This window comes from Rattus rattus, chromosome 12 (assembly GCF_011064425.1).
Source record: "Rattus rattus isolate New Zealand chromosome 12, Rrattus_CSIRO_v1, whole genome shotgun sequence".
Classification (NCBI taxonomy): Eukaryota; Metazoa; Chordata; class Mammalia; order Rodentia; family Muridae; genus Rattus; species Rattus rattus.
The window spans coordinates 63659385-63803563 of NC_046165.1; the positions used below are offsets into that span (position 1 = coordinate 63659385).

A 144179-nucleotide genomic window follows, 5' to 3' on the forward strand; every position below is an offset into this window, starting at 1 on the left:
GGAAACAGAAACTGGAAGGTGCATGGCCGCTGGGTGCAGGTGTAGTTGCTGGGCATGAACACGGCCTCTCATTTCTGCAGTGGGACAGGCCTTGGTCTCTGGGCAGAGGTGTTGAGGAGTGACATGGCCTCCTCTCTCTGCCACGACAAAGGCCTGAACCAGATCGCACTGTGTCAGACAGGCAGGGCAGGAAAAAACCAGAGACCAGGTCGCTGACCAAGCTGGACTAGAAGGAGCTTGCCACACGCCTGGCACGATGGCACCTGACTGTAATCCCAGCACTCAGAAGGTTGAGAAAGAAGTCACAAGTTCCGGGTCAGCACAGTATACCGCTATGCAGTGAGACCCTATTGTTGCAAAAGAAGAAAGAAGAGAAAGGGACATTGTCCTCGGGTGGTAACACGTGGTTGGGACCAGTTTTAATGGTCAGTGAGTGTGGAAGACAAGTTTTGAGGTCAGGAGACTCTTGTGTCTATTGTTTCAATTTGAGCAAGCCACTTTTTTAAGCCACATGAAAAATGTTTTCTTATCCCATGCGGCTAATGTAAAGACTAAACTTGATCACAGTATACATGAAAAATCACCCTAAAATAATAATTGTCACATAAAATAATTGACATATAAAATTGCCACCTGACCCAGCAATTCTATTCCTGGGAATAACAAAATGATAACAAAAACTGAAAGGAGAGGCTTAAACAAGCTTCGGGTTTCTGGCGGCAATGCTCCTGGCAGCCACTAGGGGGAGCAACCCATATGCACATCAGTGGATAAGTGGTTATAGAATACGTGGTATATAAATATAGTGGAATGGCATCCGATCTCAGAAAAGCAGAAAATCCTGCCCCCCTCCAGGACATTAGGTGGTGACAATCTGGGACTGAAAGACAGATCTGGTGAGTATGCAAAGTGATCCAAATCGTGGAGCAAGCAATACAGCAGGTGTCAGTAGCTGACGGGAGGGGGCGCTGTTCAGTGAACGATGAAACCTCTGCAGGTCAATGGTGGCGATGGTTGCTGAATGATGTGACTGTATTTATTGCTAAGCCATACGGGTTAAAATGGTTAACCTGGTAAGTTTGAATTTATGTATCTATTTTTACCGCACTAAAAACAACAAAACATTAAAGCTGAGAGGATGTGACTCAGCTGTGGAAAAGCTGCCTCGCACACGAAGCCCCGAGTTCCATCCCAGTACCACATAGAGGTACTAAAATTACGTGGCATTAGCAAGCAACATGCCAAACATGCACATTTGGGGTGTGGCTACAGCTCAGTGCTAGAGCACTCGTGTCACACATAAGAGTCCTTGGCTTTAACTCCCAGTGCACTTGAGCCTGTGGTGGTGGTGCATTCCTGAGCACACAAGCAGGTTGGGGCACAGGCCTGCGCGCACACCATCTGGTTTTGCGAGAAGCACATTCTCGGTGCTTTCCTCTGTAGACACTGGTCCTTTTACTTGGGTTCTTGCCTGTTTGTATTTGTTTCCGTTTTAATCTGTCTTCAGCCTCAGCTTGGAGCTGAGATCTGGGCGAGAGGGGGAGATCTGTAGGCAAACTACTCCCTGTAAGAGGATCGGCATGCAAGGTCCTGCAGGGGGCTCTTCGTTCAATACAAGGTCATGGGACTCAGAAGCTCACCCGGCCATACTTTCAGAGTTACATCCCCAGTCCCTGATATTGAGTGCAGAACAGCGGGCTGGGCAGTGAGGGTTGGAGGCAAGGACGATGCGATGGCAGCTTTTAATATTTAAGAAGCAACATCCCTCCCCCCAGCCCCCAACCAAAGAACACATGGGTTAGTGCAACCCACCAGACCCCAGATCCTGTGTACCACAGGCAGCAATGTAGATGCCCATGAGCCTTTGTAATGGCAAAACCCAGGGTGTCCATCTCTTTGACCCATTGGTACTGTCTCTGTAGTTATTCCTAATACAGCAAGGAACTGTGTGCCAAAGGGAACTGCAGGATTTTCTGTTAAGGTGGAAAAGGGCACATTATGTGACGTCTGAGAATAGACTTAGGAAGTGGACCAGTATGTAAGTGCTGAGGACGTTACGTAAGTCAGTGAGGTATGTAAAAGATGCATGGAGGCAAAAGGAAGGTGAGTTCAAGGCCAGCTTGGGTAGAGATGGGACCCTGTCTCAAAAGACCCCACCAAACAAAAAGAACTAAAATCGAGGCTGGAGAGATGGCTCAGCAGCTAAGCTCACTCGCCGTTCTTGTAGAGGATGGCATCCAGCTCTCAGCACCCACAGTAGGTGCCTCACAACTGCCTCTAGCTTCAGCTACAGGAGAGCTGAGCCCTCTTTCAGGCCTCTGAGGGTATCCATACAACAAGCATGCAGACTCTTTCTCTCTCTCTCTCTCTCTCTCTCTCTCTCTCTCTCTCTCTCACACACACACACACACACACACACACACAAAGTTTAAAAGTTTTTAAATAACTTTTAGAGAAACTAAAATATCAGGCACATTATGACAATATTAATGTATGTATATTACCAAAAGCTAGAAGTAAATATATGCGAGTAGGCAAACATGTTAATGTATAGAATGATGAGGTGGGAAGAGGCTTTCCTGTGAGGAAAAACAAGTCTTTGTGGTGCTAGTTACACATTGGTAGCTATTTATTTTTATTATTTTCAATTGTGTGTGTGCACATAAACAGACAGCAGACAGGCAGGCAGGCAAATAGGCACATACGCACGCACGCACGCATGCACGCACGCACGCACACACACACACACACACACACAGACCCTTTGAGGCCGGAGCATCAGACATCCCTGGAGCTGGAGTTACAGGCCACTAGATGTGAGTGCCGAGAAATGAACTCTACTCCTCCTGGTACCCTTAACCCTGCGCCATCTCTCCAGCCCCTCTGTAGCTAGACACTGCCATCCAAAGGACAGTGTCGCCCTCTGGTGAAGGCTCCTGAGAATGATGGATTGCAGAAAGTGTTTCTGGAAGCTGCTTCCCCCAGTCACAGATGCACTTCAGGCAGCTGAGTTTTCTTAGAGCCAACCCTAGTCTCTATCGTCACTGCTGCTCCTGGACTCAGAAGCGACCGGTGGATTCCAGGTTGATTCTTCTGAGCTTTACCAGGGCTCCCCCTCACTTCCCACCTTCTCCATGAAAAGCCACTTGGGGGTGGTGGTGGAGAGACTCCCACAGCCCTTGTAGATGATGAGATGGCCTTTCCTGGCTCCGGTGTGGTAATACAGTGCAGGCATAACACCCACACACATTAAAAAGAAAGAACAAACCCAGTTTTGGTGCCTCTCCTGATTTTTTTCTAATTTACAGTCACATATTCTCAAACATTCCAGATTCCTTATGTCCCCTCCCCAAGCACTTCATAATTCGTATGCAGCCCCTAAAGACTAACATTTAACAGAAATCAAGGAAACAATCTTACTTTTTTACAGTCAGGGTCTTTCTATGCAGATCAGACCAGCTTAGAACTCCTGGTCCTGCCCCACATCCCAAGTGCTGGGGACAGGGATGCTGCCCCAGGCCAGCTTGTGAGCAGTCTTTGCTGAGTGTAAGACTGATGGAAGACATCCCGCACACTAAGTTGGGTTTATTTAATTCTCCCATGCATTTAATACAGTGTTACTACAGTATGCACTTTTCCTCAACATATATTTTTCCATAGACCATATAAATTAGCATAGACTTAAGTATTAAAACGCCCATTAAAATGTATAGCTGATAATCAATATATATGCTTTTCTAGAAAGGTCTGTTATTATTGTGATTCATCCTGTTTTTTATGCCTCCTCTCAGCCCAGTATTGCGGAATTCTGGCAAATGAAATTCTCTACTTTTCTCTCTTGTTAACTATTTTCTCTCTCCCTCTCCCTCCCTCTATCCCTCTCTCTCCCCCTCCTTCCTTCTTTCCCTCCCTTTCTCTCGTCCCTCATTCTGTATATGTCTGTGTGTGCCCGTGTGTGCCTGGGCGTCTGTTTGAGTCTCACACTGTAGCCCAGGCTGTCTGCCCTAGAACTTACTCTGTAGCCCAAGCCTCCATGTCAGCCTCTCCGGTGTGTTATTACAGGAACCACCACACCTGGCTTGTTGTTTAGAAAAAAAAAGTTCTAGAAGCAGATCATCCATCTCTGTTCTTACCCTGCTTTATACCATGCACGGTCACCTCAGAACCCAGGTGCCTTCAGCTGAATGTGAATATGTATGTATGCATGTATGTATGTATGTATGTATGTATGTATGTATATCCTTGAGTGTACTTACCTTAACCCTGGAGTTGCAGGCTGGATACAGGCACTGTGAGGAATAGGGAACCCTCACACTGTAAATAAAATCAAGCCTTCCTACCATAGAACTCCCCAGTGAACGTAAGTACAAAATAGCAGGAAGGGGAGGGGACGGGGAGAGGCACAGATGTCTTGGATTCGCTTCAAAAGTCACAGCAACACTGGGGTCCAGCAGCAGCCTAGGTGTCAAAAACCTTGTCCTTTTCTTCTCTGTCCTTTGAAATGGACTGAGGGGACTTCTGGTGTTCCAGCAGGTGGAATGTGGGAGAGATCCCCGCTGCAGGGCTGCAGGTTTCTTTCCTTAATGTGAACAGCTCTCTCCTTGGCCTTGAGCCCATTGTGATGGAGGCCACAGATATAAAGATGACAATGAGGAGGACCGTGACTGGAACCTGTAGGTCTTTGCAGCACAGACCGTTAGGATCCCTTTGTTTACGTAGAACTTTCAATGATGACAGTCACTGTTGCCTGTGACTCTGGAGGGCAACCCATGATTCAGTTAATCCTCCCATTGGCATTCATATTTCTGCAGACTATTTGGGGCACTGGTAGACAGGAGGTGAAGGCCTTCAGGTATGCTTTTGGGGGTAGTATGTTCGTGTGACTTCTAAAGCTCTAGATAAGGCCTGGCGCTCCCAGTGACTCTTCTCTGTCTTTTAAGTATATGAAATGGTAAAAGAGGGTTATCTTCTCCAGTTTGGGTATTTATTGAACTCAGCGGTAGAGCACCTGTCTAGCAAGCACAAGACCCTGGGTTCAGTCCTCAGCTAAAAAAAAAAAAAAAAAAACAAACCAGAACCTGGGCAGTAGTGGCACAGACCCTTAGTTCCAGCACTTGGGAAGCAGGGCAGGTAGACCTCTGTGACTTGGAGGTCAGTCTGGTCTGCAGAGCAAGTTCCAGGACAGCTACACGGAGAGGCTCTCTTTCAAAAAACCAGGGGGAAAAAGGTTCCTCTCCTCCATAGAAAGGACCCAGGAAGTCTGTTTGATTCTCTGCTCATGGTCACTGCTGTAAGTGGGGGGCGCAGTCAATAAACCACTGAAATGGCTGCCCCAGAGGTAGAAAGGTTCCTATTACAGAGGTGAGAGGGGGAACAGCTAGAGGCATCTGAAGAGTCTAGAGCAGAAAGAAAAAGAAGCCCACTGGCCATGGCCAGGGCTAGGAAAGCAGGCATAGAAATGTTATGCTGGCTCTGTGGAGGACAAGTAGCTGAGAGTGGATAAGTAGAGCAGCCTGACAACTTAGAGCAGAGGAGGTGAGTCAGACAAGATACTAGCGCGGATCTGAAATACATAACAGGTACAAGTGGGGAGGAACTGAAGGATTCACAACCACAAGTGCATGCCAAGGGAAGGGGCCCTTCGCACCAGGTAGAACCACGGGTTCCTGAGGAACGCTGCTCCTCCGATACTCCAGCCTGAGCTGAGCAAACGCTGTCATCTTGGGGTTATCTGCTGCTTTTGGGGGGGAACTGGGGCTCCCACTGGACCTGACAATTACTCTTCTCTTCCAGGAACGCCCAGCTTCAGCTTTGGTGCACAGGATGCGGCAAGTTAGCAGCGCCAAGATCTGTGTGGTTTAGACCAGGATGGAGCAGATGAGGACTTTGTCGATCCCTCCCCACACCTCCAGCCCACCAAGGAGCTCTGCAGCTCTGCAGCTTCTCCTGAGAAAGCGTCTAAACAGGCAGGCACAAGTGCGGTGGTTCCAAGAGCAGTTTTGTTCTGAGAAGGGCAGGAGTTCGGCCTTATGGCCATCTGGGGATGGGGTACGCAGGTACTGGGAAGCCTCATCTTAGTAGAGCTAACCACACCCTACCTTCACTCCCCAGCCCAGCAGACAGCTCCAGCAATGTACCCGAGAGGAGGTGGGACTGGATTTGGCAGCATCCGTTAAACTAGGTACCATCCATTGAGCACAGTCTGGCTTCTTTAGGTCTGACTGCTTCAGCCAAGATTTCAAGTCCCTTCATGTGTGGGTAGTGCAGTCCGTTGCTAGAGGGACCACAGGCCCTTCTGCTCCCGTGGTAATCCTGGCCATGGGAAATCCTCTCAAGTTGTACTCCTAGTCCAGCCCTCTCTCCAAGTTAGCAGGTACTAACTGGTGCATCATCTACACTTCTCTTCTGCCTCAGTTATGGTACTCCTTTTCATAAGATGATGACTTGGTCACCAGTCCCTTTCCTTACCCCAAGGCCTGCTGGGATCACTGTGCAGCCTACTAGGCTCTCTCCCTGGGCATCCCTCTGCCTCAGATTTGAAATTTCTCTTCACCACAACCTATGTAGGCAATCTGGCCACAGCTGGCCCTGAGTTCTTCAGCCACATTGGGAAATGCCAAACGCCACCAGTGTCATTTGCTAAATCCAGCTGCACAGACACCAGTCTCAGCTCTGACCCAGCAGAGGCGCTGCGCTGCTCTAGGTAAGCCCCGCGTGCTTGTCCACAGAACCCTTAGGAGCTGAGCTTGGATGTTTGTCAAGGCAAAGGCTCTATTCTAGGAGCTGTCATGTGCCTACCTCACATCTCTGGTGTTACTGATGCAAGCACATCATTGGGTTCGCCTGGCCACATTCCTCTAAGGGGACATGGTCTCTCCAGTGCATACAGCAGACAACTAAAACTGCTTGCTTTACCTCCCAAGTCCTCTAGAATAAAGTATTTCTTCCCCTTATGTTCCCTTCTGTGCATGGTGCCATCCTGGGCCACCCCTTATGTCCCCAGTGCTGTCGTTGTCACTCTTTTGCCCTGAGGACCCCCATGGAGGAGTAAGCAAGGGTCCAAGTGGACAGATGATGCTGGGATTAAACACCAGAAAGCAAGAGGCAGCCTTGGCAACCCAGAGGAATCATGTTCTGATTAGTCACAGCAAACAATGGCTTGTTTACTGGGATTTTCTGAGCCTGCTAATGAGGAGGAAATTCTTATTCACCCCTCCCCTCCCCCTACCCTCCTGTGAGGGAGGCTGAGGCTGCAGGCTTACCTCCCAGGAAGGAAGGGCCTTGCCAGTAGCTCTGACCACCGGAGGCATAGAGACCTGGTCACCCACATTCCAAGACATCTGCAACAGAGTTAGCCTTCCGGGGCTGGGTGGTCACTCAGTGGTAGAGGGTCTGCTTGACCTTGAGGATAAGGTGAGGGGCAGTTCCCGCAGAAGGCTAACAAAACCCTCCCCAGCGGTCACTTGCCCTCTCTGGTTCATCTACTATTCTAATGGCTTTGGAAGTCCAGCGGCCTCTCTCTACTCCCTTCAGAGCCTTTTCCTAACACCTGCCCAGTGATTCCCTCCCAGCCACCAGGAATGAGTTTTCAGGAAGAAGCACCAAGTTCAAGGCAAGCATTTACTGCCTTTTAAAAATGTTTTTTTCTTGAGACAGTCTCATATAGCTTAGGTTGACTTCGAACCTCTCACTGTAGCCAGAGAAAACCTCTTACCTCCACCTCCCAAGCGCTGGAACTAGAGGTAAGCGCTATCACACCCAGTTTAACGCAGTGCTGGCAATCAGACCTAGGGCTTTGCGCATGCCCCAGCCTGCCTCTTTTTTGTATAGTGTGTCTTATCTTACTTTACTATGGAGATCACCAGAACCAGCTTGGCAAATTAATTTTAATATACAGATACAAAATGACAAATAGAGATTCACAGCATTTACAAGAAATCAAACAACAGTATTAAAAATAATACCAACAAACCCTTCATTCAGCAAAAACGCACGTCTAGCACACAGGTCCTGTTTCAGTGTCAAAGTCAGCTCGCCTGCTCTACAGCAGCCCTTCACTTACACAGACGATGTCACCACGGCATGGGTTAGTTATCACCAAAAGCACAGCCGGTACCAGTAAGTACCCCAAATATAACAGAAGCGGCTCAAAGTACGTTCTATATTGGCAATGCCTAGGAGAGCAGTAAAGGCAATAGTGGGGTGCATGGGGTGGCTAAGCAAACTTACATACATTATACAAGCTGGTGTTTCTCTCTCCCCTCTCTAAGACTGGCTACAAGTTTCTACCTACTTTGTCCTAAATCTTTCAAACGCCCCTTTCCCCGGATCCTGAGAAGAAACAATGTGTGGGCACACTGTGCCCAACATCCTGTCTGTCAGCTGCTGAAAGACATTGACTTATACTTCTTGGCACTGGCCTGAGGACACTTCTGCTTTTCCTATTAGTGATGAAGCCATCATGCAGAAGCCTGCCCTGGCTCCAGGAAACTCTGGCTGGGAAGCAGGACTGACTTGTCCTGAGAAACACCAGCAATCCAGTTACGGTCTCCACATGCATGCGATGCTGGAGCACTGGCGCTTAAAAAACAAAGTAAAACACCATACTTGAGCTTTGAACCAGGTTTCAAATTAAATATGTTCTTTTTGCTTTGCATGTAACAACAGCAATGTAGGATGCGGAATCCGTCTTCAATAGATTGGATAGTAAAAGGCACGGTGGGTAGAAATGGCATGCCAGATGGTGGCCAGTTCTCACCTGCACAGGCCGATCTACCATGCAGCAAGGAAGATCAGAACAGGTGACGGCGGCTGGGGGCGGCAGCAAGGGCTCTTAAGCGTTCGATTAGCTGCATGCCATTCTCCTTTCCTTTTGGGGACAGAGCCTGGAACTTTCTTTCTTTCTCTAGGCTGTCAAGTGTTGTGATCAGTTTTCACCTACCACATGGCGCCTACATGTTATAGGTACAATCTAAACCAGGTACACTCTCCATCACGTTAACAGAGCCAGCAAATGGTGGAATGCTAAAAATAGGACAAACGAAATTCATCCAAAATTTAAATCACCAATAATTTTTGGCCCATTGAGAGAGAGGGAGGGAAGGTTGTTCGTGAGCGGCAGACACCATTCAGGCAGGAGGCTCTGTGTTGTTTCTGTTTCCTTCCAAAGTAGAGCACATGCCTTAAAGCAAGAAGGGAGTTTGGTGAACTGAAATGAAAAACTGCTGAAGGTCCTCCACTTTCTGTATTTGGTAATAAAATTCTATACAGATTTTTTTTTACAAAGTCAAAGACTATTATTATAGCTTTAAAAAACACATTAGTTTTCAAAATCACCCAGAAATCCCAAGTAAGAGTCACCTGGGACAGACATTTGATCAAGCACTTCTCGTGCTGTATAAAATCGCCCGGGGCCAGCCCAGGTCTTGAATGTGACTCGATATAAACACTTCCTGATGTCCGGGATTGTTAGGAGGTCTGTGGAGGTAGGTGGGAACCGGAAGTTAGGGCAACTGGGAAATATATTAGGATGGGTCACAAACATAAGCTATTACTTCTTCACTGTCGTCAGCCGTAACAGCAAATGGAGCCTGCAGCGAGGCTCTGACTCAAGAGGAATCCTCAGTGAAAATGAACAGGACCAGTGGCTACTCACGTCTTTAAAGCAATTTTCATATTAACAACACAACTGTGGGAACTGCTGCATGTACACACTGGAGCAGAGAAAAGTACACTAGTGTGGTTTCTAAAATATAATTACATTCTATTAGAGAATAAACAAATAAACAATCAAACACAAACCAACCAATCAAACCTGTCAGTTGAAGTTGAGGACTCTCTCTCCCTCTCTCTCTCTCTCTCTCTCTCTCTCTCTCACACACACACACACACACACACACACTGCGCATGCTCTGTGCATTTAAACCACTTTGTAGCACACAGCTATGGGGCCACCGACTACTGTCCTCAGCAGTGCTGCCTGTGACCATGCCAGGGTGCACAGCAGGGCTGAAGTCCAGGATCAAGGTTATTTGCTGTGACGTCATTTGTTTTCCAGGCATAGATATGGAGACAAGGTGAACTGTGCAATGACTGACCAATACCTTTACCTCTAACACTGCAGACTTGTTCGGTCTCAATGGAGAGCTGATGAGAGGTGAGGACCTTGCAAGAACGGCACACAAGAACACGTTTGTCTAAAAGGAACGCATGAGCTGCACGGCAGGATCTCTCCTGGCCAGCCCACTATGTAGATTAAAATGCAGAGCCAGTCTCCTTCAGATCAGTGGAAAGGCATTTCCATCAAGTCAGTGTCAACAGAGAAAGGTTCCTCTCTGTGGGTGTCAGTTTGTGTAGTCCTCCTTAAGAGAGAGCTCTCTCAGAGCTAAGGAGCCATCAAGACTATTCCCCAGCTGGCATAGCCTCCAGTACTACTGTTTCGGGGTCATGTGACAGGCGTTTCCATTTCCCCAAGAAGCAGGACAGTTTCGCCCCTTGTTTTCTCTGTGGATGCCGGTGTCCTCATCATCCCACTGGTGATGCAAATGGCTGCTGCTGCTGCACAGGTTACCAAAGTTAAACGGTTCATGTCACCCTTACTTCCGAGAGTGGCAGGTTCTTAGGTAGTGAGGGGTGAGCAAGGCATGACTTCTGTTTGAAGAGGTGAGAGGGACAAGTCAGGTGGCAGCAGCCTTCCCTCCTGCCTCTCTTGTGAATAAGGAACCTCACAGGGTGAGACCTACACTGTAGCCTGGCATCTGCTACACCTTAGAGAACTGTAGCCACCTGCCCCGTTGGCTCTAGCTCCTTCCTGGTCTCTTCCGGGCCTGATCTGAACCCAGGGTCATCCCATGGCTGCCAACATCCTACCAACTGGTCAGTGAGCTTCTTAAGATCAAACACAGAAGCCGTCCTTAGTGTAGTTGCTCCTGAGGGACTGAAAGGCTCCTGAACTGCAGTCTGGAACTGCAGCAGGAGTGTGACTGTCAGTGGGAAACTCACAGGGGATAACTGACTCAGCAGTCTCCATGCAGAGAGGCCCTGGTCCCTATATCATGGCCACCGGAGAGTATGGCTTCCAGTGTGGGACAGAGCAGTGCTTCATGGCCTCCTTCCTTCCACAGGGGTGCCGGGGCCTCTCAAGGTCAAGGCTGAGTCCAACTTCTTTTCCCCTTCATCGATCCCCAAATGAAGTGTTCAGCACTGAGCAAGAAGCCATCCCTGGACATCACGCTGAAGAGACAAAACTGGCCTTCCTCCTCACAGTACCTCAGAGGCGCACCCTGGGTAGGCTCACTTCCGGAATGGGGTGAGTTTGTGGAAGGTGTGCCAGAATAAAGATGGCTTCCTCTTGGGCTCAGCCAAGGCGAAGACCTGCTGCTGCGGGATGCTGGTAGGCACAGTGATGTGGCGCTGGTGGAGGGGTGGCAGGCTCTGGTGGGGTGGGGCCACAGGGCAGCTGTTGTAGCCTAACTCAGGAAGGACAGAAGAACAGACTAGTCAGTAGGAAGCCACACTGGGACTCAAAGTACTTAGCTAATTCCAAGACATCAAGAAGACGGACGTCTAATAACTGCCCTACAAAATAAGAATTCAGATACCCTGTGTGGGGCTAGCAAGGGTTACTTCCTGAAGCCTAACCAAAACCTCTCAAGAAGGAAGCCCAGGGGATGAGAGTGGATCAACCATGAGAGAGATCAGTAAAGAATCAGAACTGGGTTCCTGGTGTGGCCTGGAAGTAGTAACGTGTTCTGAACCAAGGCCTGAAGCCATACTCCCTTGGCCCAAATGCTACCCCACACTTACTGACCATGAGTATGTGAGGGAAATTCTTTGATTTTTCTGCCTCAAGTGGCCTAATTTCTAATATGGGAGTGGCAGCAACAAGAATAAATGAGGTAGCATTCATTGGCATTATCTACCCTGGGGAGACACTGTGTGTGAGCACTAGGACCTCAGTGTGGCCTGGCCATGAATGCGTATGGACAAGAGTGGGGAAGTGCTCTAGAAAAAGCCCAGGGCCTTCTTATCTACCAATGCTCTGACCGTCGAGACCTCGCTTCGCTGGAATGTGGTGCAGTTATTTGTAGCTGGCAAGCACTTGGGTGTTAGAGATTCTTCCTCAAACCAAGGATGCAAGGGGTTACTTGACTGGTGGCTCAGTGGGTACCACTGGGTACCAGTGGGAATCATCCTCCAGGGCCATGACGAACAGAGGGCATTGGTCAGACTAGGAGCCCTGAAGGCCTTTATTACTACCTGGGATATTTCATGCACCTGGGTCTGAACCTGAAGGAGACTCTCCACCTGCCTGTCCATTTGAATCTGTTCCTTAGGCAGCCCTGGCTTTTCCTCTCCACTCAGAGCTGCAAAAAGACTCTGTCTGTATGGACAGACTCCATCCAGGTCATCACAGGAAGCACAGAAAGGAGGCAAAGCTTCCACCAACCTTACCTTTAGATTTCCCATGTCCTGCCTTCTGGGCGTTCAACATGGCAAGTTTCTTCTGATTTTCTGAGATTTCCATTCCTGGATTTGGAAACAGATGTAGGCTACATTCAGAACCCAGGAAAACCTTTTCAGAGTAGACTGTGTACAATGCATACTAGTGCTGCGGCATTCTCTTCTCTACAGACCAGAATAAAGAACCCTGCAAGGTGAGGAAAAGGAAGGGTACCAGAAGTGTCACCGGGTGCCTCACTATAACCTCTGAGCCCAGGTACTTTAGAGAGTGATATGAGGTACAATCGTGACACACAGACCCTTGGTGCTCAAGACAGACACTGCCAGGTCAATGTCCAAATGGGAGTCACCCTAAAGCATGATGCTCTGGGAAGAGAGCCCAAGGCAAAGGGGCTCAGGGCTGTTGCTGACATGTGCCAAGAACCCTGTGGGTTGAGATTCTCAATTGCCTGAAGCCTCAGACCGGGACTCTGCACCCTGGCTGTGCAGTGGACAGCGATGCTGTCAACATGTGGTAGGCCAACATGCTGTATCAGGAAAGAGGACAGACCAGCTTTGGAGAGAGACAAGACAGCAGAGGTGCAACCGCAGTGGTTGAGGTGGCTGCTTCTTCTGAGGTAAAAGGTGGGACACAAAAGTGGGAGGTGAGGAACAATGCTCCACCATGGCAGAGCCGAGTCACACTCTACTTCTGCAGCTTCAATTGACCCTTGTCCCCTCTGTCTTGGGTTCACTCTACCTTGGCTGGCCCTGCTGTCCTGCCTTTATGCAGTGACATACTCAATGTCTGCCTTACTGGCAAGGGTCTCCTTCCCACCCCATACTCAGACACAGAGACTGATGTTTTGCTCCAGGAGGACCATGAGGAAAGCCTGTCACGGGAGCCCACGGAGCAAAGGACACAAGAGGATTAACAAACTGAAAGAGTTCAGGACTCCTCTGTCATTGTCATGAGGCGTCAGGAGAAGGAGTGCAAACACTCTAACTCAGGTACTTCTGGCCACACCGGACAGTGCAGAACGACTCAGTAAAGCAGGAGTCGGTGACCTCACCACTTCATGTTTCAGTAACTACCTGCACACTTCCGAGAAGGGTTTCAGGCCTTATTACAACAGGGTCTGACGGTCGGCAGCCAATGCATGGGGACTGCCGGGGTCCAGATGTCCTGGGGTCTAAAGGGCAGCACACAGAGTAGTGGATCCCATGTGTGAGGCTGGGAGTTGTGTGCTGTCACACTGTGTGCTGTCACACTGTCACACTGGTCTGAGCTCTCGTAGTTTCTGAAGAAATTCTTACTTTTAATGGCAAGATGGCCTGATGGAGTTCAACGCAGGGCCCCAGAACACTTTCTACGGCCAACTATGGAATCTAAGGCCACATCTGAAGCTGGTGGCTTGGTGCAGGAAACGTCGGGACCACCCTTAACCCTTGGGCTCTGCAGCAGTGGGTGATGCTAGACCAGACACATGGTCCTTGAGATCTGGGCAACCCAGACGTTTCTCCCCCATCTGAGCCCTGTGCACCCCTGGTCTCTGGGCACCACTGCTCACCTTCCCAATCTGTGTAGGTGGCTCTGGAGCCTGGGCACAGAAATGTGGGCGCTGTATTGGTTAATGCCACATGGTAGCTTCCTTCTCACAAGATCATGCAATAAACAAAGGCCAGCAGAAGTTGGGGTGACGAATCAAAGTACAAGTTCCCCTTCTCTGAAATGTGTGGGACCAGTGCACACCATTCTTTAGATTTCCTCATATTTTCACATACACAACACATAAGGTATCTTGGGGATGAGACCAAAGTCTAAACACAGGATTCAGTTATGTTTCATAGATACCTTATCTGACTTATACACAACCTGAGAGTAATTCCAAACTATATACTTTTGACTGGGTCCCTCACGTGATGTCAGGTGTGGAATTTTCCTCACTGATGCTCGAGATTTTGATCTTGGGATTATAGATGGTCTACCTGTACAAGTAGACATCAGAACATCAGGACGTCAGAAGCGCGAGCTCACCCTGGTATGTGGTACAGTGTCTGCGGTTACCACAATGGGGAAAAGCACAGGAGGAACTGTGTCTGAACTGACCCAGACAGTGAGGTTAATGGCAGTGTTTTGCAACAGTGCTGATAAAGGGGAAGCCTTGATAACTCTCTGGCAATTCTGGGCTAGGGAGATGGCCTCTTGAGAGTGGAAAGAGTGTGTGTTCTCTAAGTATGCCGTCCTGAGTTCAAATCCCCAGCGCTCATGTAACAAGCTGGTGTGCTCATGTGCGCATCTGTAATCCCAGTGCTGTGTTGAACTGAGACAGGAGGATGGCTTGGGTTTGCTGGCTCCTAGCCTAGCTCCAGGTTCAGTAAGACCCTCTGCAAGTGAAAAAGGCAGAGGGTGACAGAGCAGGTCACTAGATGTCTTTCTCTGACGTTCACATGGATCGCCCTACCAGGAACAAATATATCACACGCAGCATATACTACTCATATGCGGCATAAATAAATATGCAAGTGAAGAAATAAAGAGAATCATGTGTGTGTGTGCGTGTGTGTGTCCACGCCTTGCTGGGCCATATGGAAGAGTGCCCCATCTGTAAGGTGTGAATACGGCAGTAAACACATCCTTGAGCTTTATGGGTCCCCGTTGCTAATATTACACAGAGCGCATGCCTGCAGTGCCGTCCTCAGATTCAGCTCTTGAGGGAGTAACTGGACAGAAAAGGCCAGTGGAGGAGGCAGCTGAGGGACTCACCCATCTGCTGATCTTCCTGCACCCGCCGCCTCTCGTCCGCATAGGCCTGCAGCCACCTGGCCTTGTCCTCTTGCTTTCTGGCGCAGAACAGATGGACCTCATCCGTGGCTTTGCTGACCAACTTGAAGGCGTTTCGCATGCTGAGGTTCCAGTCCTTGTCCCGCCCATCCTCCACATCCACAATGTCCACCTCATCCATGTCCATGCGGCCCTTGTAGTATAGCATGTCCCTGCGCAGCAGGTCCTTCTTGCAGGACACCAGCTGGTGGTCGAACAGGAAGAAGACTCGCTGCTGGGTCTTGCCCTGCCTGGTGATCTTGGTCAGCTCTCCGGAGTGAATCAGCTCGGAGCTTCGGTCCAGAATGTCCAGGCCCTGAGAGAATGCACGTACACTGTGAATCTTCTAAACCAGATTGTTTCCAACAGCAAGGATGCAGAAGGGGTCTCTGACACAGTCTTTCTAGAATATTCCATCCAGTTTCCTAAGACCAGGCATTACTGCCCTACACACAGCCGGGTAGGGCTTCAAAGGCTGTTCAGACCTTGACTTCATGGGTCCCTTGTCATGAAATCTCTTTTTATTTCCTATCTCTATGGATTTATTTATAGTGCACATATGGATGTGGTATATGGCAGGGCGAAGCATGTGGAGGTCAGAGAAGGGCATCTAGTGACCTGCTCTAAGTATCTTCCTGATCTAAAACTCACCTTAAGGTAATGGAATGCTAGGGGCTGGAGAGATGGCTCAGTGGTCAAGAGCACTGGCTGCTCTTCCAGAGGTCCTGAGTTCAGTTCCCAGGAACTACATGGCAGCTCACAACTGTCTGCAACTCCAGTTCCAGAGAATCTAAGATCCTCAAACACCAATGCATAAACTATAAACAAACAATGGAATGCAGACATTTTCTGGAGTGGGAGCTAATAAAGACGACTTCAGGACAAGAAAGGAGAAGCAGAGGTTTTGCTGCACAGGGACACGGCATTACTGACTATTTTGCTGCACAGGGACACGGCGACTATTATGGCTCCCGAGTCATGTGTTTACCTCCTCTCTGGAGTAGCTAGCTTAGGGTCCTGGAAACAAAAGGCCAGGCTGCCAGCAAGAACTTAGTAAACTCTGATGAGATGGTCCCCTTAGGATCTAAGGTTGGAGAGCAAGCGCCCCTTTGTAACACCTAGGGTGGGACGGACATCCACATCACCTTAACAAGTCTGCTATGAAGTTGGCCTTCATCTCTGACATTTTCATTTTCTCTTGATCCCAATAAGACACAGAATGTTTTGGAGGCAAAAGTGTTTGACTCCAAAATATTTCTTCTATTTCCTTCCCTAGAGCAATTGTGTGCCCCAGATTCTTCACTTAAAAAACAAGGGATCACCAGACAGCGATGTCTGAGGCATACTCAGGGCTCCTGGGAAAAGCATTTTCTCTTTAGCCAACCCTGTTCTCAGTAACTCCAGCCCAATTCCTGCCTTCTCACCCAATACCTCCTCAGTCTGTGAAGCCAGTTCTGACTAGTTGGTAGATACAGTGACCCATGTCTGGTTTAGCAACAATGTTAAAGGCTGTTCTTAGCTGCCAATTTACTGCAGAGGTGAGCAGTCCAGATTCCTGGGCCTGGAGAAGGTACTTAAACCTTTCAGGGCCTTCTCCCTGTCCCGTGAGTGATGCCTACTTCTAAGGAGCACTGAGAGGATTCCCTGCATTCATAAATGTGAATGTGGTGAACATGGTAAGCCACAACATACTCTGACATGTGTGTGCGTGTGTGAGTACACGCACATGCAGATGGGTGTGCAAATAAGGTTAAGTACACCCATTGGACCATTACTATCAGGTAGGATTATCTGTACTATTAAATAATGATCATGTAGCCTCAGAAGTAATGTTTTCCTCCTCAACTTAGAGACAATAAAAGATAATTTGCTTCGATCATATAGGACCCAAATATGTCACCTGACTCGAGTCCCCCATGCTCCTATTGCGGTGTTCTATGACTGTGTGGGAACTGACTCTCCAGGTCAGAGGACCAGACACTAACCAATGTACCAGTGACCTTGTGCCTTTTAAAAATTACTTTTAATTGTCTACGTAGCGTGTATGCATAAATGTATGTGTATGGTCACTCGTGGGTCACATCGCCCGTGTGGAGGCTGGAGGACAACTCGCAGGGGTGAGTCCTCTCCTTTTACCACGTGGGGCCTGGGGATTAAAGTCACATCTGTGGTTTGGCACCTTTACCCTCTGAGCCACCTCACCTACTCAGACTTAATATTTTTGGAGGCACTGTATGTCAAAAATCCCTCCGAATTAACATTCCATTAAAGCCAGAACACACAGCGCCAATCACGGGAGGCTAACGTATGTGTCACTGGGTCCAGACGCAGGAGCAGTGGGCCTCGCAGCGCATGTGTGAGTGGCACTCACCTCCCAGCCCACGATGGACACCTGCCAGCGGGCGATCTTGTCGATGCTCTCTAGCTTGCGCTTGCGTTCGTTGATCAAGCAGGCCACATTCTTCATGGCTTCATAGGCCGCCTTTATATTGTTGTAATCGCTGCAAAGTGGGAAGTCCAGTTTAATTGCAAGACCTGCAGCTCACAAGTAAGGGCTGACAAAATAAGGGCGCTCAGTCCCCCGGATTTGTATGCGAATGGTCTAGACAAGGCTCTGAGTAGGAGCCATTGTTCCCGGTGAATGGACCACAGTGTGCACAGGTTAAGAGAGCTGAGGGAACTCGATTCACAATTCTTTTGGCATAAGAATGTTGCCACTCATTTCCCAGAAATCACCATGAATGAAAGTAAATGCCACAGAAACCAAGCGTTAGTCATAGCAACTGTGAATTATTCTCACTAGTACAGAGAGCTGTCCTTGATCTCGGTTTTGATTTCGACACAGCCACTTCTGCTATATATAGCTGCTTCAAAATCATCTGCATCGAGTCTCACCTTTTACTTGTTTCAGGAGGGACATGAAAGGCCATGAGCAACACAGTCTCACAGTCCTCCAGCAGCGCCCCAGCCCACATCCCTAAAACTGTCAAGTACTGAAAACCCTAAAATCAAAATTTGCAGTTTACACAGAGGCTGGGACACTGCGTGCCTCTGTAAGAAAATGTTACGCTCAGGTTTCGCTCGGTGGAAGTCTTTTGCGGATGTTGTAAACCAGCAATTCAGTCAACAGGCGGGAGCGCTTGGGCTCGTGTGACGGCACAGCAAGGACCCTGATGGACTGAGTTAGAACCTCAACAGGCTTGAGAGCAGAGGCGGTGGACCAGACACAAGGGAGCCGAGTCCTGGGAAGTCTGCAGGACTGTCCGCAGAGCAAGTCCTGTCTTCACAGGCTATTCTCACAACAGCCTTGAGAGCAGGGGCGGGGGACCAGACGCAAGGGAGCCGAGTCCTGGGAAGTCTGCAGGACTGTCCGCAGAGCAAGTCCTGTCTTCACAGGCTATTCTCAGAGGCAGGCGGGAGGCAAAACAAACAAGACTGGAACTGCCCAAGAAGTGGACCCCGGCAAAGAAAAGGGACAATGTTTTTTTTTGCTACAACTCCCTGAGGAAGGGCAGAATTTAAGCAGTTTTGCTGTTGCCTTTTTTTCTAGAACTTTTTTTTTTGTTTTGTTTTATATAAAGAGAGAGGGAGGAAGGGAGAGAGGGAGGAAGGGAGGAAGGGAGGGAGGGAGGAAGGGAGACAGGGGACGGGGGAAGGAAAGGAGCCAGCTGTGATGGCACAGCCTCTAATCCCAGCACTTAGGCGGCAGAGATAGGCAGATCTGTGAGTTCAAAGCCAGCCTGGCCTACAGAGTGAGTTCCAAGACAGCCAGGGCTACACAGAGAAACTCTGTCAGGAAAAAAAAAAAAAAATAAACAAACAAAAACCAGAACCAAAAGAATTCTTTTGTTTTTCTATTTCTGGAAGTCATAGAATATCTTTACATACCCTGTTAAAGCAATAAGCACTGTAAACATCTGAAAAGCTTCTTCCATGAAGCTCAGAGGCCGTGTAGTAAATCTAACACACCACCACCACCACCACCACCACCACCACCACCACCACCACCACCACCACCACCACCACCACCACCACCACCACCACCTGTCCCTGCCGTTGCAGAAGCACCAGGCTGGCTGGTGCTCGGTTCCATGGTCTCTGGGTGGCCCCCGGCTTACCTGTGCTCCTGGGTGGTGTACTTGAGCAGCTCAGCCAGCTGCAGCGGGTATTTGCAGATCTTCTGCACCGGTGTGAGGAGGAAGCCATCCAGGGCGATATCGATCATCTGCTGGAGCAGGCGGCAGGCCTCAAAGAAGTGCCGGTACTTGCTTTGCTTCATGAGGTTGGACAACTCCACACAGGCTCCTGGGTGGTTGTTGCAGTACTCAGAGTAGATGGCAAAGCCCTCTTGCTGGAAGGGAAGGCAACCTCATCAGTCAGCGGCTCTGGGCTGACAGTGAGGACACTCTTGGAGAAGAGGGGGACAGGCCAAGACCCCAGGGCAATCCAGACTTGATGCTGGCCTTTATGGTTGGTGAGTAGGAAGATTGTGGTATGGAGGTAGTGGTAGCTGGGTTCTCTCTAAGGAAGGGTAGAGGGTATCCTACCACTGTGCTCGCTCAGTTCCTGAGCCTGCAGCTAGTACAGCAGAGGGGCAAAGCAATGCTCTGAGTGAGGCTCAACATCCTCATCCCCTCCTTCCACTGATAAACTCTGGCTTGGAGGTACCACATGATGCCGACACACTCCCTAGCTATCCCCTGGGGCTAGTTCCACGTGTTACACCTTCTCTGACTGAAAGGTTCTATCCATGTCCCTTCTCTCAATCGTCTCACTCTGAGGGGCAGCCACACTGCTGCCCTGCCACTCTCATGCTGTCCGCCCTCCTGGGTTGGAGCTGCACTCTTTCCTCTGCCCAGCAATCCCTTCCCTCAGGACTAGGTAGACGTTGCTTTAAAAAAGCCCTGCCACTGGGTGCGAGTCTACATTCCTAGCCGCCACCTTTCCTCCAGCCTCGAAGGGTTGTTGGGCCATGCGCTCAACTGTCCTTCCTTCCTGTTTCCCCCATCCCACCATGCATGCCTGACTGAGCGTAAATGCAGCAGATTTCCCAAGTCCCCCTTCCCCTCCACGTGATTTCCCACCTCCTACCTGCTACCTCCATCGCATAGATACCAGAGACCACTGCTCTTTCTTTGCTGGTACAATTAGCCTTGCCAGACTCCTTGGAAGATACCTTTTAAACAGCCTCCTTTTCCTTGTACCCTGGGCTATCATTACCCAACAGGGCTGACCATGGCAGCGACCAGCACTTAAGGATCTTCTGTGCTTGAGGCCACTCACCTGACTGCTCTTGCCCTGCTTTTGCTCACCTCAAAGCCTCTCCCTAGCTGCTCACCCACAGGACCAGACTACTCGCCACACAGGTCTCAAAGTGCTTGGACACTCAGGGACCCACTCCTGACTGCCTTCCTAAGGAGCCTCCATGCTCAGCAATTAAAGGTCTATCCACGCCAGCTCTAGCCTCCTGCCTCTAGAAAACCACCGGGTCCAGCACCCGGGAAGTGAGGGGATATTGCTGCTGTTGTTAGCACTACTGGAACTATTTCTTAAGCACAGTAATAAGATCTCTGAAATCTTCTACTGTGGGTTATAGTCAGTCGAATAGTAAGTGTCAATAACTTCTGTCACCAGCAGAGAGACTCTGAGGTTGTGTTGCCATCTGCCTATGAGCATGTGACCTTGGATCACTCACTCTTGTGGGAAGAAAACTCCTATCTACCTAATGGCAGTACATGAGGCAAGGCAGAAGCCTCTGGAATGTCTCTGGCGGAGGTATCTCTCTACGCTATTGTCTGACAGGATGTGATTAATGGAGGAAGGGTCACATACGTGCTGAAGAAAGCAGGATCCTATCTCACTTAAGTGAGGTTCCTCTTTGTTGTACTGTTTCTCGAGGTCTTTCAGAAACTTCCTTTGGAATTTGTAAATGTCTTCAATGTTTCCGAAAATAGTGGCTAGCTGCCCAACGGTGAACATTCCCGTGTGCTTACGACACTGTCGGATGTAGCCCTGCAAAGAACAAAAGCAAACCATGTCGTTTAGAGACAGTTCAACAGGACAGTTTGTTGCTGCTTGTGTTTTGGCCCAATGTCATAGTCTTGGACTGAATTTTAGTTTAATTTTAGGATTGGATCTCACTATGTAGCTCAGGCTGGTCACAAACTCGCAGCCCTCCTGGTGTAGACTCCCGTGTGCTGAGGGATGACATGTATGTGGCACCATTCCCAAGGTGGGGTGAATTAGAGAGAATTATTTTTATCTCCGTGAGGCTGATGAAGACAGTCATACTTCTACAACTATAATTTGCCATAGATATTTTTAAGAACAAAATGAAAGTGGAAAGTTTCATGTGGCCGGCTTCCAAGTTTCCAGAAGTGAGTTTCAAACAGAAGAGTTTACAAATGTGTGTTGTCGCTGTATGCACTGTGCATACATGCATTCATGTCAGGGTGCAGCGTGTGTATGTTCATAGTTAGATGAGAGTCAGAGGCCAGCCTTGGGTGTCTTTCCTCAGGAAGTCCTTTTCATTTGGAACACAGTCCTCTGGCCTGGAACTCTCCAAGTAGACGAGGCTGGCTGGTAAAGATCCAGCCAGGAATCCACCAATCTCTACCTATTCTCACTGCCAGGCTTCCAGATGCGTTCACGTCTGCCTTCATATTCCACACTTTTTAGATTCTAACTTTCCCAGCCAGGGAGATGAAGGAGCTTAGTGTGTGAAGGCTTGCTATCAAGTCTGATAACCTGAGTCAATGTGGGGTTGGTTTGTTAAATCACGGCAAAGACACAAGAACGTCTAGCCATGGACTCCGTCATCGCCTGCTTTCATTATATAGCAGGGGTCTATATAATTATGTACAGGGGTCTGAACATCTACTAAAGATCACCTGAGGCCTGTGCCTACTAAAAGATCTAACTAACTACTACTTTCCTAGTCACATGATCGGGGCTGTGCTCTGGCTTGGAAGAGTTAGTGGCACAGGAAGGAAAGGCCACATATGCACGTACAGTTACCTTTAAGTAGCATTGTATGCTTAAACAGAACTGACCATTTAATAAAAAATAAACCACTGCCTTCTTCATATGTGAACATGCATGTGTAGTATAAGGGTGTGTGGGTAGGCCTGCCCATTCAGGTACATGTGATCTTAATTACCTCTCCACGTGTGTGTGTGTGTGTGTGTGTGTGTGTGTGTGTGTGTGTGAGAGAGAGAGAGAGAGAGAGAGAGAGAGAGAGAGAGAGAGGAGAGAGAGAGAAAAGCAGGCAGGCACAGACACACACACACACACACACACACACACACACAGACACAGACACAGAGACAGAGACAGTGACAGAGACAGACAGAATGTCTCAGTAACTGGAACTCACAGTTTTGGCTATATTGGTTGACCAGAGAGGCCATGGGATCTGTCCATCTCCGCCTCCCAGTGCTGGGGTTAGAGATACGGCTACCATGGCCAGGTTTCATGTGGATGCTAGGGTTCCGGACTCACATCCTCACGCATGTGCAGCAAGACCCTAAATCACTCTATTCTTGTATGAATTTTAAAAGAACACACACTTTGACAATGCAGATTCTAAGCTTAGGGGCACCCTGTCTTCCAACCCTTCCTCTAAATTTCAAGGTCTCAGTTCCCTCATCTGCAACAGGCAACTAAGAGGACGTGTGCCCAGAGATAATGCTGACAGGAGCGGAGCAGAGCTGAGCCAGGTAACAGGGCAGTCCAGAATCTGGGCTCCTCAGTGGTTAGCCGGAGCTGTGACTTTAAAGCCCACGGCTTGTGCAGCAGGGAAGCAAGCAGTATCAGGCCATGCTCATCCATGCCACAACAGGCTGTCCTGACGTAAGCGTGTCACTAGCACGGAGTGTCCTGACGTAAGCTTGTCACTAGCACTGAGTGTCCTGACGTAAGCTTGTCACTAGCTCTGAGTGTCCTGACTTAAGTGTGTCACTAGCACTGAGTGTATGATGTAAGCTTGTCACTAGCTCTGAGTGTCCTGACGTAAGCGTGTCACTAACTCTGAGTGTCCTGACGTAAGCTTGTCACTAGCTCTGAGTGTCCTGACGTAAGCTTGTCACTAGCTCTGAGTGTCCTGACGTAAGCTTGTCACTAGCTCTGAGTGTCCTGACGTAAGCTTGTCACTAGCTCTGAGTGTCCTGACGTAAGCTTGTCACTAGCTCTGAGTGTCCTGACGTAAGCTTGTCACTAGCACTGAGTGTCCTGACGTAAGCTTGTCACTAGCACTGAGTGTCCTGACGTAAGCTTGTCACTAGCACTGAGTGTCCTGACGTAAGCGTGTCACTAGCACTGAGTGCTCACAGCTGAAGGAGCAGCGCTGACATCAGCATCCAGAGCTATGCAGCCCACAGGATCCACAAAATGACAGCCAGCTCAGGAGGGCAGCCTTCCAGCCTCCCATCAGTAGACTAATGGTCAGTTCTCCAAAACCAGGTAAGCCCACTGAATAAAAAGCTGGACATGGAAGTCAGCGTCCATAATCCCAGCAGTTGCTACACAGTCACACACCGTCTCCCCCTGACTCCGGATACCGATTATCACCGAAAAGACCATGGCGGCATCGCCAAGTAGGACCACATTTTCACCCGTGTGGCAGCAACCCAGTGCCACACCTGAGAATCTAATGAGACGCACTTGGTCGGAGGAGGTGGCAACCTGACTGACACTGACCTCGCAGATGTCCTTGAGGTGCTTGATGTACACTCGCTCGGTGTTCATGATCTCCTGGATGACGTTGGTCCGCATCTGCTGCTGGCTCTCGGGGTGCTTGTGGCGGGCTTTGCTGGCGTCCTCGTCCTGTTCCTCCCCCTGGGAGCTGCTGCAGGGCTCGGGCAGCTCCTCCTGGTTGACTCGAAGCTGCAGGCCACACACAGGAGGCAGGTGGCTTAGGGGAGAGGAAGTGGTAGCAGGACCAAGGCAGAGACTTCCCTGGTCTCTGATCTCTGTGCTGAGTTCACGAGTCACAGTGCCCTCGATGAGTGTTCGTGGGCAGAAGCAATCCCAAGTAGCTCTAAGGTATTATTAAGGTTTCAACTCCAATCAGCCCTATTTCCCTCAGCTCTGGCTTCCGTGTGGTATCAAACACAGTGACAGAAGAGCTGGGCCTGGGTGAAGACTGAATCTGTTGGAACTCTACGGCAATCCCCTGCCCATGAACACCCCAGGACAGCTCAGAGGGCCACGCTTACCCTAACAAAGCTGGCAGGGAACCAGGCCTCTTTGTCTTCATTCCGGCCCCACCACCAGTCCTTGTTGGAGGCTTCCAGGACCTGGATGACATCTCCGGCCTTGAAGCCTAGTTCCTGGTCATCCATGGTCACATGGTCCCACAGTGCTTCTGCACAGACCACGCTGCCATCGCTGATGAGCTGCAATGGAGACAGGAGAACGTGCTTAGCATCTAGTAAAGTGGGCAGACGGAGAGGAGCCGCAGGCTCGGTATGCTTGCCAAGGGTGGCTGAGGCATTCTACTCCGTCTGCAAAACTCCATGCTCTCCAGGGAAACTGGTTGTATGAAACCAATGGAGGGAAACAGTATTAGGTAGGTGTCTGTGACCTGCTCTTAAAGGGCCACTCGGGTCAACTTTTAAAAGGTGTGTACACATGTTGGATGTGATAACACATCTGTCATCCTGCCATGTGGGAGGAATTTGAGGGGGCTCACAAGTTCAAGGCTAGTCTGGGCTATGCAGGACCCCCTTGGCTCACAGTGGAGTCACATCATGCTAAGTCATCGAAGTCAAAACCATCATAAACCCAGCATGCATTCACTACACCTAGTCACTGTGAACTGCTTACTCAGCGGAGCCCAGGACACCCCATATGATGAGGCACCGAGTATCACCTGAGCATAGTACTGAACAGGAAGGAGAACAGAACGGTCATTCCACACCACTAATCCAAAAACGATCCAAACCTACACGGGCATCTAGCTAGCTTCATGCTGTGGAAAAGTCAGAAATCTGGAGCAGGGAAGGAAGCTGGAGACTAGTCACCCAACAAACTCAGTATGTGGAATCGTTGCTTTACAAATGTCTTCTGAGCCACCACACTGGATGTCAGAGCTGCACAGTGGTAAGTGGACACCTTGGTGAGGGCATGCTCCAAATGTTCCACTCCATAGTGTCAAGACGTGAAGTCTTCCAGAACGTTCCAAACAAAAGGGGATAATGCAGAGCGAGGCACGGTGGTGCCCGCCCTTAGTCCCAGAGCTTGGGAGGCAGAGGCAGGTAAATCTCTATGAATCTGAGGGCAGCCTGATCTACAGAGAGCTCCAGGACAGCTACACAGAGAAACCCTGTCTGATGGGGAGTGCAGGGGGAGAAAGACACCAAAAGGGAGTTGGAGTGCTAACGCAGTGTAGTAGAAACAAACCAACCCAAAACATGACTGGGAATAAGGAACAGGGTTAGTTCACCTGCCATTTGCTAACAAATCATTTCGCTTCCCCCTGACCCCCTGAGATGTCGGGGATAGAACCCAGAGCCTGGTGAACTCTGTGACTGAACTACCCGACCCTTATTTAAGATAGATAAGCTGCCCAGGGAGGACTTGAACTCTCGAGCTTCCTGCCTTAGCTTTCAGAGTGGATAGCATCACATGCATATACCAGGCCCAGTGTGACTTCATTTAACAAACACCGAAGGGTACTTTAAAATTCAGGCCAGTATTTTCATTTACCTCAGGGAAGAGCTGTGAGGATCACCTGTAACGATGAACACTTCTGTTGTTGTTGCTTTTGGTTTTCTTGGTTTTGGAGACAGGTTTCTCTATGTAATCCTGGCTATGCTGGAATTTACTCTGCAGACCAGGTTAGCCTTGAACTCAGACTTCTCCCTGCCTCTGCCTCTGCAGCGTTGGTACTACCACTGAGTGAACACATTTAAACAGCTGAAAAGCCAGCCCTGAAGACCGGTACCTGCTTAGCTAAGTGCTTACGGGAAGCTCAGTTACAGACATATCCCTGGACGATGACAGAGACTCAGTGCTGACAGCAGCTAGCAGAGTCTAGGCTCCAGGATATGCTAGGTAAACACTCAGTAGACAGCCACAGCCTTGAGAGCTGAGGATCTGGTACATGTGGGATTCCAGTACCTCATTGATGGCCAGCTGTTCCCCGCCCGGCTGGAGGTATCGAGGGTTGGCCTGGCAGAGCTCCTCATAGCTGAAGTCTTCCTCACTACCATTATCATCCACTAAGGCCGAAGACTCCGCACCTCCATCTGAAGAGACTGCAGGGAAGAAGCCAGAGGAAGCATGTTTAAAAAGACACGGGCATGGTGGCTCACATCCGTGATCTCAGCACTCAGGAGGCAGAGGGAGGGGCGTTGCAGCAAATCTGAGACCAACACGGGTTACACAACGAGTTCCAGACCAGCCATGGTTACAGAACAGGACTCAGCTAACAACAACAACAACAACAACAACAACAACAACAACAACAACAACAACAACTTCTACTCCTCAAGGAAAGGGTTAGGAAATCTCCACGGACACTCTAACTCTGAGGTGGCAGCTGGTGCCAACGGCAGCTGGGCTCCAGTGTCCCAGCACCTTTGAAGTAGGGCATCTCAGATATTGCCTATGGTGCCATTTTGTGAGTCAAAGGAGAGGGAATTATTTATGATTTAGAAGGAAATCCTCTCCAGTGTGGATATGAGGAACACGGAGAACAGCCAAGTATGGGGGTTTGTAGCTCCAATTCCTGACCTGAGCTGAGGCAGGAGGATCACCATGGCTTAGAGGCCAACCTAAGATACTAAATAGGACTCTGTTAAGGAAAGGGAATGGGATAATGTTTTCAGGCAATGCGTTATTCTTGAGGAATTGGAGAGTTGGAGCTTCTGAAACATTCCTCTGCAGCCTGTGAGGGAACAACAGTACAGCTGAGGTCAGGAGGTCTCCACGTGGTCAGAATGGGCCACCCCTCCTCTCAGTCCATCCATCCACAAGGAATGGTGCCCAGCATCACAACAGGAAATTGTGGGCATCTCTACCAAACAGAAAGGAGTTTCAAAGATGAGGGCTTAACCAGGGCTAGCGAGGTCATGGGTTTCAGAGAACCTAAAGCCTCCACTTTACTAAACCGGCACAATCCTAACTAGGTCATAAATACTGGCCTGACACCCACGGGTAATGCAGCCCTTGCCCCTCATCAAGGGACCGTCTCTTCACATAGATCCACTGCAGGAACCACAACCAATAGAAACACAGAGTTCTTAGTGTCCCCGTCTATAACACACTCCCACACCTAAGGCTCAGAGAACATTCCGGAAGAGGGGTCAGGAGGGCTGTAAGAGCCGGAGGATCTGGGAGTTTGCTGTGAGGCTGTGACTCCTAGCACTAAGCAAAGCTGACATGGAGTCCCAAACGCGAGCCGGAAAGGACAAGAGCAATGGATAAGTGAACGTGGGTGGGAGGGGAAACCCGTGAGCTGCACACGGAGAATGAAAGGCAACCGAGGAATGCTAGGAGCGGGATTATCCACTAGCAAACGGTCAGACCTGAGAACGTACATACAGTACCATGTACAGACTGAACAGGTTGCACTTGTGTATTTAGGAATATGTGTGTGTGTGTGTGTGTGTTGTGTGTGTGTGTGTGTGTGTGTGTGTAACAACTAGTGAAAAAGTCATACTCTGAAAGAGAGGAAAGGTATGTGAGAGAGCTTGGAGGGAGGAAAAGGAAGGGAACTGGAACACTTTAAAAAAGTAATTAGTAGAAAGGGTGGGGGTAGGTGTGTTTGGAGCACCACAGCACACAGATGTTCTTAGAACAATGGACTCCTCTCACCACTGCTGAGTGCTTGAGACATACTGACTTAGCTCCTTCCCTACAGGAGCAGGGACATCTCTATCACCATGTTCTCCAGCAGGAGGTCCCCTGAGGGCTGGGGAACATGGGGGGATGCTCGTCTGCCTCCAGGAGCCAAGACCAGCAGCTGGTGAGCTGGAGCTCTGAGGAGAGCAAGGGGGCTCAGTGTCTAACACGTGAGCCAGACACTGGCTCACAAAGGTAGTACAGAGGCTTTAGAGAGGATGATATTGCTGAGAAGGGCTCTTAGGGGAGGGGGAGGGGGAGGGGGAGGAGGGGGGGAGGGGGGCTAACCACCTCTCCTGTCAGGCCATGACACCGAGATAGCACTGGACCAAGAGTAAATGGTAGCAAAATCTGAAGCATACATCACATGTGACTCCATGACCAAAGACCCCTTTAAAGCAAAGCTTTAATTCCAAAGGTTTCCATTACTTACAAGCGTGGTTGAAAAAAAAAATTAAATGGAAATTTCCAGAAATAAACAACCCCTATGTCTGCCTGCTGGCTTATATTTAAGGTGCTACAGATAGACCCAGAGCTTTATAGCCTGGAAGCCTACAGTATGTCTTTATTATTATTGTTATATTTTATTATTGTTGTTCATCTGAACCTTGTGAGTAGTTTACAAATTCAACATTATCAGAGTTATGTACAAGTAGGAAACGCATAGTATATGTCAGGTTTGGTCTGGGGTTTCACGTATCTATGACTATTTCTTGTGGCCAGGGGTCTTCTGGGCATGGGGTGAAAGGTGAGGATGGGAAGATGGAGGCAGGAGACTCCCAGGGCTACAGCAAGCCACGCCTGCTCTTCTGTGTGTGATTTTTATGACTGGTCTCACTACACAGCCCAGGCTGATCTAGAGTTCATATCCCCGTGCCACAGCCAAGGGCTGGGTCACAGGAATGTGATACCAGTTGGCTTCTTTCTGAGTTTCAAGGTCAGGGTGTAATGAGCTTGTAGTCCAGGGTCCCCTTACACTGTAGGTTTCAGAAAGTAACTGGTGCAGAACGTGACGGGGCAGGACTGAGTGACTCCGCTACAACAGGAAGGGAAGTGGTGGGCTGCGGAGACCAGGCTGCTGCAGGGAGCAGACAACAAGGTACCACCCTGGAAAGGTGAGCAGAACGGGAGTCCATGCGTGATGGACGTCACCCTCAGGCTGGGAACAAGGAAAGATGAGCTCACTCAACACGGTTCTGGAAGGACTGGTAAAAGGCATCACCATAGGAAGAAGCAGGTTGGTGGCAAGGAGGCCCCTCTGCTGTAGCCACCTACCCTGGGCTGCCTAAGCTCCCAAGAGCCTAAGCTCCACTTAGTTTCTTCCAGCAGCATGTGACCTGGCTGGGTACACCCATAAGCCCTTGTTTTCTTGTCTCACTCCCGGAGGCTGGGGTTCCCTGCCACCCACAAGCCTCACGAGGGTGCTGTAATGACCTCTCTTTCAGAGCTCTCCTGTCAGTCTTGAGGATCCACACCCACGCCCAGCTATACACTGGTGTTGTAAAGGCTCTGGAAACCGAGTCCATGAACTTTGGACAAGCTCATGTGATGAAACTTAGCTCTGGCTATAGTGGCTGCTGGCTGCCTGCAGTGTTCAGTCTCTTCTCCCACTCCAAGCCTCAGCTCCCACCCCTGAGTGCAGTCAGGTAAGCTCTGGCTACAGCGTAGTGAGCTGCCTTGGAAGTGCCTCATGGACTGAATCAAGCCGTTCCTGAACTTGAAGCCAAAGCCAAGATGCATAGGAACACGCTCAGGAGCTCCTACGCTGTCCTGAATCTGGTATCCTTCTGACTCTCTAGGGAAAGGGTAGCCAGGTAGCCAGGGGTAGCCATCTGCGTGTACATGTGTGATATGAGTCCTTAGCACCTACAAGCTTCCCCCTCTTTTCAGAGATGTAAGGTCTTAAGGAAGCCAGACCTCAGCAGTCTGAGAATCATGGTACAGTGTGGTCCTTTAAATCGTACCTTCCATTCCCCTTCTGTGGCCACAGGCCTTGCAGGTGCAGAACTGAAGGCTACTTATTACGTAAATGGTCTATTACACATTCCCGGGGTATGTGTATGGGATGTTGATGAAGGAAGTCCAGGAAATAAGAGTACATTTTTCTGTATGCACGAGTCAGCTGTCTCCGGCACCAGGGAGAGCACTAAAGATAAAAGCCTTTGTGAACTGGGGGAGGGAGTAGGAAGGGGAGTAGAGGTCTATAATGGAAACAGCAGGCTGAGTGAGGCCTGGTGTCCTGCCTGGGTTTACAGCTTAAAGGTGTCAGTGACTGCGGGTGAGCAGACTAGACAAACCCTGAAGCTGGCTGGGGCTCAGAGCTGCAGGAATCTTTGGATGTCAGCCAGCAGTGACCTGGCACTGCCCAACACCACTGGCATTTCTCCTTATCACATTTCAGCTACGGCTGAGACAGATTTAAAGAGAGAAGAAAAGAAAAGAAAAGAAAAGAAAAGAAAAGAAAAGCACAGGGGCCTCTCAGAGCAAAACCCTGAAAATGACACTTTACCCACAAAGAACCACTGAACAATGTTGGCCCAGTGAGGACTCTGCCACCTGATCTGCCCATTGCTGGGAAAATCAGTTTGTTTTTTATTTTAAAGCCAGGAGCTATCATCTTCAATCCATAATTTACAGGAGTGGGAATATAAAGAATTCACTGGGAAGGTGCCATACTTCACAGGGGATGGGCTTGCAGAGTGACAAGGACGAATGATTAGTGACCTGAGCTGCTGCTGTAAATGCTTACAAGAATGAGGTGGGTCATGGGACAGGCTCAACACCATGGTGAGTTCTTGCCGAGCACCCCAGAAGCAAGGTGGCTTCCACTGGCCCAGGGGCACTCAGCTCCCCACTAGCTAACTGGGGTGGGTGTGGCTAGAGGCAGATGTGCAGCCCGTAGGGAAGAATGGCTCACATAAAGACAAGAAGACAAAATTTGTACCGAGGACCATACCAACCTTCCTATCACTACATGGGTACCAAGTGCAAGCTGCAAGACACATATGCGTCTACATCAATACTCCGCAGGCTACCGTGCTGGCTTCACTTTCTGGCTAAAGAACCCTGGGCAAAGACGCCTGACCCCTTTCAGGTTCAGCCCTGACAACTGTAATGGAAATAGGTTTTCATGTTTCATACATTCAAAGGTCATTCTTCCTCTCCGCGTCCCATGGCCTACCTGGACTCTACCTTCCCTTCCAAAGAGGACAAGAACCCAGTCAATTTCCACCTATCTCTCAACACTTTAGCCCGGGCCCCCTAACAGGCCCACTCAGCTACCCCTTGTTGGTCCTCCTGCCTCATCCCACTCACTACCAACTGCACCACTGCTCGTCAGCCTCGGGGAGCCAAAGCCCCGAGGTCCTCTACACAACCATGTCGTCCTGGTTCTGATGGCATCCTGATACTCCTACATGACAGCCTTCCTCAGACAAGACTCATGCTTCTTAACCACTCCATTTAAAAGCCACATCTTCAGGCAGAGGCAGGAGGATTGCTGTAAGTTCAAAGCCAATCACACGAGGGCTAAGTGTGGAGAGCCTGTCTCAACCAATCAGCATAAATAACTAAATGCATCCTAAAATGAAACTGGGGGCTGGCAAGATGGCTCAGTGGTAAAGACGCCCAACGCCAGGCCCGAGGGCTTGGGTTCTATCCCCAGGATTCACGTGGTGGAAACAGAGAACTGACTCTCAGCAGCTGTCCCCTGACCTCCAGGTATGCACACATAAACAACAAATAAAATGACTTTTAAGAAAACACATAGAAGTGCAGAATATTCTTTTACTGGGCGCTGTGTGGTGGGACTTCGATGGAATGTTCTTCCCTTTCCCATTCCAGGGCAGCCCTGGCCATCTCTGTGATGCCAGTTACAGGTAATGAGACAGACGATCTGTGTGCGAGACAGTAACGTGGGCTGAGAACAAAGCTTCAATGCTTCCACACTGCTCTGGGGTGGCAGTAACTGCTAGACTTCTGACGCTTTAAGCTTTGCTCCTCCTAGCGAGGCCGAATGGCCTCCTAAGTTTGTCTTCATTGTTTGCCTTCTGGGACCTTAAAGATGTCTATGATTTAAAGTTCCCCCTAAACCTAAGGACCCCCAGAGTTGCCTGTCCCAGGGGCGAGAGATGGATGCTTCGTCTCTGTATGCTCAGTGCCCCATGTAAACACCTGCTTCAGAGAAGACACCCAGTGCTGTCCATGGAGGATGCAAGCTGCCAGCAGGGAAGAGAGGTTCCAAGAAGTTACATAACCGAGTAAGTCTGTGCCAGGCCAGGCCAGGCCAGGATGGACACCAGGTCTCCTTGACTCGAACCCCAGCACCCACCTCAGATTATGGCTAGAAAATTCCACAGTAGGTCTTCACCCCTTGCAGCTCACTCCCCACCTGTGCCCTGGGCTGCTTGCACAGAAATTCAGAATCCTGGTCTGGTGGTTTTACGAAAAGCTCCCTGCAGCTTCCAAGGCCTCCTTGGACTGACTTCATTCTGCTCCAGTGGTCTGACTGGTGCCAGACACTTGCAGTAAACGATTTTCATCTGAGCTCAACACTGCTAATGGGGAAAGAGCAGCTGAACGCCCTGGTGTGTACCTGATGGATGCCAAAGCCCACACCTGCCTCTGGGGGGGGGACCTCTTCCCTGAGGCCCGGTACTCTGAAGTCACTTCTACAAGCTGCCGAAGGCTCTAAATACCTCTGCTATCCATGGGAGTCAGTAAAGCCGACTTATTAAGCCACAGTGATTTTGAGTAATAAAGAACTGATAATGTAACTTCTCAAAATGTAATTCCACACAGCCAGGAGAACTGGTTGTTTTGGCTAGTCGTTTTGAGACAGTCTCACTATGTAGCCCAGGCTCCCCTCTTCTATCTCCCCGCTTCTCTCCAATGCTGGGATTATGTGCCTATATCTCCACAAGCAGCTAAACATGTAATTTTTCTTTTTAGTCTAATTTTTTAAAACCGCAGCTTAGCCCTCTTTAAAGCACAGTTGAGTAGTGTTAGGGCATGCTCCACAGCTGTGCTTGGACATCCAGCACTCTCATCTTGCAAAACCAAAACCCTGTACAAACACTAACTTCCTTTCCTCCTCTCTCCCCTGCCTACTCCTTGCCAACCACAGCTCTATTTCCTGTTTCTGTAAGCATTTCAGACGGTTTGTGTCCGTGTAGTGTCAGCCTTGCTGTGAGCGTTTCACTCAGCACAGTACACTCATGGTCCTTCCGTGCTGCCCAAGTCACAGTTCCCTCTGTATCGTGGCTGTGTGTGCTGCCCTCTCTGTTCCGCATGTCTGCCCCATGTGCTGAGCCTACCAGGCGCTCCTACCCCTCGGCCATCTGCACGAGTGTGCTCACCATGCCTTGGAAGTCCTGCTTTCAGTTCTTTGGGTTCTGAACTCAATCATGATAGAGGTGATGTTGCTCATTCTGCTATAAGATTTTGTTACAAGTATGGAAAAAGATACTTTTTCTCCTTGTGACATTCTTTTTTGTTAAAGACAGAGTTAACATTACTTCCCACACCCTCTAATCCTTCCCAGATCCCTCTCAAACTCATGGTCTTCTTTAATTTGGTCTCTCTCTCTCTCTCTCTCTCTCTCTCTCTCTCTCTCTCTCTCACACACACACACACACACACACACACACATATGAATAAATGTATAAATACAACCTCCTGATTATGTTTAGTATTACTCCTGTGTACTGATCACAGGGCAGGCAGCTTGGTACTGTGTAATCGTTTCAGAGCTCATCCCTGGGGAAAATTAATTCTCCCTCTCTCAGCAAAATAATCCCGTACACATGGAGAGAAGGCTGCTCAAAACCAGTCACTTTAAGATGCCAAACCCTTAGGTCTCACCCACCACAAGAGCAGACAAGTTATATTTCTAAGTACTTGCTAACTGAAGCTTTAGCCAAATTAGGGAAGGACTTCCCCTTATCTTCTTTTTTCGATATTTGAACAGCTGGGGATTGAACTCAGAGCCTTGAGTATGCTAAGAGAATCCATACCTCATCTTCTATCAGATCTGTGTACTGAGGTCAGCACATACGTCAGGCTAGAGAAAATGCTGGAAGAACACTTTTCAAGAGCCTACCAGCTTCAGAAACAGGACACAGTGGGTTCAGCTCACTCTGGTTGGACCACCATGGTAAGCGCCCACCCTTAGGCAGGCTGTTTCTCTGGGGCACTGTCTGCGTGTTCAATGGCCCTGTCCCTTTCACAATGGCCTCTAGAAGTTTGTTCTGAAAGCCACCTCCTGACGTCCAAGTTTGTTACCTTGTTGGATAAGGGAAAAACCCTCTATCGGACATCTGAGAAACTCCAGTCAGATAGGACCCCAGGATGGGGTGCAGAGGGCTATGTGCTACCTAGGGAATGGGCCAAGGCCTAGGCTCCTGTGGCCACTGGTGAACAGGACTGTTAGGAACACAATCAGAAACACAATGAATGGCAGCTCCATTCCTTGTGAAATCAGCAGGCCATGCTCTCCGATCTCAGGGAGACTGACTCTAAAGAAATGACCTCACACAGCATCAGCACTGGAGGCAAGCTTTGTACCCCCTTCCTGGCTAGTCTCTGGAAAACAACTGCTGTGTCCCCTCCCCACCCCCACTGCCCCCACCCCCACGCATGATGTGGCTTTCTTCTCCAAACAAACAAGTCTCTTTCTTGCTGGCTTATTGTTGCAAACTGACAGGGCTTTTTTAAGGCACTGAACTGCGGAGTCCCAAGAGCTTGATCTGAGTCCCAGGGAGGCCACCTTGGGAAAGCCATGAACTCTGGGCCTTTGGCTTTCTCTTGTGTAACTGAGAAAAACACCCCTGACCCGCACTGTCTGAGGCGGATGTGAAGCAAGGTGAGAAGGCCCCAAGCCTTTCAGCTAGTGTTCAGGGCTGGGTCTGGAGGTGGCGCAGCAGCTGGGAAGGGATGGGCTGTCACCCACAGACTTGCTAATGCAGTGCCCTTTCCCAGCCTGGCAGCAGGGTGGGGATTTCCCCAACGCTTTGTTTGGGGGAAATTCCCGTGCTTAGAGTAGTCTGTTAAAAACATACATTTCAGAAAACCTCCTGCCTGCCGCTCACTACACTTCCTCCAGGCTGAGATAAGCTATTCCAGTTTCCCCCTCTTCAAAAGCGGAAATGGCCTCACAGGCCGGCAGCTGTGGTTACAGCTGATGGTGGGCCGAGCCCCTCAGCCCAGAGAGCCACCCTCAGGCCACCTCCTTGCCCACAGAGGGAACCAGCAATGCCCACCCAGCTACAGCCATACCTTATTCACTCTTCTTCAGGGGCTCCCCCACACCCAAGGGCATGGCTCCCTGCCACAATGGAGAAGGCTTAGAAAATCCCACCTTATTCTCTGGTGATATTGAGCCAGGACTGAGAGAGAGCTCTTTCCAAAAGCCTCTCAGATGGCTTCGGGGTCAGACAAAAACTGAGGCAGTGGGCCTTCAAGTTAACCTCCCATGGCAGCACACCCATGGACCTGTTCGACGATGTGTGTCTGTGGCCCGGCCCAGCACGCCACGCCAGACCACACCACAGCTTGTACAGCAGTGGAAACACTGGTGCCGAGGAACGCTCCCGGTCACCAAGAGCTCAGAGTTCTGAATCATTCTTAAAGGTCAATTGTCTCTTTCTAGTAGAGGGTTTCCTAACTTTCTGTCTCTTATCTGTGCTTCAATGCCCTACAATAACCATCTCTGACCCGGGCACGGGCTTAACCTCTTTCAAAATACCTGCCTCGTGTACACTTATTATCCTAAGCCGTATTACTGTTATTCTATTTCGGCTAGTTATGTCCATGACTATGTCCCACAGACCTTAAGGACAGGGACTCATTTGTGAGCCACTGCGTGCTGCAGACTGAATTAAATAAAGCATGGGGCGTCTTTCACAGTCAATATAAACTCTAACTATCATGTCCTGCTGCCTTGAAGTCCATTCTTCAAAAGAGTTATCTTTGCATCTGTGGAGCATACAAACCAACAATAAGGCTCAAACAGAGCCCAGAAATAGTCGCCCTTGTTGGTTATCCTTTATAACATCTTAAGATCTTAAAAAAAAAAAAAAAACAAACAAACAAAACAATTCTCCACATGCAGCTCTCACAGCCACTCGACGTGTGTCAGACTGTCCAGAGCCAACAGGAGGAAGGCACATCAACCCAGCCTAGTCATCCAACCTTCTAGAAGTGGGTTCACTTTCCTACAGATGGCTTGGTAAGTCTTTCCATTTCATCAAAGCCACCCCTCAGTGTAGTCAGCTTGCCTGGAGTTCCGCCATCCACACTCTGGATCACTGTGCTCATCTGTAAACTGACTAGACAGGATGAGTTGGGATGGGAAGCCTGGGTGGCAGCCAGGAGAAACTTGGCCTCTCTATGCCCTGTGACGAGCCCCAGCTTCACCTATGGCATGTCCTGGAGTGTCTGTAGTCTCCTCAGTCCCACCACTGTCGGGCCCTGGTTTTGATGGCGGCTGTCCACATCCATCCTTGCTGCCTGACACCTGAGGGCTACATCCCTCTACCAGCCCTCCTGCTGGCTGGAGGACTCTCTCAGGGAAGCCGGGTTGCTCACGTGTATCCCGCATGGTATTCAACACTAACAAGTGTCCAGGATTATCATCATTTATCCAGGAGAAGCAGCAGCAACTACAATCTCACTGCCGGCTGGTGTCAACTAGTTCTGGTGGTGTCCCGTGCCTATATGCTCAACCCTCAAGAGTGTTAGACAGGAGGTTCTTGAGTTCGGGACCAGACTGACTGGACTAAGAGATCCCACTTAAAAGAAGAAAAAAACCCTGGAAATTAAAAAATGGGGGTCACATCTACTGTTCCCGATTGGGAGAAGCATCCAGCAGCTGACCCTGGGGTTCATTCCTCTTTCCTGCCCTCTCGGGGTGCCCTGGGCAGAAACCCACCAACAGGAGCTTCAGTTCTTTTGGATAATTATTATTACAAGACATCCCACCACTTGCCATGATTTTACCTGTGCTCGTGCACAGTATGCCAAGACTCCGAGACAGTTCTTGGAAGCTCACGGCTTGAGTGAAGTCCCAGAATTGGGAAGTAAAGCAGACTGGCTGGAGATTGGCCCCTCCATAGTGGTTCAGCAGAGAAGCTAGGCTGGTCACAGAAGCTGAGTACCCATCCATTCATTCCCCAAAGGACGAGCCTTTATGAAAGACTCCAGAGTCCCACACATCTCCAGTAACATGGGGAGAGCATTCCTCTTGACAGGCAACCCAAGGTGAAGGGGGCTGCAGGAAGACATCATCCCTTTATCTCCCTGTCCCTCTCTCCTGGCTTTACTCTGCCATGCCACGTCTGATGGCGGGCGCTGTGATTGAGCCTGTCACTCACTCTAGTCTTGTTGGATAGTCTGCCAGAGACAGAAACCATAACCACATCCCTGTCCTGTCTCGGCCGGCAAAGAACGCTATCCAAACAAGGAAGAAAGCAGCGACTACAGACAGCCTCACTGCTGGCTGGCCCTTCCTTCAAGCTGTCAACTACAGTTCCCATTCATCCCAGCACACCGTCCTGGCACCTATTTAAGGCAAGACCAAAGACAAGCTGTTTTTAGAGCATCTGCAGTAAGGGGGAATTCTTCCTGTGAGTCCCCCTCCCCCCTCTTATTTCCTTAGGAGTGCATGGATTACAGTTTGTAACTTCCTAGAATAACATTGTTTGCACATTTAGAGTCTGGTCCGGTTACTGATGAAGAACTATCAGTAAGATGAGGTGAATGTAATGCCCAAACTGAACTAGGCCAGATTACTTTCAAAACAGTAAAACTTTAAAACCAATTCTCAGCTTTCGCCCTTCCCCCTCCCCCCAGCACAGAAGGGAGCACTTGTACATCTCTACACACAGGCGCACAGGCACACAGGGATCGCCTCTTAAAAGAAAAGAGATTTTGCCAAACATAAACAGCCCCCTGTAGCAATCAAAGCAGCAAACTCCCGATCCCGAGGCTCGCGAGAGGTGGTCCACACCTGCTCCCTACCATTCATTCTGACTGCCCTGTCACACCCAAGATCGATTTCTCTGAGGGACCCTCTCATGGGAAAAATGAGACTCTCCCTTTTCCTTCCAGGTACACTCACGCCAGATTAGAGAGGAGGGGGGAGCAGAGGGAGAGGGAGAATGGGAGCCTCAGCTGAGAAAGAGAGTAGGCAGCAATGCTGCCCACGGGAGAACTGCACACATACCCATGTGAAGGCTTTCCAGGCTCCAAAACCGTGCTATTTCTCCTCTAGCTACCATCCTTCTGTTTGAACACACACAGCAGGTGGAGGGTGTGACCAAGGAAGCAGGTCCTCAGCTCATCCTGGAGGGTGGCGGGCGGGTCAGGCTGGCAGCTGCGGGAACTCTTGACTGCTGTGTGCTCTCCTGGCCAGAGCTGCCCAGACTAACAGCCTGCTGCGTGACTCAGGCTTAGTGGCTCCAGCAACACCACCACGCGCTGGCTTTTGGGAGGAAATTCTAAACGAAGGCAAATCCACTGAGCGGCTCAGCAGTGAGGGAAAAGTGCTGCTTTCAACACCAGCCCCCAGGGCTGCCCTCACCTCACAGAGCACTTTCCCAAAGGTTTGTTTCAGAGAGAAAAGCACAGAGGTTGCTGGGTTTGGAAATGGAGTTAAGATTTCAGAGCATGGAATGCCAAAAATTTGAGTTATGCTACATAACACTAACTATAATTTATGGAATCACTGAAGAAGGGACTTTTGTTTAAAAAAATGTATGTGTAAAAACTAAGATAGACACATAATAAGTATGTGTATGCTTTATGAAAGTAATACTTGTATCCGCTACTATGTGAAATACGGGCTTTGTTTTAAAAGCAGTTCCATGAAATAACAGGGTGAGTTATTTTTAATTCCTTCATGCTTTTCTGTAGTTCCCAAATCAGCAATTATCAGGCTATTCTTTTACATTTGACGTGGCTGTCAACAGTGCGCTGCCTTCATTTCTTCTAGACAGGAAGTCACTGTCTTTTAAACTTTATGAATAACAAGCTAATACACACAAAACCACTGGTCGTGTGACCATCCTCAACGTATGGGTCAAACAAGTGATAAAGGCAGCTGGTAAAATGCAGGGGCGATCGTAAGCTTGTGTTTCAAAACCAGAGGGAGCCAACCCACTGCTTCCTTCACTAGATTAACGCAAGTTTCCACCTGGCTTCCGCTTCCTCACGTGCTGAGGAGGGGAGCTGGACACTCATGACCCTCCCCTGGTTGTTTGAAAGATTTGACTCAGTATCTGGGCCACTTCTCTGGTTCCTGATAAAGGTTAGCTGTCCTGGGCCACTGCAACTTGTAAATACCCATGGATCCTAGAAACAGCCAGGTTCCCTGGGCAGTCACAGCATCAAGCTAGGTCAGGTGGTGCATATCTGTAAAGCCTTCACTCTGGAGAACAGTAAGTCCAAAGCTAGCCTGCATCTGTGGTAGTGAGATCTTGCCTCAAAATAAATCAATTCAACAGTACCAAAGCTTAGGGTACACCCAAGTTAAGGCTATGGATTCAATCACCTGCAAAAACACACACACACACACACACACACACACACACGGGGGCGGGGCTCACACCTGCACTTAGCAGGCTGAAGCAGGAGAGATCAAGAGTTCAGGGTCATCTTCAGATACTAAGTGACTTAGATACCAGCCTGGACTGATAGAAACGCTGCCTCAAAAATAAATGAAAAGGTTTGGAGAGATAGCTCAGCAGTTAAGAGCCTGGCTGTTCTCACAAAAGGACCCAGGTTCAATTCCCAGTACCCACATGGCAGCTCACAACTGTGTGTAATTCCATTTCCAGGGAATCTTACACCCTCACCTGACATATATGCAGGCAGAACACCAATGTATATAAAATAAATAATAAATTGTTAACAAACAAATATCAACAAACAAAATTCCACATCATATAGGCTCTGGTCACATGTTATATTTCATCTTTCTTCATACAAGCAAGAGAGCCCTCATCTGGTTCTGGAAGTTTGACACTGAAATTCCTGGCCTCCAGAACAACTGGAAATAAATTTCATTTAATTAAAAACCAGACGAGGGGCTTGAGTTCAGTGGTCCAGAGAACTGGTTGCTTTTCCTGGTAACCAGGTATAATTCCCAGCACCCTACATAGTGACTTGAAACCATCTACAGCTCTAAGACCAGGGATCTGATGTCCTCTTTGGACATCCTTGGATAACATGAGCACATCTGGTCAACATACATGTATGCAGACAAAATACCCATACACATTAAAACGAACAAAATAAGCAACCTAAAATGAAGGCGAAACAGACATAAGTCAAGTCAGTTTCAGATGTTGACGTAAGACTGGAAGGCGTGTGGCTCAGTGATGGAGAGGCTCGGCATGTGTGAGGCCTAGGGTTTGGGAGCAAGTTTCAGACCGACCAATGAGAGACCCTGTCTCAGAAATAAAGTGAAGAGAGTTTGAGGAAGATATCCAGTGTTGCTTCTGGCCTCCACACAGGCACACACACTTGCGCAGGTGTGCGCACATCTGCACAGGCTGAGGGGGAAAAAGTATAGAGCAAACGGGTTTGACTTTAGGACTTTTACAAAATGTTTGGGGATTACAGCCTACATTTGCCAGTGCTCCAAAAACAAACCTCAAACAAGGTGAAAATTAGTCTTGTTCTTTCAAAGAAATGTGTCCCTTTGTATATCTACTGTAGTAGGCAACACAGAGGACACCAAGTCAAAAAATAACTCATAAGAAATGGATTCCCACATCACATAGTGATAGCAAATGCTTGGAAAGTATGACAGGCAGGGTGGCACAGGCCTTGCTGTGGTTTGAATGAGAAATTTCCCCTAGAGACGCAGGCATCTGAACACTTGGTCACTAGTTGGTGGTGCTATTGGGGGAGTTTAGTGGGTTCCTTCCGGCTGATGGAAATGTGTCACTGGAGGTGGGCTCTCAGAGTGTACAGTCCCACCTGTTTCCAGTTGGCTCTCTGTGCCTCATGGGTGAGTTTGAAGATGTGGTACCTCAGCCTCCTATTCCTGCTGCCCTGCCTTGGACTTGAGGCTATGTCCTCTCCGTAGTGATTGGACTCATCCCTCTAGTACCATAAGCCAAAATAAACTCTTCCTTCTAAGTTACCTTGTTCATGGTATGTTATCAAGTAACAGGAAACTAAGTAATACAGAAATTGGGACCAGAAAGAGGGCTGTTGATGTCCATGCTATTTTCTGGAAGATTTTGAACTAAAAAAAGGGTTGAATGCTGCGAGCCATGTGGATGATGGAGGCCCAGGTCAAGATGTTTCAGAGGGAAAAATAGCTAGGAGCTATGCACATGATATCTGGCAAAGAATCGGGCTGACTTTTGCCTGTGACCTGAGAACTTTCCTGGGGCTAAGTTAAACAGCAATGGACTAACTTCTCTGGAGAGGGACATGTCAAGACAGTTTAATATTGAGTTAGTGGTATGGTTATTTTTTATAATGCTTATGGAGGTCCACAGTGAGAAAAGAGCATGCAGGTCCTAAAGAAACACACAATCTACAGTTTGGAAGACACTTCTGAAGCACGAGGCTGCAGTTTTAGAGATTAAGGCCATTCAGAAGAAGCCTAAGGCTCCTCACTGGAAAGAGGAAAAGGTGTCCTCAGGCAAGCCTCCACCTAACTCAATTTCCAAACTGTGAAAGAGGGCCTAAGGCACTGTCTGCTCCTAGAGAGCAAAAGTGTAAAAAGTTGCTGCTAATGAGGTTCAAGTGGGGCAGGGTTCATTCGAAGTGGCAGCCAAACTTGGCAGTGCTGTCCACGTGGTGTTGGCTTTAGAGGCACGGAGGGTTTAAGAGTGAAGGCCATTGATTCTTCCTCCTCGGTTTCAGAGGGCCACTTATGACAGGCTTCTGCCTGAAGGCCGAGAGGGCGGAAGCTGTGAGAGGCTATTGTATGAAGCTGTGAAAATGAAGCCTGGTTTGCAGCGGAGACTCCAGATGTTGAAGATGCCAGAGTTGTGAGACATTTGCGGGGGAGAAGCTGCACACAGCACAGAGGGAGTGAAACCAGTCAGAATGTGGGAGGGGCGGGGGGCTGAGGAGACACAGAGACAGAGATTGAAGGTAGCAAAGCTGCAGGGGGCACAGACATCTGAGCCTTTGACCCTGGACAGGGAGCTACTGAGTTGGTGTTTGTTTTGCTGGATTTCAGTCTTCTATGGTCCAGTCTTTGCCCACTATGTCCCCATTCCTCACTTTTGGAATGGTAACATGTATTCTGTGGCATTCATTATATGTTGAAGTATGTAATTTCCTTTTTGATCTTACTGGAGGGTATATTTACGAGATGGCTTCAGTCCCAAGAGGAGACGCTGGACTTTTAAAAAGCACTGAGACTGTGAAAGACAATGAGGGGCCTTCAAGTTGGACTAAAAGCACATTGAGTTATCTGATCACAGGGGTGAGGCAGTGGAATATAGTGGCTAAACTCAGACATGGCTCCCTTGGCCTCAGGCATTTAAATACCAGCCAAAATTATTCAAAATAAATAAATGAAAGTAAAATTGTAAAAAAGATGCTGCCTAGAGAAGTCTGAGGCAGGGGGACTACCTCAAGTTATAGGTGAAGGATACACTTCACCCCTTTATCTTCTTGTCTGTATTTCTCCAGTTATTTAAAACCCTATCCCCGTATGATCTGGATTGTGTGCCAGCGTCATTCCTGACATCTTCAGTGTGACAGCTGAGCTGGGCAAAGTCCACAGGTACACACAGGCCTCAAGTTCCCTCTCTTGTAAGATCAATGGTCACGGGGTTGGGGATTTAGCTCAGTGGTAGAGCGCTTGCCTAGCAAGCGCAAGGCCCTGGGTTGGTCCCCAGCTCCAAAAAAAAAATAGAAAAAAAAAAAAAAAAAAAAAAAAAGATCAATGGTCACAGGGACCCAGGACGACTGCTCTGTGTGTGTGTGTGTGTGTGTGTGTGTGTGTGTGTGTGTGTGTGTGTGTGTGTGTGTCCTTCCTAGGGCGTTTAATATTCTCTCTTCTTTAAAAGTCACTTTCTGGGGGCTGGAGAGATGGCTCAGCGATTAAGAGCCTGGGCTGCTCTTCCAGAGGTTCTGAGTTCAATTCCCAGCACCCACATCATGGTGGCTCACAACCATCTGTAATGGGATCTGATGCCCTCTTCTGGTGTGACAGAGACAGTGTACTCGCATACGTGAAATAAGTAAATCTTTTAAAAGATTTATTAAAAGTTGCTTTCTGAAACTTGGACATTAAACACATGGTCTCCTGGAAGGTTCTCCTTTCTGATTCTATTTTACAACGACTGGAACAAACACTAGACGTGAAACAGAGATGGTTTTAACTGCTAGGAGCTGGAAAGCTCTGTGTGAGTTTGCTGCAAACTGTTAAATTCTAAGCTGGACAGGGGGTGCGTGCTTATAACCCCAGCACTGGGGAGGCTGGTGCAGGATTGAGAGCTCAGGCCGGTCTAGGTTACATACAAAGCAAGACCCTGTACCTTATAAAAAAATAATAAAAAGTTAAATTCCTTATCATGTTCCTCTGAGACCGAGACAGAACACTCTGTTCCTTTCTAAAACCCTTGATTATAGGCAATGATAAACCACGAAATACCAGCTGGGGAGTGGTTACTAGAGCTCCTGTAATCTCGGCCTAGGGGCAGCAGGCTTCGGGCAGTTATGGCCAGTTCCTAATCCTCGCTTTGAAAGGAAGCACAATTTCTGGATTCCTCGGACTCTGTGGAATCCACACTATCTCCCAACTGGTGACGGCATGCTGCCATCCAGTCTTAGCAGCCAGCCAAACACCAGCAGCGAGGATGTGCCTTCAGATAAGTAAATGGATTCATCCTCTTTTACAAGTTAAGCACAGCCAATGCCATTCATAATCCCTTGGCATGCAGTACAACGCAGGCAGGGAAGGAGACGGTGGGACAGGACACGTGACCTCTACACTGGACAAAGCTGGGGTCAACACAGCCTTAACCAGCTGTCCTCACTGCCCAGTAACTGTCACCCTTTCAGATGCTAAGCAACTGAGATCAGATTTTATATTTCCTTCCTCCCCAAGCCCACCCGACACAGTTTACACTCTGTAGCCTGGGTTAGTTCTGAATTTTTAGCAGTTCTGTCTTGTTCTAACGTCTGGGATTATAGGTAGAATACAAACCGCCATGTCTGGCTAGGACTGTTCATTCAAAGAAAACTTTTGAATAAGCAGCATAAAAGAAGTGCAGGAGCAGGCTTGGCAAAGAGGGGCATGCTGTAACCCCAGCAGGGTGGGCATAGAGGGGCATGCTGTAACCCCAGCAGGGTGGGCATAGAGGGGCATGCTGTAACCCCAGCAGGGTGGGCATGGAGGGGCATGCTGTAACCCCAGCAGGGTGGGCATAGAGGGGCATGCTGTAACCCCAGCAGGGTGGGTATAGAGGGGCATGCTGTAACCCCAGCAGGATTGACATGGAGGGGCATGCTGTAACCCCAGCAGGGTGGGTATGGAGGGGCATGCTGTAACCCCAGCAGGGTGGGTATGGAGGGGCATGCTGTAACCCCAGCAGGGTGGGCATAGAGGGGCATGCTGTAACCCCAGCAGGGTGGGCATAGAGAGGCATGCTGTAACCCCAGCAGGGTGGGTATATGAGAGCTGTAACCCCAGGCATGCTGTAACCCCAGCAGGGTGGGTATGGAGGGGCATGCTGTAACCCCAGCAGGGTGGGTATGGAGGGGCATGCTGTAACCCCAGCAGGGTGGGTATGGAGGGGCATGCTGTAACCCCAGCAGGGTGGGTATGGAGGGGCATGCTGTAACCCCAGCAGGGTGGGTATGGAGGGGCATGCTGTAACCCCAGCAGGGTGGGTATGGAGGGGCATGCTGTAACCCCAGCAGGCTGTAACCCCAGCAGGGTGGGCATGGAGGGGCATGCTGTAACCCCAGCAGGGTGGGCATAGAGGGGCATGCTGTAACCGCAGAGCTTAGTAAGAGTTAGAGACAGGAGGGCAACTTCAGGGCCATCATGGGTACTATGTAGTGAGACTGTCTCAAAATAGCAAATGAGGCTGGCAAGGCAGGGTAAAGCCGCCTACCACAGGGCCTGACTTCCTGAGTTTGGTCCCTGGGAGCCGTAGGATAGGAGCGACCCGGATCCCACACATTCTGCCCTTCCTCCACGTGACTGCTACATCACTCCAGTGAATGCCCAGTACAGAAAAATAGACTTTAGAAAACAACAAAGCACAGAAACCAAAGCATACACACCCTGAATAATAATGATAATAAGGATCAAGCCAAGAGGACTTCTGGGAGTCGGGGAAGCAGAAGCCATGCTAGACAACCATTTTTCAGTTCGGGCTGGTCTCGAACTCACAATCTCCAGCATAACAAGACAGTCATGCACCCCAATGCCTTGATAAAAGTTATACTTGGAGGAGTCACACATGTGAGACCCACACCGGAGTCACTGGACATAGCCTTTCTTCTTTGTCCTTCGTTCTAATTAAATGCCAGATGGAGTCTCAGGGTAATAAATGTTTAGGTGATTCATAGGCAATTATGTGGTTACTCAGGTTTTGGGTCACAGGAATCAAGGAAAAGGTTCAGTAAAGATTCCCCTAATAACCGGAGTGTATGTGTTTTAAATCAGCTCAAGCTGTATCTGAGCGCCCTACCCCGAGCTCTAAGCCACTGTGTGGATAGGGCGGCTGGTCCAGAACGGGCCACTGGCTGGTGTGGTCAAATAAGCAGCTGAAACGCTCACTGCTCGTGCCCCATGGGTGCTCCTAAGTGATCACAAGAGTCACCCACACTGTGTCAGGCCAGGTTTCTGGCTCTGAGTCAGAGATGAAGTCAGTTCTCCCTTTACCGATGATTTTAAGGCTCTGAGATAAGTCACTTGCCCCTGGCCAGAAGGACTCAGTGGAGGGGTGGGATCCTATGCTGGCTTTTTGACCCAATAATCTGTTCACCAGAAAATCACTCCAACAGAAGACAGGTCAAATGATGCTGGATTAGCCGTGCAAGTCTCCTATCCTCCCGACCGCACTACTTCATTCTGTTAATTGTACCAAAGAAAAACAGAAACATGTGGCCTGTTTTAAAACAAACTATCAATATATAAATCCATTGCTTCCAAAATACTAGAAGCAGATTTTTGAACATACACACAACACTAAGGCAAAAGCGGGGAAACGATCATTGTGTTGTTCAAGAATTTCAAGGGTCCCTAAGACATAAAGGTGCCTGAGTCCTAAGAACCACAAGGAAGTGGGACCAGCTCCGGCGTGCGGCCCTCTAACCTCTCCACTTGAATCCCGTGGCACATGCACACCAAAGAAAGAAATGTAAGAAAAGTAATTCCAAAGATTTACACTAAATTTAACTCTGGGTTTTAGAAGGTCTTGCTAGGTAGCCCAAGCTGACCTTAAACTGTTGATCCTCCTGCCTCAGCCTCCTGAGTACCTGGATTATACATATGTACCATGAGTACTACAGAACTTTGCAGAAAGGAGGGGAGGGGAGTGTGACATAGCAGGAAGAGTGCTTTGCCTAGCAAGGCCAAGAGTCAGTGTTTGATCCCCAGCACACACGCGCGCGCGCACACACACGCGCACGCACACACACACACACACACACACACACACACACACAAAACTTTGCAAAGAAATATGCTTCTATACCCTCTCACATGTCAATTTATTTAACTGAAAAATCAAATAAAACATGACACAAGGAACAAGTTCCTATGAATAAATCCCATCATTTTAGGGGAAGACAGGGAGCTGCGCTCATTTCCAGAGTATAATATTTTTTAAATCCACACAACTCAACAAGAAAATATCACATGAACAAGTGAAAACTAGGCAAAAATCTCCAGCGGACTGCCAAATGGCCAGTCAATACACAAACATCTTATAGAAACACAGATGATGTCTCATGAATACCAGAGATTACAGCACAATAGTAAATCAAGGAATGCCCCTACTGTGGCGCTAGGGATGGAACCTAGGACCGTGGGCATCCTGGGTCAGCTCTCCTCAGCAGAGCTACAGCCTCCTCAGGGACTGAACTTCCTGACATGCACATGTTGTTACTTGCACCAAAACCATTTAGCAAGGGTGAACATGAGCACGTTCATGTTAATGAGCTCTCAGATGCTGTCCCACAGGGCTAGAAGTTCTTTTAATCACTACAAATGGATCCTTGGCACTTACAGGATATTTTCAGCTATAAGATGAGGAGAGTATCACATGGGTTTAGCAAAATTTATCAACTAGTGCCACGGTAACATCCTGACCCTCCCTGGCTTCAGTGTCCTGCTCTAGTGTAGAACCCAAAGGCTCTTTTTATCTAGGTCACCGAGCTCCTCTAGGCCCTGAGTCACATGACTGCAATTTTTTTATTCTGGCCAGTTTGTCAGCCTTTGACCTTTTTCTTGAAATGCAGTTTCCCTGACGTGTGCACGAAGGTCTTCAATTCTGGGGTTCCAGCAATCCTCCTGCCTCAGCCTTTGAGTATCTAGAAACTACAGGCAAAGGAATGGGGTGGGGGTGGGGACAGGGCTCAATCTCATTTGCAGCAAGGAGCTCCTCTAAGCTCCTGGGGATCTACCTATCCCAAGTATTTGCTACTTTTGTCAATGTCTTCTCCTGCCCTCCCCCACCCCCACCCCCACCCCTACCCCAACCTGGTCCAGAAAACCCTTACCTTTAGCCTGTGTCCCTCCTTCCCTCAAGACAGCCTTGTGATCTGGGGCCTAATAAAGACCAAGCTGAGGGTTCCAGTTCCGCCCACAGGGCTGGGAACCTGCTCCCTGTCACCCTGGCACCAATGTCATGGACTCCTCCCTTGCCTACAGCATCCGGACAATTCTCTAGACTTCCCATTCTTCACTCCCCCAGCACTATCGCCATTTTTCCTACTTTTGAGCTATGTGGCAACCTAATTAGGGGCAGACACTCCCCACTCCACTATCTAGGCCAAGGAAGGTTCTGAGACCCAAATCTGAGCACCTCACGCCAGCTCCAACCTCAGAGCAGCTCCTGGCTGCCCAGCCTCTCCCTCCTCTGGTAGCTGAAACTCAGGTTTATGTAGGGCTCTGAGCCCCTCCCCCGACAAAGCCTCAGGGCTATTTAAACTCAGAACTTCCCACCAGGAGCAAGGCACAGACACTGACCCACACAGACTTGCATCATAAGCGGTTCAGCTGCAAACAGTAAAGGTGCAATTGTTCACCCTCATCAACACGGGTGACAAAGGACACCTTTGACACTCTTCCTGTGCACACGCGTTCTTGCCCAATCCACACCATGACGGGTCAGTCATGACTCCAAGTTCCGGTGTCTTAGCACAGAAGTGACTGGTGTGGCAATTTGAGTACAGACCCCTTGATTTTCTTCCTCTTCTCATTTTTATAGTAGTTCCTTAAGAATCGCACACAACGTGTTTGATCACACTCACCCCCTCTCCAGCTCCTCCCAGATCCACCCCTACCCATCCATCCGTCCTCTTAAAAAAACTGAACAAAACAATCTGATTTCTGCTCAGAACCATGGGAGTGAATTAACCACCCCCTCCCACTCCCCAGTGGGCTCCCACTGCTTTTGGTTGTGGTTTTTATCACAGGAAAAAAGGAAGCAAGGTAGAACACTCTGTAGGACAAAGGGTCTCATTTATAGGAGGGACAGAGTTTAAAAATTTCCATCTCTGTCTCTCTCTTTCTATCCCTGTCTGTCTGTGTCTGTTCGTCTCCCCCACCCCTCTTTCCCTCTCTCTCTCTCTCTCTCTCTCTCTCTCTCTCTCTCTCTCTCTCTCTTACACACACACACACACACACACACACACTACATGACAGAGTACCAATGTGGACAGAGGTCAGAGGAAACTGTGGATGGCACTTCCCGCCTTCATCTTGTTTTGTGACAGGCTATCTTGTTTTCCCTCTGTGGGGGCCAGGGCAGCTGACCCGTAAGCTTTCGGGGTCTCTCCTGTTCCATTTCCTATCTTCCTGTAGGAGCACTGGGGTTAGAGGTGTATGTGACACCACCCCCAAACGTTACCATGATTCTAGGGATTTGAAACTCTGGTCCTTTTATTTCCTCAGCAAGCACTTTACCCCTTAGCCATCTCCCTAGGCTTTCCCTGTCTCAGTCTTCCACTGTCTCTGAAATTGGCCTGAAACTCACTCTGTAGCCAGATCCACTGATTTCCTTACAATCTGGCTGCCTCAAGAGCAGATTACAGACATCGTCTCCCAAGGGCTGAAATCACAGATATAAGCCGTCACGCCTGGCTTTTGTTTTGTTAATTAATATTTGATTATTCTTTGATAATGTCATAGATGCACAATGTATCTTCCCTATTTGTTCTTGGGGCAGGGTCTTAACATTGCCCAATACAGTCTCAGCCTCTGAGCCAATACCCTAGAATCCCTGATCTTCCCAAGTGCTAGGTTACAGGAGTGTCCCACCAGGCCACCATTGGTTTTTTTAAAAAGAAGTTTCTATGAAGCCACAGCACATTTACAATCTAACTTATAAACAAACAAAACAAAAGAGAAAGGAAGAAAACGAAACCCAAGTAAGACAGATGGAGGGGGCTAGAGAGATGGCTCAGTGGTTAAGAGCACTGACTGCTCTTTTCAGAGGTCCTGAGTTCAATTCCCAGCAACCACATGGTGGCTCACAACCATCTGTAAATGAGATCTGATGCCCTCTTCTGGTGTGTCTGAAGATAGCAACAGTGTACTTCCATGTAATAAATAAATCAAAAACATTAAAAAAAAAAAAAAAAAACAGATGGAGAAACAAACAAAAGTAAAGGCTCGGGCCTAGCCCTGGCCTCTATCCTAGGCCAGGCGTCCCTCCCCAGCTACAGGGAGCAGAAGACGGTAGCCCCACAGTCCAACCCAGAAAGTCTCAGAATAGCCAGGGCCAGGGCCCTTCCAGAGATGATATCAGAAAGGCCCTCACAGCTGGTCAGACAGGAGTTCCTAAAAGTTCCAAACTTACCAATTGTTCATTAAAAAAAAAATTAAATCAGTGCCAGGCACCATGTACACCAGGCAGGCTCATCTCTGTCAGTACCAGGCCTGCCTCAAAAAACACAGCAAACAGCCGAACACCGAGGCCAGTTCGAGGGTGTTCTTACAACTGACACCAGGGAAAGAAAATAAATGTCCATAAATCTCCGTGCTTCTGAGCTAGGTGTACATTTCACTGTCAAATGAGAACATCTGGGAGTGTCCCCGTGTTTACACGATTGAATTTTGAAACTGTTGGCCCTTAAACACTGGGAAGGAGCCGGCACATTTTCCTATTTAGATAAACCACGCTTTAATCTGCAGAGTAAATGTTCAGCAGATGATGCAAACCAGGGAGGCGCTGGGCAGATGCTTAGCCAGGTGGGCGGGGGGCGGGGCCCAGGGAGAGGGGAGACAGGGAGGTAGCAGCAGAACCCCAAAGGGAATGCTAGTGTGGCTCGCATCTCACAGGGCTCCTACAAGGCTGAGCCTACGCATCCCTGCTGGGCACCCCACGTTTCTTCTTTGACCCATCCACTTAGAACAATGGCACGATGGCACCGGAGCTCCCAGCTACCTCTTCTGACCATCCTCCTGGACCTAGCAAATGCTCCTGGCAAGTTTTTCCACAGAGGTAATAGTGGGGAAACTGCTGTGTCAATTGTGTGAAAAGCAGCTCGGTTTTCCTGTGGTAGAAGACACTGCCATTTCTTCTTTTAGGGCGGGAGGTTTCTTTAAAAAGGCCCCCCAAAGGCTGGAAAGTCACCTAAGTGGTTAGCCAGTGGAACCCCCAGAGGGAATGCTCATGTTTTCAGATCCCCTAAGTGCCCACCGGCTGGGTGACTTTCATTCCCTGGGGCTTGTACCGTGTACTGCTCTTGCCAAGGACTTGATCTGATACCCAGCAACTCTGTCCCAAGGCTCAGAACTGCTTGCCTACATCTCCAGTTCTAAGAGGCCACGATACCTTTGGCCTCCTCAGGTACTTGAGATCCATATGCATATGTGCATATACATACATACATACATACATACATACATACATGTGCATATACACACCCATCAAATGAAAAGAAAATCATGAAGAAAAATATTAAAAACAGTTCTCACAGGAGAAATATGAGACACTCAGCCGTAATTCCAGCACTGAGAAAGGAGAAGCTAGAAGGTTGCCTTAAATCCCAGGCTGGCCTGTCCTACACGGTGACTTCCAGGCTAGCTGGGCTCCAGAGACACTGCCTCAGAAATGTAAACCAAACAAACAAAGAAAACAATTAAAAAAAGAAATTTATGTTGAGAATGCAAATCTCACTCCCCCTGCTTAGTTCTAGCTTTGTACTGTTTTTGTAGACCACTGTAAAAACAGTGACCAATCCCATCTATAATACTTTCCCTGTTTGAAATGAGCCCCCATGGAACTCAGACTAGTCTCAAACTCCTGTTCTCTTAGCTTCGATCTTCGTGGTGCAGGGTGTGTGTGTGTGTGTGTGTGTGTGTGTGTGTGTGTGTGTGTGTGTGTGTGTGTGTGTGTGTGTGTACTGCTCCAACCTTACTTAATTTCTTCCTAACAGTCGAACATGGCATTTTAAAAACTTCAGAGCAGGTTTCCAAAGCTCAGCCCTCACACCAGTCTTTGGCTGTGCTGGTGTGGCTCACAGACAGTTGGCCAGCTCCCTCCACATCTGCCTTGGGCTGATTTCTAGCCCCCTGGGATGCTCAAATCCCTAAGACAGAATTTATATACATCCTCTTCCAGATTTTGATCATTCCTAGCTGACTTGCAACACCTAAGACAGTGTAAACATGGTGTAAAAGGACGTCACGCTGGGTTATTTGTAGAGTAATGAGGACAATGTTTCTAGTCACTCTACCAAGTCTTTGCAATTTTTCTTCCAAATATTTTTTATCTGAGATTTGTTCTGTAAGTGTGGATCACACAGGTAAGAAGGGCAGCTGTGATCTTACCCATGTATCCTTTGTAGATAAAGTTGGTCTTTATCTGTATCATGCCTTAGAAAGCACTGGAGGTGAAGGGCTGGACACGGCTCAGTAGGGCAGCTGTGGGATATGCAAGGCCCTGGTTTGGAACCCGGGCAGGGGTTGCGGCAGGGGATGACTGAAATTGCAGTTGTTTCTATTTGTATGGTGATGCCAATGTTGCTAGAAATGCATGGTCTTCTGAGGAAGACTGACAGGTCCAGTGTGGTACAGTAGGAATCTAGACTGAGTTGATCCTCTTTCCTAACTTGGAGTGAGGGCAGTCACACACGCACACACACACACACACACACAGGCACACACAAATGTAATTAAGTAATGAGTGATTACTGGAGTAGGTTATAAAGCCATAAAAGGTCAATTCACAGTGGGTGTGTGGCTCCCACCCGTAATTCCAGCAATTGGGAAGTTAAAGCGGGAAGATTGTTGTCAGAGGCCTGGGTGACAGAGAGAGGCCTATCTCAGCAGGCAAACGCACTTGCCACCAGCCTGACAACCTCAGTTCAATCCCTGGCACCCACACAGACAAGAGAGAAACTGGACTCCTACAAGTTGTCCCCTAGCCACCCTATCTATTTGCACACAATTAATTAACTATAGCTAATTGATTCTTTTGGCTGGAAAAGCAAGCCCAGCATGATGGCGTGTGCTCACAATCCCAGCACTTGGGAGCAGCGGCAGACGAAACAAAACACTCTAAAACAGAAGCAAAAGTTGCACTCACCTCCAGGAGAGATGGTTTTTCTCTATTATTGCACTAACCAACCTCAGCACTCTCGCCAGTTACTTCTTACTAACAAGCAGTGCTTTAACACACCGTGCTGACTAACTGAGGCCTTATTGACTTATTTAATTAAAGCAACCTGGGGATAGAACCCACATTTTAAGCAAGTGTCCCGCTGAGTTGCACTAAAGTGCTTTTTCAAATCATAAGAGGGCTGAGGTGATGGTCTAGCCGTTAAAAGCTGGGAATGCTCTTCCAGAAGACGGGAGTCTGGTTCTCAGCAATCCCATCAGTAGCTCACAAATGCCTGTAACTCAGGAAAATCCAACCTCCTCCTCAGGCACAGCGCTCACATGTTAACTGCGCCCACATATACACATAATTAAGAATAAGATATTTTTTTAATAAGGGGAGGAGTATGCAGCACAGTCTGACTTTAAATTCTCAACCCTTCAACCTCCATCTCCTAAGTGCTAAGATCAGAAGGGTGCTCTGCCATTCTCAGCCTAGATATGATTTCATGTGTGTGAGATTTATATTACATACACGTCTGTATGTGGATGAATGAGTGAGTGAGTGAGAGTGTGTGTATGTGTGTGTACGTGTGTGTGCGTGTGTGTGTGTGTGCGTGTGCATGTGTGTGTGTGCTTAAGGTAGGAGGACTGTGAAGGCTAGGCATTCTAGCACATGGCTGTATCTTAGCAATTAGGATTCTGAGGCAAGATGATGTTAAATTTAAGGTCTGTCCAGGATACACGATGAGTCCAAGGCTAGCCTAGGATATAGAGACTACCATGTGTATTGTATGGATGCATCACCTGCCAATTTAAAAAGCCTGCGGTCTATGGCTTAGGTAGAAAACAGAGGTGGGACATTCAGGAGAGAGCAAAGATTCTGGGATAGAGCCCGAGCAGGAAGATTCACCAGGAAGACGTGACGAGACGGACGCATGGAACCTGAGCACAGGTGAGCAGCCACAGGGCAAAGTGTACGTTAAAATAGATGGGCTATCTCCAGTTATATCTAACCCGAGTAGAGCCTAGCTATATGGCTAAGGTATTTGTAAATATAGTTTGAGTCTGAATCTTATTTCTGGGAGCATGGGACTAGGAGGCAGAACCAGGATTAATTTCTATACCAGAAAACTTAGGGACACACTCGAAGTGAAATTTAATGAATTAATTAATGGGTTGGGAATGTCGGTCAGTGACAGATCACTGTGTAAGTAGCATGCTCAAGGCCTTGGGACTTATCCCCAGAACCTAGATAGTGTAGTTTCACTATTTGGCCCACACTAGCCTTAAATTCCTTAAACTCATGCCTTAGCCTCCTGAGTGCTGTTACAGGCTTGAACTACCCAGCTGCCCACAGCAGCTTTATCAGTGAACTTTTATAAAGTCACTGGTGAGTGTACAACACTGCTAAGTGCCACTGTGATGATCAGCCTTCCTCAGTTTTATCACCAGCACCACACCCAATAACAGAAAGGCAGTTCTCAGGACTGCCCACGTGGCTTCCCTCACACAGAGCTAAGGCTGTTACTAGCCAGAAGCACAGCACACAGTGGCAAACTTGAGAAGAGAAATCATTTCACTAAGAAAGCACAGATGTTTTTGTAATTACTCTAAGACTTATTTATTATGTATACAGTGTTCTGCCTGCATATATGCCTGCATGCCAGAACCAGACCAGACCTCATTATAGATGGTTGTTGGGAATTGAACTCAGGACCTCTAGAAGAGCAGCTAGTACTCTTAACCCCTGAGCCATCTCTCCAGCTCAGCACAGGTGTTTCTTAAAGAAAAAAAAAAAAAGGAAGAATGAAAGTCAGTTAGCTGGGTGTGGTCGTACAGTTATAATCCCAGCACTTGAGAGGCAGAAGTAGAAGGATCCTGAATTTGAGATCAGCCTAGGTTCAAACAAAACATAATAGCAACAACAGAAAAGAGAAAAGTGGAATAAGAAACATTCACATCTCTAGATCTTGAGAAAACCACAGCCACAGATACCGTTCTTTCTCTTTTCCTTGGTGACCGGGATGGAACCCAGGACGTCGGGCACCCTGGGTATGTGCTCCACCACCGAACATGGATACCTCTGCTTCTGCATATTTTGACAATGCCCGACCAGGGAGGAGGAAATATGCTTCTAGGCATTCACAGAGGCCGAGTGATCACCAGCATGTCTCAGAGTTCATCTCAACGATTTCTCATCAACTTTTCTGGAGCATATAAAAACAAATCTCTTATTTAACTTTATGGAGAATGAATACACACACACACACACAGAGAGAGAGAGAGAGAGAGAGAGAGAGAGAGAGAGAGAATACACATTCACACATTGCACACACAACTTAAATAACTGCAGGACTGTAAACTAGCTTCCTGGTTATCTTTTGTCTGTGATTCTGTTGCTTTCTCTCTCCCATTCTTCCACTAAAGAGAAGCCAGGCCTAGACAGTAACTGCTAACTCTTCCTTAGAAGGCACTTAGATGCCCCAGCCCTCCCACAAGAGCTGATACAGTCACTGCCCGAGCTAACAAAACTAATGATTCATGTTGTCACAGTTCAGTTCCTACGAAAACATCCCAATTTGGCTCTTAGATATTTAAATGTTTGTGTTATAATTTAATCTTTATTTTAGGTGTATGGGTGCCTGGCCCCCATGTGTCTCTGCATCTTGTATATGTGGAGGCCATAAAAGATCCCTCGGGACAAGAGTTACAGATAGGTGTGAGCCATCCTATGGTACTGGGGATGGAATTCATATCCTCTGGCAAGGCAGTAGTGCTCTTAACCTCTGAGCCATCTCTTCAGCCACAGTCTTTTTAATTTGTTTGGGGCTTCTCCAGACAGGCCTTGCTGTATAGCTCAGGCTGGTACTGAACTCACTATTTTCCTGCCTCTGCCTCTTTGGTGCCGGATTATAGGTGTCTGCTGTCATGTCTAGCCTCAAAAAGGTCTCTTTAATTAAGTGGTTTGCTGATATCGGGACCCCATGCAATGTTCACACACTCTATCAATGAATGTGACTTTGATTAAACCAGTTAAACTTTTTGGGGGAGTATCTGTATTCAATCCATAGGCTCATAAAGCTGGAAGTCATTTCAGAACTTGGCTGGTTGGTATGCCAAACACCTCTGTGATGGTTAGAATGAGAAGTGTCCCCAGTGGACTCAGATACAAGAATACCTGCTCCCCAGAAGGTGGTACTGTTTAGAGAGGTGGTGCAGCCTTGCTGGGGGAAGTACATCACTGGGAGATGAACTTTGAGAGTTCATAGCCTTTCTAGATTCTGTTCACACTCTGTGTCATGCTATTGAAGGCCCAATTGCTGTGGAAGGAATGTTCTTGCTGCCGTGCCTCACCTCTTCCTGCTAGGATGGAACCATAGCCAAAATAAAAGCTTTCTTCTGTAAGCTGCTGTTGGTCATGGTAGAGTAACTAGAACAGAATTTGGTATCAAGAGTGGGATGATTACAAAGGCCCTGAGCATGTTGACATGGGGGTGTGGGGTAAGAATGTAGAAGATTTTGGAATTTTGGACTAGAAAAGCAGTTGAATGCAGCAGGCAGAGCGTGGTGGTCTATCCTCAGAGGAGTGCCGAGATCAAAGAGAACATAGAGGCTCAGCTCAAGTGTTTTCAGAGAGCATTAAGAACTTTAACAGCAGCTGAGCTACAGGTCATTCTTCTGATATTTTGGTAACAAATATGGCTGCTTTCTACCCTTGTCCTAAGAATTTGCCTGAGGGTAAATTTAAAAGTGGACTCTTATCTGATGGAGAAAATTTCAAGACAACATAATGTAGAATCTGTGGTGTGGTTACTACTGATAATTAATAATGCATGTGCAGTCTGCAAGTGTGACGAAATATCTAAAATGCAAGATGGCACCATCTGAAAGCTTCCAACCTGTGAGAGAGAAAGACCTAAACTGTTTCCCTATTCCCAAAAAGGAACAGCAAAGCAAAGCATCTGCTACTATGGCTTGAGGGGGCCAAGCTCTATCCCAAGCTGACAGGAACTTGACGGTGTTGCCCGAGTGGTGCTGGATTCTGAGGCATGAAGAATGCAAGAGTGAAGGGGTCATAGATCCTCCCTCCCCAGCCTCAGAGGGCCACTGAAGCCAGGCAGTGTGTGGCAGGGAGCCCCTGCGTGAAGAGGGAAGGAGGCTGTGAGAGGCCATTGCGTGAAGCTATGATGGTGAAGCCTAGGTTGCGGTGGAGAGTACTGGATGTTGGAGATGCCAGACTATGAGACGTCACCCAAGGAGAGCTGCACGCGAGGGAGAGAATTCTGCCCAAGAGTATGCTGCAGGCAGCAAAGCGAGGGAGCCGCCATCCTAAGCAGTCTAGGATTTCCCCTGTCCCCCAAATCCTCCCTCCTGGAATGGAAATCTGTCTCCATCAGGGTTTCTATTGCTGTGGTAAACATCATGACCAAAAGCAACTTGAGGATGAAAGGGTTTATTTCATCTTATAGGTTTTAGTCCATCACCCTGGGAAGCCATGGCAGGAACCTGGAAGCAGGACCTGGCACAGAGGCCATGGAGGGTGCTGCTTACTGGCTTGTTCCTTACAGTTTGCTCAGCCTGCTTTCTAGGACCAGTGCCCAGGGATGGCACTGCCCACAGTGACCCTTCTATAGTACTCACTAATCAAGAATACCTTACGGACTTGCCTGCAAGTAATCTTACGGAGGCATTTTCTCAAGTCCTCTCCCCAGCTATGTGTAGGTTTGAGTCACGCTGACAAAACTAACCAGCAGAGAGTATACATTCTGTGCCACTGTATGTTCAAAGTGTCTACTTTGCTTTTTAGTGTGTGTGTGTGTGTGTGTGTGTGTGTGTGTGTGTGTGTGTGTGTGTATGTGTAGGGTCACAATTAAGAGATTACCTTGAAGCCAGGTAGTGGTGGCACATATCTCAGGAGGCAGGGGTAGTCGGATGTTTGTGCTGGAAGCCAGCCTGGTCTACAGAGCAAGTTCCAGGACAACTGAGGCTACCCAGAGAAACCCTGTCTTTAAAAACAAACAAACAAACAAACAAACAAACAAACACCAAAACCAAACAAACCCTGACTTGGACTTTTAGACAGTGTTCAGACTAAAGGACTGTGGGACAAAATGCATTTTGCATTCGATATGATCATGAGTCTTACAGGGGTCAGGTAGTGGAATGTGGTGGTTAGAACGGACAATGTTCCTCCCCAGGTTCACGCACTTGAAGACCTGGTGCCCAGGTGGTCACATGATCTGGGAAGGTGGTGCAGCTTTGCTAGAGGAACTACATCACGGTCGAGGCCTGCCCTAACTGCCTTGCCCCAGTTCCAGTTTGCTCTGCTTTGTGTTTGAAGATCTGCACTGTCAGCTTCCTGCTCCTGCTGCCATGCATGCTGCACGCTGCTTGCTGTCCCCAGTCTCCCACATCTGTCAGGTTGGACTCTTATCCCTTTAGAACGGTAAGCTATGATGACCTTACATACATTGTTCACATTATAAGGAATCATAAAAGTAACTAATGTAACATCCTAACATCTAGAAAGAAAGGATCCCTAACTAGGCAGACAGAGGGGTAGGAAATGGTCCAATAGGAGCCACAAGTCAGCAAGGGAGCATGGTGGAAGCTTCTAGAAGCTACAGACTGATTAGGCATCTAGACCAGAGATGCCTTTGTTGCCATGGAGACCTAAAATGCTATGCAAGTGAAGCATATGTTATGGGATAGTGGGTGGTTGCTGTCCTGAGCACAAAGGTCATGGCCTGACCCATGAAGTCTCTGGTTATGTCTCCCTGATCTTGGGGTCCCTAACAAAGCTGACAAGCACCTCCATTAAGGTAATCATTTGACTAATGAAGCAGAAAATATGTGCATCAGCCACTGTGACAGGGAAACCCAGACCCCTGCATCCGGGGTTCCCATAGAGCAGGTCATCTCTGCACAGATATTTTACTAAGTGAGTCATTTTGCTGTTGACAGGCTTCTATCGTTTACCTCCACCCAGGACAGAGAAACTCTCAGTGGAAGACTCGCTTCTTACTTCTTTATACAGAGTAAGCCTGCAAACGTGCATGCCTAGGCAGAGGATGGCTACGCCTTGATGTGGTGCCAGGGGTGTGAATATCAGAAGCCCCTCGAAGCTTACAGAAAGACACAAAAGACGCTGTTAATAACCATGCGGGCGTGATGCTCCCCATGCAGACATAGGCTAATGATCTCTACTCGTCTTGATGCATAGCTCAGTGGACTTAGGATAAAACAAAACACCCACCAGGCCATGGCTGTAGAAAGGAAGCCCAGTCTGAGCTAGACCACAGGGCCTGCCCTCAGCAGGGTTAATGACAGGGTTCTCTGTAGGAACCAGATAGCTACTTGTGGAAAGCTGATTACAATGGACATTTTTATAACAGAAGCAGGCAATGATTTGTCCTCACTGAAAAAGGCACTTGGGCTGGACACAGATTATTCATGACCCTTCACTGGCCTCACCAGAGGCTCCTAGACAGCCCTGGCATCTCCCAGATGCCACCTACGACTTCCCAGGGACTGGCTCACATCCAGTACCACCTCAGTATAATCAATAGCCTAGGAAGCTTGCTGCTGCCAGGATACCCTTGCAGGGGGACATGCTGTGAACCTGTGACTCATGTTGCCAGGGGGTGCTCAGCCACAGCCGGAAACCATCGGTAAACATAGAAGCGGCTACTTTCCTCTGCCACAGCACACTCCAAAACATTTTCCTCCCAGGAGCACGCTCTGTAGAAACTGAATTTCATCTCCAAGAGGAGCCGTCCTTCATGGGACAGCCCAGCTCTAGCCACAGAGTCAGACAAAGCCGAAGCTAGTCATTTCAGCCTCCCCTTGCTTCAGGGAAATGGACACCGATGGGAATTGTGGGTGGCCTTTGTGGTCACTGACACTGAGGATGGTCGGTAGGACTCAGTAGCCTTATATTCAGCTTTCTTCTCTTTATTTGCCATACTCCAAACTACTGTACATGCTATTTTCCTTCGCTCTCTCTGATTTTAATCTTTAACTTTTATTCATCTTTTGGATTTTGATGTATAGCTCATGCTAACCTGGAAATCACAGTGAGGCCCAAGCTAACTTGGCTGACTTGGCTTCCTGAGATTACAGACATGCACCACCATATAGGCCTGGCCATCCTTCCGTTCTAAAGCACAAGGCAGGACCCACTGCCATACACATATGGCATACACTGTATGGTATGTTTGTGCTCACAGATATGTGCGCGTGTGCACGCACACAGACACAGACACAGACACAGACACAGACACACACACACACACACACACACACACACACACACACACACACACACACACACACACGTTTTGCTTTTGTTTTGTTTTTCAAGACAGGATTTCTCTGTATAACTCTGGCTGTCCTGGAACTCACTCTGTAAACCAAGGTGGCCTCAAGTTCAGATCCACCTACCTCTGTCTCCCGAGTGCTGGGATTAAAGGGGTATCCTACCATGCCCAGCTCTGTTGTTATTGTTTTCAATTGGAGCAAAAACTAGAACCCACCATTTCCAATTAGCAATGTCTCCCTATTGTACTCAGAATCCCAGGTCCTTAGGAGATGAGATGCCTTCCATTTAGTCACTACCTCTGACCACAGTGCCCTCTTCTATCCATGTTTCCTGAGCTCAGTCACTCTGGTCTCCTTGTTGAACCTCGGTGGAGCATCTGCTGCTGTTCCAGGAGACCTCATACCTCTTCCTCATCGCCCAGGCTAATACTCAGGGTCATTTCTGCCCCTTCCTGTTCTCCACTACTCCTCCTCATCTTCTCACAGGCATCACTGGTGACTTAGGGAATCCTACCAAGAAGCTATTCAAATGCTGGAGTGTATAGTACCCCTCTGTATCCAAGGGCCTTTTGGACAACAAGCTCCTCTGTGGATACTCAAGTTCCTTTACTTAAATTAGTAACCTTAGCACATAACAAACACACATTCTCTTGAATACTTGAAATTGTCTCTAGATGGCTCATAAAACTAGGACAGTGTAAATAGCATATGCACATTTGTTCAAGTCTGGTGACTAGGTCATGAAAAGGCTGGGGCTGGAACATGTAGCATGGGTTCAGGCTCAAGGGAGAGGAGCCTGGGCATGCTCAATGAAGGTATAACTCTTCTCAATATTTCCAGTGGGCTAACTCTGTAAATGGTATAGGAACAGCACTGTGGGGTGACATGGTTTGGCTAAGAGTATCCCCCACCTTGTTGTCTTCTCCTGCATGGTATCCCCCACCCTAATAAATTATCATTCTCCTCTCACAAAGCTTTAAGGGCTGGACGGTCTCTGTTTTGTTCACTGCTCTCTGACACATAGCAGATGCTCACTATAGAGGAAGATAGGGAGGACCTTTTCAGGACTGATCTGTTCCTGACACCACTGGGTGCTGTTCTGGGAGCAAGGCCCACCCTTCTCCTGTACTAACATTGATGGCAGGGGACTAAACACCTACACAAATGCAGAGTCCACAAGTGGACTCCTAGCCCTTGACCCTGTCCCATCACCTACACCATGAACACACCACTGAGCTCAGACAGCTAGAGATTCCATCCTGACTCTTATAAGTACAACACGAGAGCAGGGCAGGCTAACCTTTCCCCTTTTCCTGGCAGTACCATGTCCAACCTTCTGTGACACTGCTTCTTGTTCTGTGACTACTAGGAGCCATCCTAATATCAATGCTTTTTTCTGGGAGCACCCAACACCCTAATTCATCTCCCTTCTTTTTTTTTTCTTTTTTCTTTTGGTTTTTCTAGATAAGGCTTCTCTATAGAGCCTTGGCTATCCTAGAACTGGCTTTATAGATGAGGCTGGCTGTAAACTCAAAGAGCTAAGTGCTGGGATTACAGGCATGTACCACCGCACCATCTTTTCTTTTTTCCTTTTTCCCAATTCAGAGTCTTAAGTAGCCCAAGTTAGCCTCAAACTTTCTCCGTACCCGGGGAGGACCTTGAACTTCTGGTTTTCCTGCTTCCATCTCCCAAGTGCTGAGATTCCCCAGATGTGCCACTCTGCACGATTTATCTTAGGGCCTGTACTCAGGGTTTTGTGAATGCTGGGCCAGCACTCCACCAAATGAATGACATATTAGCCATGCACCCCCACATCCCTTTTCTTAAACTAGTCAGTTAGTTCTGCTGTCTTCAACCAAAGAACCCAAAGATTTTTGTCTCTGGTTTTCTTTTATACATAAAAAAAAAGTTACATAAACCAGATACAGGCTCTTTGGCTGTATGTGGAGGTTGAGGGGAAACCCTCTCTGTTCCTAACAACCTAGGGTTTTACATGCTTTTCTGGTCTTTGTTGGTGTCTGAGCACGTGCAGGCATGGTAGACATTGGTACAATTGCTCAATCACTTTGATTGAACTGAAACCCCCAATGATGATGACACCCTTTCTCCAGACCCCTAATGTGACCTAGATGGAAACACAGTAGTTGCAGGTGGCGAGTTAAGATGAGGATCTTGGGGCAAGGAGGGGGAGCATTTTAGTGAGACTTGGTGTCCTTACAAAAGGAGGCACATGGCTTTGCAGCAGGGTGAGTGCCACAGAGTGTACAGGTGGAGATGGGCTGCATGGGCCAGCCAGGGAGCCCTGAGGCTGGCAGAAGCTAGGAGAGGTCCAGCACAGTGTTCCTACAGCCTCAAAACAACAACAAAAAATACTCTCCACACCAGAACCTTAGGTCTCTAGCCTAGTCATCGGTTTACATTGGCATGGCCTCTGCGGCAACTCAGATGTAGGTGGGGACTTGACAGGAGTTTGAAATCCAGAGTAACCCAGACAACACCTGCCACACTGTCCTGGCTGCAAGATGGGAAAAGTGCAGAATCCCCTGGTGCCTCAGGCTCCCTAATCCCGGAGGAAAAATTCCAGGGCACAGGGGAAGCCCCAAGACTCACCATTGGATGTTTTCATCTGCCGTCGACGCCCCACACAGTCCAGCCCGATGGGAGTGCTCTGGGAGAAGGTGAAGGGCCGGAGGCGAGCAGACACAGCCTTGTAGGGTGGGACTTGGTGTGCAGGCACAGGAGGCCTGGCTGCTGGCTGTGAAAGGAAGTGAGAAGCTGTGAGAAGGTGCCAGGAAGTCTCAGCTCCTGCGAGCCACAAAACATTTCTGTGTTCTCGCCCTGAAGCCACTGACAGATGTGGAGTGTCTCTTCAAACCCCACTAGCAGCTGCAGCTGCCACCAAGCTCAGTGGCAATAGGCTGTTCTAAAGTTCTAACAGGCAGCCTCAAAGCTGGCTCTGTCACACTTCTTCCCACTTGTGAGAGACATGCCGGTGGGGAACCAGGAGAGAGAGAGGCCTCTGAGGGAGAGGAAGGCTGAGGCAGCAGCAGTGAAAGTACAGTGACCAGTGAGGATGCAAGGGCTGGACCACAGCGCATAGGCATGGTCACAGATCTCCAGGGACTTTGCTTTTATTTAAAAAGAATTTATGTGGGAGGGGGCGCTGGAGAGATGGCTCAGGAGTTAAGAGTACTGGCTGTTCTACCAGAGGACCTGGATTTAATTCCTAGCACCTAGGATGGCAGCTCACAACTATCTGTAACTCTAGTCCCAGGGATCTGACACCCTCACACAGACATACATGCAGGCAAAACACCAATGCACATAAAGTTAAAAAAAATAAATCATTAAAATATTTTTTATTTTACATAGTGTGTGCGTGCATGCGTGCTTTTGTGTGTGTGTGTGTGTGTGTGTGTGTGTGTGTGTGTGTGTGTGTGTGTGTTCATCCTATGAGTGGGCACTTGCAGAGGCCCAAAGAGGGTGTCTGATCCCCTGGTACTGCAGTTTTATAGGTGGATGTGAGCTGCTCACACACGTGTTTTATAAGAGGAGTAAGAACCATTAACCACTGAACTGTCTCCTCCTGTGTTTTAGGGGTGTACACCAGGGTCTCGCCTGTAAACCAGAATGGCCTCAATCTCAAAGTTCTCTGCCTCAGTTTCTTGAACTATAGAATTATAGGCACAAGCACTATGTCTGGACACAATACTATTTTGACGTTCAGAAACAACATGTGTTCTAAGTATCTCAGCCTTCCCTCACCTGTGACTTGTGTTTAGATACATTACAATTTGCTTTAGTTTAGTTAGGAATATTTCCAAAAATTGGAGCACCGTAAAACAAAAGGATCTTAAAGACCGTGTAGTATCTTTAACTTCAGTTTTGCTTGTGTCTTTTGCTTATTTCTGAGGCAAGGTCTCATAACCCACGCTGGTCTCCCTTGGCTGAATTACCTTGAATTCCTCACCCCCCTACTCCCCTCTCCCAAGAGCTGGGGTCACAGCTGTGTGCCACCACATTGGGCTTATAATTTGACTTGAAGAATTCAACTCAACTGAATTAATCAAGGGTTTTTGAGTGTTTGCTACAAGCAGGACATTGTGCCGAGCTTGGCAAGAAAAACTCTTTAACACACAGCTCAAGCCCAATATAGAATTTCTTTTTCCAGGGAATTTTACAGGTAGTTTAAGAAAGTACCTAGCATGCTTTCAATGTGGAACTGGGCATGTAAGTTATTATATAAACTGTTCTGGGACTGTATGAGCATGATCACAGTGTTAGTTGGCACAGGTAAGCAAGGAAGTTTGACTTTCTCCAAGACAGAGCCTTTATGTGAATATTCCATAACCTCAAAGTGCTCACTATGCACTTAACAGATACCTGCCAAATGTGCTGGGGGAAGGGGGTTGGTGTTTATGGTCAACCCAGGAACAGAACAAGGAAAGTGGTGTTCCTGCATGGTGGAGAGCTCACCCAGCATGTTCCAAGCCGGGGTCCATTCTAGGAATGATGGTGGGTGATGAATTACTGGGGACAGACATGATTTTAGAAGATAAGTTACCTCTTCTAGCACGGTCCTCTGCTTCGTTTTGGGGAATGAAGAGAAGGAACACAGGGCTTCCTGTGTGAAAACAAATGCTATCACTGAGCTGCATCCACCCCATCCCCTTCTCTTTCATCTCTACTTTCTTCCTATGTTTGCATTCTAACAACGGACCACTGTGTCTTTGGAAACTCACTCCCCTCAGGAAGTGAACCAGATAAAGCTAGGCTATGGTCCCCAGGCTCAGGTCTCTGGTTTTTCAGACAAATGGCAAGTCTGTGCTGTGAGCTGAGGTTCCAGGAAAGGAGATTAGAAAGCAGGCGATGAGAGAGCAGACTGTTAGTGTGGATCCAAGCAGGTTTCAGAGTCAGGAAGAAAAGGGCTGAGGAGGTTATGTCCTCCTCCAGAAGGAAAAGCAGTGTCCAGTTTAGTCTGCAGGGAGGACAAAGGCAGGGAGCTGAGCGTCTCTACTGGCCATGGTTGAAGAGACCAGCTCTTACTTGGACCAAGAGGTTCTCCACATCCTCTGCCTGGGTGTTGCCATAGAAGCTGACCCCTCCGATCACAGATATAGGTCGCCTTCTCCGGCCTCCCCTGGAACAGCCTGAGGAGGTGCATGGATCCTGGCTGGTGGTGGTCACACTTGCTGGGTGCATCCTGTCCACGCGGTCTTCATCTGGAGGGTCTGCAGCAACAGCATCTTCGGGAATGGACAAGCTTCTGCTGGCCAGCTGGCCATAGTCAGACAGCGGTCGTGGCCCGGTGCGCCTCCCGGAGCCCCACTTCCTCCTGGAGATTCGAGGTGCCTCATTCTGCTCCTCCTCCAGGGCTGAGCCCTGCCGCCAGTCATCCTCAGTCACCACCTTTGCAAATGAACAGGCTGAGTGAGCTCAGAGATCCAGGCAGGTGAGAACAGTGGGGCAGACGCCTGCTGCCCACTCCCACTCTGCAGGGCCACAGACATGGAGAACACAACTCACTGTGGATTGAACGAGCCGAATGTTATTCCAGACTGAATTAACTCTGCAGGTTAAGAGGTCTTTGGGGGGACCAGTGATGAGCTACAGTGAGACATTAAGAATGCCAGCAGGTCTACAATAGTAAAGTGAATATACAGCTAAGGCGGGTGTCCCCCAAATGTACTTCAGAGCAGGAGGTTAGCCACAGCAGCCAGAAGTGACTGTATAATCCGTTAAATGTGTCACAAGATCTCTACACCTTCTTTCAGTGTGGACGATACTGACACAGAGAGGGTGCAATGAGATTATATCCAGGGCTGAGAGGGCTCAACATTTGAGGACCCATAGCCTCTCACCCACAGCCTGCTGGCAGTGGCCTGAACTAGGTACGGTTCCTAGAACTATCAGACTAGACCCACTGCAGACTTGGATAAGACAAGGCTAACCTTGGCTCTCACACTGGATCAATTACACAATCCCATAGTCTATGACCCTCTGCAATCTCACTGCTTGGGAGATAGAGACAAGAAGACTGGATTCAAGCCAGCCTGGGCTATCTAAAGAAGACAAAGATTCCATGGCTCTAGGAGGCAACACTCTTTTGCTAGCAGTCCCGGGATCAAGCCTAGGGCTTTATGTGTGCTCAGCAAGCCCTCCATTAAGTACCACCAAGCTAGACGCTCACCACTTCTAATTCTTCAAATAAACTTTTCATCTTTGGGGGGGTGGAGCAGGAACTCTGCTATGTATCCCAGACTGGCTCTGACCTCTAACCTATTCCCCGCCATTCTTGTGTAAGCAGTGATGGACCACCAAGTCCACCCAGCTCATGAACATTTTCAAAAGCAATCGGGAGAACTCGCCCACTTCCACATCGTTGTGCAGACTCCCATATCCATCCCTGTCAGGGCTGGGGCTGGCTGAGTAAGCTCAGGCAAGTGACTGAAATGTCTGTTAGGTTAGGCAGGATAGACCTTAGCAGCTAGTCAGCTGACAGTTTACAAAGATGGCCACAGAGTAGCACACCCAGGGCTTGCCCTGCCTGGAAATAGGTACCTGTCTACTTTACAGATCCCAAAATCTGGATGCAGGAAGGGCTGGGCTGGTCCAGAGACTAGCAGTAGTTGTCTGCACCAGGCACAACAGCTACTCTGAGCCTGCTTCAAGTACCTAGCCCTGTACAGTGTGCGTGCGTGCGTGCGTGCGTGCGTGCGTGCGTGCGTGCGTGCGTGCGTGTTGAGGCAATCTTCCCACCCCATTCCCCCAAGTGCTGAGATTACAGGCAAGTGCTACCCATCTGGCTTGTCTCTATTCATGTTTTAAAAACACAAATCAAACAGGGTATGAAGCCACAAGTTGGGGGAGGATGCTGGGATATGCTGAGTAGGCAGAAAAGGCTTCACAGGAAGCCAGAGACAGCAGCAGAGCAGGCAGTGTGGGTGGCTGTCAAAGGCAGGTGGCCAAGGGATGACACAGTAACCCAAGGCAGTCTGGTGGCCCCACTCTGTCCATCAGAGAGCCTGGGCCAGAAGGAAGTTAAATGGTGGAGGCCCAGGAAGAGAAACTTCGTGCCAGGAACAACAGAGTCCTAAAATGAAGGCTTGTTTAATTTCCAGTCTGACATGTTTGAGTGTCCACTAAGATTATACCAGAGTTTAAGGCCAGTCTGAGTAACACAGTGAGACTCACAACTCAAAATGTAAAAAATAGAAAAAAAGATACAGTATATGTGTATCAAATTAAAGTAGTAGACCCCATCAACAACTCGTCGACCAAGAAAACCTGTACTAACACAGCAGCTGGAATGCTGGAGCAACCTTTTCTAATTTTGTGTGACGTGCACCCGTGCAAGTGTTAATTCTGTGCTGGCAGGATTCTGATATCGCCATATCTATGGCCCATCACGGGGTTTTCTATATGTAAATGCTCGTCTTTCCTCGCCCGCCTAGAACAGGTGATGTAGTGTATCTATAAGATATCAGAGGTTGTCTCGCTACTGATTGGTTGGTTATAATAAAGAGCTGAGGCCAACAGCTTGGGCAGGAAGGAGGGGTCAGAACTCCCATAGAGAGGAGGACGCAGGGCAAAGAAAGAGAAGTGGGAGATTCAAGAGTGGACATGGCAAAGGACAGAGCAGAGGAAGACATGGAGCTAGTCACATGGTGGGTTGTAGGCTAGACAGTCAGGTTAAGTTAGATGAGGTAGCTGGAAGACTGCCCAAGCTAAAGGCCTAAGGTTTAAAATATAATCGAAGTCTTCTGTTAGTAATACCACCGACACGTTCAAGAAAGTCACACTATACGGGAATGTAGAGACACTGCAATCAGCCTCTTCATTCTTACCTGGCCGTAACAGTCTCCCCCTACGAATTCCATGTCCTAAGGCCCTCTCCCAATCAAGTTTTCCTGGTTACTCTCCTGCCGGCCTATTTCTCGTAAAAGACTCATTCCCATTCAACTTCCTTCCCCTCCTACTTCAGATCCTCACCACCCACCAGAGGAATTTTTCTGTGAGCTCAGCGCACACCCAGGAGGAGATCTATATGTTTTTATCCTTCCTAACATCACCATGGGAAAAAAAGAGAAAAAAAATCATAAAGTTAACATCGTTTTCTGAATTTATGAAAATCGGATTATTATGGGGGACTGAAACAAATTACTAACTCAAATGACACAGGCAACTCAAATACATGGTAAGAATAAATCCACTTATATAATGTCACTTAAAAAGGGTCAGAGACAACTTGCTAGAAAAACAGAAGTGCGCAGAACAAAACCAGAGGCATAGAGTAGTCTACTCACAAACATTAAAAAACACAGTTGTCTTTTAAGTGGCTAGAAGCTGCTTTGTGCTTATGCAACATGCAGCTTGTATTTTCTTACCGATGCTAAAAATAAAGAAATATACCAGGAAGTGACCGGGGCTGGGCAAGGTAGGCACAGGCAAAGCAGCCCTGCAAGTGTTCCTGCTTTGTCCCTGTGCCAGCTACTGTCTGGATCCAGGCAGCAAGACTGAAATCCACCGTAACTGGACTTCAGTGTTTGCACAGTTCCCCCGAAGACACCAGAGGTGGCACCCTCTAAACGGCACCAAAACGGCCTAGCGGATCTCAACATCTAGTGATAAATTATCACATGAAGTGGAAACATTCATTTTAGGAGATGTGGCAGAGAAGCCCGAGCTTGAGTCCACATTCAAATGCTGGACTCAAAATAACAGGTCCCTTCCAAAGCCAATGTGGACTCGGCTACATACGGACGAACCCAGGCATGCCAGGCAAGGACTCATAGGTGTACTATTTTAAACTACATTTTTCTTTTATTTTAAGCAAAATTGTGCTTCTAAAATACTGTCCAGGTTCACTGCAAAGATTACCAGGCCTGTTCTTTTAAGTGTAAACACATACTCCAGCAAGCATCCTTCCCCTGCAGGCTGAGAACCTACCTGAGACCTAGCAATGGGCAGGGGCGGTCCACAGACGCACTGGAGGAACAGGCAGTTGACCACATCCATGCGTCCCAGAGTTCAGGTCTTCGAAAAGCTGTGATCAGGGCTCTACACGGTCATGCAGACCTCTGCCTGGTCCAGTCCAGCAGGCTCAACTCACGAGTCTCCAAGTCCCTGAAGCTAGAACCACCAAGTCACACCCAAGTCATAAACCTTTGTAAACAGACCTTGCACTGTGGGGACTGCCCTTTTAACTCCTGCTTTGCGTAACTATTCTAAAGTGGCTTTCCTGGTTAGTTAGTGAGCAGTATCTTCTTCCTAGACAGGACTTCTTTTTTTTTTTTTTTCAGCTCCAAAAATAAAAGACTACACAAACTAATATAAACTGCTTTCTTGAAACATTTCTGCAAAAGGAATTTCTACGAATTATTTAACTGGAGATTAAAAATAAACGCTTAAAGGAGCCTGGTATGATAGCGTCTCTACAGAAGCAGTAAGTGCGCACAGGGTTAGCTGGTGAGTGTCCCCATATGGATGGTCTAGCCACTCCGAGTACCTGCCAGTGTGCTTTGGAGAGTGATCACTTTTGAGTGGGCTGTCCCTGGATTAGGTGGGTTCTAAACCAGTGGCTGTTGACTTTATACCCTAAGGAAAATTTGGATACACACACAAAGGAAGCAGGCTACTCATGGATGGAATAGACACTGGTGCTGATTTATCTATCTGGATGCAGGGTTTTATGTAGCCCACGTCAGCTTCAGTCATGACCTGTAGCTGAAGGTGATCTTGAACTTTGATATTTCTGCCTCCACTTCCCAATTTGGGGGATTACATAGTGCTAGGCAGGTGTTCTAAGAACTGAGTTCTATCCCCAGACAGGGTGTGACACAGTAACAAGCCTGATGATTGTCACTTCTACCAGAGGCTGGAGAAGGGCGAGCCTCACAGAGACTGGATTCTACACACTGTGACTTTGGACTTGTGGCTTCCAGACTCGTGGGATGGTTGGTCGTTGTTGCAATCAACAAAAAGTTTGAAGCCAGCCTGAGCAACATGGCATTGATGTGCATTTGTGTGAGTTTTACATATATATCCTAGGATATTAAGGAGGAGCTCCTAAGATCGCCGATGAGTGGGTTTTTCAGAGTTCAAAGCAAGTGCAGAGACTGCAGTAGGACTTATGACCCACCAGGTACAGACAGGAAGACGGAGAAGACAAGGCCAACCTGGGCTACTCAGGAGGACCCCCCCAATACAACAAACTAATAAACTGTCTGATATTGTCTGATAAGAACAGCAGACGTAGGCAGATGGCATCTCTGTTACCCTGCCAGCCAGAAAGGAATCTCCAATCTGATCTTAACACAGGAAAAACTTAGAAAGAGAAAGTTGGCAACAAAAACATACAGGCTAAAACATTTCTTAGCCAGCAGCCAGAATTTCTCTTAGGAAAGAATACTGAAACTGACTCTTCTTATTTTAGGACTTCAGTCAAGGCTTATTATGACTTTTTAGCCCCAAATTAAACAAGCCACTAACTGAGAGAAAACTGTCAAAATACTATGACGCCGGGTCACATTAATGTGACTATCTTATATTCTTCTCAGTGCTGAGGGTCTGGCATGTGATAAACAAAGCACTCAAATACTAGTCTCTCATAAATGCTAGAGTGGTTAAGAGTTTATTAATAATGGGTACTAGGAAGTTTATTACTGCTACTCCTAACATTAATATGATACACTGGGGAAGGGCCATGGCTTTTGGATTGGCCTTTAATTTGGTTCCCCAGATTGGGAAGAGAAAATAGTAACTTCATTCAATGATCAAAATTTAACTCCCATCCATTTGCTGCAAAGTAAATAAATAACTTATTTTTTTTAAAAGATTCAAGGATGAAAAATTAAATATATCTTAGGCTAAGTCCAGTGCTGTGGGTCTGGAGTATTCAAAAGTGGTCCCAGTTAGTCCAGAGGCTGGGGTAGGAAGGACACCTGAATCCAGAGCTTGAGACCAGCCTGAGCAACATAGCAAATACTCTTCCCTTCTCCCCTCAAAAAGGATAGGTGTGATGTCAGGAGGATCGGGAGTTCAAGGACCCTGACCCACATAATGAAACAGATCATGAAAGAAACATGCAGTGGGAAAGACAACGGACACAGCGTGTCACCTCACTATGCTATGATTATTACACAGCATCCATGCACCAGATTAAAACACTTGCTTCATAAGTGTTGTGTACGTTTTGAGAGATGGGAATGAGGAACTGCTCTGGAAAGCAGCTCTGTGATTTTGATTCCCTTCCCCCTGCTGTTTTTTCATGAGGTTCTTTTTCTTTTTTTCTTTGTTAAAGAGATTTATTTATTTCATGTATGTGAGTACACTGTAGCTGTCTTCAGACACACCAGAAGAGGGCATCAGATCCCATTACAGATGGTTGTGAACCACCATGTGGTTGCTGGGAATTGAACTCAGGACCTCTGGAAGAGCAGTCTGTGCTCTTAACCACTGATTTATTTATTTATTTATTTATTTATTTATTTATTTATTTATTTATTTATTTATTTATTTTTTAAAGAAAGGAGGTCTCCTTTATGCTTCGGATTTGGCCTAGGACACATGGACTCAATCGATCCTCCTGCCTTGTCTTCCCAAGTTTGGGAACTACAGGTGCTCACCACAGGCCTTGCCCCTGGAGTTTTTAAGAGGCAAATCCTCTTTGATGACATTTCAGCAGAAACAAACTAGCTTAGATAAAAGTCACAGGAAGCCTGACAACCCTGTGCACACTGGCTTTCCTTTAGATTTCAGCTTTTAGAGAGAATCTTAGAAGTTTTTGTCCCCTAAGACAGGGTTTCACATGTAGCTCAGGCTGGCCTGGAACTATGTAGCCCAGGTTGGCCTCCCATGAGCCTGTGCCATTATGCCTAGACGTGTTGGTAAGTTCACAGAGCTCCATCTTGTCAGACCCTAAGGGTCCATCAGAATGCTATGAAACCTATCACATAAAAAGAGCAGAGTCTTTATGCGGAGTAGCAGGGAACAAGTTTCTCAGAGGAGATGGAAACAACTTCTGAAAAGACTGAGTTGGAAAATGACTCCATTATACAAGTAAGGGCTACTACACAAGGGCTCAAGGTCTGAATGTTTAATTTCATGTTTCTGCAGACAACCCTTTTCTTGTTTTCTCCCCTTTGGGGGGGGCACTGGTGTGTGTGCGAGTGTGCATGTGTGCGTGTGTGTGATAGAATGAAGAGCAGAGTCTTCATGCATAACACAGGCTATCCTGAAATGAGCCATCTTCTTGCCTCAGCCTGGAGTGCTGGAGTTAAAGACATGCGCTGCCAGGATGGGCTCCCTTTGCACTCTGGATTATTTTTCTCCCCCCAAAAGAGAAATAAAGGGGGAGCACAGGCAAAAGCCTCTCAGAAGAGCATGAACGTAAACTGGCACAAAGGAGCCTGCTGTAGCACCTGACCACAAGTTCCCTCCCTGGGACCTACACAGTGGAGGAGAGAACGGACTCCTCCCACGAGCTGTCCCTGAGCAGAGCAAGCATGCTGTGGTACTGAATAAACAAATGCAAACACCCTTTAAAGAAAGAAACCACATCCGAGGTAGATGTGATAAGTGTATACCTAGTAGTCCTAACACTCGGCAAGCTAGGGCAAGAGGACTGTGAGTTTGTGGCCGGCCTGAGTTACATAGAGGGGCTATCTCAGCATAGAGGGGCTAACCTCAGCAATCCTAGGAAGCTTGGCTGTGGGTGGAGCTCAGTGCAAGTGCTTGCTTAGTGCTCTCAGAGGCCTGGGTTCAATGTTCAGAACTGGGAGAGAGGGACCATGAAATTTTAGTGCTTCAGAAGGCATGACTAACAGTGAGACAGGACAGAGCAGGAACGATTCTCTGCAATCCTCTGTGGTGGCTAACAGTGTGTGTCCCTTTGATTGGGCTGGGCATCCTGGTAGTCAATAAAGCATTGCTTCTGGGTGTTGTTGTGCGGTGTTTCCAGTCGGCATGGGAGTCAATGGGTCAGGTAAAAAGATCCACACTCACCCTGACTAGATATAGGCCGACTCCACCTATTCCACAGAGAGCGCAGGAGTGGGGTACTCCTCACTGAGTAGGGCTATCAGTCTCGTATCTGGTGCTACTTTGGCTCATCACCCGGGACTGACAGCAGCTTTCGCATCTCTGCCCTGCTCTCAGGCCTTCAGACAGACTGAAGCACATCAACAGCCTGCTGGGTCTCTGTCCCGCCGCAGATGGAGGGACTCCGCCTCCATTCTGAAAGCACCCATTCCAGAGTACACTGCTTCTGTACCCCTGCTGGCTCTGCATCTCTCCAAAAATCTAATGCTTTTGCTCGTTTTATTTGGAAGTTTGAATACATAGCCCAAGCTGGCCTGGAACTTACAGACATCCTCTTACCTCTGTCTCACTAGTGTGTGTTCACAAATGCATAAAGTTGCAATCTACCTACTATCTAGCTAAAAAGTAAAAAAAAAAAAAAAAAAAACTAAATCGTGAGACCTGCTATGATTCATGTAAACACGGAGGACAATTTGCCATTGTTCCCTTAAAAAGCACAGCCCAGCATGGTGGCACGTGCCTTTAATCCCTGCACTAGGAAGGCAAAGGCAGGTGGATCTCTGTGAGTTCAAAGCCAACCTGATCTACCTATCAACGTTTAGCCAGCTTGGGCTACCCGGTGAAGCCTTGACTGAAAAACAAAACCAACCAACCAAAACAACAACAACAAAAAGAAAGAAAAAAGAAAAGAAAACCTACAGCACTGGCTGCTGGCCAGTGGCTAAGGCAATGAGCTACAACCGCACAGAGACATTAAAGCCTATGAGCAGGAGCCCCTCCTGGGCTGTGAGCGTACACTGACTGTAAAGAGGCCTGGGGGAGTGTGGGAGGCAACAGCCCCGAACTGGGCTATTACAGCAGTTGCTCATCTCCTGACAGTCATCAGGCTGTAAGCTTCCTATCATGTGGCTAAGTTAATCTTAAGATTTTCTGGAATCGCTACATTTCTCCCTCACATTCCCTTTTTCTTTTTAAATATGGATTTTTAAAACACCTATGTATGTATGTATGTATGTATGTATGTATGTATGTATGTATGTATGTATGTACATGATTGCTATGGCCAAAGAGTAGAAGTCAGAGGAGTAGTGGAAACTGGTTCTCTGCTTCCACCATGAGGGTTGGGGGAGTTAGAACCCAGGCTGTCAGGCTTGATGACATGTACCTGTACCTACTGAGCGTTCTCGACAGCCAACCAGCCTGCCTGCCTTCCTTCCCCTTATGGGGTCTTATACAGCCCAGCCTGGTCTTGAACTCACCATGTAGTAGCAGATCACCTCTCATGTGATGGAATCACAGACATGCACCTCCAGGCCTGGTTTATGGGTGCTGGGGATTGAACCCAGAGCTTCATACACACGCCCAGCTACATTTGTATAGATGTAACATCATCTTCCTGGCTGTAGGGATGGCTGTGTGACATAATGTCTAAGCCATCAAAACCTCCCAGAAGCAACACCTCAGGACTTGCCAGGTGCCTAAACTGTGCCAGGCTTTCCTGACCGTCCACTGAACGGCACAGAGGCAGTAGCATCAGAAGGCCCTGGAGTCATTCACTCAAGCTGAAAACTGACCCAAATTAACTGTTTCCCTGCTGGATGACTCCATGGCTCTGAGTGGGAGGGGCGCTCTATTTTAGCAGCAGGGTTCTTATAGTGCCAAAGAAGAAGCCTTCCTTTTGCATCCCAGGCCACGAAGTTTGTGACTTGTTTAATGGTGGCATCCAAAGGCAAAGTGCTTCTCATGTGGCAATAGCACAACTGATCCTGTCCCAGAAATATTCTCAATGACTCACTGAACATAGAAAGGCTAAAGGACTTTGCAGTCCATGCCCTCCTCCCCTACGTGCAGGTCTCATGACCTGTGGAATAGACTCAGGGGCGTGACAGCTCCTCCACAAGGCTGAACCAGTCAACCCTGACTCCACAGGTCCCCCCTTACACCTGCTCATTCTCTCCCTCGATGCCTACCGGGTGAAGTCCAAGTCCACAGCTCCAAGCCAGGTCCTTCTCAAATATATCTATACCTACTGACCAACCGTATCTTATGTCTCTCCACTCAAACAGCTGCACAAACGTTAGGTGCCATCTGCAGCTCCCCAAGCACAGCAGTTTAGTCGCCTGGCATCGTCACATGCAAGCAAGTCTCTGACAGACACAGTGATACACTGTGATACTTTGCTTACCTTCACAGCAGTCTGTGTGGAGGGACTGGTCAGCCTGGGCTAACCTCCCAGCAGCCTGTGTAAGGGACTGGTTAGTCCCAGGTTAGAGCCCTGCTCTGTAGCCCAGGCTGACCTCAAATTCGGTGATCTTTATAGCCTAGCTTTACAAATGTCACTATCGTTAACAGCTGGCACCTCATCCTCATTTTGAGCATAGTGGTGGCTTTGTAGTGAACAATGGCCCCGCATCACTGGCACACAGTAGGTGTTCACAGCCTGGCTATGTGACTAGCTCTTGGGGTTCTTCACCTTCTGGAATTTTATTCACTCGGGCTTAGTCTTCAGCTTCTGTCCACTGTGGCCTTGTCCTATCACCTGCAGGCTTTTTGATATTAACTGGCACCTTTCCTTCTGAATGTCTTCTCCAGAGTGCTGAGCCTGGCTTGTCTCTCTGTCACATTCCTGGCTCTTTGGTGTTCACCAGGTAACACCGATTCTCTGCTCAGAGACCAAGAGTGTGGTTGACCTGACCATAACTATTGCATCTTAACCTGGATTGCTGTACATTAAACCAAACAACACTGCTCCTCGTTCTTTACAATATCATGGATCTACATAACCCGGCTTGGCTACTACACCTCCCAGAACCCGCCTCCTTCCCGTCAAGTGTGGTCTTAGTTTATGTAAACTCAGGACTACCTTAAACCTCTGTGATTCTCTTGTCTCTACTCCTGGCAGAGAGGGGTGAGATTGCAGAACAGGTAACACCACACTGAGTTTATACAGTCCTCAGCATGGGAGGGAAGCACGCTTCCTCAGGACCTGTGAGCACAAGTGGTTGAGAGCCACACTCTTCTTTATACATTCCTCCTGTCTTTTGTGGGACTTACTCCATACCAGATATACATCTTGGTGTCACGTGTATGCCTTACCGGGCTTTACCCGACTTCATTCTCTTGCACCTGGGAGATTCAAAACATGCTGGGCTTGGTGCCATCCCGGAACAGAACACACCACTGTAAGGACATCCTGGGACCCAACTCCTAGAAGGACTGGGGTGGACACAGCAGAATGCTTGCCTTGTGCGATGGTTTGCATATGCTTGGCCAGGGAGTGGCACTATTTGAAGGTGTGGCTTTGTTGGAGGAAGTGTGTTACCGTGGGGGTGGGCTTAGAGATGCTCCTCCTAGCTGCCTGGGGATAATCAGTCTGTTCCTGGCTTCCTTTGGGTGAAGATGTAGAACTCGGCTCCTCCTGCACTAGGCCTGCCTGGATGCTGCCATGCTCCTGCCTTGATGATAATGGACTGAACCTCTGAACCTGTAAGCCAGCCCCGACTAAATGTTGTCCTTTATAAAACTTACATTGGTCATGGGGTCTATTCACAACAATAAGACCCTAAGACACCTTGTATGAATGGTTTGATCGCTGGTACTACATAGACAGGCACAGAGGTCCACACCTGTCATCTCAGCCCTTGGGAGGTGGAGGCAGGAGGGTCAGAAGGTCAAGGTTTTATGGTGAGTTCAAGGGCAGCCCATGATGAACAAGATTCTGTCTTATAATAAAATTAACGTGAGAGCAATCTAATTATTCAGAGACGTTTTCAACTGCTTGTAAAACTACAATGCAGTGTTACATATAGAAAGAGTTGAGGACTAGAGGCTGGAGAGATGGCTCAGTAGTTACGAGCACTGCCATGCAGAGGACCAGGGGACCCCAGTTAGAGTCCTAGCACCTTACGGCAACTCACAACCGTGTATCACTCCAGCTCCAGGAGACAGATCTAACATTCTCTTCTAATTCCTCTCATACCAGGCACATACATGGTACACAAGCACAGACAGACAGACAAAACACAAACTTAATAACACAAACTTAGTAATTTTGAAAATGTTAAGATGCTAGATAAACATAGTGTTTAACTCAAGTGTCTCTACTCTAGGGACAACTGAGATGCTAGAAGTTCAAAACTTCCTAGTTTGCCCAGATCCCTAACTGATGTTCTCTGAGGAGCAGAGCCAGAGTCCCACCAAACTAGAAGCGTTTACAAAAGAGTCACCTCAGTGTCTGGGATAGGCTCACCGCTGGTGCTCATTACTTAAAGCCAATAACTCTATATTACAGACAATATCCTGTTTAGAAATCCTGTAATAATTCTAAACTATGACTCCTGCACCTTTCTAGAAAATGAGGAACACTATTAACAGAAAACTTCCAAATAGCCTTTATCTTCCAAATGCAAGGATGGAATTCACAGCCTGGGAAGCACTAGCCAAGAACTCTACCACAGAGTAACACTACACTGGGTTACTAGGGTTTGAACTCTGCGTGCGGGCGAATGTGCGTCTTTTTGATACAGAACTTACTATGTAGCTCAGGCTGGTCTTGAACTCGAATCCTCCTGCCTCTGTATCCTAAGTGCTAGGGTTACAGATCTATGTGAGCACACTCAGCTTCTGAATAGCATTTTTAAAAGGAATAATTTTTAGGGTCATGCCCAGCCCAGCATGTTCTTTGCCAAGAATCACCACCAGGTGGCAGGACAAGGCCATGATTCGAAAATGACAGCAGCATTTCGTCCTTTTCATAATCATCTGGTTAAGATGTTAAAAATTTCCCCCAAATTATTCTGTGTTTTGTTTTGCTTTGATACAGAATTCCATGTAGCCAAGCATGTATCTGATGATTACCTTAAACTTTTCATCCTCCTGTCTCTCCCCCTCGAAACAGGGTTCATACAGTCCCTGAGCCCACACTCAGGGAAGGAAGCACTCTTCAGGCTCGGGATCTTACCTTTAACGTACAGAACCTGTGGGACTTAGAAAGATCCTTTACTTTGTAATGGGGCATAAACATGGGGGCAGGACAGAGTGTCTGCTGGAGTGTATGTCTCACCAATGCTAGTTTGGATGGTCGATGTCTTCCAAAGTTCAAGATTAAAGTTCAGTCCCTAGGGTAAAAGTATTAGGGGGTGCCATGGACTCTCTGGGGGAGACCCCAGAGGAAGGTCCTTAGCTCACTTGGGGAATGTCTTTGATGGGGACCATGTGACCTTACCAAATCTCTCTCTGTCTCCAATCTTGAGATGTGATCTGTCACTCTGACATGGATTCCTGCCACGATAGGCTACCCTTGTCAGAGGGACAAACCGACAGGACTGTCCCAGTCTTTGATCTGAGTCAGTACAACCTTTAACAAAATAAAATTCTGTGTTGAGACAGCCATGCTATGTAACACAATGGTGCGGAATGCAGCTCTCCTGCCTCCAGCCCCAGGCAATGAGCTTACACATGTATTAATCATACCCAGCCAGCGGTCTGGGCATTTTACACTACGGATGCGAAACTGATGGAGCATGCTCAGAACTGAGTGAAACCTTTGGCCAATTAAAAAAAAAAAATCAGTCAGTAGAGTTGGAACGGCTTCTGTCTCCAGATGAGCCAATCATCGTCAATACTGGAAAGCTCTGACAGACAGACTGGGCCTGGACTCTGTAGCTGTGCGTCTGCTGACTCTGTATCCTGAAAGCTGGTTTGGATCTCTCTCAAGCACTCTAGCAATTCTACCCTCTCAGTCCTTTCCAGAAGGCTCTATGACCTAGCAGAGGCCAAAAATAGATATTTGCTAGCCATGGAAGTGTGGTACTCCAATAATCCCAGCACTCTGGAGTGTGACTGTGAGGGAGGGTAGCCTGGGCTACAGAGCCTCAGCTCAGTAACTTTATAACAGCAAGTCCACAGGCTGCCCTGGCTTCTGCTTGCAAACCCAACTGTGCAATCGTTTATCTGCCGGCCCTCTCCAGGGCCGAGTGGGAGGGGACATTTGCTAAGGAGCAATTTCCTATTGCAAGCACCAATTCACAGCTGTAACGAGGTCTAGAAATATGCGAAGAACATTCGCAACATGCACACGTGGATAAGCTTCTGTCTTTTAGCTATGTAAGGCGATATTACTGAATGTTCTTATAATGTGAGACTTGCACAGTGAAGTAAAACGGGCTGGCTGCTTGACAGGACGTGAAAAGAGCTCTGCTCTTGCAGCTCTGACAGCTACTCGCTGATTCGATCCACGAGCTGCTTGGAGCTCTGCCCTAAAAATAAGTACAATGGCCATCCTTAAAATCTCTTTGACGAAGCATCATCCTGGGCGTGACAGGTACTGAGTAGCACAGTTCTAATTCATTCCTAGGAATAAAAAGACTCCAGACATGTAATGTTCTCTAACACAAAGAACTGCATTTACAAGGAGTCTGTTGGGAAGGGTAACGGCAACGTTTAAAATACACAGATGATACAGGGGTAGTAAAATTCTTTCAAAATGTGAAAACGCTGAGAAACCCCAGTGGTCAACATTAATTCCCAGGACGCAGCAGCACATAGTAAATACTCAATAAATATTGTTTCCATGAATGGTGTGGCAAACACTACATCAACGAATAGTATTTCTTATCTTAGCCATCCAATTTTCAGTGGAATAAAGATTACCTTTTGGGATGGTGTGGTGCTGGGGCAGGGGGTGGTTACCCGGAACCTTGCACTTGCCAAGTAAACACCAGGCAGGGAGACACATCCAGAACCAGGCAAACTAAGCCAATAACATCCATCTCCACTAAAACTTAATATGACCAGTTGGCAGGGACAGAACCAGCCGTCTTTGGAAATGTCTGGGTGGATGGCAGAGCAATACTAGACAAGCACCCCTCCCACACTGTCACCCACTACAGGGACTCCACCTGGACCCTTACCTCCTCCTTCCTCTCTTCTGGATTGGTGGCTCCGTCAGGATTCGAGGGAAAAGAGCTCTCACTGTTGTCTCCCCCAACATCACCAGCAGCGGCGGGAACAGCATCCTGGAGGGACATGGGTCCTGCCTGCCTGTGCACGGCATCCTCCGACCGTTCTTCACTGTCCGCCGAACTGAGGGACAGTACACTTAGACTGCTGGGGCACTTGGTACTCCCTGGGCTCTGCGGGCTTTGGGGCTTGGGTGTGGTGGGCCTCAGAGGAGTGGGAAGCTGCACGGGGTCAAAGGGATGCTGGCTGCCAGTATGTGCCTCACCGGAGGCCTGGCTCAACCCTTCTGTGTCTGTGGGGATTGGTGAGGAGCTGCTGGCGTGAGGTCCGTCAGTTCCCAGGGGCTGAGCACTTTTACTTTCCAGGGGGAATACTGCAGTATCCACATCAAGGTGGGGTTCTGGAGCTGTGTAAGGAGCAGCAGTGCATGGTGCAGGGGCACAGGGTGAGGACAAAGTGCCGCCACTCCTGGCATCTGGCTCCACGCTGCTGCTGGTACGGCGCGAGTAGTCATCGTGTAGCTTGCTTCTTGGCGCAAGTAGTGGGTTCGCATCCCCCAGACCGGAACCAGGGCTAGGGGCTGCACTCCTGGGGGCCTCCCTCTTCCAGGCCGCTTCCTTGACGTTGCTCACCAGTCTTAGGACTCTGTCGAAGTCCTTGGCCCTAATGGGGCTCCTCCAGCGCCTGGTTCTTCTCTCTGAGCCACCCGGCTTCTCGGAGTCTGTGAAGAAGCTGCTCAGGGTCCTGGAGGGAACCTGCCTGTCTCCCTGCAGTTCCGTGAGGTTGGACGCAGACTTGCGCTTGAAGGAGCTCTTCAGGACGCTCAAGCTGTCGATGCTCTTGCTTCTGCGCGGCAGAGGCACGGCCCTGCTGGGCTCAGGGTCGCGCACTTGGATCTCACACACCGCGGGCTCTGGCACTGACTGCCGCCCCAGGTCCAGCAGGCTGATGCGGCCCAGGCCATAGGCCCTGCGGATGCTGCGCGAACGATGCGTGCTCCTCTGGAAGGCATCCTCCGTGTCCTCAGGGTCAGAGCAGTCAGACCCGGCCCCATCTCCCACAGGGCCCAAGGATGCACACCTGCCCAGGCCCTTTCCCAGGAGGGCAATGGTGCCATTGGGGGCAGCCCTTCCCTGGTCTCCTGATGACTCCTCCTTGGACACTTCCGCCCCCTCCCGGTTCTGAATTCCTTGAAGGACGGACGATTTCAATCTTTTAAAAGAGCCCATTTTACGGAAGGAGGCCAGGGCATTCCATGTGGAGGAATTCCCCACAACCACCACCGAGCGAGGTCTCTCAGAGTTGGAATTCATCCTCTTCCGACTACCAGAGAAGAGACGTACCAGCTTGGAAGGGCTGAGCCTGGCTTCCCCGGCTTCGGATTCACTGGAGCTGCTTTTGCAGCCTCCATTCTGACATGCTGAGGACGTCACCATTTTGGGGGCCTTCGGGTTGGAGGCTGAACAAGTGGCTGTAGCACCTTGCCCATGGCCATCCTGGGCTGTTGTCATGTTCTTAGCGTGGGCAGCCTGGTTCAAACCCCCATTCACGCTGGTAACCGGGGGTCCCAGCTCCAAACCTTCATCTCCAAGGACAGCAGCCTGGCTCTCACATCTGCTGTGTGCATCTGGATCCGTAGTCACAGCTACTGCCTGCAGCACAAAACAAAGCAGGCATTTAACCATTGTCCCCAAGGAGGCGCCTCGGTGGAGGCTGATCGTTCAAGCTAACAACTGCTAATAGAAGAAAACCGCAAGCTCCAGGACAAGGCTGATTCACTAAGAATTACTCTAAAATTTACTTTTCATCAAAGCAAGAATGGAAGGCTTGCAAATATATATTCCTAAAAGGAGAAACAAAAACAACAACAACAACAACAAAACACAGCTAGGGATGCACATTTAACACAACGAAGAAATCCTGAAATCCTGAGAAAACGCTAGAATGCAAATGGTGAGACCTTGTTCTTTGTGTGAATGGGGAAGGACCTTTTATTATCAAACATCAACCCCACAGCGACTTCCGAACATGCCTACTGAAACACCAGCCTGTGTGAGCAGGGAGCTCGGTGAGTGGACTCCAGGGAGTTCTGACATAGGCCAAGTGTCTAAGGAAAGCTATGAGAGAGCCTTACAGCATTACAGCAACTCACAGCCCAACACACCAAGCCAGAGAGGCCTGAGGAAAGGTCGTGGTAGAAGACAGCCCGAAAGTTGTACCTGTCCACAGAGTGATGTGAGGAAACACATGGGATTCTTAGAAAGTCAAGACACAGGCATATGAATAAAATACCCTCTTCCCTCTTGTCTTCCATCCTCTATACACACCGATACCCATTCCTCCTGCCTTTGCCCAAGCCTCCCCTACAGCACTACCTACGCCCCCAAAATGAGAACACTGCATCTTTAACCTTTCCCATCGGTCAAGGCTGAACTAGACTTAAATGTCATGGCCCTTTTATTCCCAATGAATAAATTAAGAATTGAGGTTCAGATTATGAGACCACAAGAGGCCATCGGTCAGACAATGCTTACATTTCTAGGCTGCTGGCTATGGTGAGGTGTAGATATAAATACAGCATCACTGAGCATTCACAGATGTCTGAGGCTATCAGAATGCACTCCGCTTTACAGACAGCTGCATGGCCGCGTGGGCAGGTGAGGGCATTTGTCTAGAGGTCCTGCAGCTGGTCCTCTCTGAATGGTGCAGTAAACCAGTGCCTGGAGCGACAGAGGCACAGCTGGGCTCTGTCCTCTGGGCACATGACTCCAATCCCAGCACCCTCTGACCTGGAGAAATCAAATCCCAGCTGGTTTTAGATTCTAGTCAAGGCCTTTACCTCCAAAAGCAGTGAAGGCAGGAGGAGGGAACTGTAGAGAACCCAAGGCTCCATTTTACTTAGCTTACCTTTTTCTCAAGCTGGATTTGAGCTATGTGAAGAAGCAGTCTGCTTTACCTGCTCCCCCGCACCGCTTCCCTTTCCCTTTGGCCCCAATCATGCCCAATGAGGAAGGATTGTCAGGGAGAGCCAGGGGAAAACGGATAATGGATTGATGCCACCCAGGATGTGGGAGTCTCTACTGACTTAGCCTGTCAGCACTTTACTAACAGGAAGACTGATGATGGCCTACTGTGCCCTCTGTGGTGCACAAATCTAATGGAGAAGACAGTGTCTGAGAGGTGTGGGGGTGGGGAGGGGCTGTGGGTTGCATCTGAGTAAGCCACAGGAGCTGAGACTTCATTCTGTCTGAGAGGTGAAAGGGGCCAACAGTTAGGTTGTCTGTCTGTCCTCAGCAGTGTGGGAGTGTGCTTACTTCCATACACTTTGGAGTCCTAGAGTGAACCAGAGTGAAGTATCCACGCCCAGTTCGCAGGCAAGCACTGACTGCAAGCAGAATAGTAATAATGGACTTGTGCCCGTCACACAGGGGAAGGCAGGGTTCCGGCCTTAGAATTAGTGACACCAGTAGAGGGCACCACAAGACCTTTTTAGCCCAGGACAACCCTTGTGTTAAGGGGACCCTGGAGGCTCAAGCGATACAGAGAAGCATGTTGGGATGTTTGGAAATGCTCCTTGGAAGTCATGGGGCTATGCCTCGATGCTAAACCTACTTCCGCCACACAATCTCAGCAATCCATCTCAACCACCTGTGCTGCATGCCATCTATGAACTAGAGGCGCCTACCAATCAACTCATGATGCCATGATCCTCCAGAGGGGGCGAGCAGCAGGCCAGGCCCCATGAGGAGTTCAGGATGGTGAGAGGAAGTTGGCATGAGGAAAGGGCAGTTGGGAACACGGTCTGCCTGGGAGGAGGTGAATGAAGGTGACCAGGCTCTACTCTCAGGCAAGAGCCGGGGGTGGGGGTGGGGGTGTGTGTGGGGGTGAGGCGGTCCTGAACAAACTGGGTCAGCAAGCAGAATGGTGCCTTTGGAGGGGTGGCCCAATGCAATGAGTGCTGAGAATCATGGGAAATAGGGCCAGATGTCTACACGCCCTGTGTATAAAACCTAATCATTGGAAGACCAATTGCAGGGGTCCCTTTCTCTAGGAATTCCTTCCGTACCACTAAAGTGAATAAGAAAATCCTTATCATGAGTTTCCGTGGGGCAGGCGCCTTACATGTATTACCAAAGTACAATGATACTGTGGTAACGTGAACAAATCTATGGGCTGTTAAGGTTTGAGAACCAGGAGATTGCACACTTGGGCTTATTCAAGATTATTACCTTGATACAAGACTGTATCATTATTTAGGTGACAGGTCATCACTTCTGTATTTTTCCCTTTGTATTTTTCCTTCGTTTTAACTGGTGATTAAATTTAGAGGCTTCACACATGCTAGACAAGCATCCCAGCCCTGAGCTATCTCATGGCCCCCTTTTTCAATGATACAGTTTCATTGTCATTTGTCCTATTACTTTGAGACAGGGTCTCACTAAGTTTGTATCTGAACAGCAATCCTCCTGCCTCAGCCACTCCAGTAGCACTAGAGGCCCTGCTCGTCACTATTTTTCTGGGTTGACGCTTACATTTTTATTACACTAGTAAGCATTTACTTTAAAGACATTTAAATTTACATTCAGACTCCATCTGAACAGGTTTAGAAAACTAACCATTCACTGTTAGTTCACGAGCTGGACAAGGCCATCGCTGTTCACTGTGTTAGAGTGGAAAGCGAAAATCACAGGAAGGGACAAAAGCTTTCCCAGAATCTCCGAGCAGCACACCAAGTTGCATTATTTAGAACTGATGCTTTGACCCCCATTAACTAACAAGGACCGCAATTCAATTACTGGCTTCATGGAGAGCCTTATAAATCACGGGACCTCTGCCAGAGATGCTTATGAAGGAGACTACAGGAAAGAATTCGAGATGGGAATATTGTAAAACCCAGTTGCCCACAAGCTGGACTCCGGGGTGAATGAACTTCACAGTGAAATATTTCTCCCCACTTGTAATGAGAAATCTCTAAAAACAGCTGTAACTGACAATTTTCAATTAGAACCAGAAATGTTAAAGGTGTAAAAGTATGGACCAGCTTTACTGGGCTACAGACACCACCTCAGAGTACATCTGATGCTCTGAGTCAGTGAGGCTGGGGACTGCCGTCAAAGGCCGCCCATCCCCATTCATCTCGATGGTTCCAGTTCTGTTCAGACAAATGACCCAAAAGTCATTAAAAAGGAATGTTCCCAAAGTAGGCGATTCCTAGGTTTTTCTTTGCATTTTACACCAACCTTTCCTGTCCTGGTTAGGATATAGATGACCGTTCTGTCTGGCTTACCCACGCCACGTACACTACGTTCTTTCCCACTAGTCATTCAGTAGTCATCTCAGAGTCAGTGGCACTGCAGTGCTGAGTTCAAGTAATCCTTGTTGTACTTAATGACAGCACCAAAGCACAAAGGGAGAGATGCTGGCAACCCAAACGATGAACACTTACCGTGAGTACGCATGTCAAAGAAAAGCACTCTACATTTTAGATTCTGCAAGATCTGATGTCTCAGTCATCCACCAGGAGTCTGACTGTTCCATGCAGGGTGGAGATGCACCACCAGCAGTAACAGTGCAATGGGCAGGCATGGAGTTAGTCCAGCTCTGTCTCCTATGGTCCAGAACCTAGAGACAGTCTCAGAGACCATCACTGCCTGGCTCACGGTTCCTCCAGGAGTGTGGAGCAGAACACTACCTTATTCCTAGCCTGAGGCGCCTTCCTCTTGGACAAATCTACTCCTAGCTCCTCCCCATCCTGTATTCCAGATCACCCCCACCCATCCTTCACTCTGTCACCAGTGTACTTCCTGATCTGCAAATGGTACTGTCACTGAAATGCCATGTGACTGGCTGCAGCTCTCCAGACCTCACTTTAGCCAGGTTCCATTCTGTTTAGGCTCTGTGGTGCTTACTAAAACAAACAAACAAACAAACAACAACAAAAACAACAAAAACTGAGGGCCTTGTGCAAGCGAGGCAAGCTCTTCACCCTGGATTACCCCTCAGGCCCACAGGCTGCCCCCACTGCAGGTCCTCATCTAAGCTTAGACTCTCTCTCCTGTGGGTGTCTCTGCAGCGGGAGATCACAATTCCTCGCTACCAAGACTAAAGGCGTCTGATACGTCTGGTCAGTGGGAACCAAGTGTGGGAGGTGATCTGACTGGGAGGAAGGAGGCCCCAGCACCTCTGTGGGTGGCATCTGTCTTTGCTTTGGCTCTACTCCCTTACATCCCAGATTCTGTCCGGTTCTGGGTTGAAGTGACTGCTCCTTCTCCCCTCCAGTGTAGGGGTCAGTTGCACATCTACCAACTCTCCCAACTGAACACACATAATCCTGTGTTGGAGTCTCTCTGTTTGCAACACCCAGAGGCAGTTCTCTTTGCCTGTTCAATAGGCATGCACTTTGCCTTGACTTCATTAACTCAAGTAAGGAGGCTCTTAAGGAACGTCCTCCCTCCCTAACACAGGAGCCCTTTCTCTGGTTCCCAGCACTTTGTGTATAGCTCAATTGGTCCTACTGCTTACCACCCTGCCCCGGCATTCTGTCCCTTCTCTGCTTTCTCCAGGTATCTCTGAGAAGTCTGAAAAGTGCTTTAAAGGTAAAAATCAAGTCTGACTTTGCTGTCCTCACCATCCGCCAGGAGAATGACTGGCAGACTGAGGATAAGGGTAACACTGTTTGTTCTGCATACATCAGATATATCATTTTGAGGTCACGCCGTTTCCCTATGGGAACCCTCCGATGCCTCCCCCCCTTTCCCCCAGGATGCTTCATACCAGTGGCAGCTACCAATGCTAACTGGGACTAAGAAAGACTGCATCAGGTGTAGAGGCTGAAGGTAATCCCATCACTTAAGGAGCTGGAAGGATGGCTCAGTGGTTAAGAGCACTGACTACTCTTCCAGAGGTCCTAAGTTCAAATCCCAGCAACACATGGTGGCTCACAACCATCTGTACTAGGATCTGATGTTGTGTCTGAAGACAGCTACAGTGTACTTATATAATAAATAAGTAAATCTTAAAAAAAAAAAAAAAAAGGCTGATCCAGGAGGATCTTGAGCTTGGGGCTACTCTGGGTTATATGACAAGTTCTAGACCAGCCTACGCTATATACCAGATGCTGTCTCAAAAAGACCAAAATCTATAAGACAGATGATAGATATAGATTGACTGATAGATGGTAAATAGAAATATATCTATAAATAAAACTATATCTAGATATAGATGATTGATAGATAACAGATACATAGATATCTAGATGGATAGATGATAGAGAGACAAACTCTCTCTCTATATATCTATCTATCTCTCTCTCTTTCTCTCTCTCTCTCTCTCTCTCTCTCTCACACACACACACACACACACACACACACCGGGTTGGGGGAAAGTGGAGAATGCTATGGAAACTGTCTCAGAGCAGTAAGTATTAAAATAACTGAAATTTATTTTCAACCATAAAACTGACAGTTATATCATTTGGCGGTTCTGTTTTAATTATGCTATAAACAGGTCTGTTTATGTTATGACAGCAATGGCATATTGTTCTGCTTTTTAAATGCTGATAATTACTAAGCTAATAACAATACTCGGTCACTTTTTAAAGACAAGGTTAACTGTGTATCACACACTACCCCTGAAACTCAGTCTGTAGTTTAGGTTGGCTTCAAACTCACAAGAATCTTTATGCCTCAGCCTCCCTAGTCCTGGGGATTACAGATAGGAGCTACCACACCCAGGTCTTTCATTTTAACTAGTAGTAATTAATTCATTGACCAGAGTTAATGATTTGTATGCTGATTTTGTAAATGTGCATCTGGGTAGATCTCATTACTAATTCCTTTGCATGTCAAAGTGTACCTTGTGACATGTAAAACACTGGAATCAGGAGTTCCACCTAATACCTTCTGCACCTCTTCCTGCAGGAAGCTGTGCGCAAATGCAAGCATTGTGTTTTGGTGTTTCAAGGTTTTCCATTTCTTGACAAATAGTATAGATGCCTGTTCTGTGCCATCTGAATATCAAATTACTCAGCTTTTGTCAGCAAGCTCTGACGGCTGTGGGAACAAGTAGACGGTGCAGCTGGAATGCATCCAGGTAAGTACTAAAATTCTAAGTAACTCACAGTATCAAGTATGCTCCTTCACCTCAAACACATGCGATCCATTCCAGTGTAGGATCCACGGAATGACGTATGCTTCTGCCGGGCAAGCCTACGTGCCTCCCCAAAGGAGCTCTCACCTTCCTGTCACTTCAGCATTGCTGCAGGGCACCAGTAAAGCCAGGGGCCAGAAGCCAACATTTTAGCACCCTACATTCTGAGAACTGGTTGTATTTCAAATAAATAATCTATTTCCATATCACAAAGAGCCTACATGTGGGAAAGTGTTCATTTTAAATTTCTGTTGATTCCTTATTGTAGTTTAGGCCATCCCATCTGACTATGTCACAGCTATATAATACAGCTTTCACTTTATCGCAATTTACAAGGTTTCTGCACTCATACACACTTGAGTTTCTAATTCCGGGGCAAAGTGGCTTACTCCCCCGACTCACAGGACTCCCTTCTTGCCTGCACTGGCAGCTCAGAGAGGGGGACCACACGGGAGGACCTGGGACTCAGCACTCTCCCCTGTGAGGAGATGGGTGGTTTCTGAAGCCACGTGCTATGGCTTTATTTAAATATCCAGTGACGGAAGTTAAAGGTTTGAATGTGTTAGATGTGAAACTGAGTAACTGGATAAGATTGATAATTGTGTATTTGAAAATTATGTCAATTTCATAAAAGCATGCCTGGTCCCAGGCTTTCCTTATCTAGGTTATGGGGCTAGACTACATTCCTGTGGTGAAACTGGGAAGAAAATGGGGATTTCAAAGGTAGGCTCTAAACCTAAAGAAAATCTTCTCTCTGTCTCTGAAGTAGGGCTTCAGGCAGGTGTGGTATGAGAAGCACCACTCGGTAGGTAATGTCCACTCAGGGCATTATCACTAAAGCTCAGAACAGGTACAGGCTCTGTCCTGTCCCTCCTTCACCTCATATGAACTCGGGGGCTCAAAGAATCTTGAAAAAGTGCCATTTAATGTGGTCCAGTGCCTTGTCTAGATTACCCACAGTTCACCCCATCTTCCACTTGCCTCTGTGACAGCAGAAAAACCTGAAGCAGCTACTAGCCAAGGCCACCTAAGGCTTGCACCAACGCCAAGACAGAAGTCACCATGGAGCCTGTCTCTGCCTCCTGCACTCACCATTCAGAGCAATGGAAGCTTTTCCAGATGGATGGCCTTAATCTTGGAGGCACTTGGAAGGTCACTGGACCAAAAGCAATCGCCTGTGCTTGCTGGAAGCAGATTGGTCAGACTCGGGCTATGTGCCAGTGAACTCGCAGGCTCAGGCTGATGGTGCCACTGACACAGAAATGCCCAAGAGGGACAGGACAGTGTGTATGGCCAGAGTTCAACTGTTTATAGGAGCATGTGCTGTGTTTCCCCCGCATGTCTACATTTCAGAGAGTTTTGGTTTGCTTTGCTTTTTGTATTTAATGTGTCTCTGTGTCTCTGGTTTGAGAGATCAACTTTCTGCTTGGTTTCTATTCAAGAGTCAAGGAGTTCACGGTTCAGGGAAAGTAAGAGCAGTGTGTCCTACCACCATAAAAGACAGGGGTCCAGAGGGGGCCCTTCCCTGCCCTGTGCAGTCAGGCAGCTCAGATTACCATATCAACACTACATTATAGCCAAAGCACTTTCTGTTGTCACACTTAACTGCCTTCCTCTACTGGAACTGATGAGTGGACTATGTTCTTGCAGAACCCTTCACAACTCTTGGCACAGACCTTACTAAAGAGGAATTTGACAATAGCGTGTGCAATGACACTGCCAATGAATGTAGTCAGTGGCAACCAGCTACCTGTAACTCCTAGGCAGCACCCCCTTTCCCCCTGCCACAGGAGCTTGGTCTGGCAGGAGAGGATCTATAGTCACTTCATTAGAAGGGGAGGCTCTGGTCTCTAGCCCATCCTTGGGGACATTATACTCAAACATAAAGCTTCTGGCAGCCGCTCGGTATGCCACATTCTCATTCTTCTGATTCAAAGAGTGAATGGGGCCTAACCACAGGGAAAACTGGGGAAGGGGGGATTGGAACAAAACTCCATTAAGAGAAAGTTACAGGGAAGAAAACTACCCCAGAACTCTCAGGGCCTGTCCAAGCACCTATTTCTCTCAGCAGCTCTGTGTTGAACAAAAGAGACTCGCGGGAAACACAATTCTCTGTCCCCATAAAGATGCATGCCCAGAGCTTTTGTGGGGGCCTCTGAGTAGTCAGCACGTTCCATTGGTGAGTTTAGCTGCGATATGGTGGGTTTACAGGCACCCTGTTCAGGTGCTGGCCATGCAGAAACCTCCCAGCAAAGGTTCCAAGACGTCAGTTACATGGTCACTGTGGTTTCAAGGTCCCTGTTAGAGTATGACTATGAACTGTCCCCCACAGACTCATGTGTTTGGACACTTAATCCCTAGTTGGTGGCACTGTGCTGGGATTAGCCTGTGGAGCTCTGGGGACTGAGGTCACACTAGCAGAAATGGGTTATGTGGGTAGTCCTTGAAGGTGATACCTGCTTCTTCTTCTGCTCCAAGCCTTCTGCTTCTTGTCTACCTCTGTGATGTGATTAGCTGCCTCCTGCTTCTCCCTGAGACAGCAGTCATGGCTTCCTTACCACGAGGGACTTCTATCCCTCGAAACTGTGAACCAAAATAAATCCTCCCTCCCTCTCTGTGCTTCTGACAGGTGTCTGTCACAGCGACAGAAGTAGTAGCTAATAGAGCCCCTTCAAAGCTCACACTGCCACTATTACTGAGAATGTAAGCTTGGCTTCCTCTCACTTTCCTCCATCGTTCTCTGTCTCCCACTACATTAGGATGCAGCACAAAAGCCCTTGACTTGGACCTCCAGTCTCTGAGATCTAGAGTCTAGACGCTGCTCCTCAATCTTGGACTGTCAAGCCTCTGGGACTCAGGTAACTATGCTTTGATCACCTATCATTTCCCAGCCTGTGCTGTGGCAGGTGGTGGACCAAGGCACGGACATGTCTTTAGTGGATACCTACCCTTTCGTCTTTGACCTAGAACAAGCGGTGAGTAGGAAGGGCCAAATCCCACCCGAGAACATTCCTCAGTCTCAGCACCTTCTAATAAACACAGCCTGGGCACGTTTCCCATGCCTCCTTGTCTGCTTCTGATTTCCTCCCTATCGTTCTGTCATTGTTAATCTGAGACCCTCCCCTTGCACTCCTTTACCTGCCCCTCCCATCTTTGCCCAGTGAGAGACACCCACACAGCACACGGACCACACCACTCTTCCCCGAGTGCTTTATTAGGTGACACGGAGCTGTCTCCCAGCAGTAGAAACATTCTGATGGACACCTAAGGAAACAGGATATGCTTGTTCCCCATTCAGCTCCATGCTGACATCCCGCTGACATGATCCTTTGACCTAGAGGAGTATCACCTGTGTCATTAGTGGTCATGGAGCTCACTGGAAGCTGTGGTTGCTGTCACTACCCAGCAGTGTGAGAGGAAATCTCACAGGGTCCAAAGGTGGAGTTGTCACGTTTTTATTGTATGTGTCATTTCTTCACAGAAGCAAAGAAAACAAACAAACAACGGGGTGGGAAACTGTACTATGTTGCTTGGAGGTGAGCAGATCCAATCCACATAAGGTAGTCAGAGAAACCAAGAGTATCATGAGCTTGCAAATGTATTAAGCCAGATGCCTCTCCCTTGAGGAGCCCATAACTATACTTCTGTGTCTTGTTTACTTTCCCTTAAAAAAGGAAGTGCTTAGTTCTTCTTTAAAATATAATCAAATGTGTGTGTGTGTGTGTGTGTGTGTGTGTGTGTGTGTGTGTGTGTGTGCGCGCGCGCGTGCCAGTACCTTTTCCCAGTGAGTCACCTCAATGGCCTATTTTGCTCTCTGTGACTCATCTTTGAAAAGCCCACACCCATGGTCTCAGGTATGTCTTACTGGACCTCTCTTTCTCTTGACCCTTATACTTAAGCTTATACTAAGGTATGTTTATTAACTATTGTATTAAATCCAGTTTTGCTCTATTAAACTAACAGAAGGGACGTAGGTCTCCTGCAGCTGACTGTGACATACAATGGAGGTGTCCTGGGTTAGACTAAACCCAAGAGCTTGCACATGCTCAACAAGAGCTGAGATAGACATATTCAAAACATCTATTTATAAAATAATTGCTCGGACTTTAAAACAAAATGCTCTTACCACAAAATGCTCGTGTTGTCACCCCAATTGGACTTAATTCACAATGTAAATAAACAACTCACCAACTGTGATAGTTAATATTGATTCTAAACTTGACAGGCCATAGAATCATCTGTGAAACAAGGCCTGGGGGCACACGCGTGAGGATTATGTTAATTAGGTGAGAAGACTCCCCTCCTGAATAAAGATTGCAACATTCCCTGGGCTGCTGACCTTGTCTGCATAAAAAGGAGAAAGCTGGCTGAGTACTAGCACCCATCACTTTGATTCCTGTGGGTCTGATAGAATACCCTGTGCTGTAGTAGGCTCCCACACATGAAAAGGCCAGTCCACTGTGGTGTTAGCCCCTCTAAACTGCTGCCCCAGACCTGTGCATGCTATCTCCAGTTGGCCCAGCCCAACAGCTGTAATGGCAGCAATCTTAGGCCTGAAGGACAGAAGTCATACTCTAAGGCCAATGATAGTAAGAAGCAACTTGAGCCTCTACCTGCCCATCAAAAAAAACAAAGACAGTCTTTCATTGGTTCAGTATCTGGTGAACTAGGCGGGCATGCATGCACTATAGTGTGACCTATAGAATTACATTTAAATTTCATTTACAAAGTGAAAACAGAGACTGGCATCATTTCCCCAGCCCCAACCTGTCAAAGTTGGTGGGGTCGTTTCTTTTCCAAAACCTCTTAAAGACTACAATGACACAGCAGTCTCTCCAGAAGTCCCAATGGTCTCTCCTAGACCAAGTATCCTGATGCAAGAGAACCTGGAGATCTGGCAATAATCACCACCTCGGTTGCCCTGGCAGTAAGTAGACAATAAGCAGCTCAGCCACAGGCAGTAAGGACGCCTGTAAAGACAGCCAAGACTGTTGTCATTCTAGCAAACAGCTTAGGAGGGGACATTGCCTTCTCTGTTGAAGTAAGGTTCCTCTGATTTGCTTGTTTTCTTCATCATTTAGCAACAACAAACTTGAAACGAGTGAGCTGTTCATTTCCTTGTTCAGCCACATACCAAATGCTTGCTAGGTTCCTTGTGCCTAAGTGGTATTAGGCCAAACATAGTGGTACAAGGACAATGGCCAGCAAACCCATTCTAGCCACTATGGAGTGTCTGGAGAAGGGAATGTGACTCAAACAGTGTGGGCAGTGTTAGGTCCTGAACAGCCTCCCTCAGAAGAGGCACCAGGACAGCTGTCACAGCAAACAACTGGAAATTCCAACAGTCTGAGGCAGAGACCCCAGCTAAAGAAAAGTGGTTAAGACAAGGTGGACTTAGGGCCCGCTCTTAGACACTGGAACATCTAGCAGTGGCTGCAGATCAAAGGCTGGCAGCACTGGAGGCTGCCAAAGCTACAGGGTGAGACAATGGTGGCATGCGGCTTGTGACCATGGCTGGAGGTAAGGAATGCCATCAATGTGGCCTGTGGTAGATTGTGTGTATGTGTGTGAAGGAGCGTGGCAGGAAATGGGAATGAATCTAGAATCGGGCAAAGTCCCAAGGGGTAACCTGAAGACTCACAGAGACCTTTGGAAAGCAAGTAAAGAAGGGCAGGGTTTTAAATATCCCAACTTGGAAGAAAACCTCAAGTCTTGAGGAGTACAGATCCCTGGCAAAGTAATGTCATTCATCCATTCATCCCAATAGATGCAGAGAGGGCCTTAGGTGAAATTCAACATCCGGGAGAAAAACTTCATTAAGTATGACATCCAAGACCATCAATCGCCAACATTATAAAGGCCATGCATAACAAGCCATGAAGTCAATAGTTAACAGTCACAAGCTATCCTTCTGGGACCAGGAACAAGGCAACGGTGCCTATGTTCCACAATGCCACCATCATAATCAAAGTTCTACCTAAAACAGTTAGGGAAGCAACAAGAATTAAGGAGTCAGCCAGGTGTGGCAGTACATATCTACACTCTCAACACTTACGGGGAAGAGATCAAGACAATCAGGAATTCAGAGTTATCCTTGGCTGTTCAAAGTCAACCTGGGTCATATGAGAACCTGTCTCAAGAATGAATGGGAGGAAGGAAGGAGGGAGGGAGGAGGAGGGGGAGGGAGGGAGGGAGGAGGGAGGAGGAAGGAAGGAAGGAGGAAGGAAGGAAGGAGGAGGAAGGAGGAAGGAAGGGGAGGAAGGGAGGAAGGAGGAAGGAGGAAGGAAGGGAGGAAGGGAGGAAGGGAGGAAGGGGAGGAAGGAAGGAAGGAGGAAGGAGGAAGGAAGGAGGGAGGAAGGAAGGAAGGAAGGAGGGAGGGAGGAAGGGAGGAAGGAGGGAGGAAGGAAGGAGGAAGGGAGGAAGGAAGGAAGAAGGAAGGAGGAGAAGGAAGGGAGGAAGGAGGAAGGAAGGGGGGAGGAGAGAGGGGGAGGGGGGGGGAGGGGAGGGGGGGGGGGAGGAGGGAGGGAGGGGAGGGGGGGGGGGGAGGGGGGGGGGAAGGGAGGGGGGAGGAGAGGAGGGAAAAGGGGGGAGGAAGGGGGGAGGAGGAGGAAGGGAGGGAGGAAGGAAGGAAGGGAGGAAGGAAGGAAGGAAGGAAGGAAGGAAGGAGGGAGGAAGGAGGAAGGAAGGAAGGAAGGAAGGAAGGAAGGAAGGAAGGGAGGGAGGAAGGAGGAAGGAAGGAGGAAGGAGGAAGGAAGGAGGGAGGAAGGAAGGAAGGAAGGAAGGAAGGGAGGAGGAAGGAGGAAGGAAGGAGGAAGGAAGGAGGAAGGAAGGAAGGAAGGAAGGAAGGAAGGAAGGAAGGAGGAGGAAGGAGGAAGAAGGAGGAAGGAAGGAAGGAGGAAGGAAGGAAGGGGGAGGAAGGAGGAAGGAAGGAGGAGGAAGGAAGGAAGGAAGGAAGGAAGGAAGGAAGGAAGGAAGGAAGGAGGAGGAAGGAGGAAGGAAGGAGGAAGGAAGGAAGGAAGGAAGGAGGGGAGGAAGGAGGAAGGAAGGAGGAAGGAAGAAGGAGGAAGAAGGAAGGGAGGGAGGAAGGAAGGAAGGAAGGAGGAAGGAAGGAAGGAAGGGGAGGAAGGAAGGAAGGAAGGAGGAAGGAAAGGAGGAAGGAAGGAAGGAAGGAAGGAAGGAGGAAGGGAGGAAGGAAGGAAGGAAGGAAGGAAGGAAGGGAGGGAGGAAGGAAGGAAGGGGGGGAGGAAGGAAGGAAGGAAAGGAAGGAAGGGAGGGAGGAAGGAAGGAAGGAAGGAAGGAAGGAAGGAAGGAAGGAAGGAAGGAAGGAAGGAAGGGAGGAAGGAAGGAAGGAAGGAAGGGAGGAAGGGAGGAAGGAAGGGAGGAAGGAAGGAAGGAAGGAAGGTCGGTCCAGAGAAGAAGTGATACTGTTCCAGCTTGCAGAATGGCATGTAGAGAAAACTCTACAACGACCACAGCCAACACTGGTAGAATGAATAAATGCCGCTGTAAGGCTGCAGTATACAAAGTCCCCACATGAAAATACCCTTTCTATCTGCTGACGGTGACTTATCTGTAAAGAAATCAAGAAAACGATCCTATTGGCAAGAGCAGTTTAAAAAATTAAACATAAATTTAAACCAAGGAATTGAATAGAGATGAAACAAAAGATTATTAGTATAAAAACTAACATAGTTATAATATTTGTATTACTCAGTGTGATCTATAAAATCTCACACAATTTCTACAACAGAAAAGGGGTGAAATCTGAAAATTCATATGCAGCCATAAAGGGCTCCAAACAGGCAAAGCTACTGTTGAGATCAGACTACCTGATTTCAAATTACGTTATTCAACATCACAATGAAAACGTCATGATACTGACATAAAAATGGACAGAGAGAGCAACACAACAGGGCAGGGAGCTGCCTTAGCTTCTTTTCCTGTTGCTATCATAAAATATTCTAATCACTAGCAACCTACGGAGGAAAAGAATTGTTTTAGCTCATAGTTTAAGGGACAGTCTATTATGGAGGGGAAGCCACGGCAAGAGCTACAGCAGCTATTCCCACCACACCCACAATCAGAACACACATAAATAATCTGGGGTACCAGCCAGGGAACAATCTCACATGTAAGATAGGCTATCCCACATCAGGAATGGAATCAAGACAATCTCCCACAGGCATGCCTCCAGGCCCAGCTTCCAGGTGAGTCCAGATCCCATTGAGTTTATGATGAGTGCTAGCCATCACTTATATATGGATCAACTCATACTTGATGAGTTACTGAAAACGGGAAGAGACAGTGCCATTTAAAATGGTGTTGCAAACTGCACACTGCATACTGTACAATGAGTGAAGCTGGATCCCACAGAGTACACTAACTCATCTCAAGATCCATTAGACTTCAACATAAGGGTTGAGCATGCTGGTATAGGCCTTGGATCCCCGCACTTGGGAAGCAGAGGCAGGTGGGTATCTGGGAGTTCGGGGCCAGCCCATTCAACATAACAAATTCCAGGACAACAGAGCAAAACAGTGAGACCCTGTCTCAAAAAAGAAAACAAAAAAAACTTCATCGCAAAACTGGAATCACAGCCAGGTGTGGTGCACACCTGTAATCCTAACATCTGGGAGGTGGTGCAGGAGGATTCTGAATACAGAGAACACACAGTGAGGCTCTGCTTCAGAAAAGAAAAAAGAAGAAAAATAAAATTCATATGGAGTTCAACTCAGTGGCAAGAATAAGCCCACAAGTTAATCCAGTTCAAAATGGAGAAATACCCAGACAGTTTTCTTCCCCCTTTTGCTTGTTGTTGTTGGTGCTCTCTTGAGATAGAGCCTCACTATGTAGCGAGGCTGGCCTTGAACTCACAATCCTTCTACTTCAGTTTTCCCAGCGCTGGGATACAGGTGTGCATCACCACACCAGACTAATGGCTCTTTAAAGCTCATATACACACGGGCCAGTGAGGTGGCTCAGTGTATAAATGCACCTTCAGTCAGGACTGCTAACCCGGGTTCAGATTCCAGGACCCACATGGTGGGTCCTTAGCTCTGAGTGAGAGCCAAGAGTGCAGAGGGGCTGGAAGAGAGGTTTTCTACAGGAGACTTAGTCGAGGCTCTGCATGACAAAGCTCCCCCATCCTCTGGCCCTTGATGGAGATGGTCCTTGCTTGTCCAAACTGTCTGTTCATAGCAGATGAAGATGCATATAACTTACTCAGGGTGAACCAGAGGCTAAATACTTCTGCAGGAATGCTCATTGGCTAAATACTCAGAACCCCTAGATACCTCATTAGCATGGAGAGCTCTAAGGTTCTAGGCTACTGGTTGTCATGGTTCTCTTAGTGAGGTGTTGTGGTCATGTGCTCCAGGACAGGAACCTGGTTGAAGCTAGTCTGAACTCCTGCCTTTTTCAACGTTCTGACCTTTGCTACTACCTTATCAGTTCTTCTGTCTGGTGGCATGGTCCACTGCCCCACACTCTGCACTCAGAAATACCCTTTTCCAGACAGCTGATTAAAGCTATAGAGGCAGTGAGACCATCAAGTATGTCTTTAACCAAGGATCTACCATCAAGATTCACCGAGACACCAGGGTGCCACAAAAGAGAAAGTCAGGCGAAACCTACCTGCAGCTGAAGCTTACGTGGGAAGTCCCAGCCCCTCTGACTACTCCCCCAATGCTAGCATGAGGCACCAGCCACAGGAAGGAAAGGTAGCCTTCTAAGACCCTGGCTCTGCTTGTGTTTGCTCACTGGCCTCTTAGCATTACTGAGAGGTGAGTAGATTAACTATAATCTCAATTCTAGAGTCATCCAACTGGTACCGGAAACACAACCAACAGGGACCTGGAGGAGCCATCAGCCTTCTTTGGGATGGATGCTCTACTAGGACCCAGTTGCCCTGCCCCAAGCTGCCCACTATTTACAGGAAGTATCAGGTCTCTGATTCTGAAAACACTCAGTGACTGAGCTTCACAGGGCAACAATCACCTCCCTCCAGCCTAAGGACAAAGATTTTAGACTCAAATAATTGTGGCAGCTTTGACAATAAGGGGCCCACTTCCCCACTGAATGCTCCTCCATAGCATCTCCCTCTACGAAGCCAAGGAATTCCTTCCCTTTCTACGACTACTCAGAGCAACAGACTCTGCATTAGTGGATAGATCTACTGTCAGAGAGAGGAGGAGGAAGGGAGGGACAGACGGACAGATGGATGGGTAGAGAGAGACATGATGTGGGTTATACATCAGGATGGAACTATGCAGCAGTTACAGGCATCTACTAGATTTGGAGCTCACTGTGCAGAAAGGTGAGGCTACTACATCCTGTATTATCCCATTCATTTTACAGAGGTAAAAATCCAAGTCCTGAAATCACATCACAGGCAACAATGAGAGCTGACATTTGCACCAGGAAGCATGGCCGCATTGTGTTCCCTCTTAATCCACTGAAACTGCCTTCTGAGTGACAGGTTCACCAGCCAAGCCACACTGCCACAGGCTATGAGGAGAAAATCCCCTGACAGAACCAGAGATTCACCTTCAAAGTCACGTAAATGTCTTCTTTTCATATGACCTGTATGTATGTATGTATGTATGTATGTATGTATGTATATATGTAATACATATGTATACACACACCACACCAATGTTCGCATCCACTTATGATGACTATTTTTAAGTGCTGAACATGTGGAAAAGCTGGAGTTCTTGTGCACTGTTGGTGAGAATGTAAAATGTTATAGCCACTATGGAAACCACTTTGAAGGGCCCTCAAAAAAAAAATTAAACACAGAATTCTTATTTGTTTAGCACTCCACTTCTGGGTAAACTCCCAAATGAACTGAGGAAAGCAGGAGCTAAAACAGGTATCTACAGACATGAGTTTACAGCAGCATAATTTGTAGTAACCAAATGAAAGACTTGACATCAGTATGTGTACATGGATAGATAGATGGATGGATGGACAGATGGATGGACTGATGGACGGACAGATGGATGGATGGATGGCCAGATGGATGGATGGACATATCAACTATGAAGTATACACAAAATAAAATTATCAGCCCCAGAAAATAAGTGCATTTTGACACATGGATGAGCACTTGGCTGGGTGGAAACAAAACAAAACAAATAATAAAAACCCAAGTCATAAAGCAGCAAGCACTGAACAGCCACATGAGGTACCAATGAGCCGATGAGCCAATGTGTACAGACAGGAAGTAGAATGGTGTTGTCAGAACCTGTGCGGACAGGGTAAGCTGGAGTGGCATTCCTTCAAAGTTACACAGAAGAAGGGTTCCGGCGGAGATGGTGACTGCTCTGAATAGAATTATCAAGCACCTGTACATCTGCAAACGCTCAAAACGGTAAAGTCTACGTCAAACAGATCTCACTACACTGAAATATGCCCTGGCTGAAATAAAACTCATGAAACAATGTTTTTAATAACTCACCAAGTCATTTAAAAAATGTTCAAACTATATTGAACTCATGGAGATCCGTAAATGGTTTTGGATATTCCTGAAGGCTGTTTCTTTGGATTTTCCATCAGTTAAACAGGGTTAGCAACAGAGACCCCAGAGGACCACGGCGAGGATTTAACAGTATTGTGTATTGATGATGTCTAAGCTTAACAGCCGTTGGCCATTACCATAGTCAAGGCCTGTGGTCTGCTTCCACCTTGACCCCTGCTGGGATCCATGGGTTATCCTAATTCACCTTTGAGCTTCAGTTTGGGGGAATGCAGTTCCCCCACAGCTTTCCTGGTACTGAGAACCCTACATTAAACCATATGTGCCAAGATCCTGGGATGAATTCCCATAGCAACCAAAGGCTATGCCTGTGCGTGACTGGCACACTTCCACCCAGACAAACTCCAGAAAGACCGGCCCTTTCCTTGTCGTCCCCAGTCACAGTATGTATATACAACAGTCTTCACTAAATAGAACCTCAATAAATACTTCATGGGACTTCCAGGGCCTCTCTGTAAACACTGACCTTAGATGCCAACAAGGTGAAGTCATTTTTCTGTGGGGAGTTGACAAAATTATCCGGCTGCAGTACAGCTCAAGGACAGAGTGCTAACGTAATACATGGAAGATCCATGTCTCCACCTGCAGCACAAGCCCGTGAACATCTGTACTTTATAATAGAGAGAATGACTTTCCAGTTTCGTCTCCCACATACCATCTAAGAGAAAAAAGCCCAGTCCCAGAACTAACAGACAGTGAATTTAAGCCTCAAAAATGACCCTACACACACAACTTCTCCCAGACTCCGTACATCAAAGCATGGATACCAAGTCAGTGCCTCAGCAGCGGCTGAGAAGATGCAGGGTCCAGAAAGCTCCTGTCCTTCTTCAGGTGGCCCTTGACCAGTGAGTCAGTCGTGAAACAGACTTTCTGAAGCTCAGCTAGAGCATCTGAGACTTCTGCACGTAGATTCCTGAGATGTGGGTAAACCGAAAGGGACGCCAGCTTGACTAACGGGCCTGGCACTGATTTATGCCACATCCTCTATGGAATGGTACTGATGCTTTGGGGCAAAGGATATGGAGAAGACTCTTGGCAACTCCAAGTTCACCTCTGAAATCTTAATGATGAAGATCTCTCCACACATCTGAGACTCTGAAGCGTCTCGCCTCTGTCCAGCCCCTACTTCCTTCTCAGCCCCCACTGCTAAACAGGCGAGCAGGCGTGGCGCTCCAACCTCGTCAGTTTCTGATTCCTAGAACAACTGGTGCACATTGCACCATTCACATCTCTTGGGAGCATCTTGCTCCTCTGGCTTCACGAAAATGTCTTCTCGTAGATAAGAAACACACCAAGACATAAGGAGCAAATAATGATCCACTGTGACAGTCTCTTCAGAATTCTGCATCTATTCTTTTCCCAATTTCCCGATTCCTCTCCCTGACAACAGCTCAGCTACTTCCTGTTTCCATGGAGAGATACCCTCTGGATTACACAGCATGTGGTCTTTGCTCTCCCAGTCTTTGGTGCAATGGTTTTGAAGTTCGTCCATATTGTAACAATATGGCTTAGAATGTCAAAGTAAGTGACCTTACTGTCTTTGGTTCCTGTATCCTTTGATATGTCCAAGTTTATCCTTGCCTGAAAAAAAAAAAGCATTGTTTTATTTATTTATTGCCTTTTTTTTCCTGGCTTGGAATTTACTAGGTGACTTAGACTGGCCCCAAATTCAAAATCCTCCTGCCTCAGGCTCCTGAGTACAGGTCTTACAGAAAGATGCCACCAACGCTTAAGGCAAACAGGCACCAACCCAGCATTGGTTTGAACAACATTTTGGCCATTCATATCCTTTCAGAAACAGCCAAAGGATTCTGCCACACTCGGCTTCGAAATACAACTGCTAGGTCAGACAAGACAATAGTTTCTTCCGGAAGAGAGAAACGCCCAGCTGATACACGCACTGGCATAAATCAACGGCAATGGGAGACTGTTTCCGTCTGTGACTGAAAACTAAAGTTAATGGTGCTGACAAACAGAACGTGCAGTCCAGCAGGGTTCAGCTTCCCACCTTAAGGAGGGCCCAGTGGGTGGGGTCACAGAGGGGATGGATTTTTGAGTTTGAGGACAAATCTTGCACTACAAACCATGGAGATTTTCTTGAATTGTATGGTTCTAAGAATGTAAAACATACCCTCTAAACATACAAATATTTTATCAACAACAGAAGAGCACTGAGTCTCTCTTTGAGGAGACCGGCATCTCAGATGCTCTCTGGTAATGATCGGAGACCTGTGGTGGCTGCCATCCACCTTTGATGAACTTTAAAACCTTTATTAGTCCCTGTATCCTAATGGCAACATTTGTGGCAGGCCCACAACCACTGTCCAGGTTTTGCACAATGAGACAAAATGTTTTTGCCTGACATTGGTCCAGTTTTCAGTTCTAACCCCCCACTTCCTAGGAAAGACGGGCTGCCAGGGGAATAAAGAGTGATACCAGCCTTATAGTAGCCTTGAGGACACTCAAAAGGACATCTGTGAAAGTTTCCTGTGGATCCTGTTGCCTGGATAAATCTGAGACACCCTGCCCTCGGGCTTTCTGCTCTTCTAGAATGAAACTTTCTAAGCAATGTATAAAGGCGTGATGATCAGGAGGCAGAGGCTGGGGCACTCTGAGTTTGAGGATAACCTGTGCTACACACTGAGAACTTGTCTTAAAAAGCCAAAATAAAGGGCTGAGGATGTAGCTTGCGGGTACAGGCCCTGCCCATCATGTGCAAAGCCAGGTTTGATGCAGAACCACAAAAATTCACTCCAAATAAATAAGCGGCAACTTCTGATTTCGGAACAAGAAGAAGCTGTAAGGACCTGTCATCTAGTCCAGTGAATATAGAGGCAAATGGAGTGAGAAGAGAGGAAGTGGCCTGGAGGACTAGAGGACAAAGGCGGGTTCTGTTCTGCAGTGCTTGGGACTCAACACTGGCCTTGTGCAGAGCAGGCAGACGATGAGCCACCTGGGTATGTATGGAGGACTGGTTCTGAGCACTCCCTCACCTGGAACTGAAGTCCACAGATGCAGAAATCCTTTATGGAAACTAGCACAGCCGTTTGCATATAGCCCAGACCCACGGTCCTGTATCCTTGAAATGGCTCCAGATCACTGTCCACACATTATCACTGGCCTGTAAGTGCCCCTCATACGTTTTTCTGAACTGTTTCCAGTCTGCAGCTGGCTGAATCTGAGGCTATAGAACCCAAGGGAGATGAAAGCCAGCTCTGTTTTTCAGAGGATGCAGCTGAAGAGAAAACTCTGCCTTCCCAGGAAAATGTACACCCTTGGGAGAACTAAAGAATCAACCAAAAGTCCTAAACTTCTTAGTGATTCTGTTGATATAGATGGCTACTTTTTAATACTAATTAAATTAGCCAAAACACATAGGAGAAATAAAGGATGGATAGATGGATGGATGGATGGATGGATGGATGGATGGATGGATGGATGGATGACTAGATGGCTGGCCAGCCAACCAACACTAAGCCAGAACAGTAGAACTGGTATACCCAAGGAGATGTCACTCTCCAGCAGAGCATACATTATACTGATTGGCTACTTAACTACCATTTAGGCAGATTACAAGTTAATTAATAGAATTTTCTTTTTGTCCCCTAGAGATGTAAACAGTTTCTACTCTTCAGAGAAGATTGCTGCAAAAACTACAGTTTTACCTACAGGACATTTCCCAGTTTGGTTTCCAACTTGGCAAAATTTTCAAGTCTTTCCGAACAGAATATATAAACCTCTGCAACGATCCGGGAGCCAAGCCCAACATCCTGTGGAGTGCACGTCCAGGAGTTAGGTACATCTCTGACACACGGTCACGAAATACTTGCCACACAGTAACATTCTGAAATCTGTACTTTGGCCCGCCAGTCTGCCCAGTCACCACTGGCGACTCGCACATTCTGTCTTTACAATATTTCAACTGAGCCCATGTGGTGGCAAAATGTTTGTCACTGTTGTTTTTATTTTTCCGTTAATCACACAGTTATTACAAGCAGTTTTGGATGGATTTTAGAGACCAGAAAGATAAGTCTTAAGTCTTAAAGGGGGCAATAAATAAAATCGTGCATTTCCAGCACTCCCAGTCGTTCCTCCCCCGTTGCAGACAGCTTGTCCTGCACTTCCCTCACCTCTTCCTTTAAATTCACACTGGTTCTTCCTTCTACCCAATCCAGTTTCCTACCCGAGAAATCAAATCTGCCTGACATTTTCTTCAGAAAATCAACACTGAACGAGACTGTTCTGCACATAGATAAATAGGCAAGGAAGCAGCAAAAACCAAATGAATTTCAATCTTCACAGGACTCTTAAAATTATCACAATTGGGCTGCAGAGACGGCTAGTGGTTAAGAGCACTGACTGCTATTCCAGAGGTCCTAAGTTCAATTCCCAGCAACCACATGGTGGCTCACAACCATCTGTAATAGGATCCGATGCCCTCTTCTGGTGTGTCTGAAGACAGCGACAGTGTGCTCACATATATAAAATAAATAAGTAAATAAATCTTCTTAAAAAGTCACAATTAATATAAATGGTTCACATTTTTCTCAGTGCTGGGCACCAAGCCCAGGGCCTTGCCAATGCCAGGCAGGCATGTTACCACCTTGTTACATCCCCAGCACAGGGCTAATTCTCAGAAGCCTCTTTTCTTCTCATTAACTACCATTAGGCAGATTACAAGTTAATTTATAGATTTTTCTGATCTGCCTTTGTTATCTTTCTGCCTCTTTGGTTTTCCCGTTTATTAAACTACTATATCACATGGGTCTGTTTAGCTCTGCAGCTTTTTTATTCTCTTTGCTTGTTCATCCCCCAGAACCCCCACACCCATAGATGTAAAAGACCAGGAACAGCCCAATAGTTCTCTGGTGCCCTGTGACTACTGTTACCTTTTACTACATATGAGGTCACCAAGTCCTCGACACCTACAGAAGACCAGGGCCACACATGGTGGGATAACAAAGCCTGACTTCTTCTCCACCATACAAGAGGGTCTCTCAAACCTCATCTCATCCTACACTGTGAGCCTCTCATGCACAATCCCTTGGTGATGCTGAGAAGGAGTAAGTGGGCATCTTGGCCAGAGCCGTGCAGGAAGTGTCAGAACTGCTGGCTGTAAAGCTGTCACCCTCGGTGATTTACTTGCAATTACACACCCTGCCTTCAGAACTCTCAAAGCATCCTTGTGTGGTCCACCGCTTCCTGTGCACCTGACTTCTTACACCCCATCTCAGTGATGCTGCTTTGTGCACTGCATTATGCAAGGTCTGAAAAGACCGGACAACGTCTTTGTATCTTAAGACATTTAGTACCAGGATCAATTAAGTGAACAGATAATGTGGAAAAATATCAAACATCTGCTCTACAAAAAGAGCATTTGCGATGTGTCAGAGAAACAGCTATTTTTATGAGGAAAGTTGTGGTTTTACTATTAAAATAAATAGTGCTTATATGCATATTAAACTTACGGGACAACATAAACGTCAGTGAGTTCTAAAAGACTGGAGGATAATACTTAGAGGCATTTTTACTTACAACAGGTCACTTTATGTTATATCTGGGGCCCTGTGGGAGGGTGCCTGCTTCTAACCACCCTGATGGGGACTCTGCAGAAACACCACGGAAGTACTGGCTAGCAACCCCTACCAATACCTGATACAGGAGGCTGCTAGAAAATACCCCACCCCAGTCCACTTAGATGTTTCTACGTGCTGTGACCTTGGCAGTTTCTTCACACCTCAGTATTAACACTTACATTTGCAGATCCCCCATACAGTGGTCAGCCTAATAATATGTCCTTAGCTACTGTTGCGTTTTACATTTGTAACAGATCCACAAATAAAAACAAAATTTACAAAGTATCATAATCTCCAAGGCTACACCTTCACTCCTACCGGTTGGTTAGCCATGAATCTAAAGGATTACTTGAGCTCATGAATGTAGCCTTTCTGACCTGGGCTTTTCTAGCAACCTGTAAACAGGTGTTAATATGTATCTACATTAACCAGCCTGAGTTCTCCCTTGTTCTTTCCAACCTGGGTTTCCAGTAGAGCAAAGGGGAGTGGAGCCAACGAATCAGTAACGTGGGAGCTAGATAGTGAGAAATGAAAACCCACCTTACAGACAACTGACACTGAAGCAGGCCTGTCACAGAGCTGCCCCGTTCTCTACAATCTCAAGTGTTGCCCAGGCTCAGGAGGAGTCAGAACTCTCTTGCACTCCTGGTGCAGATGTCAAAGCATGCCACCACTTCAAGGGAAGGGAGAGAAGGTGGTAGGTAGCTAGGTAGGTCCTCACATACACAGTTACCAACAAGTCCCCTTCTAAGGATTCACTCCAGAGAATTAAAAACTAATGAACACAGAAAAGTGCATGCCTGTCAAGGTTTATAGTAGTGTTATCCACAACAATGGAAAAGTAGAAACAAGTATCTACTAGAAACATGCATCTACTAGTAGAAAAAGTATCTACTGATGAATGTTTGAATAATTTACGGGATTTGTCCATTAAAGAATATTTTCCACTATAAATAGGAAGTACTCACATATGCTATACTACAAAGGAAAATTCCAAGGAAAATATGCTAATTGCAAAATGCCACACACTATATGATTCTGCTTGTATGGAATGTCTAGAACAGGCACATATAATGTAGCAGAAAGTAGATTAGGAATTGCCAGGGGCAAAGGCTCAGCCACAGAATAAAAGATATGTTAGAGGAAATCCTTGTCTTTCCAGCCCGATGCAGGGACCGAGTCAGATCCGGGGTTTAGTGCTCACTGAGATCCTGCAGGGACCCCACTGTGTTGTTACTAGTTAACTTCTAGGTTTGTATAAACCACCTTTTAAGATTCTGTCTGAGGAGCAGGGTGAGCAGGGAATCATTAATCCTAACTACAGAGTGGCCTAAGCCTGGGATGAACCACATCTGGAAACACAACACACCATCCTGGCTCCCCATCTACTTCCTGTTGTATCTCTTCACACCGTGAGCTGCGCTTTCCTGCTGAGGGTTCTCCCCAAACCCAACAACATACTGAAAAGAGTCAGGGAGCTTTCCCATAGAATGTCTATCCCACTCTTACAGGACCCAAGAAAGAAAAGTCTCCATTAATTTAGCTGCACAAACAACACCTCCTGGCCCTCCCTCAACCAAATAACTTAAATGATGTGAAGTTTGGGACTTTTCTAGTAAGAAATTTAAAAATCCATATATTGATGAGTTATCGTGCATGCTTTGTCATGTGATCACTCTGTTGTAGCTCTGCAGTCCTGAGTCTGGGATCCGCGGTCCAAGAGGCCTTTCAAGGTCTCTGGGTGCAGCTGCTGGGCTCATACACAGAAGAGAGGCATTGACACGTGATGACACTCTTGACCCTGGGATTCAAAAGTGGGAAAGCAGACCTGGGACTTGAGGACAGGAGGTGAGCCTCTTCTATAAACTCTTCAAATCCCTCCTGCCTGTCTTGGGTGTTTTCAGAGTTCTTAGAACTAATTCCCTTCTCGACTTATCACACTGTATTAGCACCCCTGTGTAGAGTGGGGAGTGTTAGTCTTGACTGACAGCATGGCTGAGTTGAGAGATGTTTACTGAAGCACATCTCTGATGTGCCTGTGAAGTATTTTCAGAAAAGACTAAATATAGGCTATGCTATCCAATGGTCTGGGGGCCAAGACAGAAAAAAGCCTGTGAGAGAAGACATCCAGTCCATTAAGAGACTTCCACTCTTACACCATGCACCTGTCAATGCTCCCGTGCCTTGCTGACCTCAGACCCTGGCTTCTCTGGCCTTTCAACGTGAGCTCAACAGCAGCAACTGCCAGGAAGCCTCCAGGCCTCAGTGACAAACTAGCCACTGGGTTCTCAACCTCTCCAGTATGAAGGCAGCCACTGCTCAATAAATCCCTTTATATTACATAATTATACAGTAAGCATAGAGGTCATGGGTTCTGTTCCTCCAAAGAACATTGACTCCTCCACTGTTGGTCACATCTACTGTGCATCCCTGGCAACTCCCATACCTGGCCTGTTTGAAAGACAGCTTCAGCCCTTCGCACAGTGCCTGGGACACAGCATAGCTCCATAGATCACTGTTGAGCTAATGAGTAGGTATGTGGCCAAACTCACTGTGTCACTTCCTTATACTCCTGGAATGCCTGGTGCACTCCTTCAAATCAAATGGGCTCTTCAGGGAGAATCTAGCTGCCTTGCCTGAAATCTCTGATGCTGTGGTGGCTACTGGTTCTCCTCTGGCCACGCAAGGCATCAACCTCCATGGATCCTTTCCACTGGATCCTCCACCCCTTATCTTCTTATCTTCCCCTCCCCTTTTGTGAGTCAAAAAGCTCTTTGTTTCTGCAGGGACTGATGTGCCTCGGTGGCCACTATCACATATCCAGCTCCAGGTGCACTGATGCCTGGGAGCCAGGGGCGTCTCCACCAGGGCTCATTCTTGTACTATAGACCATATAGACTATATATAGTCCAACCATACAGACCCCACCTCCATTTTTTGTTGCTTTTTGCTTCTTTATGTTTGCTTGTTTTTCTCAAGACAGGATTTCTCTGTGTGACCCTGGCTGTCCTGGAACTTGGTCTATAGACCAGGTTGGCCACAAGCTCAAAGATCCACCCGACTTTGCCTCTCTGGTGCTGAAATTAAAGGCGTACACCAACATGCCCAGCAGAAACCTTCGCTCAAACACAAACAAAGTCTTTCACCATCTTTACCTGTATCTACCGCCCTGGGAAAGAACACAAATTCTCTTCAACTAACCACAGGGTTGTATCCTGAAAAACCCATTGTAAGTTGAAAATGCCCAGCTGAAAATCCACTGCACTCACTTAATCTCTGGGCATCCACACTGGAGCAGGGAACACTGTAGGATTCAGGGTTTCTTCCTCATGATTTAGGGACTGACTGGAAGAAGTGACCACATCTGCAAACCACTGACACCAGTTAGGGAACAGCCAAACTGAAAATCTGAAGTTACTTCTGAATGTGCACAGACCACAATAATGAACATAAAGCAAACCCAACAGCAGCATCCCTGTCTTAACAAACCATCACAGGTCAAGAAATGCCTGTGTGGCAATCGTCTTTGTCTTGTGGAGTCACCTATTTCCAAACTACATCAGGTCCCTCTGTCACTCCCTCCTCTCCACTCCCTGTCACTCCCTACCCAGAGCCAGGTCACTTCTCAAGTCCGATTCCATGCTTCAACTCTATAGTCTACCCATCCAGTGCCCTCAGTTAAGACTTCCTGCAGGGCCCTTTTCACAGATCTGTGCCCAATGTCCCTCCCTGGGCAAACCTCAACCATGGAGATCTTCATCATGCAAAATGACCCTTGCCTCTAGGAATTCTCAAAACCTTCCAGAGCACGTACCACATGCAAGGACAGTACTGTAGGCTGTGGTCAGTTAAAACAAATGAAAACTGGTCTCAGAGACCAATGCCTGTACCCTTGACTCCTTCCACTGCTGTTACCCCACGGAAGACCAGGTTTTTTTCCCAAGTAGCTTCTCAAAATCCTATGAGGTCTTTGAGGTCTGTCACCATGATACTTCATCCTGCAAGTATGATCCAGAAATGGACGAGTCTATCTCTATGACCTGGAGCCTGGGCAAGGAGTATCCTTTGTAGGGCCCTCCGCCCTGGTGAGAGGAGGGAAGAGTGAAATTAACATCAAGAGCCCTCATATGAAACACACACTAATAACCAGGATTTCAAGTCTTGACTCAAAAAAGCCACAGCAAAGTGCTGGGGACCAGTATCCTGGGCGGCATCTACAGTTAGGGGAGCTGCCCAGAGGTAGAAGGGTTAGAGGAGGGCTAGAATAGCAAGTGTCACCTCCAAGTAGAATAGGAAGAAGGATAGAGACTCACAGTGTCAAGGGCTACAGAGAATTAGTATGTCCCAAAGAAGAGGTTGCCACTATACAGATGGAGAGAGCACTGTGCAGTCAGAATTGCTTTCTACTCTGCAGAGGCAGAGTCAATGCAAAGACCTCTGGGATGTAGGCCCAGGTAGGCAGCTGCATTCTATGATCCTGTTGGGCCTCCAGAAAGAGAAGAATAGAAGACACACAGGACACGACTGTGGGTGAAAAGTGCTTAGGACTGCAGTGCAAAGGCCACTCACAAAAGACAGCACCTGACAACCAGTGGCTCTGCCTACACATGGAAACTTCAGCAATGGCCCAGGCTTCACTTCAGAGCAGATGGTTTGTAAGCCGAAGGAAGCTGGCTGTGTGAGCAACATATAGGATCTAACAACTGTGAACGGGGGGCTGCCTTGGAAAACGTCCCTCCGGTCAGGGTGACTATATGCAACCCAGTGTTTGCTGGAACACCCTCCTCCAGGAGGAAGAGCAGAGGTCTCCTCACTGGTTCTGCTCAGTTTGCATAAACATACACCACGGAGCTGAGCCACACGAACCCCCACTAAGCAGCACGTTATGTGTCACTGTATAGAAAAGGAACCAAGTATCATTTCCCAAGAATATCCAAAGCCAAGTGCACTCCTTGGCCTTCCTCCTCCTTCTCAATGGTTGATGGCTTCAGCAGCTTCAGCTCTCCTTCCTAATGGTGGCCCTGTAGAGCACTTCTAAAGCTTGTTTTCCCTGCAGAAAACTGGCAGGTCTACAGCATCGACACCTTTCTTCCCAGAGACTGAAGGGTGAGAATTCTGAAAGGTTAAAGCACCAGGCCTAACATGGTGACATGATTCAGACACCAAGGACACTGTGAAGTTGCTCTGGCTGGAAACTTGGCTCAGACAACATCCCGGGAAAGTTTTGGTTTGCTTGGTTCTAGCACTGAGGATCCAACTGGGGCCTCAAGCGTGCCAGGGAACCTCGACCACTGGGCCACACTCCCTGCTTAGTATTCTGTATTTGGGAGTTGGCGTGCACGTGTGTGTGTGTGTGTGTTGCACATGCGTGTATTTATGTGATTGCAGGCACATACATGTGTTTGGTGGCATGTGCCTTTGGAGGCCAGAGGACAACCTCAGTTATCATTCCTCAGGAACGCCATCTACTTTTGTGAGTGTGTATATGTGGGTAGGAGTGTATTGTATATATGTTAGTGGGCTGTGTGGACACATGCCTGAGGGTGTGTGTCTGTGTGGAGACCAGAAGTTGATCTCAGGTGTCTTCTTCCGTCAACCTCTGCCTCCGTTTTTAAGACAATCTCTCACTGACCCTGGAACACACCAATTCCACTAGGTTAGATAGCCAATGAGATTAGGAATTTCACTCTGCCAGCTTGGGGTACAGACATACACCGGTGTGGCCAGCTTTCATATGGGTGCTAGAGATCCGAACTCAAGTCTAGATGCTTACATTGTCCTGACTAAGCCATCTCCCTCACCCAAACCCACTCAACACACCCTTTGTGTGTGTGTGTGTGTGTGTGTGTGTGTGTGTGTGTGTGTGTGTGTGTGTGTGTCTGTTTAAGACAGGGTCTTTACTGGCCTTATGATCTACCTCCATCTGAGTCCCCACCGTTGGGGTGCAAGCACGTGCCACCACCTTCTTGTTCAGGCTCTAGGGATAGATCTCAGGTCTTGGAATCGCTTTCCCACTTGAGCCACCCTCTCCAGCGGCCTCTGTTCTTATCCAGTTTTGGAATCTCAGGTTTCCTGGCACTGGTTTCACCACCGCCAGGCCCTTGATAACATTCCCTCATCTCAATCCTTCTCTTTGTGACAACTTACCAGTCCCCAGCAGGTATTTGGCATGAACCATTGCACTTCTTTGACAGGCCCAGGTACTTCTGTAAATATGGCTAACTTCAATTTGCTGACACAGCATCCACTTCTCCTGATGCTACTCCCACACCTGTCAGTTGCTCTCCACCCTTCCTTTGCCCAACTCTATCACAACACAACAGATGGCGGAAAATCCCCTCCATACCACATCCTTGAGTAGGGTACAATGTCTATATTTCTTCATCTGGTAGCAAAGGGTAGCATTTATGTGTCAGCCTGGCTAGGCCAGAATGCCAATTTGTTTGGTCCACTGCCAGCCTAGATGTCCCTGTGAGGCCACGTTATGAGTAGCAGTTAAGTCTGTACGTAGACTTTGAGAAGAGCTGGCTATTCTCCATGGTGTGAGTGGACCTCATCCAATCAGGTAAGAGGAACCATAGAGGTCTTCAGCACAAGGAATTCAGCCTGGGACTACTTGTCCTGCCTAGTTTTATGTCAACCTGACACAAGCTAGAGTCATGTGGTGAAAGAGACCCTTATTTATAAAAATGTCTATAAGATCCAGCTGTAGGGGGCATTTTCTTAATTGATGTGGGAGGGCCCACGCCATTGTGGGTGGAGCCATCCCTAGGCTGGTGGTTCTGCTTCCATAAGAAAGCAGGCTGAGGGAGCCCTGGGGAGCAAGCCAGTAAACAGCATCCCTCTACAATCTCTGCATCAGCTCCTGCTTCCAGGTTCCTGCCTTGTACAAGTTCCTGTCCTGACTTCCTTCACTGATGAACGGAGATACAGAAGTGTAAGCCAAATAAACCCTTTCCTCACCAACTTGTTTTTGGTCAAGGTGGTCTACTGCTGCGATAGAAACTCTAAGATATTACTGTTGGTGTTCAGACTCAGACATCAGTTCCAGCCAGGAATCCCAGCCTACTGACCCACCCTGTGCTTGTGGGAGACCTAATCACATGCTTGCTTTTCAAAGCTAAGCAACATTTCTCTCCCTCTTTCCCTCCCTCCCTCTCCACTCCCCCCATCATACCTTGTTGAACTTTCAGAATGTGGGAATCTGAAACCCACCCCTAGCCAAAGTGAAACCTTTTGGACACAGATCTGCATCATGCTATAGCTTAGACATTTGCCTCCTCACACAGTTTCGATAAATGCTCCCCATTTGTTGGAAACTTGATCCCAAAGTGGGGGGGCTGTAAGTCATGTAGAACTGTTGGGGGCTGGGGGAGACTAATGAAAGTTTCTAAGGCAGCTAGGAAGTGTGCCCTGAGGAGGCTTAAGGCAATGATTCCCAACCTTCCTAAGGCTGGCCCCTTGCATTGGTGTGACCCCCAACCATAAAATTATTTTTGTTGCTACTTCATAATATAACTTTGCTACTATTATGAATTGTAATGTAATTACCTGACATGCAGAATATCTGATATTCAAGCCCTGTGAATGGGTCATTTGACCCCAGAGATTTGACCAATAGGCTGAGAACTATTGGCTTGAGGTATTCCTTACAGGAGCTGGGTCAGTTGTCTTGACAGAGATGTTATAAAAGCGTGGCCCTGGCCCCACCCAGTCTCTCTGGCTTTCCTCACTCCAATCCACGATGAGGTGAATCAGCCCACACTTCCTCACCAGAGGCCCTAATGCTATCTGGACTTCTGACCTCCCAAACTGTCAACTAACTACACTCTTTTTTCTTTGTAAATAGTCTGCCTCAGGCATTTTGTGAGGATAACAGAGAAGCCAATACATGGCTCAGGTAAGAATTCTGCACCATGGTCTTGGCATCGTAGGTAAAATTATTAAAATGGTTATATGACATTTCCTTGGGGCCAAATGTGCAATGTATATTTGAAATATAACTGAACTGTGCTCTGACTTGAGTTCCCTCTCTATAGCATATCTTATTATGTTTATGAAAATATCCCAACATTTTAAAAATCCCAGATAAGGATACACATTATCTGCCCACAACATGTGTACAACCTACAAACTAATTTTCATTGGAGAACTTTGACTAATGCATGGGTCATGAAAGAAAACTCTTATTTTCTAAGTTATTTTCTAAGTTAAATCAAAGCAATTGGATACCTTCAATAAATGCATCCTTTGATTTCTAAAATACCATGCTTGTTATATTAAAATCAGTGATTTGCTTAAGGTTACTGAAATGAGACCTTGTTAATAGACATTAATAATCATGATGTCAAAAAAAATTATACCAGGCTCCTAATGGACTTTGAGTTAAAGGAGCAATTATTTCCAGGGGTAATACGAAAATCCTAACTTGGTTCAGCTCTTTCAAGTCTCAATCCCTAATTTTCAGCAAAAGCTTATTTCTTAGTGAATGGATCTCCAGATAGCTTTAGAAAAAAAAATTACAGCCTTGAGCCAGTAGAGTCTAAATTATGGGCCCCTAAGAATCATGCTCACAGCAGTGTTTTGCTAATAAATAAAATCCTACATGAAGAAAATCCTCCGTAAAGCAAGCAGTAAGCGCCCCTGGGTGTCTGTCCTGTGCAGGAACAAAGCATTTACTGCAAGGTCTTTGGTGGCAAAAGTGGCATCTACTCAACCCCACAAAGGGTGTCAGTGCAGGGCTTCCCTTCCTCATCAGGAAAGGCTTCTATCAACTTCACAAGGTGGGGGGGAGCCCAAACGGGCAAGAAACTCACTTGTGAAGCAGGTCCCCTGGAGAAGCAAAACAGAAACCACAGGCTTATCCAGGTCCTGCTCTGGATGACCAAGGCTCATGGTCAGACCCCCAAACAGCTGGGCAGGGGTGGACTTCTGGGTCTGCTAGTGGACTCCAGACTCAGAACAGTACTCACTCCATATGCATCCTTGTATCTGCCTTTCATGAACATAACTAAAGGATAATCATTATTTAAAAGCAACAAACTGGGACTAAAGGCAGGCAGTGGTGGCACACACCTTTAATCCCAGTACTCTGAAGGCAGAGGAAGGCAGATCTCTAGATTTGAAGCCAGATGGATCTACAGAGTGAGTTCCAGGACAGCCAGAGCTACACAGAGAAGATCCCTGTCTTGAAAATTCACACACACACACACACACACACACACACACACACAAACACACAAAAAAAAAAAACCAAGAACCGCAACAAACTAGGACCATCCTACATTTTAGGTTCTTCACCATACTGACTACAGGGTCACACCACATCAGGTATGGCTGTATTTGTGGGCCAGTCACTAGGCTGGGGAGTCCAGACCATGAAATTAATAGGGATCTGAACTTTGTCCTGCTCTGAACACAAAATCCGCCAGTATGTTTTGGAAGCCTGTGCTGCTGCCTGGCATTAAGTTAATATATAACAACAGCCACACATGAGAGAGAGGAAAAGCCAACCGTTTAAACATACACTGTAGAGAAACCAAAACTGGCATTAACTGCCAAAAACAAATCAACAAAGCCAAGCGATAATCCTGGCCGTCCATGCTTCCCACGTATGTGCAGTTGTTTGCAGGCAGTGAGATGGAGCCAATGCTTCCTGGTCCAAACTCCACCCACTCAGTGAAGCTTAGGCCCAGAGTTGCAAGGATACGGCAAAGTGATCTGGCTGTGTTAGAAGAGTATCAAGTGGTTCCCAGAGAACTCTCCAAATGGGCTTTAACACAGATTTCAAAAAATTACTCGCTCTCAGTCAGCACTGAGGCCACCCCACCCCTCCTTATTCAATCAAAATCAGCCGGACAGCAGTCAACCCCACCACCACAGGGAGCAAATGATGGAGCTCCAGGCACTCTGACTACATGCTTACTCCCTTACAACAGCCCAGGTTTTTCTAAGTGACTATGAACTCGCTAACTGAAGCTCTCTGAGCGTCCATTTCCCTGGAAATACCAATGTCAGATCGGACCAATGCATGTATTTAATAAGAGTCAAAGCAATACGTGAAAAACATCGCCACCGTGTCTCAGGACACTTCTGGGCATTATTTTTAAAAATAATAAATCAGTATTAGGATGAATACCTTCCATATTTCCGGCACCTGTGCAGAGGACTCCACCTCTGTCCCCTCACAGCCGATGCCCCAACAAGGCAGGCTGCTGATTCAGCGCAGAGGATTGTAAGGTAGTAAAAGCCTCCTTGAAAACTGTTTAGCAAGAGTTCCAACCATAGGACACTGCTCTTTTATGTGTAAAGTTTAAGGAGTGATGGTGTCCTTGACTACAGTTGACTAGTTCTGCCATCTGATCCTGGAGGGGTGAGAGGGCAGCTTTCCACAGGGAAATCAGAGAGAACGCCAACTGTCCAGAAGAATCTTGCTCTCAGAACATTTGATGTGTGCTTGATTAAAAAAAATAAAAATCTATGTTCACTTGCTATCATTTTATACTCCAAAAGCATGGCCTTCCTAAAGGGCACCTAAATATGCAAATGAAGCGAAACAGATGAAAAAAAACTACACTTCATAAGTTGCAGAGCACTGAAAATATAGCAGTCATAGTGCTGGAAACACTGCCAGTGCTGTATTAGCGTCACAGCAGTATCCATCTCCCCAGCCTTCCTGGCGGGCCACGCAAGGAAGTACATGCGACTAGATGTCTGCTACAGATGCTTCAGACGCTCTGAGCCCAAATGCAGCAACAATAAATAAATACCGGGGACCTGCGTGCCACTCCTCCAGTGTGGGCACCACTGCCCCCGTGTCCTTGCAAGAGTGGCCCTGGCTCACTGGTTCTGGTTTAATGGAGCAGTTCTGTTTACCCGTCTTGAGTAATGAAGTGGAGCAACACACGGAGTTTTCCCCAAACCGATACCATCTGCACAGCCAAAGTTTTAACCCTAGCAGAACCACCGGGAATGGCACGAGTACACCGTGATCTCAGCCCGGAGTCCCGCTCTTCCTGTGTGTAAACGGAGGCTCCTGGGAAAGCACTCTTCCCGTGCTCCTAGTCTCAGGCTACCACTGATCTCACGTAGGTGGGCTGCCTTCCAAACGCAGGAAAACCAGGAATTTTCTTACAAGCAATTTGCCAACAGAACATTTCACTGGGAAGGCTAAGTAGAAGAGCCCATCCTGGTATCTGGAAGCCCTAAGTTCAATTCTAAGCACATAAAAGCAAAACAGAATGCCACCCTCCCCAAAGACCTTTTATTATGTTTTTTAATTATTGCTGTATTTTTTTAAAAGTTATTGCTGTATGCACACTTGCATATATGTGCCAAGGGGCACATGTGGAGGTCAGATGACAACCTGCAGGAATACCTGGGTTCTGAGGATCAAACTCGGGTTGTCCCACCGGGTGGCAAGGCCATTACCTACTGAGCCACCTGGCTGGCTCCTGTTCCAACATTTCTTATATATCGAATATTCTGTTTGACACCCTGGAAATGGGAACGATGAAAGACACGCCCACTGCACCTACTTATCAGCCCCTGCCAGGCCATGTGCCATGTCGAAGGCACCCGACTCTCTCTGAGTTCTCAGGAGGATGCTAAGAGGCATGGACTTATCTCCAGGAGACAGATGAGGAGGGGGCAGATGGTGTCTAGCAGTGAGCGTGAGAACTTTCGCACACTGCAGCTCCTGAGAACCTTTTCAGACTCTTAGTTCCTATGGCTAAGGAAAAATAGTGCTTTGACAACAGTTCCCAAAGATACCCCCGTAGAATTAAAGGGAGGAAGAAGGATGCTAAAAAAATGAATAAGGGGAGATTTCAGCTACTCAGCCATAAACAAAACCTAAGACTTCACTGAAACAATCACCTGTTAGTTCAAATTAATACCAGAACATGGTAGATAATAAACAGAAATCAGGATATGGCTAATATTAATACACTGATAAGGAGTTGAAGATATCCCTGTGAGTCATTGTTTACAAAGTGTCTACTAGTATAAGATAATCTATACTTTTCTTCCCAGGCTTAAATTAATTCTATATTATACGGGAGAAAGAGACAAAAGGCAAGCCTCAGAACAGAGCACTCAGCTCATTTCCAAACATCCAAGGTTAGATCCCAGGACACTGTCTCCTGTCCCACTCTCCACTACACTTAGGCACATGTTGAAAATAACAGTCACGGTATGCATATACATGTGCACAAGTCATGGACGTCTGCACATGCAAAAACCACAGGCACCTACAGGTATATACATATTTGTATGAATACCCTGACAACAAAACCAGAAAAAGATACTATAAAAGCAGAACACAGCTGCTAGGTGTGGTGGTCCACACCTGGGTTCCAGTGTTCAGGAAGCTAAAGCAGGAAGGTCTCAAGTTCAAGTTCAGCCTGGTGACACCTCCAGTAGTGAGAACATGTCTCAAAAAGCCAACCCTGAGAACCATAGGCCAACCATTCTCATGGCTTTAGAAACCGAAGTCAAATCGACGACAGACGGGATTTGTGAAATAAAGGTGTCTTGAATATATTTTAAAATCCCTTACATTGGCAGAGGGTAGTGAATGTGATCAAAATACACTGCACGAATTAACAAAGATACTATTTTTAAAAACCCAAATGTATGTGAAGGAAAAAACCCTTCATGGGACGTATTATCACCATTAATGAAAGAGGCTATACGATCATTTCACTTTAAAAATTAAACTCCTACCCATGACAGAAACGCCCAATAAACAAAGGGGCAGCTGGGAAAAGTACTCAAGCTGACGAAATCAGTCCCTAAACATGCACATTCCCCCAGGACAAGGGTAGGTAGGGTGTCACAGCCACCATTTCTAATCCACGTTGTTTTGCCCAGCTCAGCTCAGAAAGAAAGTGGAGATAAAGGTGATCAGACAGGAAAAGAAGTAAAACCACCTCTCCTTCCGTGTGTCATAATCTCACACAGAAAATACATTAAGGACAACACTGAGAAACCATAAGCCTGCTACGTAAGATGAATAGAAAGAGTGAGCCCCGTTTCTACATTACTGCAATAAAGCATTCCCACAGGAGCTGGAGGAAAGAAATCCATTTACAATAGCACCAGAAAGAATAAACAACCCAGGGATACTTTAACAAAGGAAATGCACAACTTACACTCAAACACTATAAAACAACGTTGAAATTAGAGGCTTCAATACATGGATTCACCACAGTCAGAATGGAAACGTGCCTCAAATTAACCTAAGGTTCGAAGTAAGAGCACCATAACCCCAGCTAATTACACTTCACAAATTCGAAGGCTCACCCCATAATTCATATGCAAATTTAACAGACCTAGAAGAGCCTAAATGTTTTTGAAAAGGATATTTTTCAGTTCACAATTTCAATGCTTACCATAAAGCTACAGAAGCCAAGGCGGTACTATTGGCATAAGAACATATTTAAGACGATTTTTAAAAAAGGCACAACTGGAGACACTGAAATTGGAAACTTTGAGGCAGGCGACACCAAGCACTAAGTAAAAAGAAAATCCGTAGAATGGGAAGAGATGGTTACACACTATTGGTCTAGTGAGAGTCTAAAAATCAAGAATAAGGAGCACAGCAAAATGACGTTACTCAGTGGCAAAAGCCTTGAACAGACATGTATGGAGCAGACACAAATCACCAACATGCACATATAAAGATACAGCATCACTACACATCAGGGAGTGCGTCTCAAAACTAATGAGGCAGTGCTTCCTGCACAGAGACAGCAGGGTAATGATGGCTGTCAGAAGTGAGGGAAGGGGCAAGTGTGGGAATGTTACTTATGGGAGGGGTTTCTGCAACATAGAGTTTTAGACGGGATAGGGGAGATAGTTTGGAGGGTAAAATGCTTGCTGTGAAAGCATGAGGAACTGGGTTCAAAATACCCCACAAAAGCCAGAGGTGCCCACTCACACCTGTAACCCCACTGCTTATAATGGGGGACAGAGACAGAAGGAACTTGGAGGTGAGCCAGCAGAACCAACGAATGTTAAGTTCCAGGTTCAGTAAGAGACCCTGCCTCAGGGCTACAGAGAGACACGGGGGTCAGTGATTAGGAGAACCAGCTGCTCTCCCTGAGGTCCTGAGTCCTGTTCTCAGCACACATGGTAACCTACAGCCATCATTACTGAAGCTCCAGCACATCTATGCCTTCTGACTTTCACCTGTACCAGGTACACAAATAAACAGTGCACATACATAGGCAGGTAAAAACACTGAGAGAGAGAGAGAGAGAGAGAAGAGAGAGAGAGAGAGAGAGAGAGAGAGAGAGAGAGAGAGAGCCCAAACACCTCTCTTTAGTGAAGAAGACAACGAGAAGTCATATATATCAAAGAAATCTCTTGGTCCCTCTGTCATGTGAGAATTTCTGTGAATCACGAAACAGTATTTATCAGACATCATATCTGCCATGTCTAGATTTTGACCTTATAGCCTCCTGTGACAAATACACTTCTGCCCAGGCCACCCTGATTACAGCATTCCGGGTGACAGACTGAGATAGCAACCAAGCTGTCTGGACCACTGAGGGAATTTTAAAACACAGAATTTATTTCCTATGTCTAACACAGAAATTTCACTTAAAAACCTGAAAGTAAAGTTCTTACCCTGCAAGCATGATAGCCCAAGATGGAGCTCCAGACACCCATCCCACCACACACGCACCTCAGCCGTGGTGGCACACGCTTTGAACTCACTGCTGATGAGGTAGGGACAGGGAGCCCTTTGGCCAGCCAGCCCAGCCCACTTAGAGGGCTTCAGGCCAGTAAGAGACCCTACCGTAAATCTAGGAAGGTAGATGGTGGAGCCAATGAAGTACGGTAAAGGCATTGCTACTAAGCCTAGCAACCTGAGTCTGGTCTCCAGGACCCACATGGTAGGAGATCAACTACTGTAAGTTGACCTCTGACCTCAATTTGAGCACCATGACATGTGCGTGCCCATGCACACATCATGCATGCATACACATAATAAGAAATAAAATAAATTTCTAAAGAATGTAGATGGCTCCTAATGAACGACAGATAAGGTTGACCTCTGACCTCCTCATGCACAAGCACACACATGTACCACACACACATGTGTCTTAGCACACACAAGCATACAGTCTCTCTGCCTCCCTCCCTCCAAAAAAATCTGCATTTTCTTGAAATGCTAGACCATACTGCCTTGTAGACATACTAGAGTTCCTGGCTGTCTACACTGCTTCCTTTGAAACTCTTATAATGCCCCCCATGTCATTTTGTAAGGCACTCAGGGAGAGAAGCAGGAGGTGGCTACCATACAGCAGCCTACTCCACCCATGTCTACCAAGAACTTTAGTGGAGACCTGATGCCGCAAATAGTGTCGATGCAAACTAGTAATTCCTCTGTGCGGCATGGCCCCAAGAGGCATGGCCATCTAAACCAGGGATGCAAAGAGGGAAACGTCGGGACTCTCAGTCTGAAGCACTCACGGACTCACAGGACACGAGGCAGCAATACAAGAGAGGTCACACCCCCAACAAGACACGTTCTACTGACAGAACAAAGAAGGACAAAAGGGAGTCCTTCTCTGATTTACCTAAGGCACATCATGTTGGCCAGACTAACATCCGCCTGCACTCATGAAAGAATGTTCTTTTCATCCACATATTAAGGGGAGGGGGACTCTTATTTTGACAAGCCCTCACTAAGTAGCCCAGGCTGTCCTTGAAGGATAAATCTTCCTGCCTCAGACTCACTCAGTGCTGAGTGACCATCGTATCTAGCTCCTATTATTAATAATAAAAGGCAATGATGAATCCAGAACACTGCTGTTCACATCCACTGTGCTTCAAGGAATAATGGAGCAAAACAGTGTGACCTTGAACTTGAGTTAGAAAGCTAACCAAGGACAAATCAGAATTATGACTTCTTACATGGATCAGCCAGGCGTCCACTCACAGCAGGGAAGAGAAGAATTTAGCCAACGACAGCACAGTATGGGTCTACAGCTAGATATCGATAACAGCCAATCAGCCTACAGCTGTGTTATTATTATTATTTGAAAAAGTAGACCTTCTTTCAAGAATACCAGGTCTCATTTTTACAGAAAACAAAGCAGATTCAGTCAATTACTCCAAGGCTAGGGTCATTTTAGGCCTCATGCCAGGATGCAGTGTACTTAACCTGTCCTTGAACCTGCTTGGCCCCGTTAACAAGAGATCTAGTTTTCTGAGAAAATAACAGTCTTATTTGATTATGTATGCATGTGTGTGTGTGTGTGTGTGTGTGTGTGTGTGTGTGTGTGTGTGTGTTTGCAAGTGTGCTGTGTGTGTGTATGCATGAACACATGAGTATCTGTGTTTGTTTGCATATGATATGAGAGGTAGACATTAAAGGGAAACTATGATGTCATGAGAAGAGCGATACCATACTTTACCATATTTTCCTACTTCCTGCCCGTGTTATGTTACAAGTAACAGATGTGGTCTAAGCAGCCCTTCCAAAGCCATACCTGGTGAAAGAAGTTAAATAAACGACATGAAGTGATCCCCGGAAGGACTCTACACCTGTTTGTTGTACTGAAGCTCAGCTTAACTCATGCAGGTAGTTCTCAGGATGCAGTGTCAGAACAAAGACAGAGCACAAACAGTAGCCATGCCTTCAATTGCAGAACTCAGGAGGCAGGGGCAGAGGCAGATGGATCTCTATCAGTTCAAGGCCAGCCTGGTCTACACAGTAAGTTCTAGGGTAGCCAGAGATACAATGTGAGACTCCATCACCCCTCCCTCCTTCCACCTTTCTTTCTTTTCTTTTCCCTTCCTTTGTTCTTAGTAGAGGTCTCATTATAATAGCTTAGACCAGCCTGGAATATGGGGTCTCCTGCCTCAGCCTCCTGAGAGCTTGGATAACAAATTACAAATGTACCACCACACCCAAAGCCAAAGACCTGGTTGTTGCTGTTATTTTTAATATTCTGATCTCATAAAAGGCATATACAGATTGAGTAGGCAAACCAGGGATCAGTGTAAGTATGTATTCCACCATCAAACTGGAGCCACCAAGCCCTGAGTGACTGGCCCTCCATACCTCTTCCTTTGAAACCATCCCCAGATACCTGTAATGTCCTATGTCACCTACATGGCTGCAGGGGAGACAAGCAAGGTGTGACTACTACAGAGTTCCCCTCACTATCCACGGGAACCATGTTCTGTGAGTCCCAAAGGAATCATGATGCTACAGACACTGCATGTAGAGGACTATATGTACGCACACTATGATAAAGTTCACTTTATGCACTGGGCACACGGTAAGACTCGCAACAACCAATAAAGATATAATACAATACACTTAAGAAAAGTTATTTAAAATGTATGTTATTTATGTAGAACTTTCTCCCTCTTATTTTCAGGCTGCAACTGACTCTGGGTACTTGAAACCATAGGAAGAAAAAGGCCAGAGAGTAAGCTTGAAAGCCATCGCTGAGACAAATCCATGGGCATCCTGTCGTCTTGACAGACTTGTCTCTTCAGCTCCGCCCTCCACACAGAAGCAGCAGGATCAATCAGAGATGCCCTGTGGGCTCTAAGCTAAGGGTCACTACCTCACCTCTTCTGCAGAACTATGGGTGCTGAGGCCAGAACATAGCCCATGGGCAATGCTTTCCAGGGCTTCAGACACAGAGCTATATCCTTGGGAAGACCATGCAGATCTGGTTAGTGATAGCTTCTGAACTTCTCCCTGCTGAGGCAAAGCCCCCCTCCCCTTCCCAAAAGGGAAGTGTCTTCTCAGCCCCAACTCCATGAGAAAGGTGTGTCTTGGAGAAGGACAGGGGTGCACGTGTAACCAGGGCTCACTAGGCCCAGTCTTCCTCACACGATGCATCCCAGGGCAGAAAACCAACATGTACTCTAGACATTTGTTTCCTTTTGAATTCTCTATCAAAATTAACTTAGATGTAAGCAGGATGCAATGATGCACATCTTTAATCCCAGCACTTTCCAGGCAGAGACAGCTGGATCCTGAGTTAGAGGCCAGCCTGGTTTACAGAGTTTCAGGATAGCCAGGGCTACACAGAGAAACTGTCTTGAGAAAAAAAGTTACTAAATGTGTCCAGGGAGTATTCCAGTAGCTTGGAGGGATATCCAGAAAGGGTAGCTGTCCCGGTTCAGGGTACTTGGACCCAAGAGTACTCCAGATGACTCAGTCTCAGTTCACAATAATCTTTCATCCCAGACTGATCTGCACAGATCACTACTATCGTCATCTCAGAGGAGCATCCCACTGACAAGCTCAAAAACCCCAACCCAGGGACAAAGATGCCCTGTGTGGAGGGGAAGATGTGGCTTCTACATACTTTCCAAGAAAGCCAAAAACAGAGCCATCCTGATGGTTAGAAGCGTCTCCTTCCTGGAGAGCCCCTCCATCCAGAACAGAAGGGAAACTGAGGCCAGTAGCAGTGTCTACCCGAAACAACAACAAAAACTGTAATAATCTTCTTGAGTCATTCAATTCAGTGGTTCAGCATTTAATAATCCAGAAATTTAATAAGCCCCTCTGCTTCTGAATACCTACTACATGGGGTTTCACTTAATTAATCTCAGCAGGCTTAAAAAGAAACCCCAGGAAGGCACGGAAAAGTCCTAAAGCAGAACTGGAAAGGGAAGAACCCCAGCTTCCAAGTCAGACGTGCAGAGGATAAGGTGCAGTGGTTCGGCTCTGAGATGTTTCTCAAATGCCCACCCTGCTCAGGCCTCTGCCCATGGAACCATTAGGTGTAAGAAGTAGAACTTAGTGAGAGGAAGTTAAACACTGGAAACCCAGCCCCAAGCCCTTCCTGGCCGCCATGAACCAAGCATCTCTCCAGTCACACTGAACGACTCTAACAGGCCCAAGCATGGCAAACATGATGCCAGCAGGCTTGCCCTTTCCCCTTTCCTCTCCCATTAGACTACATTCCTAAAGCTAGCCCCCAAGGTCTATTCCCTTATTTGGCCACTGACTCATTCCTGAGACTAAATATCAAGGACCGGCAATCAAAATTCATTTGGCAACACTAGCAAACCTGTCCAATGAGGACTTATCAACTCATCCAAGCACAGAATTCCTTCCCCCTTTCCCTTTAAAAACCAGTTCTGCAGAGACACCTGCCTTTGTAGGAGCGACTGCCCCCCTCCTGTTTGTTCCTTCAGGGTAAGAAAGTCTCCTTTGTGTAGAGAATTTGGTGTCTGGTTATGTTCTGTGCCAACAATGAGGCACCCCTTACACACATGCCCACCACCACGATGCCACATGGTGGGGACCATGATGCTAAGCCTAGCCACAGGCCCCTGACCACAGACCAACTTCTGAAGACCTCAAATAAACTTTTCCTCCTCACAACTTGTTTATCTCAGGCTTTTGTTACAGTCACAGAAAGCCAGGAACATAAAAGGTTTGACCCATCCACCTGCTAGCATTTGAGTATTGCAATGTGGTAAATTAAAGACACGACCTTGTAATGTTAGACTACTCTGCCTCTGTGTTTTACCAGAAGGCTTCTAGGTCAGAGCCCATTGAGGGTAAGCACTTTGTATGAAGAGGTCAGATTACAAACAAGGATTAGAAAGAGTTCTTCCTCCTCCAAGATCACTTCTGTGAGAAGATGCCTAGCGGGCTCTAAGCGCTGCACATTCTTCTGCATACTGAGCCAACAATAAGCACCACAGACTCTCTGTAGGCAAAGCAGCCAAGCAGGAGAGTCGCCTATATTGCCCGGTGTCACCCACACTCTCACTTCCTAACCCAGCTTCCCTGAAAAGGAAAAGTCTAGAATGACTTCCTCCTTTCCCCACTCAGCAACAGGGATTGAGTAAGATATGGTGAACTATTTATCATTCGAGTTACAGCTAAGATTAGATCATGGGAACATGTCCTCTGATATGCTGATACTCAGGTCAGCACAGTTGCATGGTGCTGTGGGACTGAAGGGACTTCGGGTGGATGCCTAGGATATCCTGCAGGGTCCCTGGAGAAGGAGTTGATTTCAGATGAACAGCATTGCTGCTGTGGTTGTGCTGCTTAGGAGGAACAGTTGTGTGAGATAGTCAGGTGTCATTAGGATGCCTGCTTTGTATCAGCTTCCTTCCAGGTTGAAAGCGTCCATCTTAGAGGGAAACTTTAGAAGTGTATAGTGGTTTGAATGAAAATGGCCTCTATAGACTCATAGGAAGAGGCACTATTTAAATAAGTGGCCTTATTGGAGTGGGTGTGGCCTTGTTGGAGGAAGTATATCTCTGGGGTGGGGCTTTGATGTTTCAAATGATCAAACTAGGTTCAGTGTCTCTCTATCCTGCAGCCTGCCAATACTTCAAACTCTCAGAGCTCCTTCTCCAGCACCATGTCTGTCTGCTTGCCACTATGCTTCCCACCAAGATGACAATGGACTAAACCTCTGAACTATAAGTTAGCACCAATGAAATGTTTTCCTTTATAAGAGTTGTCTGACAATAAGATGTTCCAGGGGGAGCTAAAATACTCTGAGGGGAAGTGCCTTAAGACAGAAAGTAAACAACACAAAAATAGGTTCAGGAAGTTCCTGAAACTGACCAGCTTCACTAGGCTCCTCCCTCATCAAGAATATACAAGTAGTAAGGACTCCTGACAGTGACTCTCAGGCAAGCTCGGTCGACTGGAAGAAATAGAGAACAGCTAAATACTCTTGAAAAGACCAGCTGAGCTACTTGGAAAAAGACTCAGATCAACTGAGCCACCTAGAAAGGACACTCTCCATCTCATTAATCTGCTTACAGGTTTTGCAGTATGTCCCAGGTGCCTAGCCTTTTGAGCTGTCACCCATGTTGGGGCGGGCTTTGGTGACACAGCTATCTTTGAGTCATTTCTGCTCCTGTAAGCATCCCCAATAAAACGTGTGGTGTCCATACGTTGGTCCTCTATTTGGGGAGGGTAAATAGGCATTTGTTCAAGTCTCTCTGGGAAGTTGACACACAACACTTGTCAGTGGGCATTGTGTTGCTATGAGATGACAGAGTACCATGGCAAAGAAACTAGGTTGCATGGTATATACTATATTATAGCATGGCCTGCCATCTCCCAGGGCCATGATGAATAAAACATCACAAGGTCAGATCAAACTCAAAAGAAATGTTGCAATCCACAGAGCAGTAACAGATAATAAAACTCCTGGCTGATACATCATCTTTCATGTACGGACATGGGAACCAACAATGGGCCACATATACCACATATATGATGGGGATTTCATAAAGTTCTATCACCTGTGACCCCAGCCACCTAGCTTTGTGTAAGTACACTCTTGACACTTCGAAAACAATGATACTATCTGAGGACAGAGTACTCATTTTCTCTCATATTCTTATCACACCTACCCACTAGATGAATGTTCTAAAGAAGCTTCCATGGTGCTTACTCAGAATTCCACTGCTAAAATGACAGCATGGCTGGGAACATGAGATCATGTGCAGGGGAGCTGGTGTGGCTGGAAGCTCACTCCGGAGCCCTCTGGAAGCAGCAGAGCCCATCTTTCCAGATGGGTGTACCATCATGGTCCCCATCTGTGCCTCCCTGAGACAGAGACCATGTCCAAGCCTGGGACCAAGACATCACAGGGGAAAAAAGCCTGTCCCATACTCCTGACAGTTCAGGGACACAGAGAGAGGCTCTAAACACCAAGGTTCAGCTCATCCTGGTAAAACAAGAAGGCCCTTCAATGAGAAGGGCTGGGCACTGGCCCTGGGGATTTCAGATTTGTTTCAGGAGAGTAAAAGCAGTAAAGGCATAGAAAGCTCCCGACTAACTTTCAGCACAGCGTTTGAGAGAGCACTGTGCTTATTCTTTCTGATATATGTTGCATTACTTGTGGTTCTTAAGCATTGGTATTTAATTTTTCTCATTGAAATATATAAACTCACTTTGAATACAACTAAACCTTCACTAAATATTAATACATTCTCTACTGTTCAAATGAGCACCGTGAGGATGTTATTTCAGACGGATCCACGAACATTTAAGCAACTGCCATTCCTTTGAAGGCCTGCTTTCTAAGCCCTATTCAAGCTCTGGGCTAGGTCTCTGATAGGCCTAACCCACACAATGGCAGCTAGTCTTTACCGTCCTACTGAGTGGCCTGTGTGCTGGCTATACAAAAGTTTCCCTCTCACTTAGCAATTGGGCAGCCGAACAAATACAGTGAATCAATTCTTCCCAGTTGCAATCCGCATTTAAATATGTGAGGTCAGTCTAACAGTAAACGCCCAGTATTTGCAGCCCTGCACTGCCCAGCAAAACAAAATTAACACCCTCCTCTAACTTTTCCACAGAAAGAACAAATCATGAACAGGATATGAGTTCACAAACTTCTCCCTTATATAATTAGTCTCACCACATAGCCAGGGCTAATTCAGCACCAAAATAAACTGGGAGCAGCCAGTCCATCCCAGGCTTCTTCTGAGGCACTATGCTCGCTGTGGGTCTCTCGTTCAAACCTTAGTGTCTTAGGTCAACTCCATTTTAATAACTTGTCAGGATATGTTTTTTTCTACTTGCCAGGATATTTTAGGATAATTGTTGCATAGGATTTGATTTAATTAATCTCAGCAGGGTTCAAAGAAAGCCCACAAGGGCAACATGAAAAATGTCCTTCAGATGTTCTATTATTAAAAGTCGAATAATCGTGTTACCATATAAGACAAGTATAGAGAATGCTGCCATTGCAAACCTAAACCTAAATAAAGGGAAATGGCTCACCTGGTAAAGGTTAAGCCAGATGACCCAAGTTTGGTCCCTGGAACCCACACGGTGGAAGGAGAGAACCAACTCCAGAAAGTTGCCCTCTGGCCTTTACATGTTTGAGATGAGCACACATATACACAAACATACACACACACACACACACACACACACACACACACACACCTAAATAAATCACTGGTGTGCAGCAAGACAGTGGTGGTGGATGCCTTTAATCCCAGCACTGGAGAGGCAAAGGTAGGAGGATCCCTGAGTTCGAGGTCAGCCTGGTCTGCAGAGGGCAGTTCCAGGACTGCTAGGACTACACACAGAAACCCTGTCTTAAAGAGAGAGAGACAGACAGACAGACTGAGTGGGGGCTGGGGTTTGCTGATATGGAATTCAGAGGTGGAGCACTTGCACAGAATGTATGACTGAACCCTGGCTTCACACTCACTACCTAAAAAACAAACAAACAAACAAACAAACAACCCTGGGATAGAGAAATGGCTCAGTTGTTAAAAGTATTTATTGCTCTTGCAGAGGACCCAGGTTTGGTTCCCAACATCTAACATGATGGCTCACAACCATTTATAACTTCAGTTCTAGTAGATCCAACACCCAATGTGTATACACCATTCACACACATAGAACACAGATATACCTGCAAGCAAAACACCCAAACACATAAAATAATCTTTAAAAACAAAAAACCCTGCTAGTTTGGCAGCAGCTGTCCAGTGAGTAAAAGTAAAGCTGGAATGGATGCGTGCAGCTGGACAGACAATGAAAAGTTTATACATTCTTTCAAATATACTAGAAACATGCAGTTTGTAACATAATGCCCTTCTCATTTTAGACGACAGACCTGATGCCAAAGAGAGACCAAGTCAGATGGGGTGTGGGGAAAGGGACACTGGTTTGGAACAACGCAGACCTAGAGGCACTGGAACTCTCCCATCAGTTTTAAAGGAGCCAATGCTCTTCAACACCAGGCCGGTTCCCAGTGCACAATAGCATCTTCTAAGTTGTGCCCCCGGGGAAGCTCACAGGAGTAGACATGGTGAGCCACAGTGCCTGTCATACTTCCCAGTTCTCAGAACACAGCAGAGAACCACAGATCTGCAAACTGTGTGTATTCCATGTGGACACAGGACCATGCGGAACTGCAGAGGTAACACACTCCCTGCAGTCTCCTGTCACAGACCACTGGGGCATTCCCAGATGCATCTTCAAAACTCCCAGAATGCCTAACAACACTCCTAAACCCCTCACCAATCCATCTACTTCACACTCAGCCTATGACAGCAGCACTCCCCAAACGTGACTGTGAATATGGGAATGCTTCGCAACAGTCCAATGCCCAGGTCTCATCGGAAACTAATCACAATTTCAGGTGTGGGAGAGGACAGAGATCAATTTGTTAATGACAGATAGTTCCAACACAGTGAGCTATGTTCAGCTGAGAGAGTATCAATGTGTATCCAGAAAACCTTTTTCCCATATTGCAACACCAGGCCCTAATAGAGGTTTTTCCTGAATGATAAATAAATAAATAAATAAATAAATAAATAAATAAATAAATAGGTGAGGGCTTTGAAGAATGAATTGTTAAGTCATGAATTGGATTAAGATCCCTATAAAAGGAGCTTCGAGGAAGCTGAAGGGGGTGGCTTAGTGTCTGCCAGGCAGGTATGATGTCCTGAGTTCATACTCACAGCACTCATGTAAAAAAAAAAAAAAAAAAAAACACCACATCTGTAATCCCAGAGCTGAGGAGGGTAAAATAGATGATCCTGGCTTCCCGTCTAGGCAAGTAAGTGAACTCTAGGCTAAGTGAGATCCTCTCAAGAAAAAAAAAATATATATATATATATATATAATATGTTAATATATAATGTATTATAAATTAACATGTATTACATATTATAGCTATACTATACTACGCACTCACACACGCACACACACAAATATATTTTTGAGACTGCTTGAGCAAGAGACCTCTGGCCTCTACAAAAGGGTGGGGGCTTCAGAGAGCCATGTAGCCCTTCCAACTACCATTACGTGCCATAGGGAGATATAATCCCTGGACCTTCAGCCCCTTTAATCAGTTCTGCCCACTGAGGTTACCACAGAAGCCTCTCCAAATACCAAACATCTGTGCTCAGCTTCCTGGGTGCCAGAGGAGCGATGCTTCCCTTCTTTATAAACTACACACACTGGTCATAGCAGCAGACACTAAGCCAGCTGCTGTCTCCAGCTTTTAGCTATGACAACTGAGGCACAGAGGGGTTAACAGCTTCACAGATTACACAGCTGGCAGGCAACAGAGACAAACCCTGAGGCCAAGGACTGTGAAATGGTAAGAAATTCTCCTTCCCTCTGATACCATGTACCACATGCCCCTCTCCGCTTCTTGCTTCGTCTTCTCTCAAGACTTTCATCCTCAAGTGACGCCTGGCCAAGAAACAAGAGCAAAATTGCCCTATTTCCCAATGGACTTGGGTAAAAACTGGTAACAAATTCAGGTCTAATTCCAAGAGAAGAAGACACTGGAGGGGGAGGCGGAGTGTGCAACGATTCACACCCAGTGGTTTATGCCGAGTCGCAGTCTTCCATCTACCCTACCAGACGGAGCTGAAGGTGTTTCAACTCTGGAGACGTGGTCATGTTTAAATAGGGGTCTGATTTGCTGCTCTCTCTTCCACGTGAGCTCACTGGTTTGCTCCATTATAAAGTGCATAGGAAAGAAGAGAGCATAATGAAATACGGACAGCTGTGAGGTGAGGGAAACCACAGCACCAAAAGTGCATTTCCTCACTGCAACGGAAAAGGAAACTAACTACCTGGGAAGTCCTAAACTCCAGCATCCTAGAGCCATGGCTATCAGATACCTCACACCCAGGAGGTTCGTTATCATACAGAAAACCCAGCACTTGCCTAGCATGCACAAGGCCCTGGGTTCCACCTCCAGTGTCACAAAAAAGAAAAAGATGAACAAAAACATACTGACAGGGTACTAGCCTGCACCCCCAAATGTCTACTCACAAGGTGTGGGGGCAGCCCAAGACCTGCCTAACATGTCCCCACACATGTTACAACAATGGCGTGCTGACAGCCTGTGGGGTCCTGGTTGTCTCCTCTCTAGTCTCTGCTTATGCTGCCCTGAAGATCCCATCAGCTCCAGTCCTTGCCAACCTGTACTTCCCCATCTCCTGGAGGGCTTTCCCTGGTCTAGGAACTCCTGGGAGCTGCGCATGCGCCCGAGACCACCACGCCCACGGTCTCTTCACTGTTTGACTTTTCACACGCCCACCTCTCCTGCTACACAAGATGGTGAGCCTCTTCGTGAAAACTGTCGGATTGGTTAGCAGCTAGCACACAAACCCAGTACACGCTAGGTAAATGTGTCCCTGCAAACCAATATGGACAATACAACCACACATACAGACAGCAGGAGCTACAAGTCTGAATGACTCGGACCATTGCTGCACCATTCATGGATTACTAGAACCAAGCTCTTACATTACAGGGGACACTCCATCCCCTTGAAGGGTAGCAGCCAAGCACATTTCTAAAACAGAGGTTATTTTTCTTCTGCCACAGAAAACACTCAGATGTGTTTAAAAGCACACATGTAAACTAGGATGCAAGGTCTGTTTATCTTTAGCACACATGCGGTCTGGGCACCAGGGCCTGATCTCTGAACTGTAATGTTAGGACTCCAGCACAGCGGACTGACCCATTTCAGTCACTTAGTACAACACCTTTCCCCCCTGAGACAGCTGTACTGGAACTTGCTCTGTAGACCAGGCTGGCTACCAACTCACAGAGATCCACCTGCCTCTGCCTCTGCCTCTGCCTCTCAAGTGCTGGGTTTAAAGACATGTAGTAGCACCACCATCTGGCTTACTCCAGCACTTTTTAAGAAGGTTTGGGTTGCAGTACTGGGCCCATTTTATCCCAGGCTTCCCATCTAGTGCCGACACACAGTAGGTCTGGTCTCACTCTCCCCTTGTATCTGCTTCAGATGTGGACAAGGGCTCTCTTTCCTAGTTCAGTACCCTGGGCACCTGGCACAGATGTGTGAAATGCTAAGTAGGAAGGACTGAGAAAGAAGAGAGCAGGCTTAAAGAAGCTGCTTACAGTAAGGATCGCTCAAGACTTCAAACCCAATCTGGCCTTGCCAAGCTAGTTTCTGATTCTTTGCCAGGGACACCAGGAACCCTGCTCTGTCACTCCATTCACAGGGACTAAAGGGCGAGGCTAGCCTTTCTCTATCCAAGTAGATATACAGAGTTCTCTGCAAGCTCATCAACCTTGCAGCTAGCTCGTAAGAGGCAACCAGGCGATCTCCAAAATCAGCAGTGTCTGAGCTCCTTGAGCCCCACAAAGGCATCAACTGGTGCTTCTCCTGAACCAGGTGTGACTGTTTTCTGACAAGGAAACCAGATTCTTTAAGCTGCTCGTCAACAGGTGACCATCTTATGTCTGCGGCATTTATTATGGGCATTATTACCTGTGCCCACCAACATGTTCAATCGCCACAGTAAATAGCCAGGACTACATTGAAAAAGCATTTGCCACACGGCCACGGCTCCTCGGAGGCCTATGAGGCATCACACCCTAGCAGAGCCAAAACAGGATGCATATTCCTCTGGATCCTCACGCTCTCGGGCCCTGCTTCCCTGTCCTATTCTTTCTCTTCAGTTCAGCAAGCAGATCCATCTGCCCTGTGGAAGGCACTCCTGAGGTGGCATACTTGCCCCAGCAAACTGTAGGCTACAGTCACAGATACACAGGCGAACTCGCATGCCTCTAATAAGCCAGACAGTCTTGCATTCAAATCTGTCTTACTGCTGACAGCAGGGCTCTGGGAATGGCAGCTTCCCTGAATCTCTAGACTCCACTGTGGAGCGGTGAAACCCAGCTGCCGCCATCTGAACCACAGCACACAGAAGACACGCAAGGATATGTTCTCCCTCCTCCCAGGAAGCCCATGGCCACCCCTGCACGGAACGGACGTCTCAGTGTATGTTCTGTACTTTGTAACGATGCGATTCCCTCAGAAAAGTGAAGAGGCAGACTGACGTTGAAATTCCTATGCGCCCTAGAAGGCTCTTGATCCTTGCTGCTCTGGAAAGAGCCACTCTTCTAAAACACCTGAACTTATACATATTTCTGGGATGTTTTTACCCCAGTCATGCCATCACAGGTCTCAAAGGCAAACATTTCCTTCTCAAATCTTTAAGGCTTCATCCAGAAAAAGGAAGGAAAAGCCACAGATGATTCTACACAAATATGCAGGTCTACTGCTATTTAGCTCAAAGGAAGGGAAATAAAGTTGCTTTCCACACCAAGCTGAAGGGCCAGGTGTCCAAAGATCCAAGTTGTGAGGTCAGTTCTGGGATTCAGTGGCTGCTCTACAAAACTGTCTGGGCTATGTTTCCTGTCGTGTGGACTCTAAGGTCCCTTCCAGCTGATAAAGTCCCTAACTCCAGCCGCCTCCTTCAGTAAACGTGCCCTCCACTCATACAGGTGAAGACTAGCCAGGAAATAACTGATTAAGGTTTAAGACTATATAATGAAATAGAAATTAGAAGACTCATGAAGCCACATGGCTCTTGGAGACCCAAAGGTCCAGTCTACTAAAGTGAAACTGAACTGACACAGGGGCCAGCTAGCAATATACTTTTTAGGATGTTTTTTCCCAGCGTCCTCCCGTGAAGAGGGAAGCAGGCTGCAGGCAGAGATGAAGAGACAGCCAGGCTTTCTGAAGGATGTCAGCCATTTGACTTTTCCCCACGCACACTGTCCTACAAGAGTAGACTCTGTGCCCTAAACTGGCACACACTGCAAAATAAACAAAACATGTCAAAGAGCAATCTCATTTCCAAAGCTGAACGCCAGGCCTGTCTGAGGTCAAGAAGTCACATGGCCCTATGAGAATACGTGGAGCGACACAGTCATGACAAACATTGACAGTGGCAGGGTTTACCTTCTCTGAACAAACCCTTTCCTCATCTGTGAAAGTGGTGGATCCTCCTTTACAGAGATTGAAGGAAGATTTTAAGTGACTATTACTGCTTGGCACAGTGTTCAGTAAATGCTGTGTGATCATCACATTAATGTTGATAATGACATCATTCTAGGACTGCATGTCCAATTCCACTTCAACAGACAGACACAGTGGCAGATGGAGAGGCCTGAGAGCCAGGCCAGTGTGCTCCTGGGAAAATGCAGTAGCCCTCATGACACTCCGAGGTAACACAGAGCTGACTGGAAAGGAGGAAACTGAACCAGGGATGTTCTTGGCCTGTGGGGGGAGGGAGGACCCCAAGAGGGATCAGAGACCAAGTGATCTGGGAAAGCCACCAAAGTACTGGCAGCCTGGGGCTGGGGAGGAAGCAGGTAAAAAGGCCGGAAAAAGAGTGCCCGGTAACACACAGGTCACAAATAAAGGAAAGGCTCACTAAACGGGTGGGGGAGGGGCAGCAAATTGGGGGCCAAGGAGGTGAGTGAAAAATAATTACAACACTGGATGGGAAGCAACCTCCCTCCCCATAGGCTCCAGAGGATGGGGGAGGGGCAGAGAACAAGGTTCAGCCCCACACGGTGGGGGTGCATAATTAACCCGCACCAAGAGAACAATGTGATGAGGAAGTTTGAAAGGGGGGAGGACAGAAAGAGAAAAGAAGCATTTGTTAGGAAAGGTGAAAAAAGAAAACAAGAGTGAGGGGGAAAAAAGCAAACAGGGTTTAATTTCTGTGCTTTCAAAGTGAGATCAAAAAAGATGAGCAAATAACTGGAAGGTCTGGAGACTTTAGAAACAGAAATGGGGTGGAAGGGGCCGGGAAAAAAATAGTGGGGGAGGGAGAGATACGGTTCTTGGAAGCCTTGGTAACCAGCGGTGAATAAATTCAAATTACTATTCTACTTATCAATGCCATGATCCCATGCTGGGCAGCCTCCATAGTAGCTTGGCTCGCTTGTGTTTGCTGTAGGGATTTTTTGTTTTCTTTCACTCGGAGAAAAAATTTGTTCCTACTTTGCAACTTTGCAGTAAGAAGTGTGGTCCGCCAACACAAGCCACCTGAACTCCTCTCCAACGCCTGCTGCAGCTGCCCCATCCCGAGATTGGCCAGTACAGCAATTCCCTATATCCTGAACAGAAATGGAACCAAAACAACTCTGCCAACTCACTATACAAGGGACGATAAAGTCCCCAAGTCTTTCAGGCTGCGTTCCAGAAGGGACCTGAGGAGAAACTTGCTTTCTAATCTAAGTGCTCCAACTAAAATGCAACCTCTCAATCCCCTCCATGCACAGGTCACGCCCTCCGAGGAAGGAAGCATTCAAGGGGCCGGTGGCGGCCAACCTTTGTCCGTCGTCCTGGCGCAAACCCGCAGCCCGCCCAGCAAGCCGGGAGCGCGGGTAGATAGAGTTTCAGGGTAATCCCTGAAGTCCCGGGGGAAAGGCACCAGCTAGAACAGCACACCGCGCCCTCCCCGGGAGGCGCTGCCGAGCTAGCCCAGGGAAGCCGCTAGCAGGCGGAGCGCTCAGGGTGGCGCAACAGGTGAGCAGCCCCGGTCGGTCCCACGAGTCACAAGCAGGAGCTGGCAGCAAGACACCCTGGGGTCACAGAGGCCGTCCTTGGCGCTCAGTTCCTCAGCTATACCCACTCGAGAGCCCGCGCCCCGCATTGCCTAGCGCCTCCCTGGGTAACCTTACCTCGGCGGTCCCCGCACTTCCGAAGCTCCAAAGCCTGCGTATCCAAGAGGTCCTGCTCCCCAGCCGGCTCCAGCAGGGTTCGAGCCGCGAGCTCGCCAGGCTCTGCGCGCCGTGGCCTCCACAGAAAGAGCAGCGCTGATTCCGCCCTCCCGCGCTCAGACGCCTCCTCCCACGGCCACGCCCCCAGCCCGCTCCCGAAGCCACGCCTCCACACTGCTCCCCTGAAGCCACGCCCCCGAACCCGCTCCAGGGGTCCTCGCCGCCCTCCTAGCTCGGCCAGCCTCCTCTTCCAAGGGCCACGCCCCCAGCTCCTCTGGCTTTAGACCACGCTCATCCCTGGTATGGGATTTTTTTCCCACGACCAAGCCCCAACCGTGCAGTTAAAGCCCCCTGGCCAGGCCACGCCCTTGGCCTCAGACGACACTCTCAACCTAGCTCACTTCGTGTCCCGCTCCTCACCACCTCCACCCGCGCCACCTCCAGCTTGTGCCATCGTGCCATTCACTCCAAGTCAAGCCTCCGCCTTCAGCCCTACTACGGTCTCTAGCCATTCCTCTTTCTCGTTTCATATTTGCAAAAGATTACTCCCTGGTAAGACCCAGACTCTATCCCACACCTCCGAGTCCCACTGCGGATAATCGCTGTCACTTACACACTGGCACCACACACCGGGTTTTTTTTTTTTTTTTTCTTGCTCCCTACCGCTGCCCCCGCCGGGGGGAGGGCTGTTGCCTGGGCGACCGCCTGACGCCCCCCGTCCTGCCTCCTTCTGGTTGGCCCTTCCCCTCTCAGGCTCTGGTCTTTTCTCTGTGCGGGTTCGCTTTTAAGCCCCTGGAAACTCAGCTTGAAGATGCATTGACCTTCTGTTTTCCCAGAGCCTGAACTATGAACTCTCAAAGAACTCCTACTTTTCTAACTTAGCTCCACTGAGACCGCAAATGGGAAGCAGCTCTTCAATTCCAGGGTCTGTGACATACACACCCTCCCCAAAATATGCTGTGGTTATTTCTGAGGAATTCCTAAAACAAGAATTCTTTTAAAACTTGTGGTTTGCTGAGACGATTCCTTTGGATGGCAACAATATGCCAGCATGACTATTCTAAATAGTATAAGCTTTCTTTTTTTCTTCCATTTTTATTAAATTGGGTATTTATTTACATTTCAAATGTTACTCCTTTTCCCGGTTTCCTGTGCATCAGCCCCCTAACCCCTTATAAGCTACTTTCTACCGGAAGAACAATCAGTATTTTAGGCAAAAGAACATGTAAAAGCATACACCAATATACCAATAAAAATTTAAATTAACTTTTAGATTATTTTAATACAATAATATATTTGAGAATTTTATAGAACATATTTTCTTTTTTTTTTAAAGATTTATTTATTGTATATATATGTGAACACACTGTCTCTCTCATTGGCTCCCATTACAGATGGTTACGAGCCACCATGTGGTTGCTGGGAATTGAACTCAGGAGCAGTCAGTGCTCTTAACCGCTGAGCCATCTCTCCAGCCCTATAGAACATATTTTCATTACACTCATCCTCACTTCTACCCCAACTCTTTTTTTGCTTCAATCTATGTACATGTGTGTCTGTCTGAGTGAGTGTACTCCATTTGTGTGTGCCTGTCTGTGAAGGCCAAATGAAGGAATCAGATATCATGGAGCTGGAGTTTCGGGCGATTGGGAGCCTCCCATTGTGGGTGCTGGAACTAAGTGCCAGTCTTTAGGAAGGGTAAGAACTGGGCTTAACTGCTGAGCCACCTCTCCATCCCTAAATTAATTTTGTGTATGCTTTTAAATACTGAAAGCCCCATTCTGTAATGGGGAGTCCATGCCATAATGCATCTGTGGAGAACCATAGCCAAAGTGAATCCCTTATGCTGGCTGCGTGTGTTGCTTCCTTATGGTCGATCACTACTGGCTCTTGAGCAGGAACGTTAAGTACGATGCTAATGACAAGAAGCCTCGGGTGGGTCAGAACTCTGTGATTTCCACTCCATATTCTGTAACCCTAAAATACTATGAGAAATTCTGTGTTAGTTAAAAACAGGCACCAAAAGTATTAAGTGGTATCCTTGGGTTGTGAAAATATGGGAAGATTTTACTTTATTCTTTTAATGCTTATTGAAATCCACCCCCTGCAGATTTTGACGACAAGCATGTATTTAGAATAGAAAATATTATAAAATATAAACTACAGGGCTTGAGAAGTGGCTCAGAAGTTAAGGGCACAGGCTCTTCTTCTGGGAGACCTGAGTTTGAGTCCCAGCACACATATGTGTTTGTGGAGGCTTACAAACATGTGTAACTCCAGTTCCAGGGGCTCCGATGCCTTCTTATGGCTTCCACAGCAACCAGGGACACACGCTGTACACAGACACACAAGCAGGCCAACACCTGTACACACACAAAAAAAATTACTATTAGTTTTGTTTTTCAAGACAAGGTTTCTCTGACTAGCTCTAGCTGTCTTGGAATTCTTTCTGTAGACCAGGCTGTCCTTGAGATCAGAGATCCACCTACTTCTGCCTGGAACTAATGCCATGCACCACCACTGCATTTTAGAGACAGCATGAGAGGCTAATACTATTAGATATTCCATATTTGATTTGTCTTGCACAAGCTTAACAAAATCCACACGAAGCCCTCATGTATGAAATCCATTTTAGCACTGTCAGAATATTTTTATTATTCCTTTAGAATTCGAAGAAATGTGAGGAGCAGATTTTTTTTTTAAAGAATCTGCTTCAAGAAATCACCTTTGACTGCTTAGAAACCACTATTACTATTTATATGCAATGCTTTCTGCCTGGCTCTCAGATAAATGGATTTATGCACTTGACTGAAAGCCATTCTGCCTCCCTGACACTCTGGATGACCCAGGCAAGCCTTTTACTTTGCCAAGGTAAGCTTCCTTTTCAGTGTACATCTGACATCGAGACTTCGCTCGTTGCATTAATCAGAAAATTAAAACTGTAGCCTGTGTCTCACTCTTTGCTGCCACACGCAGGTACTTGGCAGTGTGAGCTCTTGGTCCATAAAACAAGACACATGTTCAGAGTTTCTGTGGGAGTTGCATGAACTCCTTGGCTAACGCTCCTCACTCGGGTTTTAAACGTTTTAGAGAAAGGCTGGGCACCTTCTCCATCATGTTAGTAATCAGCACATGACTCCAGTTCTTGCCCATCTATTAAATAACAGACCAGGACCAGGGATCGCAAAACTTCCTTCTGTTTCCATCAGTCCACAGATACGTTCCACAAACATGAGTTCTAAGTCAAAAAACAAAACACTGCCCAGAGTCTCTACGGGCCACTGTCGCTGCTGATGTGGCGGCGTGCCCATCGCTCACAGTCCACAACCAGCCCTGCCACCTGCACTTCTCACAGGTGGGAACCACCCAAAGGTCTCTCCCACGTTTCCCTTCACACTGACCTTGGGGTACTTCAGTCCCCCTTCATCCAAGATTCATGGTCCATGTTGAGTCTTTCTTTCTCTTTCAGTTTTTTATTCTCTGATAATTTCATACATGTGTTCAATGTGGCTTGATTGTACTCACCTTCAACGCCCTTCTCCCACTCCCCCCTTCCCACACCTCTCTTCTAGCTTTATATCTCCTAGCTTTATATCTCCTTCTCCTTCCCTCTCCTTCTCCTTCTCCTTCTCCTTCTCCTCCTCCTCCTCCCCCTCCTCTCCCTCCTCCTCCTCCTCTTCCTCCTCCTCCTCCTCCTCTTCTTCTTCTTCTTCACTATATCACCTACTGATTCCCATTAGTGCTGCCTGTATGTGCATGGGTGTTAGGCCAACCCCAGAAGCAGGGACAGCCTACCAGTGGACACACCTCAGAAGAGAATCCCCCCTCCCAGAAAATGGGTATTTGGGGCTGGAGAATGTCTGGGGATAGAAACTCCCACCTTTAACCAAGTCTAAAATGCCCCCATTATATCTTCTCTGAAATCAGGATCGCTTTGCTTTAGTACGTATTGAGTGCTTAATTCACTACGTGGTTCACACTGGCTGTCTACTAAAAGCCACAACACGATCTTCAAGGCACTGTCATTATTTCACTCATAATTGAGGAGGAGAGGAGAGTTCAGAGAGGTTGGATGAGTGGCCTAAGGTCATCCAGTAACTGAGGCAGCCAGGATTTGATCACATGCTCCAGCTTTTAAGCAGGAGACAAAAGCAGTATGTGACTCCTCCAGGGTTCAGGGGGTGCTGCTGTGTTCAGTTTACTGAATGCTCCCTCCCAACCCCAAATGGACCATGGTTTCTAGGAGGGAACAAGGAAGGCTGGGAAGTGTCTATCTCAGAATTTTAGGACTCTTTCTTTGAAAATCTTCTTCGATGACCTAATTCTTCCAAAGAGACCACAACTGATACGTTTCTCCACCTCCCAAATTATTGGATTCTCTCAAGGGGCCAATCTATCTATTATGTCAGAACCCATATGGCTTAATCATCTCTAGAAATGCTGTCACAGATGCACTTAGAGGGTCACTTTATTAGTTAACCCCCACAAGCAATCAGGGGGACAGTTATGATCGGCCAGTCAAAGTGTGCAGCATCAAGAGACACACAGACCCAGCTCTGTCTTCACAACCCATGGCATTTCTAAAGCCTTGCTTCAAGTTCAGTAACCCCTTGCCTGACTTCCCTGGGTATCATCAAGAAGACATGGCTTCACATTTGCCAACACCACAAAGCATGAAATATGTTCTCTGTTTTAGCACCGAGGAGATTGTGTATTAATGAGGAACAGTATTTTTTTTTAAACTTCATTTAATTTGGGACCTCCCATAGAACTATCGATTAGATACTAGCTAATCAACAAAGTAATCAAAATAACAATGGTAATGCATTATTTGCTACTGTTATGTGCTTTAAAGCATATCAGTTGAAGAATGTCATTAATAAAATATATATACAAAGTCGTATATACAAAGCGGAGCCAGTTTCTGAAGTTGGGACTCTGACAGTCAGGGCAGGTTGCCAGTTCTTTCTGACTGTTGTTATGTTTTATGTTCAACAATGGTTTCTCTCCACTCCAAAATTCTGAGCAAACACTCAAAAAGCACCCTGGCCCATAACTATGGGTTGAAGTGGATCACGTGACCTGTTTTGAGTTTCACCCCTGACCGAAATCTTCCATTTTAAAGCCCAAGTAAATTTTTCCTCTTCCCCACCAACTTCCAAAGCCCAGAAGAACAGATGGGGGAAAACAAGATGACTCACTGCTTACTTGTAAGTAGCCTTGGACAACGAGGAACAAAACAAAGAGAACTGTATTCTGGGGGATCTTAACACAGAGAGAGCACAGATGGGAGACTCATCGGAAGGACGTCGGGGTCTCCAGAGCGGGGGAACAAATGAGGCTTGAGGAAAGTGGACTAGCATCAGTCAGACTCTTGGAAGTGTGACACACCGTGGTAAAGGTGAACATCTGAACAAGGGTTCTGGCACCTGCTAGACAGACTACGCTGGGATGTGCGAACTGCTCCCTGAACCTGATTCCAAGTGAGCCCGGTAATGTTTACAAGTAATAAAACCGGAGACTAGCCCTGAGCCCCAGTAGTCTTGTAAGTTCTACCTACTGTCGAGTTACTTTCCTCATTGCTGTGATGAAACGCCTGACAGAAAGTATCATAAGCACGGTTGGGGATGGCTGAGGAGACGACGGTGCAGTCTGTAAGGTGCCCAACGCACAAACACAAGGATTTGACTTTGGTCTCCAGAATCCACACAAGAAGCGAAAGAGCGACTGCCTGTAATCCCAGCCTGGGGAGGGTGGGGTTGAGGAAGCAGAGGCAGGTGGGTCTGTGAAACTGCCTGGCTGGCCAGCCTGGCTGAACGGAAGAGCTTCAGGTTCAGTGAGATCCTGATTCAAAAGCATTTTTTAAGGTGGAGATTGATCCAGGAAAGACATCTGAGGGTAACTAGGCCATCACATGTGAGCATGCACTCCAGCGAGCAAGTGCGAACGTGCACACTCACACACACACACACACACACACACACACACAGACAGACACACACACACACAGACACACACACAGACACGCACACACACAGACACACATACACACACAGACACACACACACACACAGAAACACAGACAGACACACACAGACAGATAGACATAGACACACACACACACACACAGACACACACACACAGACAGACACACATACACACAGACAGACAGACAGACACACACAGAAACACAGACAGACACACACAGACACACACACAGACAGATAGACATAGACACACACAGACACACACATACAGACAGACACACAGACACACAGACAGACAGACAGATAGACATAGACATACACAGACAGACACACACACAGAAACACACAGACAGACACACACACACAGGCAAACACACACACACACACACACACACACACACACACACACACACACACACAGACACACACACACACAAACACAGACACACACACACACACACACACAGACAGACACACACACAGACACACACACACATACACAGACACAGACACACACACACACACATACACACACAGACACACACACACACACACACACACACACACACACACACACACACAGACACACACACAGACATAGACACACACACACACAGACACACACAGACACAGACACACACAAACATACACACACACACACACACACACACACACACACACGGGGTGGGGCTGGAAAGAGACAGAGAAACAGACAAAGATCGAGACACAGAGACAGAGAGCCCGTGGGCCACTGCAGGGAGGAAGGATTCATTTTCATTCAGTTTGACTGGACGTAACCCATCTTAGTGTGAGCAGCGGAACAGCAGAAGCGGAAGGCGGCTAGTCAGTCAGTCACCTCCAGAAACACCTTCACAGCCGGGTCTGCACGTCTCCTAGGTGACTCTAAATCCAATCACTGTGACAGTGAAGTCTGAACACCTACATGCCTGTCAGCCCGGGAAGGAGAGCGCGGGTTTTGACATTAGAGCTGAATTATGATGTACTGGGTGTCTATGACTTAGGAAAAGTTACTTTCTCTCCCGTAGTCTTGGGGCTTGGGGAATTATTTTGTTGTTGCTGTTGAGGTGTAACTTAAATATTATGAAGCATATAAATCTTTTTTTGTTTCTTCCGTTACTGAAAATACTTTTTTCACTATTACAATATATTTTTATTACCGTTCTCCTCCCCCACTCATTCCAGTTTCTCTTCCCCTCACCTTCTATCTGGATCCACATACTTTTTCTGTCTCTTCCTAGAAAACAACAGGCATCTAAGAAATAATAATAAAATAAATTAAATTAAAATGAAATGAATATGACAAAACAGCCAAACAAGGAGAAAAAGCCAAAGAAAAGCAGAAGAAATGAATATAGATTCAGAGACACGCTCTGGAACACCCAGGAGTCCCATAAAAACACAAAGACGGAAGCCATAGACAAAGGCCCTGTGAGATAGAAAACACAACACAACAGAAACGCTCTGAGGCAACATTCTGAGACAGAGAGTCTCCGAAGATGCCTTTGTGTTAGTCAGCTACTGCTGGGAGTGTTTCCCCGGGGAGATGCCCTTGGAGAAAACTAATTTTTCATTTGCAAATGGCTATCAGTTCAACATAGTCTAGGTTAGGGATGGGGCATGCGTCTGCTTCTCCTTTCAGCTCTAGGTCCCCATCTGGTGCAGATGTGTGCAGGCCCTGTGCAGGCTGCCTCAGTCTCTGTGAGTTCGTATGTGCACCAGCCTTGACTCTGTGGTGTCCTCCATCCCCACTGGCCCTTAGACTCTTTCCGTCTCCTCTTCGAAGAGTTCCCTGAGCCCTGCAGGGAGGGATTGGACGAAGATACCCTTTATAGGGCTGACTATTCCAAGGTTTCTCTTCAAAATGTCTGCTGCTTTATTCCCATCTGCCCTTGGGTGTCATTTTCTTGCTATGTCCCTCTAGCAGGACAGTGGGATTTACTTTCCCCGTGGGTCCTTGGCCAGTCCCGGGTTCTCTGCAGCATTTGGGTATGGGCTCCTTCTCATGAACTGGGCCTTAGATCAAATCAGATATTGGCTGGTTACTTCACAAGTGTCACTGTTCGGCAGTGTACCTTGCAGGCAGGTCACTCTTGTGGAACTGGGTTGGTGTTTACCTTTTTCCTTCGGCAGCAGTGAAGCACCGCGTCTTTCCTGTGACGCTGAGTGAGTGTGCGTGTTGGTGTACAATGAACTCCAGTGGTGCCT

The 144179-nt window shown here is 47.5% G+C and overlaps 2 protein-coding genes across 3 annotated transcripts in view; both read right to left on the reverse strand.

The window, feature by feature from the left end:
• Window positions 1–3471, reverse strand: part of LOC116913464 (complement C1q and tumor necrosis factor-related protein 9) — an 11894-nt gene extending 8423 nt beyond the window's left edge. The window contains exon 1 of one of the 2 annotated variants that reach the window (XM_032917669.1): window positions 3421–3471. Coding sequence is in view for 1 of the 2 variants with exons in the window: in XM_032917668.1 (XP_032773559.1) it covers window positions 1–72 (72 nt within the window). In the remaining variant the exon portion in view is untranslated. Of the gene's footprint in view, window positions 246–3420 lie in introns of those variants that run through there. The other variant, XM_032917668.1, reaches the window with a different exon arrangement.
• A 6454-nt stretch (window positions 3472–9925) lies between these two features.
• Window positions 9926–81843, reverse strand: Spata13 (spermatogenesis associated 13). Its single transcript, XM_032917697.1, has 12 exons — window positions 80147–81843; window positions 65241–65603; window positions 62805–62949; window positions 26387–26523; window positions 24481–24660; window positions 23963–24148; window positions 21098–21277; window positions 19384–19616; window positions 17637–17766; window positions 15209–15581; window positions 12454–12528; window positions 9926–11468 (listed from the first exon to the last, which is right to left on the reverse strand). Exons 1-12 carry the CDS (start codon window positions 81704–81706, stop codon window positions 11293–11295), a joined length of 3738 nt encoding a protein of 1245 aa, XP_032773588.1. The 5' UTR covers window positions 81707–81843; the 3' UTR covers window positions 9926–11292.
• Between the last annotated feature and the right edge of the window lie 62336 nt (window positions 81844–144179).

Bases quoted from the DNA above. Each gene is read 5' to 3' on its own strand.
- Spata13 (XM_032917697.1), bottom strand. From the start codon at position 81,706: ATGACAACAGCCCAGGATGGCCATGGGCAAGGTGCTACAGCCACTTGT. The intron at 26,524-62,804 runs GTGAGTCTTGGG...TCTTCCCTGCAG, and splicing joins GCAGATGAAAACATCCAATG to TCTCTTCAGATGGAGGTGCG. The intron at 19,617-21,097 runs GTATGTGACCCT...CTTCCCTTCCAG, and splicing joins GATCCTGCTTTCTTCAGCAC to CAAGAGGGCTTTGCCATCTA.